The 121896-nt window shown below is 42.7% G+C and overlaps 3 protein-coding genes across 5 annotated transcripts in view; all 3 read left to right on the forward strand.

Annotated features, from left to right (window-relative positions):
• Positions 1–2714, forward strand: part of LOC138819668 (L-selectin-like) — a 15705-nt gene extending 12991 nt beyond the window's left edge. The window contains exon 8 of the mRNA XM_070011164.1: positions 2303–2714. Coding sequence (XP_069867265.1) covers positions 2303–2321 — 19 coding nt within the window. The 3' untranslated portion in view covers positions 2322–2714. The remainder of the gene's footprint in view (positions 1–2302) is intronic.
• Positions 2715–24842: 22128 nt separating this feature from the next.
• Positions 24843–55429, forward strand: LOC138819674 (P-selectin-like). Of its 2 annotated transcripts, none has more exons than XM_070011168.1 (16): positions 24843–25002; positions 30247–30337; positions 32443–32829; positions 33471–33578; positions 34328–34516; positions 35700–35885; positions 37170–37355; positions 40741–40926; positions 44016–44201; positions 48252–48437; positions 49923–50123; positions 51278–51463; positions 52070–52189; positions 53314–53344; positions 54003–54059; positions 54553–55429. In XM_070011168.1, the coding sequence occupies exons 1-15, from the start codon at positions 25000–25002 to the stop codon at positions 54055–54057; spliced, it is 2301 nt and encodes a 766-aa protein (XP_069867269.1). In that variant the 5' UTR covers positions 24843–24999; the 3' UTR covers positions 54058–54059; positions 54553–55429. The 2 variants fall into 2 exon arrangements, with proteins under 2 accessions (XP_069867269.1, XP_069867268.1); XM_070011167.1 differs by having other exon boundaries at positions 24845–25002; positions 49920–50123.
• A 2224-nt stretch (positions 55430–57653) lies between these two features.
• On the forward strand, positions 57654–120819 carry LOC138819713 (coagulation factor V-like). Of its 2 annotated transcripts, none has more exons than XM_070011251.1 (25): positions 57654–57864; positions 61360–61451; positions 69182–69304; positions 78389–78601; positions 79778–79921; positions 82772–82993; positions 84290–84455; positions 86844–87012; positions 89305–89398; positions 89740–89948; positions 90975–91125; positions 93279–93491; positions 94879–97204; positions 99824–100001; positions 101160–101396; positions 103716–103923; positions 107323–107502; positions 109391–109507; positions 110322–110393; positions 111390–111493; positions 111877–112032; positions 115028–115172; positions 116385–116536; positions 118291–118341; positions 120079–120819. In XM_070011251.1, the coding sequence occupies exons 1-25, from the start codon at positions 57710–57712 to the stop codon at positions 120223–120225; spliced, it is 6024 nt and encodes a 2007-aa protein (XP_069867352.1). In that variant the 5' UTR covers positions 57654–57709; the 3' UTR covers positions 120226–120819. The 2 variants fall into 2 exon arrangements, with proteins under 2 accessions (XP_069867352.1, XP_069867351.1); XM_070011250.1 differs by having other exon boundaries at positions 57657–57864; positions 118291–118473.
• The last annotated feature ends 1077 nt before the right edge of the window (positions 120820–121896 follow it).

The following is a 121896-nucleotide window of genomic DNA, read 5'->3' on the forward strand; positions in this document are numbered from 1 at the left end:
GACATGTCTTGGGTGGTGTGCTGAGCACCCAGCCAGACAGCTTGGAAAGACGTGGGTAGGTGTCTGGAGAGGGCCAGTCTGAGCTTGGACAACATGCTAGCCACGGCTGTCACTGAGAAGATCTCAGTGGAGTGGGCTGTAGCTCAGAATGCAGCAGAGAGGGGCTGGGAAGGTGGCTCAGTGGTAGAGTGCTTGCCTTGCATGCCTGAGGCCCTGGGTTCGATTCCTCAGCACCACATAAGCAAAAAGAAAAAAAAAAGAATGCAGCAGAGAAACGGAGGGAGATGAGCCAAGGAAGCCTTCTACTGGCCCCAGGAGAGTACAGTAAGCCTGTCTTACTTATTTATGGGTTTATTATGTGTAGCTGTTGAGCAAGCACGGTTGGTGGTAAATTTTGTTTTGATCCCAAGAAACCTCAAAAACAAAAGAAAGGTAAATTCCTGCATAACACACCTCAGTTGCTGCCACGAAGCTCTGAATCAGGCCCGTGGCGTCACCAGCCAGGTTTCAGTTGTGTGGTACAAGGGAATCAGCAAGGACACGTGTCTTTGGATGGGAAACAGTGGAAAACCCGCTGAGGCAGAATGTGGCTGTCCTGTGTGCACGGCCCAGAAGAGAGCGGAAGGGAGCAGCAACAGGATGGCACTAGAGTCCTTCCATTCCTTCTGCTCTATTTTCTCATTTATTACCCCATCTTCTCTTTATAGCACAGATGGTGTCCTTGTAAGAAACGAGTCTGTTTGGTGGGGGAGGGGGGGCTGGCCTCCATATCTCCCTGAAGAAAAACTACAAGATGTAAAGCCGAATTCCCTGCTCTTACCCAGCGAGGGGAGGTTTTCTGGCACTATGTACCCAAAGCTGTTGTCTGCCCACGGGAACTGCACGCTGTCCTTGCTGCAAGGTGGAAGCAGCTCGGTTCATCCTTTTAGGTGCCCTTGAGGGCGCAGGAAAAGACGGGTCTGGACGCATATGAACACTAATTTAATAACCACTTCAGGCAAACAGCCATAGCATGGCTAGCGGCTCACTGATGTTTACGCGAATCAGGTTATAGTTGATTACCCATCACCTGTAAGCTTGAGAGCTCAGGGCTCTCGACTCCTAGGATACAGTTCTAAGCCCCAGAAGCCCTCTTCCCAGTAGTGTGAATTTTTTGTTTTTGCTGTTTCACACCAAGCCATTCTGTTACTGAGGTTACTGAGGAAGGGAGGGGGAGCAGAAATAGAGTATGTTTCTAGACCAAGCCAAGGTAGGATGAAACACTATCACACTAAATTCTATGTGTCAATTTCTGAAGCCCTTGAGCTCGTTTACATTCCTGTGCATTTTTGGCTCGTGAATGAATGACTTTTTGGGCAGTTGTGGTTTTGATTCTTGCCGGTTATTTTGACTTTTGCAAACTGTTTCTCCTGTTTGTCACCTCATTTGCTTCTAGTGTCTAAATTTCACCTGGGTAAAAGTTACACCCAAGATACACAGGAAGATACGATGCCAACCTCAGGGCAGGGTATACGTGAGATTCTACTTTCAGAAACTTTTTTTTAAGCTCTAAATTGGCAAACAGGTTTGCAGCTGCTGCACTGTGGTTTTCCCTGATGGTTCATCACCAGACCAGAGCTATAGAATCTGGTTCTATGTTTGAAAAGTGCTAAGACAAAACAAATTTGATTTTCCTTTGTCCTTTCCAAGAATGAGACAATTGAAACATACAAAAAAAGACATATTTTTCATTAAATGAAATTTGTCACTGTCTCACTAAATTATATTCTAGAAGAATTAGGCATTTAGAACTACAATCATTCTTTTCATGAGTTTTGATTTTTCTCTGATTTCACTTTCCATTTGAGGATATTGTCTCCCACTGCCTCAATTTTCCACTGTTCAAAGTCAGTATACAATCTATCTCAAAATCAATAGGTCTGGGAACAAGTGCTGCATCACAGATACTTCACCAGCTGTGGCTATGGGCTGAGAATCCCAGGTACCAATCAGACTTTTGAAGCAGTTTGAATTGAAACTTACATTTTCTCAGTAGTAGAACATGCAAATAAATGTAAGGGCCACTGCAGGATTCTCTTCCCTTTTGCCTTAGAATGTTTTGTTTCCTGTCCAAAATTCCCAGGAGAACACATTCCCTTGCTTCTAACATGTTATTTTTCTTACTAACACTTTAAGCTTGCAATTTGCTCCATTATCACCTTTGGGAAATGCCTACTTTTACTGCTCACAGTTTTCATGTTTGCAAACTTTAATTGTTTTTGAGTTCCTGGGCTTAATTTGCAATCTCTTGCTTTTCTTTTAGGATGGATGACCCATACTAGTCCGTCCATGGTGAAGGAAAATTCTTAAGCTACGAGAAAAATCACTGGGAAATGACTTCAAATCTTTCCAGGATATCTTGTGAAGAGAAAGTGTTTCCTTCGGTGTACCTGGGAGATTTCTTCATGACCAACATCCCCTTCTGCTCCCCTTTGGACCTTTATTCATTCTCCTACTCACAACCCACAGCTGATGTTACATAGCTCTGTTTTTCATCATCTTTTCTAGGGAGAAACAAATGAGACCAGACTAGAAAGGGGGGGGGAAAGATTTCTATGGAATATAAAGATGTCTAACTTTGCTCTTTCCTATTTCTTATTTCAAGTGCCATTTCAATAATGTACTTGATAATAAAGGTTATTATGATCCTGTATATAACATGACATTGCTTTATTCAGTGAAATAAATGTAGTTTTCCCCCCACCCTAACTGTGCCTTTCATGCTTCCTTAGCAGAAGATTCTGAAGGTTTTCCCAGAGCTAGAACAAAAGTAGCTCTCAGGCCTTCTCCTGAGGTTAGACTGAAAGATGCACTGGCTGAAGAGAGAAGCAGGGACGAAGTGCCATAGAACAGCTTTAAATCCAGACCAAAGCTTCTGAAGTTTATGCAACAGTGTCTGGGAAAAACTTGAGCAAGTGAGGACAGGATCACAACAGAATTCGAGATTAGGAATTGGGCAGAAATGGAAGCAGAGACACTCATTCATTAAGGTAACTGTTCAGGCAAGAAGGTTCCACTGTGCGACATCGCGAAGCATTTGTGTCTGACTAGCTGGGGTGGGGGAACGGAGCGTCTCAGGGAGTGGACCAAAGCCCTCAGAAAGGAAAAAAAATCAAACAAAAAAAATCTGGTTAAATATGGCTTATGCAAATATTCCTTTTTCAAAGATCTTGTAGGAAAGTCCCTCCTTTGTTATTTTTCCTCTGATTGAATTTATCTCTTTTATTCTTTTTTTTTGGTCGGTCATGGGGCCTGAACTCTGGGCGCTGTCCCTCAGCTCTTCAGCTCAAGGCTAGCGCTCTACCACTTGAGCCACAGAGCCACTTCTGGCTTTTTTGCTTATGTGGTGCTGAGGAATCGAACCCAGGGCCTCATGCATGCAAGGCAAGCACTCTACCACTGAGCCACCTTCCCAGCCCCTCCTATATAGGAGCCACACAAGGATATTTACAAAGCGTCTGTAAATGCAAAGACAAGTAGAAAAAAATCTGGGAATGGGAAAAAGCCTCAGCTTGAAAATGCTGTTAGAAATGAGATCAATCCCAACCCATTAAAGGCAAGTAATCTGAATGTAGTCTCTTAAGTGAAATTGTGGTAAGAGATCCTAGGGTAGAAGGCAGGGACACTCCGAAAACCTCTGTCCATGGGCTCATGCGTGGACTGCGTGACTGGTTTCATGTGGATTTAGAGCAAACGGGCAGAATGCATATTTGATGATGGTATGACCTACACAATTATTATATTTACTTCTGGAAAATTCTTTATGAATGTTAGAGAAATCAGCATGTCCTTAGAGACCACATACGCAAAGCAATTGTTTCCAAATCTTCTACTATAGGAATATTTATTAACATTAAAAACATTGAAGGATAGGAGTGACATTTTACAGCCTAGTATTTGAGAAAAATACAGGAACTAGGTCCCTGGTCCTGTCATGCTCTGTGACTGCCCAGAGACAAGTTTCTGTCGCATAAATGAAATCTTACGGTAGACAGTGCATGTGAGACAGAGGTGGCCCCGTAGTCGAGAACAAACAATACCTTCACGGGGAATGAAGGAGTTGCTCACATTTTTTGCTCACAACTGGCACTCTACCACATCTCGACTTCATGTTTTCTGCTGTTTAACTGGAGATAGGATTCTGGAGGATGTATCTGTAAAAGCTCAGAACCACTATCCCACATCTCAGCCTCCTGTGTAGCTGGGATTACAGGTTCTAGCACCAGCACCCAGCTTCCATCAGGATTCTCTCTCTTCTCTACTACTCCTTAACAAACTTCTTCAGTCACTCCTGTTATAATATTTTTTTTTTTTGGGTCCAGTCGTGGGGCTTGAACTCTGGGCTGGGCGCTGTCCCTCAGCTCTTCAGCTCAAGGCCAGCGCTCAAGAGCCACAGCACCACTTCCGGCTTTTTTCTTATGTGGTGCTGAGGAATCGAACCCAGGGCCTCAGGCATGCAAGGCAAGCGCTCTACCCCTGAGCCACCTTCCCAGCCCCCTGTTATAATAGTGTTGTATATTCTTTGTTGTTATCCCTTTTTGTGTGAGGAATGTGTGATAGGCAACTCTATTCGGCTCTCTCACTGATATTTCCATTATTCTCATTTTAATATAAAAAATGATCATAGACCAGGGGTCAGCGGTTCATGCCTGCCACCCTTCACCTCTTAGAGGGCTGAGACAGGAAGGATTGCAATTCCTGAGCTAGCATGGGTAGAAAAATCCAGCAAAAAGCAAGGCCAAAGGTGTGGCTCAAAGTAGTAAAACTCATCTGAACACACTAGTTGAATGGGCCCTAGGCCTTGAGTTCAAAGCCTACCAGTGCAAAAAAGCAAACAAGCTATAAACTCAGAACCTAAGTTTAGCTCAAGCCTTTGAAACTCCAAGTTCACTCTCCTCTAAATCCCAATGAAGGTTAAAGTCAATTCCTTGAATGTACAAGTTAGTGTCGTGTTTGTCCTATGCTTATGTACTGTTCATTCAACATCTACCACTCAGCGCTAACGAACAGCTGTGTGCTATGTGTGCTAGGCCCCATTTTTTGCCTCCGGCTTCAGTGCAGTCACGTTTTACTGAGCGGTGGTACACAGGTCAGCACGGGATCACTGAGTCCAGGGAGAGTCTCTCGTGTGGATGAGCAACTGATGAATCACAGTCTCATCAAACCAACAGGATATTTGGCAATGACAAGGTGCCAAAGAGGAAAAGTGAGTATCTTGGCAAGTTCCCTGGGTTCACCCTAGTCTGCCCTTGCATGAGTGGCTTTATCCAGTGGCATCTCCCCATTGTTGCTCCTTGGTACATGAATCAGGACCTCAAACCCCAAAATTTCCACCGGACTTCATTCCGGGCATTATCTTCCCATGTTTGGAAAACAATGATTTACTACACACAAGGGCAGCTGGGGAAATCTGTAGGGCCTGGCCAGGAAAGCACAGCACGCACCTTGCGTTTCAATAGAGCAGGAAGGGGAAGTGGGCCTCTAAGCTCAGGGAATCTTGCCTAAGGGCACACTGCCCCCTTCCTCCCCCACCCCCGTTTCATCTTCCTCCTGCTCTGAAGGGCTGGCACACCCCACACACTGCGGAAATGCAAACCCTAAGCAGCAGACACTGCCACCCTTTGCCAGGGACAAGTTTTCAGTACTGCCAGCTTCTGTCAAAAATTTTTCTTTAAACATTCAAATATTGGTAGAGGTATTGGCAGTGCTTTGGGGTCATGGAAGCCAACCACGTCTGTCTGTACCTGTGCCACTGAAGAAAACACTCTGATGATACATCAAGAGGGATCGAAGCCAAATTTAAAACATAAACTGGGGCTGGGAAGGTGGCTCAGTGGTAGAGTGCTTGCCTCGCATGCATGAGGCCCTGGGTTCGATTCCTCAGCACCATATAAGCAGAAAAAAGCCAGAAGTGGCGCTGTGGCTCAAGTGGTAGGGTGCTAGTCTTGAGCTGAAGAGCTGAGGGACAGCGCCCAGGCCCAGAGTTCAGGCCCCACAACTGATAACAATATATAAATATACTTCTTGAATGCCAGACTAATGATGTAGTGAAACCATTTTGTTCAGGGAGGATTATAAGAGGTCCTTCCAGAAGAAAGTAGAAGTCTAAAATAAGCCTGCAGTTTACTGGATCTCTGGAGGGTTGAATGCACACTGATAATGCGCTTATCCTATTACCCCTGTAGTGAAGGACAGTTTATTATTGTTTTGCTGTTGTTGTTTGGTGGTACTGGGGTTTGAACTCAGAATCTTGTGCTTGTGCTTGTCAAGTATTTATCTGGTTTTTGAAGCAGATACTCTGGACTCAGAATATTTGAAGAAGATTTTATACCATTTTTTCTCTAAGAAATGTTAAATATATTTGTAAAAATCTGTTTGCTTTGTTTTTAAATATTGGTGGAATTCATGTATAAATTATCTGAGACTTTGTGGGCCAGTTTTAATTCAAATCCTTCCTTCCTTCCTTCCTTCCTTCCTTCCTTCCTTCCTTCCTTCCTTCCTTCCTTCCTTCCTTCCTTCCTTCCTCTCTCTCTTCCTCTCTGCCTCCCTCCCTCTCTCCCTCTCTCTCTCCCTCCCTCCCTCTCTTTCTGTCTCTGTCTCTGTCTTTCTGTCTGTCTGTCTGTCTGTCTCTGTCTCTGTCCCTGTCTCTCTGTCTCTCTTTCTGTCTCTCTTTCTTTCTTTCTGTCTGTCTGTCTGTCTGTCTGTCTGTCTGTCTGTCTGTCTGTCTGTCTCTCTCTCTCTCTCTCTCTCTCTCTCTCTCTCTCTCTCTCTCGGGTCCTCATGCTTGCTAGGCAGGTACTCTTAACTATTGAACCATGCCTTCAGCCCTGGTTTTTGATGATTATTTTTTAGGTAAGGTCTCCCTTCTTACCTTGATGTGTTAGGTTGCTACATAGTTGGGATTCGTTGTTCACCACCACCCCAGGTCATTGTTGAGACGGGTCTTGTGAACTTTCTGCTCAGTCTGGCTTTGAACCATGATCCTCACAATTTCAACCTCCGAGCTAGCCAGGGCGACAGGGGCACTGGACCTGGTGTCTGTTCATTTTTTATGGCATGAAAATGAGAACAACTGTGGCACCCACATGCTAGCTGGACATTTCCCTATCACTTGTTCTCCACACAGAGAGAGATGGCAACGGCGAAGACACATGAGTGTGACCGTGGAGTGACTGAGGAGCCTGACACACGAGTGTGACCGTGGAGTGACTGAGGAGCCTGCCAGCGCAGCAGGGAGTGAAAAGATACCGAGGGAGCTTGAAACCTCCACAACTCCAACGTGCCTGCCTCCTCTGCATTCCGTGTCAGACCCAAACCTGGGCAGTGTCTTCTCGTGGGGAGAAGGTACTCGGGAGAGCCCCAGCGGTCCCCATTACAGAAGACTCCTGGAATCCTCCCGGCCCTCCCCCACCCCAGACCTCGGCCCCGAATGTGGAATGGTGGTGTGATCCGCAGCCACGGCTGGCTGCGTTGCTGCAGAGTTCACCTCCCTCTCTGTGCTCTTCACTGCGAGCTTCAGCCCCGTCCTGGGAGTGGACCCCCTGCCAGAGCACTTCACCCCAAAGCTGAGGTCCAGGCACATCTCCAATCCTCAAGCCATCCACACAGACCGTGTCTGCACCAACAGCTCCTGCTCTGTGAGCCCAGCTACTTAGAGCCAGAGCCGAGCAGAAAGTCCTGGCTTCCAAATCCCTGTAGCTACCTCTTCCACAACAACGAAGAGTGCCCACTCTGAAGGGAGGCTGACACAGGGCCAAGGCTTGCGTGTGGTGTCCCCTGGCTACAGCCAACCAAGCAGCAGCTCTGTTCCCTGCCGAGATCACCGAGAGCACATCCCCTCCACCGCCCTGCGGTGCCGCTGCACGCCCTGCCACCGGCCCAACATCCTTCCCAGGGGCACCTGCCCCCAGCGGGCACTGTACAACTGGCACACCTGTGTAACGGTGTGCATCCTAACCCCACGGCAGCAACTGGCCAGCTTCAGAGCCCTGCCAGCCATGGATCCATCCACCAGAGAATCTACCCTAGGTCACTGGCCTGCACCACCTGCAGGTGCTTGTGCACAGCCTGGGCACGGGCTGTTTGTGGCCCTTCTCCCAGTGAAACCACACCATGGGACCATGGCCACAGACACTCACAGTCTGAACTGACACAATGGCACACACTGATGATGAGGATGACAGTTGATTGGACTCCCTGGCAACAACAGGATATACAAGGATATACAGAAGCCAAGTGTACCATAACCAACCCACATCCTAGCACTGGTCCACAGGAGGAAGCCTCCATATAATTTGAAAATGCACTTGTCTCACTGATGCTCAGTTCATCAACATAGGGATAGAAGAAACATGGAAAAACCTTCCAAGGGGATGCAATCATCCTTCAGTAACTGACTCAAAGAAATGCCCCCCAAAAGGACTTTAAAATAATGATTGTAGGGAAGCCCAGTGCACTATAAGAAAATACAGAGAAATAATTCAATAAAGTCAAGAAAACAACTTACGATGATTTGAGTGAGAAACTCAAAGCGGCATCACAAAAAGGAGGCAAATAGAAATCTCTCAGCCAAAGAACTCAGTGAACAAAATAAAATTGAGACTCACAACAACAGACTATATGCAGAAGCGTTTCTGAGCTAGAAGACAGGTCATGAGCCAAGTGTGGTGGTTCATGCCTGTAATCCCAGCACTGGGGCGGGGCAGGCAGAGCCTGGGCTGCATGGCCAACCCTACGTGAAAAATCTTTACAGGTCGAATTAACCAACCAGAGGGAAAGAACAAGTGAAAAGGAGCGAAAAAAGCCTCTGAGACCTACAAAGTATCATTAAGTGGAAAAATGGTAGCGTTATAGAGAAAGCCACAGAAAAGGTAGTAGTGAAATAGCTTAAGCCTTGAGAGGCTACGGACATGCAGACTATCTCAGGAAGGTGCTCTACAAACCACGATCTCTAAGCAGCCAAAAGGCAAAGGCAAAGACAGAATGCGTAAGCAACGAGAGGAAGGTGTCCAGTCACATATAAAGTAACCCTCAGCTAGTAGTAAGTTTCTGAGAAGAAACATTGTAGCCCTCAAAAGAATGGGGTTATCTATTCAGAGAGCTGAACGGGGAAAGAAACCTGCCAGCTAAGAATGCCAGACCCATCAAGGTATCCTTCAGAAAGGAAGGAGACTTCTTTTTCTTAGACAATCATATTCAATATAATTGAGTTCACCAACATTCAATTACAGTTATAAGAAATGATTAAGAAACTCCTACATCTAGAGGTGCAAAGAAACAATAAATAGCATCATGAAAACATCCATAAGTATAAAATTTTCTGGTAGAGCAGAGACACAACTGAGAAAGAGCAAGAAATCAAAACTTTTCACTACAGAAAACCACCAAACCACAATGATTAATAACAAGAGAAAAAGAAAGGAACCAAGAATATACAAAATAATAACAATTAACAAGATGACAGGCATAGGTTGTTACTCATCAATAAAAATCCTGAATGAAAATGCATGAAAAAGCTCAATCACAGATAGAAACAAGAATCAACTACACACTACCCCATCATAAGGATATTACCTCACAAGCAGACACACCTAGCATGTGAAAGGCTGGGAAAAGATATTCCTCATAAACAGAAACCAAAGCCATCAGAAATAGCCATATTCACATCAGATAAAGCACACATTGGATCAAAAGCCAAGAACTATAAAGGGAGTCAAAGAAGCTCATTACACAAAGTTTAGCAACAAGATAGAATAATTATTGTATACATTGTGTATGCCCACATTATACACACACTGTACATATATATGTAACAAACATACATGTGCATTCATACATATCTAAACATATAGATATGTCTCTATATACATAGATGTATATGTGTATTTTCAACACCAGCTCACTCAAATATAAAAAACCATCTTACTGTACCTATATGATAGAATCTGACCCCAAAATAATTGGCAATAACAATAGCCACTTTCATAAATACACAGATCAATCAGAGAGAAAATTAACTCATTAGTGTTGGTCTATAGACCAAACTGATCTATCAGACATTTATAGAATAATTTACCCAACTGTTACAGAATACACTTTCTATTCATTAGAAACATGGAACATTCCCCAGAGAAGATGATGTGTGAGTCCACAAACCAAGAATCAACAAATAAAAATATTCTGAATCATAGCCTTTAACTTCTGTGACCATAATGGAACAAATTAGACATTAACTACAGGAGGAACTGTAGAAATTATAGTAATGCATGAAACAGACTACATGCTTCCAAACAGCCAATGGGTTAGTAAAGAAAAAAAGTTTTCTTGTAATCATAATCCCTCTGTATATCCCCTTTGTAATGACAATAAAAAGTAAAAATCTTGAAATAAGTGAAAAGGGAGAGGCAATATATTAAAACCCATGGGAAACTACGAAAATAGTACAAAGAGGAAAGTTTGTGGCAATAATTTTCTCCATCACAAAAAGCAGAAAGATTTCTAGGAAGCACTCTAAAAACTCAACACAAGAAACCAGAATAGCCAGAATAAATCAAAATATAAATTATTAGAATAAAATAAAAATCTGCACAGAAATAAACAAATTTGAGACTAAAACATACATAAAAGATAAAGTAAGCAAAAGTTAACTCTTTGAAAGGATCAACAACATTGACAAATGTTTAGCTACACAAAAAAATAAAGTGGGAGATGGAAAATGAGATGCCACATCTATTGCTATAGAAATATGAAGGATGACTGGTCATAGTTAGCAACAACATACCTTGAAGTTGGAAAACCTTGAAGAAATGCATAAATTCTTGGACCTATGGCTCTAAAGATTAAGAATTAAAAAACATTAAGAGAACAATAATACAATGAGATGTACAAGACAGTAGGTTGAAAATGAACTTTACAACGTGGGGGGGGGGAGGAGTTGGAGAGGTGGAAGGGATGGTACGGAAAAATAAAGGAGGAGGTAACAATGCTTGATAGGAAATGTACTCACTACCTTGCTCATGTAACTGTGACTCCTCTGTACTGCGTCGTTACAATAAAAAATATATTAAGAACAACAAAAAAAAGAGAGAACAATAATAGCAATGAAACTGGATCAGTATTTTAAAAAAAAGTCTTCTAATGGAGGCTGAGGCAAAAGGATTGTGAGTTCAAGGCTAACCTGTTCTGGCCCTGGTGAGACCCTGTCTCAAAAAAAAAATCAGGGGAGGGGTGTAGCTCAGTAGTAGAGCACTTGCCTCTCAAATGCAAGATTCTAGGAATAATCCCTCACATTATAAAACAAAACAAGCAAGCAAAAACAAACCCCAAACAGTCTCCAACTAAGAAAATGACTAGATTCCTTACCAAACTTTTAAAGAGAAACTCAGTCTCTTCAAACTACTCTAAAAAAGTTGAAAAGGGAAGACTGCTTTGAAACAAGGTCTACAAGACAAGTATTGCCTGTTTAAAAATAAAACAGGCGTTGACATAAGAAGGAAAAAGGAAAGAAAGAAACATAAAGAAAGAAACAACAGGCTAACATCCCTGATAAAGTCAGCTGCAAAAGTCCTCAACAAACGATTAGCAAGTTAAATCCAACGGTATAACGAAAAGATTGGAGACCCAGAAAAGGTCAGGAAGTTGCCTCCTCTTCCCACGAATACCCAAAGCAGCAAATTGTTAAAAATTTGCATGTCTGACGTCAGACTGGACTCTTCTCACGGTGCAGTCAGTATCCATCGCTCGCAGTGAGTGGCTATTGCTCTGTGTCTTCGATGCCACTAAGGATGCTCTCAGGGTGCAGGTGGTCTGACTAATGAGGTGTCTTCCCTGTGGAGGGCTGCTGAGTTTTCTGGGCCAGGGGTCCCGGGCCCGGGAAGGGCTCCGTCCTCACTAGATGCAGTGCAGAAGCACAGAGGGCCAGGTCATCTGTCAAGGCCACAGCAAAGCCTCCTGGAGCATGCATGGGCCAGGCAGTCTCCTGAGGCAGAGAGCGGCGCTTCAGTGCAGCCTGGCAGCTGCAGGGCTGCCCACCACTGGACCCCAGTGGCTCTGGGGCATCGGGGCAGTCCCTTTCTGGAGCTCATGACTGGCTGTTGGCGCTGAGGTGTGCGGGGCAGCCCAGGCCATCACAACGGACAGGTCCAGGAAATCGCTGCAGACGCAGTGGAAGACAGCCCCCCTCCCCCAGGCCCTCAGGACAAGGGTGGGGTCCAAGCCGAAGCTGAGGTTTCTGAGGAGTGGGACATGCCACCCACAGTGCCCGCAGCCTTTGGGAACAATAGACACAGGGCGTGGAGGTCTGACAGCGCTGAGCAGGATTCTAGATGCACACTTGATACACACAAAAGATCTCACCCCACAGGAACCCGGAACTGTATCTATGATGCGTAATTCCTAATCAAATTCCCTTAGATAGAGTTGGGTCTCCCTGCTGTGTTGCAAGAAAAAGACCATTACTAGATTCCTATTCTTTTTGTTTTTTTGGGGGGTCTGGTCGTGGGGCCTGAACTCTGGGCCTGGGCGCTGTCCCTCAGCTCTTCAGCTCAAGGCGAGCGCTCTACCACTTGAGCCACAGCACCACTTCCGGCTTTTTTCTTTTTTCTTACGTGGTGCTGAGGAATCGAACCCAGGGCCTTGAGCATGAAAGGCAAGCACTCTACCACTGAGCCACCTTCTCATTCCCACTAGATTTCTATTCTGAGTTGTTTTTTTTTCTTAAATCTAAAATTCCCCCTAAATTTGTAAATTCTTAACATGGCTGATGCATTCTTTTCTGGAAAAAGTCAACCAACTCAAGACAGAATGTTGAGGCTGCCTTAGCCCAGTGGCTATTGGGAAGTGAGAGAGAAATCACTGCCAGAATTTCTTTGAGATTTAATGTTCATGCACCAAAAGTGTACAACTCACCAGGCACTGGTGGTTTACTTCTGTCATTCTAGCTACTTGGGAGGCTGAGATCTGAGGATCATGGTTCAAAGTCAGGCTAGCCAGTCTGTAAGACTCTTATTTCCAATAAAATCACTACCAAAAAGCCAGAACTGGAGCTGTGGCTTAAGTGGTAGACAAAAACTCAGGGACATACCCAGTACTAGCACAAAAAGGAAAGCGAGTAAACTTGATGAGTTTTTTTTTTTAATTACCTAAACACATCCCGGCAACACACATCAAGTGCCGTCTTATGATCATTAAGCATCCCTCCCGCCGAGAGGATCCCAGCTCTTGACTTCTAACTGTATTGTGCGTGGACCTCACTTATTTTGGAACTGCACAGATGTGAATCTCCCTCTAAGTCTTCATTTTGTGGCCTGGTTTATTTATGTGACTCATTCAATTTGGTGTGTGTGTGTGTGTGTGTGTGTGTGTGTGTGTGTGTACACAGTGTTCACCATGGTTGCTGTGTAGTAACTGTAGTACTATACCTGTAAAGATTTGTGATTATATACTACCTCCCCACACTCGTAGTTTAAAACGGATATGCATTCATGTGAAGGTTTTTTCTTTTTCTGTTTTTCAATTCTCTCATCCCACCTCCCAATGAAGAGTCCTACAAGAGTTGGGCAAGGAAACGTTTCGGTGTGGAAAGAGAGATGTTGGATTCCCGTTGATTCTCCTTGGTGAGGTTCTTTCCCAGCGGGAGGTGTTCGCTGGAAGGGGAAGGCTGTCTGGGAAAGGCCTCTCCGTGACCACTGCGATTGTCTTCCTGTTGAATTCCCTCGTGGCTCCATTACAGGAAGGGACGCTGCCCCTGGATGTTCCTGTCCCTGTCCCCAACCACAGCGGTGGCAGGCTGGGTTCTCCGCTCTCCTCTGCCTGTATCTCCAGACACGGCTCTGCTGGCTCACTACAGAGCCTGGGTCTGGCGCCTTCATGAACAGCGACCCCCCACCTACACAGGATTTAATTCAGTGATTTGCGATTGTCCAGCCTTCACTCACACAACTGCAGCCTGACGGATGGTATGAAGAAGATGATTTTCCTAGACACCATTTTGTCTAGTGTTTTTGGGAGTGTGTAATTGTGTCTTTGGCCTCAACTTTGGCCTAATCTGAGGAATCTTAGTGAGAACAAGATTCTTCTATTGGTAATGGCAGCCAGTCTGTAATTCCATTTCCAAGACTGGGTTTGGTAGCACACCACCATTCTTCTAGAATGTACACTGGAGTGGGAAGAGCCAAAAGTCTGGCCCTTCCCTTGACTGTAACGAATGTGCCAGATCATGGTCATGCTAGGGACCCGAGGTTTCCCTCAGGCTCCCCTTAGTTTGTTGGGCTCCGATCTATAAGATATTAGACAGCTGTTCCATCAGCTTGCCTTGTACAAAGCAGATATTCAACAATAGTAATTACAATTTCTGTCTCTTCTATGATGCTCCGTTCTAAGAACCCTAAGTGCTTCAATTCAAACATGAGACGTTGCTTATTGGTGAGAATAAAAATATACAGACATTATTTTATATTCATTTGCCATGTGCTACAGTAAACACTATAAATGCATTATTTTGTGTAGTCTATTATTCTCATTCTATGGATAAAGCATAGATTTCTAAAAATTTGCTCAAGATCACAGTGGATACCTGGCAGAAGTGTAAGTCAATCAGAGCCAAATTGGTCAGGTTCTCAAATATTATGATATACATTCTCCTCTATATTAATTATATATGTATGCATTAACAACTCTGCTTTTTTACTACCTACAGTCATTATGTTCTTCGCTTTTATTTGATCGTGTCTTCCGTTTCCCATATTTGTGTGTGGGTGTGTGTGGGGCTGTGGGGGTGAGTGTGTGTGTGTGCCAATACTGGGTTTTGAACTGAGCCTGGGCACTGCCCCTTAGCTTTTTCACAGGATAGTTCTCCACCACTTGAACAACAGTTCCACCTCTGGGTTTTTGGTAGTTACTTGGAGACAAAAGTCTCGTGGAGTTTCTCACCCTCTAAACAGCTAGGATTACAGGTCTCAGCCACTGGTGCCCCACACTCCCGTATCCGTTTCTGACACCATGTCCCTTTTTCATCTCACTGAAAAGAGCAAATCAAGATCTATGTAAAATATTCTTCTGATTCATGAAGCAAACCTTGAGGAAGAAATCTTTTCTGAGCTCCTGGCTTTGTTATTCTGTATTATGAAGCATTTGTTTTCTTTACTATTTAGTGTCCCTGATTTTGACTTACTGAAGCTCAATGTTATTCATGAAAAGCTACTTGTGTAGATGTCTCTCAATCACAGTATTTGAAGCTTTCTAGGACAGCGTCCAAATAGTAGGCCATGTGGATTGGCAATCCTGGGCCCTTGTCAAGTGGGTTTAAACTGTGAAGACTTGGGATGCAGTTCTTGGATCTCATTTCTAAAGCATGATCATTCATAGATGTCCCCCCCACAATACAAATGCCTATTGAGGCGAGTGAACTTAGAAGAGAGAGTAGAAGGGCTTTGTCAACGTTTTACTGAGTTGCAGGGCAGTATAGAATTAGTGATGTGGTTACTGAACTTACTAACCAGTAAGTTCGTGACAGCACTGGAGACAGGGAGATTCTGTGGTTGTCCATGCTTGTCACTGTGGCTACAGCTCCTTTCTCTGGCAGTTTTGTGCCCCGATTGCATATACTCTGTAGGTGTTTCAGAAGAATCTGTGGCTTCACAGAGGTACACAAAGAAATGAACTCTGCTTTTGACCAAATGGATCCAAAATCTGTTTGAGCTTTTGGCCAACTGCTTTAGGAAATCTGCATGGTGACAAGGAAAGAGGCAAGCTTGTAGCCAGTCTAATGACCTTTGGATTAAATGTTGTTCTGTATTTTTTGTGCTCTAAGTTCTTTGGGTGAGCCAGATAGCTTGTTTAAAGTTCAGTTTGCAGCCTGTAGAGCATCTCATAGCATATAATCAGTTGGCTGACTTTAGGTGAGTTTTTCTCACTAGTCTGAGGTTAATGTGGATTGAGATCTCCTGTGTTGCTCATTACCAGGGTTTTATGATGCCTGCTATGCTGCCTGATGATACCAGATGCACAGTAAACATTCACTAAATGTAGAAGAAGTTCACTACTCCAAGGACAGAGATTGAGCCTTTTTCCCGTGTATTTGTTTGCCATCTGCACATCATCTTTGGTTAGGTATCTGTTAAGCTCTGTAGCTCACATTTTAAATCGGGTTATTTCGTTTCCTACTATTGGGTTTTAAGAGCTTACATTCTTTGGGGCAGCCGTGTCTTTTGCAAACATTATCTCCCAGGCTTTGGCCTACCTAACTTCTTGCTGTCTTCACAGAGCAGTTTGCATTTTTAAATTATTTATAAAAAGTTAATGAAAGTTAACTTACCTTACTAGGTTTTGTTTTTCCTTTCATGGGTTAGGCTTAATATTTTGTCTAAAAAGTCACCATCAAATCCAAGGTCAGCGAGGTCTTCTCCCATTATATTCTGGGAGTTTTGTTTTGCACTTTATATTAACATGCTTGGGGTAAATTTTGTGAAGGATATCATTCTGTGTTGAGATTTGTCTTTTTTTTTTAACTCAGGCATATAAACATCCAGTTGTTCTAGCACCTTTGGTTGGAAAAAAAAATCTTTGTTCCAATGTATTGCTTTTGCCCCTTTGTCTAAGATCAATTGGCTCTAGGCAGGCAGCCTATTTCTGGACTCTGAAGCTTGCCCTACTGAGCTACTTTTCCATTTCTCATGAATGCCGCATTTCCTTGATCCACTCAGCTTTATAGTAGGTTCTGATGTCAGGTAGTGGCTGTACTAAAACTTTGGTATTTTTCTTCAATATTTTGTTGGTTATTCTGAGTCTTTTGCCTCTCCATATTTCTTAGTCTGTTTGGATGGCTATAACAAAATATACTAGGTTAGCTTATAAACAACACAAATGCATTTCTCTTAATGCCTACTATCCTAGAAGACTAAGATCAAGCTGTCTAAAGATTTGAAGTATGAGGAGGGTCACTTTGTGACTGATAGATGGCACCTTTCTCTACCTGTGTCCTTCCATGGGTGAGTGGGCTAGACAGGGTTGAGCTAGATATGGGGTGAAACGGTGTATCATCTTTATGTCTTCTTTATGCCTTCTTTATGGCATGAATCTTTTATAAAAGATTATGTTTTATAAAAGATTATATTATATTCGTTCCAGAAACTAACACTTCTCTGGCAGTCTTTTTAATTGTATTGACATGTGAGCCACATAATTTAAAAGTTTTATTTTAATAACAAAGAGTCAACAAAAAAGTGTAGTTATGGAAAGGGAACGCTTACTAGGCAGAGTTTAAATACAAACAAATCACCCAAATATAGGTCTCCAAGGCCGCCGTTTCCTGATTATGGTTCAAAGGAAAGCAAATCCCTAGGAGGTTATTATTCCTCTAGGTAGGACAATGCCCTCTTATCAGATCCGAGATCACAGGATTATTTGAAGATTAAAAAAGTGGACTTCATTTGATTACTTCCAGCTAAGTGGCTTTATGCAGTTGATATTTTTCCGTTTATTTTATTGTAGTCCATTGTTTAATGTTGCAGTGAGAGTTCATATGTAGTTCCATAAATTACAGCCAAGATAGTTACAAAACAAGGCAAGAGTGGTTTAACCCATATAATAATTTTGAAACATAGTTCAAAATGTGCCATTCACTTGCAGGATTCACTTAGGGACAGTGGGACCAATGGGGCAGGAGCAATTAGTCACCTAATTTCTTTTGCTAGAGCCCACTCCCTTGGAGCCCATCGCCTCCAACAGTGCCACAGGTGAAGGACCACGCGGGAGACACAGGTCCTTCAGCAGACAGCCGACGTTCGGACCATAACAAGGCTCTGTCCATTCTTTAATGAGACTATTCATTTTTGCTATCAAGTGGTATGAGCTCCTTATATATTTTGAATATTAACTCCTCATCAGATAGATGGTTTCGAATATTTGCTCCCAATCCGTAGGCTATATTCTCACTTTGTTAATTATTCTTTGCTATGCTTTTGAGTTTAATGTAGTCCTGTTAAAAAAATACTTTCCAGGCCTAAGATTTTAGAGTCATGTTAAAAAAATCATTGCCAAGATTATGTCAAGGAGCCCTTCCCTGTATTTTCTTTTAGGGGTTTGATGGTTTCTGGTCTTACCTCAGGTTTTTGTCCATTTTGAACCGCACGAGGTATCTCTGAATATTAAATTGGTAAATTTCATTCTGTATTTCTTGTCATGTCTGTAGAATGATGTAGGGGAGAGAGACATAAGCCATTACTAGCCTCCATAATGGGATCATTAATGCAATAAAAGTCCAACTTCACTAATTCTTTCAATGATAATGCTTTATGCAAATTTGATAGACATGAAATCAATGTGCAATTCTAGAGCTGTACCCTTGAAGAAGTGATTAGCCAGATGCCATAGTTTATCCCTATAATACTAACTACTCAGGAGGTTGAGATCTGAGGCTCATGATTTGAAGTTAGCCTAGGCAGAAAATCTATGAAACTCTTATCTCCAACTAATCAGCAAGAAGCTGGAAGTGGCAGTGTAGCTTAACTGGTAGAATGATAGCTTTGAGCAGAAAAAGCTAAGGGATAGTAACTAGACCCTGAGTTCAAACCCCAGTATGGGCAAAAAATCAATCAATCCATCAATCAATCAATGCAAGGAGCAGGTATAATCAGTAAATGTATCATTCCTATGAATGTACCAAAAGACAACAAATCATATTATGCAAATGTTATTATTAGCTCTTTAATGTTTGATTGCAGTTGATCATGGGAAAGGGCAGGACAAGTTAACCAGGAAGGTTGTGTGCAACTATGAACCAAATAATCTTCAAGTTGATGGTTGGTTGGGGTCTCAGTTCTACATCCCCTCCAACATTGTCTTTTGCTTTGGGACTGGGGCTGTTTGCATGTTTGCGTCATATTTCCAATTACATTCCCAGCAATTTGGCCCAACCTTTGTGCTCAAGAGTATTTTTACTCCCAGAGCTTAATAATAGAAACTTTGGCCCTAGATGTAACTTATGTGTCCTAATGTGCAGAAGTAGCGTGATTTAGTTTCCCTGTTAATGTGCCTGAAATGACTGGACATTCCTAGCATACAATATCAAAAGGAGAGCGCAAGAAGATTTAACTTTGCAGAGAGCTTTTTAATGGAAAGTCCCACTGAGTATACTGGAGCATCATTTCAGAGGCACTGGAATTGTCCACCGATCAGCTGTGATCTTAGGCAAAGCATTTGATCCTCCGTTCTGTATTCCCTTAAATTAAATGCATGTCTTAATGATCTCTGAGTAGCTGGGCAGTGGAGCAGCACAGCCCTGCCAGGCTGTGGTGAGGAGCAGACAGGATGCAGCTTGAAAAGGGCTTAGCACAGGGGCTGGCCGAGAGCATGCGCTCAACGGTGTTATTCACAACCACAACGACTCTTCAGCTACATTTCCTCCCTGGCTTTTAAATGGTCTGTGTATGGTTCAATACCAATAGTTTAAAAGCTTTCCGAGTCTTATAAACGACTTCACGGTTTCTCGGGCTGTAGTGTAGGAGATGACTCCTCTGAGAGGGTCAAAGCCTTCTGGGACTCAATAGTGCCTGGACACACTGTGCTTTTGGAAGGGCAGAAAAAATACCTTCCTAATTCATCTACTATGTTTAGGGCATTTTCCTGTGTGTGAACATGGAACCACCTGGCGTACACAAAAGAAAAGCCTGGCCCTTCCCCTCAGGCAAGGCTCCACCCCGATCCTTTCCTACCCATCCACCTTCACCAAATTGGTCTGTCAGCAAGGGCGCCACAGATTGTTTAGAATTCAGTGTTGGTAAGTCTGTCTCTCCATTGGTCTCTGAGCTCCTTCAGGGCACAGATGGCATCTTATTTTTGTTGGCCCTCACAAAAATGCAGGATCAATAAGCGAGTCTCAGGTAGACCTACAGGGGTGGAAGATGGAAATGGGAAAGTGGAGCGTCTCCCAAGGGCCCATTTTACTTCTGGCCGGGTCCTGGGCTGTCTTGTGCAATTTCATGCGTGTTGTTTGGGACCATTGCCAAGCTGACTTCTCTCCTTGGCTTTCCTTCCCTTCCAAAGCCTGCAGCGCAAAGATAGAGAAAAGAAACGCGTAAGCATGAGACCACACTCCAATCTAAATAGAACTGCGGCAGGGAGAGTGAGTTGATCATGAGGGTTCTGTCTGGATACTTTCCAAAAGCTATATGAGGAAAGCTGTCATCTCTGTCCATTTTGAACATGAAGGAAAAGGATATGCACTTCAGACACAGAAGCCTGAGCGACTCCTGGGGGGTCTAGATAAGTCCTGTGGAGGTCCAAGTTACTACTCTTCATTCCTCATCTACACACTGAATCCCTGTAACAATCGATATATCTATGGATATACTTTTTATTTTATAATATATTTTTATTGTAAAGATACTGTACAGAGGGGTTACAGTTACATGAGCAAGGCAATGAGTACATTTTCTATCGAGCATTGTAATCCCTGCCTTTGTTTTCCCCCTACTATCCCTTCTTTCCCATCTCCCCAACTCCTACCCCACCCCCCAAGTGGTAAAGTTCACTTTCAACATAGTGTCTTGTATATCTCATTGTTACAGTGCGTCATCCTGTATCCTTATTTCAGCATTTTATTATTTCCCTTCCCCTCCCCAAGTTAAAAAAATGTATATACAAGATGCAGGGCACTAGAATCAAATACAGTGAAAACGGGTTATACCATGGGGGAAGAACACACAAAAGGAACACAAATATCACATAGTGCATGAAAAATGCAAGAAAAATGTGTCCCTCTCTTGGGGTTCATTTCACTTAGCATCATCTTATCTGGTCATATGTACATAGCTTTTGACCTTTTCTGCTTGACTCATACATATACTAGGTATTGCAAATAAGGGAAACCATGGGACCTAAGTTTCTTTGGGCCTGGCTTACTTCACTTAATATAATTTTTTCCATCTTTCCATTTCCTAACAAATGGGGCAATGTCATTCTTTCTGATGGAGGCATAGAATTCCATTGTGTATATATACCACATTTTCTTGATCCATTCATCTACTGAGGGGCATCTGGGTTGGTTCCATATCTTAGTTATGGTAAATAATGCTGTGACAAACATAGTTGTGCTGGTAACTTTAGTATGGTCTTGTTTGCGATCATTTGGGTAAATGCCCAGAAGTGGGATTGCTGGGTCATAGGGGAGCTCTATGTGGAGTCTTTTGAGGAACCTCCATACTGCTTTCCAAACCACCACATTTTCTTGATCCATTCATCTACTCAAGGACACTTAGACTCCAGTCCATCTCTTAGCTATTATGAATAATGCTGCAATGAACATGCAAGTGAAGAAATCTCTTCTACCAGCTGATTTCATTTCCTGTGGGTTTGTATCTAGCAGGGAGATAACAGCTTGTGATGGTGCTATTTTTAATTCTTTGATGACATTCCAAATATTTCCACAATGGATTTACCAACTTATTTTCCCATCAGTCTTGTACAAAAGTCCCCTTTTCTCTCTTCATATCCTCACCCACACTTGTCATCTTTCTGTTTCTTTCAGTGATTCTGACAGGCATTGGATATGTTGATGCAGGTTTTTCACTTACCCATTAATTAGTAAAAGTGAGCAATTGGTTGATTTATGTCTTTTTTGGATTAATGTCTGTTTAGAGCTTTTACCCATTTTAAAAATCATGGCTAACTGACCATTTCACCCCGGCCCCCAACTATTTGTTCCTTGTATATTTGGATACTAACCACTTATCAGATAAGTGTTTTTCTAGTATCTTCTCCATTTTCATAGATTGTCTCTCCAGTCTATGTTTTCTCATCTTTGCTTTTGTTTCCTCTGCTTTTGGAGTTTTGTCTCTCTCCTTATGTTTTCCTCTGGTAATTTCACAGTTTCATATATTATGTTTAAGTCTTCAAGCCACTTTCATTTAACTTGTATGCATTGCATGAGATATGGATCTAATTTCATTCTTTCTTATGTAGATATCCAGTTTTCCCAGCACCACTTGTTAAAGGACTACCCATTTTCCCATTGTGCATTCTTTCCATCTGTGTGGAAACTCAACTGATAATAAGTACATAGACTTCTATCTGGGCTTTCTGTTACGTTGTATTGTTCAATGTGTTTTTTATGTAGTTACCTTGCAGTTGTCTTGCTCTAGCTTTTCAATGTAGTTTGGAATTAGACATCATGATGCCTCCATCTTTGTTCTTTTTTATGATTACTTTGTCTCAGGAACATTGTGGTCTCCTACAAATTTTAAGATTTTTTTCTTCAATTCTCTTTAAAGTCCCATTAGAATTTTGATAGGAATTACAATGAACCCATAGGCTGTTTTAGGTTAAATAAGCATGTTAGCAATAGTTTTCTGAATCATGAACCCAGGCTCCTTTTCTATTTATTTATGTCTTCTTAAGTTTCATTAATAGTTTTATAGTTTTCAGTGTACAGATCTTTCACATTTTCCTAAAATTTCTTCTAAACATTTTATTTTTGCAGCTACCATAAATTAATATATTTTCTTATTTTTTTTCAGATAGATTAAGTGTATAGGAACAGCTGAGTTTTGTATGCTAAATTTATATATTGCAACTATACAGAAATCATTGGTTCTAGCAGACTGTGTGTGTGTGTGTGTGTGTGTGTGTGTGTGTGTGTGTGTGTGTAGTGTTAAGGGTTTTCATATAAAAGAACACGAAGTCTGTAAATAGAAAAACTTTTTTTTTTGGGGTCCGGTCGTGGGGCCTGAACTCTGGGCCTGGGCGCTGTCCCTCAGCTCTTCAGCTCAAGGCTAGCACTCTACCACTTGAGCCACAGTGCCACTTCCGGCTTTTTTCTTTTTGCTTATGTGGTGCTGAGGAATCGAACCCAGGGCCTCATGCATGCAAGGCAAGCGCTCTACCACTGAGCCACCTTCCCAGCCCCAGAAACAACTTTTTTTTTTTTTTTCTGGCCAGATTGACCTAGGAATTCTAGTACCTGTTGAATAGAAATGACAAGAGTAAGCATGTTTATTGTCTTGTTCTTCATACAGGGGAAAAGCTTAAAGCTTTCTATTACTGAGCACCTTTTTTTATTTGTTGGTTTGTAATCTGTGATTTTACTGTGTTGAGGTACATTCTCATTGAGAGTTGTTATTATAAAATGACATTTAATTCTGTCAGACTATTTTCATGTAACTATTAAGATAACTGTATGCATTGTGTCCTTCATTCCGTTGATGTGGTCTATCACATTTACTGATTTGCATCTGTTGAACCATTCTGTCATCCCAGGGATAAATTGCATTCAAGTCTTGGTGACTGCCCTTTTAATGTGTTTCTGGATTTGTTTGCTTCAATCTCTTTACTTGTTTCTAATCTGTCGATATGTTAAAATGGTCCTTAGTAGACTGTATATTTCTAGAAATGCATCCATTTCTTCTGGGTTATCCAGCATATTTATGTGTAACCATTCCTGTTCTGTGCTCATTTGTATTTCTGTGGTATCTGTAACAATGCTTCCTTTTCACTTCTGATTGTATCTAAGTCCTCTTTCTTTTTTCTTAACTAACACAGATTTACTTTTTTATCTTTCAAAAGAACCAAATAAGTTTAAGTGATCTTTTCTATTTTTTATATTTTCCATTTTATTTATTTTATTCTGATATTTATTTATTATTTCTTTCCTTTTGCTAATTTTGGTCTTAGTTCTTCTCTTTTGTAATTTTTGTTAGTCTATATTAGTTATCTAAAGGGAAATTTTATTGTGACCTTTCCATGCATGTTTATAATGTCTTCCCATCCATCTTACCCCCTGGATTATTCCTTCCTCCCCCTTTCTAAAACAATTTCAACAGGTCTCATTGTTCTACTTTTGTATGTGAAAGCAATCTGTTTCAACCCTATTCATCTTCTTTTGTTCTCTTTGCTAGCTCAAACCCCAATCGTCTGTTTTTCTTTCCACCTTTCCCAGCCTCCTATTGATAAACAGCTTTCATTGAGGTTCTCATGGTGTTTCCAGATACAGTGTATTTAAAAAGTATTCACTTTGTCTCTTTATCCTCCTTCTAAGTGTTCCTTTAGTTAGATTCATGGTACATACGCATACACAAATCTCTATCTATCTATCTATCTATCTATCTATCTATCTATCTATCTATCTATCTATCTATCTATCTATCTATCTATGTCTATGGAAACAATCTAAGAAGAGCATAAGAACAAGAAAAGTAATGTTAAACAACAAGAAAAAGCAAATGCAATGATGACACTTTGCTTATGAGGTTTGACTGCGTAGACTGGGGTGTCCTGAAACTCACGAGCTTCAGCCTCAGCATCCTACATGCAGATATTACAGGCATGTAACACCACGCCTGGCACTAACTGTTGCATTTTTATACCATTTTTCTGATAGAAAAAGCAAAGTTCTTCTCAAATGGTTCATGTCTACTTTATAGATTATTTCAAAACTATTTCCAACAAGTGCCAGAAAAACCTTCTCTGGATTTTCCCTTTCTTACCTAGCTAGCATTTACTTCTATTTTTGCTCTGTTTCCTCAGGAGGCTGCTGGAATTATAAGTGTTCCCAGGCATTCCCCAATAACTGGAATTTACTCTCGGATTTTGTGGTAAATACAAAGCAAGGCTCTCAAAAGCCTGACCTTAGGTTGGGACTGATAATCAAAGGAAACCCGATCCCTGGGGTGTGAGTCCTGTTCCTGCGTTGCTCAGTCTGGGATGTCCACGGGTGAATCACGCCGGCTCCTGTCTCCACACTGTCGCTCATGGAAGGGGTGACCTGCTGCCCCTTGGCAAGTGTGGTTTCGAAGCTGCCAACATCGCTCCTGCAGTATCAACACCCCAACTTCAGGGGGAAAGCTGTGGTGAATTTCTGGAAAGCAAATAGGAAGTTGTTTTTCTAGGCAGCCTGACAGCAAGGGGAGGCAGCAAGACTATAAAGACTGGGTCGGATAGGAGGCAGAAAGCCGGAGAGTCGCAGAGGAGATGGTAAGTTCATTATTTTTTCTGTTATGGGGGCCATGGTTGAGTTGAAGAGGTTGGGGGCTGAATCAGGAAGAAAAAGTTGCAAAAAAGAAATGGTAAAAGCCACAGCATTTTACATCGAATAAACTGCTGAGGTTTGCTGCTGCTGCTGGTGGTGGTGGTGGTGATGGTGGTGGTGGTGATGGTGTTGTTGTTGGTGTTGGTGGTGGTGATGGTGTTGTTGTTGGTGGTAGTGGTGTAGTTGGTGGTAGAGGTGGTGATGGTGTTGTTGTTGTTGTTGTTGGTGTAGTTGGTGGTAGAGGTGGTGATGGTGTTGTTGTTGTTGTCGGTGGTGGTATAGTTGGTGGTGGTAGTGGTGGTGATGGTGGTGGTGGTGATGGTGTTGTTGTTGTTGTTGGTGGTGGTGATGGTGTTGTTGTTGTTGTCGGTGGTGGTATAGTTGGTGGTGGTAGTGGTGGTGATGGTGGTGGTGGGGGGATGATTTGCGATGGACTCTTGCTATGTTGCCCAGGTTGGCCTCAAACTTATGCTCCTCCTCTTCAGCCTCCTGAGCAGCTGGGATTACAGGTTCATATGGCCATGCCTGGCTTGAATTAACAAGCATTGCTGAGCCTGTTGTCCATGTGAACCCTCCCGGCTTTCTTTTACTTTTTTTTTTTTGGGTCCGGTCGTGGGGCCTGAACTCTGGGCCTGGGCGCTGTCCCTCAGCTCTTCAGCTCAAGGCTAGCGCTCTACCACTTGAGCCACAGTGCCACTTCTGGCTTTTTTCTTTTTGCTTATGTGGTGCTGAGGAATCGAACCCAGGGCCTCGAGCATGCAAGGCAAGCGCTCTACCACTGAGCCACCTTCCCAGCCCCTCCCTGCTTTCTTAGGAATTGATGTTCATTCCACTTGACAAGCCAAGCCATCCTGGCTTATGACAGTGGGATATGCTACCTTAGGTTAGTTACATTGTTAAGACCAGCGGATACTGGGATCCAGATCCAGTCCTCTGTTTCCACAGCTGCCGTTCTTTCCAATAGAGTTTACAGGAGCCCTCGGGGAGCTGATCTGGGTAAACCTGCCGTCCCCTCTCCCAGCACTGTTCTTCACTCTGGGATGAACAGGGGAGGAATGCTCTAGGACAGACTACGCCTGGGTGGTGTCTCAGCCCCGGATGTTGTGTTTCTCTCCCTGAGCGCAGGGAGCCACTTGAGACTAATCTGAGATGCCATGCGGCTTCCATTTCTGCCCTTAGTGTTAGTGACTCAGCTTTCTCATCTGTAAGTTGGATATAATCATTATAGTGACAATGCCATTGTGAGGATTAAGCAAGATTGCAAGAAGAACATCTCAAGATGAGCTTGGAACATCAGTGATTCACAAATGTTAGATTTTCCTGTTAGATGAAACCAGAAAAGCTTGGGGGGGTCTAAGTGGGTTTGGTGTTTCAGGGAATATTCGAAGATATTCAGGCATTTTGAAGTCAGAAACAAAGTCACTGTAGATGAATAAGCTACCTCAAGTTTTACTACCAGTTTACCAGAGTATATATACCACAGAGTCCCAAGATACAAACTCCAGCTCTTTGTAGCCAATGAAGTTCTGGCCTTTGGGGTACCTTTCTGTGGGAGCCCAGAAGAAAGCTGTGCATAAACCTGATCTCTCCCACTCCCTGCTTTACTACAATCTACCACTCAGACGCTCCCAGTGAAGGTTTTCCATGTCAGGGCACACAGGGACAGGGCGATGAAGAAGAGCTTGCCCTAAGACTGAACCACATGTCACTAGGCTGGGGAGCTCGCTCGTCTCATCTTTCTGTGTGTTACACTTCTGAATTTGTCAACTGAAATGAATGGGCAGCTAATTCCTCTCTTCCTCCTAGTCTCTGAGTCCTCTTCTGTTTGCTAAGATACAGACGATACAAATTGTGGAGTTCGTTAGGATTTTGTTTTTTTTTTTTTGTTTTTTTTTGTCGGTCATGGGGCTTGAACTCTGGGCCTGGGCACTGTCCCTCAGCTCTTCAGCTCAAGGCGAGCGCTCTACCACTTGAGCTACAGCGCCACTTCCGGTTTTCTGGTGGTTTATTGGAGATAGGAGTCTCACGGTCTCTCCTGCCCGGGCTGGCTTTGAACCGCGATCCTCAGATCTCAGCCTCCTGAGTAGCTAGGATTACAGGCGTGAGCCACCAGCGCCCGGCTCGTTAGGATTTTCCTACAGTTCCCCTTCCCAGATGAAAACGCAAACATATCCATGAACACAGGCCTCGGCAGACAACCACAGAGGTTCCCAGACTTCTGCGCGGATTCCGGAAGAGCCCTGTCCTTTACGCTCAAAAGCCTCTCACCTGTCATAGCGAAGCTCTACAGGAATTGCCAAGGATGCCAGCACTCGAGTCATTTTTAATATTTCACAGACAAGACCTTTTCCAAGACCTCCCTCCCCTCTGCCACAAGCACATGGACTGTCAGGTTAGGAGCACCGATCTTCCCAATACACATTGCTTCATGCTTATCAAGTGACTTTGACTGACCTCTAGCACCTGAGAAAAGAAACTGAAGGTGCATCATGCGACGTGCTTTCAGTCCAATCTTAGAGAAGGAGCTCCTGATGGGGAGTTTGTAGTCAGGTGAAGCTAATGCTGTCATGCTTGCTTTCCCTTCCATTTCTACCTCTTACCATCTTCAGTCCTCCGCCTCCAGGACTTAGTTTTCCTCCCATAAATGTTTTCCCCTAAAATATCACTGATTTGTACTCCAAAGGCTGGCCACCAGCCCTTAGAATTCACATCCTTGTGTCTCTGTATAAGGAATATTAGTAATAAAATGCTCAAAAATCAAAACTACTGAGTACAGAACAATCAGGACCCAGAAAAGACCCTCAGTCTATAGAAATGCCAAGAAGATAACGCTGGGGAGTCTTCGTTGGGCTTGCAAGCCAGGTTAGTGATCACGTTTGACAGGGAATCTTGGCAAGGTGGCAGGCCTCAGGCTTGGAAAGCACGGGGAGACAAGGAAGCCCACCCTGAGGAATTACAGAAGAGGGCAGAAGTCAGGAAGAATCCAGGCAGGTGGACAGAGGTCCACCTGCATAAGCAGGAGAGTGGGATCACACTGTTTGGGGACATCCTTGCTGCTTTGCAAGCCACCGGGCTAGCCTGGTCTCTGGCTCCTCCCCGAAGCAAAGACACTGGTTCCTTATACTTTCTCTGTGTCCCCCTCTTGACCCAGTCATCACTTCTAAGTCTTTCAACAGAAACGTTAAAGATAACCCCAGTGCTTTAGAGAAGATTGACCCAGTCACAGGATGTTATTCTAATGACCCAATCGCACACTCCTTTCCGGCAACTTCCAGTTTGCACCAGGTTGCCAAAGAGCATGAATGATTAGCAGAGCAGGCAGCCATTCCGGAGAGACATTTCCCCTTGCTTCATGTAACACAAGACAGAGTCCTTAACTCTTCAGCATGCTAGACGCCCAGCACCATCCTGAACCGCGCACGGAGAGCAGATACAAGAAGGCCTACCAACCCAAGGCAGTTTCAGAGGCAAATTAATGCCTGAGGAAGATGCCCAACCATTCTCCTCCTCCTCCTCCTCCTCCTCCTCCTCCTCCTCCTCCTCCTCCTCCTCCTCCTCCTCCTCCTCCTCCTCATCCTCCTCATCCTCCTCCTCCTCCTCCACGCCCATGTACATAACCTCTGTCAGCCATCACTGCCTCACTGTTAACACAGACATTTGACCTAGGGGTCCATTAAACATGGGCAAAAGGAGTGGGTCCACCAACCTTCTGAAATTGTCTGAAGCAGTGCAGGTGCACTTTAAAAAAGCACAACAAAACAATCCTTGCTACTTTCAAAATTCAGGAGCCCTGTGGGAAAAGAATGGCTGTGCTGGTGTGATGTATACGCAGACCAGCCGGCTGGGAGAATCAGGAAAGCTCATGGAGGGAGTGGCCGCTGCCTTGTCTTCAATGTTTGTAGTACAGAATGACAGAGAAAGGGTCAACCGATTGAGCAATCATCCTTGGAGTCTACCTTAGCGCTGAAATAATCTATGAGAGTTGGGTGTTGGTATTTGGAGGTTAAGAGAAAACAGACACATGGGGTCATATTGAAGCAGGGGATGAATATGAATTTGCACTTTGCTTTCATAGAAGAGCCTCAACCCCAAGTACCTACTACTCCTCTAAAGCCTTCAAATGTTTAAAATCAAGTGTTTCCCTTCCCATGCCTTCCCCCCCATATCTGATAGAGAATTGGCTGAGGAAATTTCATTAAAACCAAATCTTATTTAAAAGTGTACCCAAATAAGCCATCAGTTTAGATGGGAGGCAGCCTTGTTGGAATCGTTTGTTGCAACTGAATCTTATTAGAAGGTTAAACACATGGAAAGGGGGAAGTGGTAGATTTGGACATGGTGACAGGAAATCAGGAGCCTTACCTCCCTTTCCTCATAGCTGCCCTAGAAATTCTCTCTATTTGTGTGTGGGGGAGAGAGGTTTGGGGGAGCGGGTAGTGACCACCTCTGAAGGCCACAAGCCAGCCCAAGCCCAAGTGCACAGCAAACCCTGAGGCTTTATAATGGCTGTCATTGTGCTCATAGACTCTGTCACCTCAACAACCCCCCCCCAAAAAAAACCTCTTCTACCCTTCTGAGTGGAGAGCTAAACATTTTCTCTTGCTTCAAAGTCACTCTCTGATACCATTTTAAACATATTATTTAATGCTCCAAGTTTCAGTAGTCTCATGTCCAAGATGATATTGAATATAATTTATCTGAATAAAAACATTTTAAATGTTAATACATTTGAGAAAGTCTTCACAAAAGGGAGCATGAGAAATAATAGTTGCTACAGATCCAAAAGGAATGGGTTTATTCTGTATGTGTATATGCCTGTATGTATGTGTATATATGTGTGTAAATATATATTCTTCATATGTACATATGAAGACTATCCACACATATCTATCTTAAGTCTTGTATTGAAGGTAGATGCTAAGATGCTAAAGCAAGAGGATAAAACATGGATCAATGCTACACAACAGGTACTGGTATCTGAAACCCTAGCTACTTGTGGAGGCAGAGATCAGAACCGTAGTTTGAGGCCAGTGTGGATATAAATGAGCCAATCAATAGTTGATTGAATGGCGTGCACTTGCTATCCTAGTTATATGCAAAGTAGAAATAGGCATAATGATTATTAACTGACTTTCTGTGGCCATTCTGGTTTGTATGAATAGACACACTTTCTTTCTTTCTTGTTTCAGGCAAGCTGCCTAAGAGTCATCTGGACTCTGAGATTGCAGAGCGTGGTTCTGGGAGCTGCTCAACTCCTCTGGTTCAGTGCCTTGATCTCTGGTAAGCTTAAGGCTAACTCTTCACTTGACTCTGAATACAGAATGCAGAGCCAGACAGACAAAGTGAAGGGCTGAGCCAATGTGAGGCAGGGAACTCTAGGAATATCCCGAAGCCCAGATTTCTAGAAGTAAAATGAACCCATCATCACCACGCTGTTTGACAAGGCTTCAGAAATGACAAACTGCTATATCCAGGCTGAAATTATCCATTAGACAAGGAAAGCACAATCCAGGATACTTCTAAGGACCCACCAGAGGGTTGGAATTTCCTTAATTTAAAATAATTCACTTTATATTGCCTTGGGTCCCTGAAAACCATAATGGGGTCCTGGCGATACCAAAATAAGATCTGGCTCCAACCCAGAGCCTGGCACACTGGGCTCTTCCCACCCATGCCTGGGGCGCCAACATCCAGTCTGGCTTTTTGTTGCCCCATTGGAGATGGGTTCTTGTAGATTTCTCTGCCCAGGCTGGCTTCATACCATCATCTTTCAGGTCTCAGCCTCCTGTGTAGCAAAGATTGCTGGCATTAACCATCTGCTTTTTGAAGCCAGGTACTTCAAAATGTGGCATTTTTGTTAGTTTCTGTTTTGGGAGAGATGCAGCTTCTCACTCATAGCAGGTGGGCTTGACCCTTTGACCCTCCTGCCTCAGCCCTGAGTGTACAAGCATACAAGGTTACAGCCCTGTGCCACCATGCCCAGCTCCAGAATAAAATCTTAAGGCAAAACAACAGCACAGAGGTATCCATGAGGAAGGTAGAGATGCATGACCCACAGTCAGGAGAGGTGACAGCTGAATAGAAACAAGCTTTATAAACAGGAAGTGGAGCCATTTCCAGGCCCGATTGCTTGCAATTGTACAATTCTTCGCATGGGAACTGGCCTCTTCTGCCAGTGAGCTCCTACAGGCCACAATAACAATGCACGGAATCACAGTGCTTTTCTACCCTTGAACGTCACATTCTTCATTTTATTTGATATCACAAACACTTGCTAAAAAAAAAAAGAGAGAACAGCAAGTGAGTAAGCAGCTGTGGAGGAAGTAGAGCAGTTCATCACAAAGAAGTGGAATGGGTGTCGGGTCATAAATGAGATCTTTCTAGCTGAGGATCTGCCAAAACCCTACTGTGCTTCACTCGTTCAACATAGATTTATTGGTTGCACATTAAAGGCAAAGTGTTGTATGTGGTGTTAAGGATCCAGAACTAAGAAGAGATCACCATGAGGAATTTATAATCCACTAGGCACAGAGCACATCACAGAGCAAGACTCCACAGTAAATGGTAATGAGGTAATGGAGACAGGGGATGGGCAGACAGAGGGAGCCAAGAGGAAGAAACACAGGCCATCTGTGGAAATCAAGGAAGTAGGAGGAGTCAAATTTATACTGGTCTATGAAGGGATAGACAGATAGACAGATAGACAGGGGAGAGACCAGATAGACAGATAGACAGATAGACAGGGGAGAGACCACCTGCAGATTCAGGGAAGTAATGACATGTGGTCTTCTTGCGTGACTGCAGTCCCAGCACTGCGAAGGTTGAGATAGGAGAATTTCAAATTTTAGACCAACCTGGCTTGCATAGTAAGATCCTGCCTCAAACCAAACCAACCAAGCTAAATAAACCAACCAAACCAATTATTTTAAAAAAAGACAAGGAATTTGAGTTTTGTAAGGCTAACAAAGTAAATATAGCAGAACACCAAGAGTTCAGATCCCTATCATGTGACGTGATAAAACCTCAACTGTACCTCGAACTGGGACTCAGACAGGTGACCTTGTGTCATTAATGATGGATGATGAAAGGGAAAAACTTCTAAGTCCTTTCTACCTCCAGCAGCTTAGGATTCCAAGTCTTTAGCATCAAGAACCTTCCGAAGACACTTTCCTCTTCTGGTTTTATATATACTTTGAAGTGAAATATGGAAACTACTCTTCTCTTTACATTAACTACTTAGATCTAGGGCCGCTATGTGATTTGTATTTATGCCCTGGTCAGAAATTCACCTGGCTACACCCAGACATGCAAATGTAAGCTTATAGTGTTCTCCTGGCTAGGGATGCTAGCTTGGTACTCATTACTCATTTTTTTTTTCTCTTTAGAGCTCACAAATCAGAAAGAAGTGGCTGCATGGACGTACAACTACAGCGTGAAAGCATACTCGTGGAATTACTCGCGGGCATTCTGCCAGAGGCACTTCACAGACTTAGTGGCCATCCAGAATAAGAATGAAATTGCCTACCTCAACGACTTCGTGCCCTTCTTCAGCTCCTACTACTGGATCGGGATTCGAAAGATTAACAATAAGTGGACTTGGGTGGGCACCAGAAAGACGCTCACAAAGGAGGCCGAGAACTGGGCTGACAACGAGCCCAACAACAAGAGGAACAACCAGGACTGTGTGGAGATGTACATCAAGAGTGAGCTGGCGCCGGGCCGGTGGAATGACGAGCCCTGCTGGCGGAGAAAGAGAGCCCTGTGCTACACAGGTAGGCCCGCCCTGCCCGCCCTGCCCCGCCCTGCCCGCCCTGCCCCGCTCCACCCTGCCCTGCCCGCCCTGCCCTCCCTGCCTGCCCTGCCTGCCCTGCCCTGCCCTGCCTGCCCTGCCCTGCTCTGCCTGCCCTGCCCTGCCCTGCTCTGCTTGACTCTGCCCTGCCTGCCCTGCCCTGCCCTGCCTGCCCTGCCCTGCCTGCTCTGCTCTGCCCTGCCCTGCTCCACTCTGCTCTGCTCTGCCCTGCCCTGCCTTCCCTGCCCTGCCCTGCCCTGCCCTGCCTGCCCTGCCCTGCCTGCCCTGCCCTGCCCTGCCCTGCCTGCCCTGCCCTGCCCTGCCTTGCCCTGCCCTGCCCTGCCCTGCTCTGCTCTGCTCTGCAACACATCTGCTCAGACAGACCTCTCTGGTAGGCTAATGTCACCACCAGATCAATAATAGCATGGAATGGCATGTCAGGGACGGTAACACAGTGGGGAGACTCTTACTCAGTGTTAGTGAACATCTTGAAGAATGTAAGACAAGGGTTAGAGAAAGCTTGTGGCTTGAGAGGAGAATTAAAAAATATATAAACCAGCCTACTCTTCCCATGTTCCATCTCCTCCCAATGCCCATCATTCCGACCCTTCTGTCTCTGTGCAGCCTCTTGCCAGGACATGTCCTGCAACAATCAAGGTGAATGCATTGAGACCATTGGGAACTACACCTGCTCCTGCTATCCTGGCTTCTATGGACCCGAGTGTGAATATGGTGAGTCTGTTAATTTGTTCATTTGTGGTCACTGGTCTTAGGCAAGAGATAATGCCAGGAACGAATGCATCCTGGGATGCTCAAGTGAGTAAAAGCTAGTTCTGGGACTCACTACCAGCCATTCAACTGTCTCTAGACACAGCAGGTCTGGGAGAAAATATTTACTCACAAAATTTCTTGGAGCTGGGTGCCAGTGGCTCACGCCTGTCATCCTAGCTACTCAGAAGGCTGAGATCCGAGGATTGCGGTTCAAAGCCAGCCTGGGTAGGAAAGTCTGTGAGACTCTAATCTCCAATGAACCATCAGAAAACAGGAAGTGGTGCTGTGGCTCAAGTGGTAGAGCGCTTGCCTTAAACTGAAGAGCTGAGGGACCGCGCCCAGGCCCAGAGTTCAATCCCCATGACTGACCAAAAAAATTATTGGAAAATAAAAGAATAAATAAAAGCCTCTCCTGCTGTGCCTCATGCCTCTAGTCCTATCTATTTAAGAGGCTGGGATCTGAATAAGGAAACCAGCCTACGCTGACACCACCATAGGCTAACTCTAGTTAGCCGGCGAAATACAAGAGGTAAAAGCATGGCTCAAGTTGAAAGATACAGTCTATAGAACGAGCCAAATAAAAACAGGCCGCTTGACTTAGGAACCTAGAAAGATAACAGTGAAGAGGGTCACACAAATATTACAGCTTGCGACAATCTGACCGTGTTTTTAAGTTTACAATGAAAACCTCGATACTTGGTTCTTTGCAGTCCGAGAGTGTGGAGAATTTGACCTTCCTCCACACGTGTCCATGAGCTGCAGCCATCCTCTGGGAAACTTCTCTTTCAACTCACAGTGTACCTTCCACTGTGCTGAAGGGTACGAATTGAATGGACCAAGCAAGCTGGAGTGTTTGGCCTCTGGAATCTGGACAAATAATAAGCCCCCACAGTGCGAAGGTATGTAGACCATCCTTATTGTTAACTAAAACGGGAGAGGGCTTTTCTCTATTAACAAAACCTGTGGGCAAAATATCTTGGCACAGTGGCACACACATGTAGCTACAAAGGAAGTAGAGATAAAAGGATTGAGATTCAAGACCAGTCCTAGCAAGAAGTTAGCAAGACTCTATCTCAAAAAATAAATCACAGTGCAGGTGCTGGGCGCTCCTGTTTGTAATCCTAGCTACACAGGCGGCTGAGATCTGAGGACTGAAGTTCAAAGCCAGTCTGGGTGGGAAAGGCCATGAGACTCATCTCCAAGTAATCACCTAAAAACTGGAAGTGGAGCTGTGGCTCAAAGTGGTAGAATGTTAGCCTTGAACAAAAAGAAAAAAAGAAGGAAAAGGACAGGGTCGGCACCTATGCCTGAGCTCAAGCCTTATGACAATCATCACTACCTCGTCCACCACCAGCAAGCTCAGCATATCTATATCCCTGCTGTGTTGGAGTCAGAAGGAAAAGGATCATGATCCAAGGCTAGCCCTGGGCAAAAGCAAAGGACCCCCACCTAAAACATAAACAGAAAGCAAAAAGGACTAGGTATGTGCTTTATACGACAGAACACTTTCCTAGCACACATAGGCCTTGAATTCAAACCCCAGTGCTTCTAAGAGAGAGACAGAGAGAGAGAAAGAAAGAGAGACAGACAGGGAGAGAGACACAGAGAGAGAGACAGAGAAATAATGCGGTTCAACTAGAAAAACCTAATCGTTACAGCTGCCCTGAATGAACCGTCCTTCCATCGGCCCTGAGCCGCATTAAGTAGAATAGTATCCAGACTCTTGAAGAACCAACAAGAGGCTGATTTGCTCTGGGCAAAATGACATACCTGTCACAAGCGGCCTCCGGATGGTCTTGTCTGTACGCTTCTCCTCAGCAGGGGAAGAGTGCCATCAAGACTTACTGGGATAGGTTTATCAAGGTGGAAGGAAGGAAGAGACAGTGTCAGGAATTGAGCTTGGAGGGACCCGAGACTTAAGGAACTCTGCAGCAAATGGAGGATTCGTTCTCTGAGTCTGGTCAACTTGGGGCTTCTGACCCTACGGTCTCCATGTCTAGTTCTTGGGGGGAGGAGGCCCTTCCGCCACTGCCATCTGACGGTGAGGGTGTGTTTTCTCTGTCTTCGGTGCTTGTCTTTCAGCTGTGCGGTGTCCGTCCCTGGAAGCCCCCGGTGAAGGAACCATGGACTGTGTGCATCCGCTGGCCACCTTTGCCTACGGCTCCAGCTGTAAATTTGAGTGCCGGCCTGGCTATCGAGTGAGGGGCTTGGACACGCTCCGCTGTGTCGGATCTGGCCAGTGGACCGCACCCCTGCCAGCCTGTGAGGGTAGGGTGCTTTTCACAGCCCCAGGATGCCCACAAGGGAGTCATGGCAGAGCAGAAAGGCCACAAGCTCTGCACAGCTAACCATCCTCTGGGGTCTGAGGCTGGAGCGAGCGGCTGGCTTCCCTCACCTCCGAGAGCCAGGCTGCTCATCTGTGAGATGGAGTTAGGAATTGCCAGGAGGAAGAATGTAAAAACTCACGCAAGGAAGTAACACGTAGAAAGTTCCTCGCATAGACCTAGGCACTTGCTGAACTTTTCTCTCCATCCCTAGCTCTTTGGTATGTCCAGGGTCCTGAACTTGAGAAGGAATGAAGCAGCGGCTATGAGGACAGAGAGGGATTCCCCATTGTAGCCTTTGGCGAAGGTGCAATGAAACCCCTATTAAAGAAGCACATGTGTTAATGATCCCAGCAGTTGCATAAGTCCATGAAGCTCAACTTCTTGCAACAGCCCCCTACCCTTAGCTTTTCCCAAGTTTATGAGGGAGGGGTTAGCAGCTCGAGGGAAAATAGGAAATTGAAAGTTCGATTAGTGACTTTCCTATTCTAGATTACAATACCACCCCAAGTACAGTTCGCTAGAAGACTTGAGGGTGGTCATCTTTGTGTGAAGTAGGAAAGAAAGACTGGAGGATCTTTGTCCTCACGCCCTGATTGAGTGCGAAGTGGAAGCTGAGGCCTAGGCTGGAAGGGTGGTCCCCAAGCTCTGCGAACCCCAGGAATAGTCCGGAGCTGATGCAGCTCAGAGGCAAAGCATGGAGAAGGGTCCTTATCAGAGCTGAGGTGACGCAGGGCGCCATTTGCTCAGGAACTCACTGGGCTTCACTCGCTCAGCAACTGAATCTGATGATGCTGTCCGGGCGGGGGGGGGGGGGTCATTTCAACAGCACTAAGTAATAGTGTCAACACATGTGACACAATGGCTTCTTTTTCCTGGCTTATAAGCCCAGAGAGTTTCTTTATCTGCGTTCCCTTAATCAGACAAACATGCCGATAAATGTCGAATGAACACTTCCAATGCACGGGGCTAGGCTAGGGCTACGGCTCTTCAGGTGGCCGTGGGGGACTGGGAAAGACTCGCCATCATGTATACGCAGCACAGGAGCAGGGCTGTGGGAGCGGGGGAAGAGGGGCCGGGAAGGGCCCTTTGGGTAAAGGGAGGAGGCTCTGAGGTCCCGAACCCATGGACGACGTGGCTAGGAAAGATGCAGCAAGCCCCAGCAGTCTCTTCTGAAAAGCGTCGGGGCCTGTCTGTGAGCCAGCCTCCCACCATCTTCCCCCTGCAGCCGTTGCCTGTGAGCCTCCGGAGAGCCCTGCGCACGGGCGTGTGGAGTGCTCTCTACCCTCAAGCACCTTCCCATACAACACCAGCTGCAGCTTCCACTGCGCAGAGGGCTTCGTGCTGCAAGGGGCCAGCGCCGCTCAGTGTGCCGACTCCGGCCGGTGGACCGCCCCGGCCCCGGCCTGTCAAGGTACCATGCACTCAGACACGCCTCCGTGGCCTGAGGGAATCAGCCTCCGTGGTGAACACGGTCATTGGTTAATCCGTCAAACACTGCGGGACAGGTTCTTCGTGCTCAGTGCTAGGGATGAAATGATGGTGGGCAAAGCCAGCCTTAGGGCCAACATGACTCACCGTAACACAGCTGAGAGAGTAGAGTTGCTTCGATTGACACGAGTGAGTGGAAAGGAATGGTGTGTGAGAATGAGCGGAAGAGTTAGGGACACGGCGGTTAGTCTAGTTCTTTCATGGCCTGTCAGGAAGCTTCCCGACTCTCGGAGGCTCCGTGCCTCCCCAGCTCACCACTAGCGGTGAGTTAGCGTATCGAAACACAACCTTAGAAATGCTGTCAGGCCTGTGGTCTGATTTAAGTCGTCGGTTTTCAGTGTGTTACTCTTACCTGGGAATGAAGGCACAGGGAAGCCAGATGGACAGTTCCCCCCATACCAAGTTCTGCTTCAGAAGGACGATGCTGATATTTGATGTTGCCATTTACTGGGAGTCCCTCAGCAATCGCTGCGAATGCTCTGGGTGACATATACCATGATACGAAAGTGAGCCTTGGTTTGTAAGTGGTGTACAAGCAGGCCATGAAGAGATGCTTTGCACACCTGGGCTCACAGCAACATCTTTCATGATAGAATAAGGAAGCAAACCAAGAGAACATCAACAGGTGGTTGGAGGAATACACAAGACATGGTACGCGTGTCCAATGGAGTATTATTTACCGTAGAAAAGGAAGGAATTCCAACACATGCCACAACACAAGCCATCCTTAAGGATACTGTGCTGAGTGTAGCAAGCCAGGCCTCCCCCCAAAAATAACACGTGATATTATTTTTTTAATGGCTTCATCAAGATCATCACAGAGACAGGAAAGGAGAATAATGAGGCAGAGGGGGGAAAAGCTCATGTTTAATGACTCTAGTGTGTCAGTTTGACACAACGAGAACGATGTTGGACATAGTGGTGGGTATTGTATGACAACTGGCCGCAGAACTAGATACTTACATTATTTCAGTGGTAAGTAGATGGATTTTTGATATGTATTGACCACAGTAGAAAAATGAGAAGCAAAACGAATGAGGCATTGGAGTAGAAGGCCTGTCATGAGGATAAGGCTGAGGGCAGTGCTAAACAGGCTCTGCAGACAGACACACAGAGCCTCTGCAGACAGACAGACACACAGAGCCTCTGCAGACAGACACACACACAGAGCCTCTGCAGACAGACAGACACACAGAGCCTCTGCAGACAGACACACACACAGAGCCTCTGCAGACAGACAGACACACAGAGCCTCTGCAGACAGACACACACACAGAGCCTCTGCAGACAGACAGACACACAGAGCCTCTGCAGACAGACACACAGAGCCTCTGCAGACAGACAGACACACAGAGCCTCTGCAGACAGACACACAGAGCTTCTGCAGACAGACAGACAAACAGAGCCTCTGCAGACAGACAGACACACAGAGCCTCTGCAGACAGACAGACACACAGAGCCTCTGCAGACAGACAGACACACAGAGCCTCTGCAGACAGACACACAGAGCCTCTGCAGACAGACAGACACACAGAGCCTCTGCAGACAGACACACAGAGCTTCTGCAGACAGACAGACAAACAGAGCCTCTGCAGACAGACACACAGAGCCTCTGCAGACAGACACATAGAGCCTCTGCAGACAGACACACAGAGCCTCTGCAGACAGACAGACACACAGAGCCTCTGCAGACAGACAGACACACAGAGCCTCTGCAGACAGACACACACACAGAGCCTCTGCAGACAGACACACAGAGCCTCTGCAGACAGACACACACACAGAGCCTCTGCAGACAGACACACACACAGAGCCTCTGCAGACAGACACACAGAGCCTTTGCAGACAGACACACAGAGCTTCTGCAGACAGACACACAGAGCCTCTGCAGACAGACAGACACACAGAGCCTCTGCAGACAGACAGACACACAGAGCCTCTGCAGACAGACACACAGAGCCTCTGCAGACAGACAGACACACAGAGCCTCTGCAGACAGACACACAGAGCTTCTGCAGACAGACAGACAAACAGAGCCTCTGCAGACAGACACACAGAGCCTCTGCAGACAGACACATAGAGCCTCTGCAGACAGACACACAGAGCCTCTGCAGACAGACAGACACACAGAGCCTCTGCAGACAGACAGACACACAGAGCCTCTGCAGACAGACACACACACAGAGCCTCTGCAGACAGACACACAGAGCCTCTGCAGACAGACACACACACAGAGCCTCTGCAGACAGACACACACACAGAGCCTCTGCAGACAGACACACAGAGCCTTTGCAGACAGACACACAGAGCTTCTGCAGACAGACACACAGAGCCTCTGCAGACAGACAGACACACAGAGCCTCTGCAGACAGACAGACACACAGAGCCTCTGCAGACAGACAGACACACAGAGCCTCTGCAGACAGACAGACACACAGAGCCTCTGCAGACAGACACACAGAGCTTCTGCAGACAGACACACAGAGCCTCTGCAGACAGACAGACACACAGAGCCTCTGCAGACAGACAGACACACAGAGCCTCTGCAGACAGACACACACACAGAGCCTCTGCAGACAGACACACACACAGAGCCTCTGCAGACAGACACACAGAGCCTCTGCAGACAGACACACAGAGCCTCTGCAGACAGACAGACGCACAGAGCCTCTGCAGACAGACAGACACACAGAGCCTCTGTAGACAGACAGACACACAGAGCCTCTGCAGACAGACAGACACACAGAGCCTCTGCAGACAGACAGACACACAGAGCCTCTGCAGACAGACACACAGAGCCTCTGCAGACAGACACACAGAGCCTTTGCAGACAGACAGACACACAGAGCCTCTGCCATTCTCAAACAGGGTGTATGGGAACGGGAAAAGACAGGTGAGAGGAGGTGAAGCTAAGTTATAATACAGGCACGTGTGAAATTGAGAAAAGAAAAAGGATTGAGCCAGGTGTCCATGACTCATGACTATAATCCTAGCAACTCAGGAGGCTGAGATCTGAAGATGGCAGTTTGAAGCCAGCCGGGGCAGGAAAGTTCATGAGACTCTTATCATCAATTAACCAGCAAAATGTTGGAAGGGGAGCTGTGGCTCAAGTAGTAGAGTGCCAGCCTTGGGTAGAAAAGTTAAGAAATAATGCCCAGGCCCTGACTTCAAGCCTGAGAACTGGTGTGTACACACACACACACACACACACACACACACACACACACACACACACACACACACACACACACACACAAACAAAACCAATTAGTACTTGTATAATGATTCTTTACCTTCTCCCTTCTTAGCTGTGCAGTGCCAGGAGTTTCCCATTCCCAGAAGGGCCCAGATGAATTGCTCACATCCTTTTGGACCATTTCAGCATCAGTCGGTCTGCAGCTTCTCCTGTAGAGAAGGTTCCCTCCTGGCTGGAGCAAGGGCGGTCCGCTGCATGGCTACAGGACGCTGGAGCGCCCCTCCCCCAGAGTGCCGGGGTAAGGGCGCATTGCCTTTGAGAATAATTGGGGTGATCATTGCAAAAGGAAGGCTGCGTTTTAGAGACGGTGGGTGTGTAGGGCCGTGTTTGACAGGGGCTGGAAAATGAAGGCATATCATCATTCATGCTTTCATTGGTAACCCAAGGATCCCAAACGCAAATATCAGCAGAGGCTACGCAGAAACGTGTGTCTAGACACCTGGCGACAGGGGACAGGGCTGTGGTGGCCCAGCAGACTCCTTAGCGGGCCTTTACCAGGACCTCGGGGTGCCCTTCACGAATTAAGTATCTGGAAATAAGACTCCAAGGAAAACAGAGGCAACGTCCCCTCTCAGCTCCCAGCATGTTTCCCAAGGCTGATGTGGACCTTCCTCCTGGGGTCCTGGGCTGTACAGGTAGAACGGGAGAATCTAATGCAGAATCCTCCAAGATGTAGATAGGAGAGTTGGAAAGAGGAGGAACCCACTCCACACATCGAGGTTACTGGATTCTCAGAAGAAATGTACAGATTCAAATACAGGTGTTTAAACCTGCATTGTCTATGATATTAAAAAGCCAGTGCTTTCTGCTGATGCTAGAACATCTTAGATGAAACAGGCCTGGTTCTAACTGACTGTGTTTGCAAACTAAAAACCAGATTTTTGGGGGGCGGAGGGAGGAGGCACCAGTCCTGGGCCCAGGGCTTTGGCCCTGCTCAAGGCTAGTACGTATCTACCCTTGAGCCACAGCTCCAGTGATAGATTTTTAGTGGTTAATTGGAGATAAGTGTCAGCCTGTCCTGCCCAGGCTGGCTTCAAACCACGATCCTCAGATCTCAGCCTCCTGAGTAGTTAAGATTATAAGCCTCAACCACCAGTACTGGGTCAGATGTCTACTTTTACCTTCTATATTACTTCTCCCCTCAGTGTATGAAACTCTATTTAGATTTATGGCAAATACTGTTCGCCAAAAGCAAGGTTCTCATTTATAAAATCTACAAGAAGAAACCAGAAGTAAATCCATCCTCTTAAATATCCCTACCCTAAACTATTGTTCCCATTCTGGTATGATTTTTTTCCCCAATATTTCCCCATCTGATTCCCTGACTCCCCTAGGCAATGAATATTTTTATGGTATACACACATATATATGTAATGTTAATGATAAAACCCAAAGGGTAAAATATTTTTGCACTACTTGCCCTGCCTTTCAACATCAGAGTGAAGGCAGGCAGGGACGCATCTCTATGAAGAGGAAACCGCTTTCTCTTCAGGTCACACACAAATATGCGTGTGTGAATGGGCATGCATTTTACTCTTAGGTTGTGTTAACTGTACAAACAAACAGACAGACACAAAACTAAAGAGTAATTACTGACGGAACTGAGCGGAATCGGATTCCTTCATCCCCACACAGGGGTGCGGTCAGCCACTGGACTTGGGGTCCAGGGCCTAGCTCTGGGTCTAGAAAGCACAGGTAGAGCTGTAGCTCCTCCCCCCCTTAGCACCCACCCTAACTAAGCCTCAACCTGCACACAGCCCTGAGCCCGCTCATCCTGGGGGGACGAAGCGGCTTATCCGAACTCTGGGGGAAAGCCAGGGCTGTGCAGGGCACAGGCCACTGTTCATTGCTTCACCTGTGCGGCTGGCATGGGCTCACAGGCAGGAGGTGGCCACCCCCCTGGCTTCAGGTGACCTTCCAGCTCCCTTCTGCTTTTCGTCCTTTGTTTACTCTGACTGAACTTTCTCCTCTTGTTGCTGGGAACGCGTTTCCCAAATGTGGTCAGGGCCGGGAGGTGTGTCTTGAGGCTGTTGTAACACTTCGAAGAGAGTTATCAGCCGAGTTCCCTTTTTACTGTCTGCAAGAAGACCAAGCCACAGAAGAGCTGGAAATGGTTCCACCAAACCAAGAACTTGAGGCACATCTGCCCACTGGCTCTTTAATAACCTAGGAGCTCTCTGCGTGGTCTCTTCTCCCTCCACCGCACCCCACACATAGGCACTGAAGACAGAATGGCTTTCCACGTGGATGGAAGTAACTTGCATCTGTGGAGGGAGGGCAAAGGATGTTGGGAAGAGAGATCACAGAAATAGGCTTTCCAAACCTCTGGCCAATCAAAGTAAGCGGCTGAAAATGGCCCTGGAACAGCTGTAGCACCTCTTATCTGGTGTAAAGTCACACACTTCCAAACTAAGCCCTTGCAAGACCTCGAAACTGGGTATAGCTGAGTCCTTACTTTATTTTTATTTTGGACGATTAGCACCTCCTATTTGTTAGGCAAGATTTATGCTGGTTGAGCAATAGTCCCAGCCTTCGTTGCTTTATTTAGGGGCTAGTTATTTTGCTCTAGCATTTTTGGTCCGGGCAGACCTAGATAGTGACTCTCCTATTTATGCCTCCCAGGAAGTTGGAGGGGGGGGGAGGGCACATTCCACCGTGTCTAGCTTGTTCATTGAATGGGGCTCTCACTAGCTTTTTGCTAGAGCACAATCTCCTGAATCTCGGCCTCCAGAGTAGAGGGATGAGATGCCACACCCAACCCTAGCCTTTACTTTTTATGTCAACCTATTGAATCTAGGCTTTACTGTTTCCTTAACCACACAAGGAACGACTGTCAACATTTGTATTGAGAGTATTTTCAATCTTGACTTTAAAGAATCTTAGAAACTAGGTAATATTATTTTCCTCCTTTAAAAATATTGGGATTCAGAGAGATTAAGTGACTTGCCAAAAGTCACAGCGCACCATCACCAACCCAGTCAAATAAGTCCTCTACTACCTTACATCATGTGTATATGCTGTGCAAAGAACTGAGAGGCCCAATTCACTTTTTTGTAAAGTGAAGAACAAGAAGAGTCATTTATGACTGGCCACTGTGGGATGAGGCTTTTGAGAAGAAGTGGAAATTGTCATTTGCAGACAGTTGGTGAATTTTTCAGCAACACTGTGTCCATGATTTTTGTGTTGTCTTTGAAATTTGATTTTTCTATGTGAATTATTATTACTCCTTCTATAGCTTGGAAGGCCTGAAGGGCAAGGATTATACTTTTCCTCCTTCTGAGTCTGTGCACTAACACGGTCTTTTCTCTTCTTGCATGTCCTCTGTAGCTACGAGCTGCACACCTTTGCTAAGTCCTCAGAATGGAACAGTGACTTGCGTCCAGCCTCTGGGAGGTTCCAGCTACAAATCCACATGTCAGTTCAACTGTGATGAGGGGTTTTCTTTATCTGGACCAGAAAGACTGGATTGTACTCCATCTGGACACTGGACAGGCTCCCCTCCAACATGTAAAGGTAGGAACCAGCGTCTGTTTTTTCTTATGACTTTCCAGGTAATATCATGGGCTGAAAGAATCATCAGAGATTCCTATGAAAGTGTCCTCAAGCTAAAACAACACATCATCCACAAAGCTAAAACAACACATCATCCACAAAGCTAGAACAACACGTCATCCACAAAGCTAAAACAATACATCATCCACAAAGCATGGGGAGTTAGACCAAGCTTCCTTTTTAGTCCCTTTGAACAATCTTTCTATCCTCATACAATCATCTACTTTCATAGTGTTATAAAGTTCTTTCCTGACGTCCTAGGAAATGATGTTTAGCACAATTCTAGAATAAGGAGTATCACCTTCATTTTACAGATGTAGAAGCAAAGGCTCCGAAAGAGTAACGTGCTCAAGGACATGCCATTAGGAAATGACGAAGCTCAGCCATTTCACTGACACCTTTGTGATGATGTCTTTAGAAGTCATTTAGGCTGTTCCTTCCTTCCTTCTCAAACTCGCCATTACCCAGCACTAAGTCCCCAACACTGAAGATATTCAGGGATGGATGTGACGGAACTCTTTTCTACTGGTTCTTCCTTCTATTTCCATATGAATTATAAAGTCCTCGAGAGCAGAGCCTGTGCCTCCTCCACCTTTCCATCCTCTGCCGTTGCTACATTGAGTTAAAGGGGGTTGTGGCAAGTACTGTTGACGTGAAGCTCATCCTGCTCACTCTAGCACAGCACGACAGTCAATTAGTGGAATCCTCAAACTCAAGGGCAGATCTTTTCTGTATTTGCTTCCCTCAAAGAATCCGGTAGGGCCCACTACCTGGCATGTAGACTAACATAGGCTGAACTATTTCACAGTTCTATTTGGTTTCAGAGGGCACAGCAGTTCCAATTTATTTTTCAGTAAGTCAGAGTTGGTAATAACAAGACTGGCAGGAATAAGCAACCTTTAGTGTATGTGCAGTACAGGGCGTTTTTGTATGTATGATTACATTCTACACAAACCACTGTTAGATGATCATCATCTCCACCGTAAGCCAGGGGAAACGGAAACCTTGAGAGAAGCAGCTGGCAAAGGTCACATAACCAGGGTTCAAAGGTCACATAACCAGGGTGCAAAGGTCACATAACCAGGGTGCATGGGAGTCAGCAGGATTCAAACCAAAGCATAGCCGGACAAGGTATTTTTCACTGTTGGACCATATTGCCACCCAGTGGCAGAGCGTCTAAATTCTGGGTCTGTCACCAATAAATTTAGTCTACTGCACAGCTGCCGCTAAAACTGCTGAAATAAACCTTAGAAACGGCAGTGACTATGTCAGTAGAAATCTACTGAGTCGTATTAAAAACTGCTAAACTACTGTTATTCCTCCTTGTACAATAGCATGGCTGCCCTTCCCCCCTTGTCCTCCCTCCCCAGCAGGAAGGAAGCCTCGTTACCCCTCGGAGGCTGAGGAAGGAGGGGAGAGGACTATAGCATCTCCAAAGTCATTGGGCTAGCCAAGGATTTCTCTTTTTTTCTTTTGTTTCCTGGCTTACTGGGGCTTGCGTCCAGGGCTTCACACATGCTAGGCAAGCCCCTAGCACGGGGTATTTTGTCTTTACTTAGGGTTCTAGAGTACTGGGGTTTGAAGCAGGGGCATAGTGTGCCAGGCCGGCACTCCACCAAAGGGGGCACTGGACTCACACCCTTGTCTGGGACGGCTGTTACGTTAAAGGTCATAAAATGCTGCCATCTGCTGTCCAAAGGATAGACGATGGATTCCTCTTACATAGTTTCTGCTACTTTCTTTCATGGCTTTTTCTCATTTTCAAATAAACTTTCCCCTGGGGGGTGGGAAGGGGAAGATAGACTACCAGTAGCAGTAGCTAAGAAATCTAGCTTATTTAGGGGTTAGACAGCAAGGATTGGGCTTTGTTGCTCATCCTCTCTCTCACGTATTATTCCACTGATAGTTATCATAAGCTGTACGCTCCAATGTTCTGTTTTAAGGGAAAGCAAAAGTCCTTTTGAAAATCCCACCAAAGCTTAAAATCATTTATGCAGCCAACATGATGGTTCAGTCTGGAATACGGGAGCCAGGTTTTCTTTCTCCTCTTCAGCCCTCTTTTTCCTGTGGAAGGGGGTATCTGCCTCTCACCAGTGAGCCCAGTTCCCACTCACATCTAGAAAGATCCCTGACCAGTGGACGCAACCTTTAGTCAGCTATGATCCTCAGAATTGAAGGCTCTATGGTTAGAACCCAATGGTCTTATTTTGATGTTGAGACGTGGTTTTGTGGGTGCCTATGTTTCTCTCTTGTTTTCCAAAATCCATGTTCTACACTCTTCTTTTCTACATGCCAGAATCTTATCCCTCCACACTGCCCCAGAACACTACTTTTGCACAATTTTAGGATACATCAAAAGGGTTTAGGAAGCACCACGTATGAAGGGCAGGCGTGGCAGGCGGAACTCAGAGAGTGATGCAAAAGTTTTGAGATAGTCTTGAAATAGTTCTACAGATCGCTTTAGCAAGAATAGCATTTCCCTGGGGCCGCTGGGGCCTGGGCTCCGCTGCTCTTTCAAGCCTCCTCCCAGCCTTTGCTGTCCAGGGCCTTGCGCTAGCATCAGCTTTCCAGCTCATGGTTAGATTCTGCCACTTGAACCACGCCTCCAGTCTGGATTGTGCTGGTTAATTAGAAGATGCACACTCACAGACTTTTTTTTTTTGCCTGTCTGGCTTCAAACCCTGTTTCTCTAGCTCCAGCTTCTTGAGTAACTAGAATTACAGGTATGAGTCACCAGTGCCTGGTCAAAAAGTTCTTGATTTACTATCCATCTCAAGTGAAGTGAGGCAAAAGAAAAGAGAATTTGCTAAATATTTAAAAAATAATATAAAGCAGTATGTTTTATGTTGATGATTAGAGTAGCAGAAAACCTAATAATTCATGGATTCACACATAATTATGTCTATCTACTTAAGTAGATATACTTTCCCGATTCACTAATTACCTAGTGAATTAGGAAGGCATCAGCTAAGAAAGATCCTTACAACACAACGACTTCCAAGGCAATGAAAAGAGGGCCCTAAGCATGGGATGGTCACAACCTTTAGTTGTTTTCTACTCTGACTATACAGGTTTGACAATGCTTCCTACTCGGTCCAAGAGTATGTTCCTCTCTTTATAGTTATGCATAGCATTATTCCTTTACGGGAATCCCTTCCTTTGTGTCTATACTGGCCTCTTCCCCTCCAGCTGCATCATGGGTAACAACACAGATTAAATTTCGTTCTTTGAGTGTCTACCACATGCCAGGTCCAGGTTAGGCTTCCGTAACCTCCACAGGGCCGCCCCTCAGACAGGAAAGCGGCTTTCTTGAATGATTAAAAAATGATTTAAGAAAATGGTCTTGAGGTTTATGTCACAGTTTCACAATCTCTAGACAGGCACTCTCCTTGAACCAGGCCTCCAGCCCCTTTTGCTTTGGTTACTTTTGAGGTGTGGTCTTGCGTTTTGCCTGGCTGCCTGTGCCACAATCTTCCTATTTATGGCTTTCCATAAGGAAAACTTTCCATAAGGAGGATAGGTATGTATCACCACGTTCAGCTTTTGCTGTTGAGATGGGGTCCTCGTGATACTTTTTGTCTCCGCTAGCCTTGAACCACGATCCTTCCAGTCACAGTAACTCAAGTAGTTAGGACTGCAGGTGTGAACCACCATGCCCAGCTCAAAACTTAGCTATCTTGACCAGAAATTTGAAGTTTCCCTCTGCAGATAAGATGATGGGAATACAGGAGGGGATATGGAGAAAAGAGGAGGGATGTGAGTTGTTGAGTTTAGTGGCGTAAATCTTTGACTTCCTTATCCCTGTGACCTCTACATGTACTCCTCTTCACAAGTTAACCATCCTTCCCCCCATCTTCTGTAATTAACATCCCATTTTATGTGTTGTGGAATTTCGGCTGCTTTATAGAAGAGTTGGAATATCACAGACGCTCAATAAATACTTGCTGCATATATGAATCAATAGACACTGCCTAACATGGACATTGTGGTGTTCTCAATTTGATACTCCAGTCATCCAGTGCCCAGAACTCTCCGCTCCAGAACAAGGCCGCATGGACTGTTCTCACGCTCACGGAACATTCAGCGTTGGCTCCTTCTGCAGTTTCTCCTGTCGTAAGGGCTTTGTGCTGGAAGGATCGGACAGTGTGGGGTGTACCACGTCTGGGAGATGGTCTACAGCTCCACCAACCTGCAAAGGTAATAATGCACACTCTCTGGGACAGACTGCTTTTGGAAATTTTGTCCACAAGGAGAGCACTCACATAGCTCCTAAAGATGATAAACAATTCGATTATGATTGGACATTGTAAACAGCCTGTGGATTATACAATTCTAAAGACTGACAGACTTCTAGGCTTGTTAAGACATAGCGATTCTTATAGACATCTTGTTTTTATAACTTGAGGTTCTTTTTCTCAAAGAGTTTTCCTGAACAAAGTAAATGACGCCCACTACTTCATTGCTGAAAGAGTACAAGGCTTGCAATCACCATTTCAAATGTTCAAATCAGGCAACAGAGGGCAGAGAGTTCAAGCTTCATTTCTGTGCCATGTAGAAGATTAGTGGCACGATCATTCATAGCAAAGCCATTTCATGTTGAACTTAGATAGGACTAACATCATCTCCCAATAAAGTCGGGAACGCAGACCACTGACACATGGATATTCAAATTTTTACTGAATTGTCATATTTCTTTGTGTGTGTTGGGGAAAAGGGGTCCTAGGGCTTGAACTGGGCCTGGGTGCTGTCCCTAAGCTTTGTTGCTCAAGGCTAGCACTCTACCACTTGATCCACAGCTCCACTTCCAGCATTTTGTTGGTTAATTGCCCAGGCTGGCTTTGAACTGTGAGCCTCAGATCTCAGCCTCCTGGGTAGGCATAAGCCACTGGCACCCAGCAGAATTGTCCTATTTCTGTACCAACTGTCTTGTGGCTTCTTTAAATGTATATTGATAACATTTCTTCTTGGGCCCAAGACATCATCTCTTTTTTTTTTTTCTTTTAATTTTTTTTTTTAATTTTTTTTATTGTAAAGATACTATACAGAGGGTTACAGTTACATGAGTGAGGTAATGAGTACACTTCCTCTTGAACATTGTTACCCCCTCCATTGTTTTCCCCCTACCATCCCCTCCCTCCCTCCCTTCCCCAAGGTTCTTTTTTTTTTGTGATTAAGTGATTACTTAATTTCCGGAAATTCACAGTATTGTGGAATAATGATGCTCATTTAAAGTCACAAGTTCATTCTAACTTTCCTGGAGCAAATTGTCTATCACAGTCTGTAATATATAACGGTGCTCACATATTATATACCATATATGTGATCAGCAGCATGGGGATATTTGGTAGTGGTTCTACCAGATGAGTGGGAGTTCTTTGTTTCTTAAGTCCTGTTAGTTTTGTCATATCACCTAACATTTTGGATTTATCACCCACTTATCAGGGAGACCATGTACTGTTCCAAGACATCATCTCTTCAAGGAAACTTAAATAATTTTCCTCATAAGGTTTCCCATACCTGAGATGCATAATTTATCCATTTTTTGATCTAGATACTGATAGAACTGCCCTCAGTTTGAAAGAAGTGGGACACAGCTATTCTATATGAATCTTAATTTAGATAAGCTCCTTGTAAATGAGAACACCTTGAACGCTTTACATCAAAACATTTTTCTCACAGCAGGTGCAGCATCACGTCCTACTAAAGTAGTAAGATGTCCAGCCCTCACCATTCCTGGACAAGGAACAATGTCCTGTCCAGGAGCCTTTGGTTTGAATACCACTTGCTACTTTGGATGCAAAGCTGGATTCAGGCTCATAGGAGACAGCGCTCTCAGATGCAGGCCTTCAGGACAATGGACAGCAGCAACTCCAGCTTGCAGAGGTAATGGAAGGAGCAGGATGTCTGATGCCACTTAGGTTAACCAGGATTCCTGCTGAAATCCTTCCCAAGCCCCAACAACCATTCAAAGTGCCTGCCCCCCATGAAATCCTCTGCCTGCCCTCTTGCTATAAGTTAATACCCTAGACCTAAAGGAGGAAACATTTATAGAGGTACAAAATGTGTTAGAACTCTAACTCTGCTAAACATGAAAGTAGATGAACTTTAAAATGTAAGAGCCAATTTCATTAATTAGGTAACACGTAAGCATCCCAGCATTTCATAGTAATTGTCATCTAGTTAGTTCTGTGTGACATCTTCCAACTCATGAAACGTTGAGCTCTGTCTCTTTTTCGTTGTGTGCCAGTACTGGGCTTGAACTCCTTTTCTCTCAGGGCTTTGCCATTTGAGCCTCTGCTTGACTTCTAGCTTTTTTTTTTTTTAACCAGTGAATTGGTGATAAAAGTCTCTGGGACTTGTTTTCCCAAGATAGCTCTGAACCGTGATCTGATTTCAGCCTTCCAAGTGGGTTGTAGGGATAGCCGCTGGATCATAGGAATGGCCACTGTGTAGTACAGCCACTGGTGACTGGCTGTGCATCACTTTGACTTTCTATTTCCCACAAAACACAGCACAGAGCCTTTTCAAAATGCTGCTACTGCTTATTAATGTTTAGTTGAATTAAATTTAATTTCCTGAGGATAGTTTCTTAGCCATAAATTAGAATAATCTGAAGCCCCCTGAAAAACAGTTTAAGTGAAGTGATGTTCTCTACTTCTTTTATTTTTTTTTCTACTTCTTTTAAACTTCCAGTGTCCAGCTGTGCTGAAGACTTGTTAACTATTCCGATAATCACAATCCCTAGTCATCATCATATATTGATACTATCTTTTAGAACAGTTGTATTTTTGAGAGGCAAAAAGTGTGCAAATAGTACTTTTGGAAGTACTAGTTTATTGAATGCTAGATCTGCCCCTTCTTGTTCTTCCTTTAAGTGGTATTTTTTTAAGTATGTGTAGTATTGGATGGCTGGAACAAATACTGGAAGTGGTTGATTTCCTTATTAACCTTGAATATTCTAGTTGACAATGGAGTCAGGATCTTCATTTACGTTCATTCTGCTTGTTTGTGTCTCCTTCATTCTCTTTTACCTACAGCCGTCAAATGCCCGGAGCTGCACGTTAATCAATCAATAGTGATGAACTGTTCCAATCCCTGGGGAAACTTCAGCTTTGGCTCAACTTGCATTTTTCACTGCTCAGAGGGTCGGTTACTTAATGGCTCTGCCAAAGCAGCCTGCCAAGAAAACGGCGCCTGGTCAGCTATCATGCCAACCTGCCAAGGTATATAGGATTTAAGGTCACTCAGCCTGACACCGGTGTTTCTTTTTTTGTATATTTTTTTCACAGTGGTCTTCCTTTCCATCATTGAATTCCCCTCCTTAACACTTCACCATGAGTCACCCAGAAACTCCTTGTGAAGTTTAGTTAAACTCGATTCAGCAATTCTGTGTAGATGTTTGCCACTCTGTTTCCAGGGCTCAGATTTGTGAAATGAATTTCTCCTTTATTCTAGCCTCTGTTAAGCTGGGAATTCTTTCACAAGGAGTTCTAATTTATTGTCTCAGAACTTCATTTGTCACCTACCTCTAAAAATACCTTAGTTTTTTTTTCTTCAATTATGTTCCACCTGTTGGCAAGCGTTAGCTCAGCCTCCAATGTTTCCCTTACCTATACTTCCCCAGTGGCTTGCTATGGTGACTTTCTGTTCCACGGTCGAATCTTCGATTGCTAAAGAAAAATTACTGTGGGTTATTCTTTTCGCCTAAGCTGCCATGCTTAGCTGACCGCTGTAGAAATGTTGTTTGATAGTTAAGCCTTAGGAATACAACTGGGCCTTGCTTCCTCGTCTGTGGCCCTGGGTTTCATGTGTGTGTGTTTGTTTCACAGCGGCGCCACTGACTATCCAGGAAGTCCTGGCTTACCTCGGTGGAGCAGTGGCTTCTACATCAGCTCTGGCCATGAGTGGGGTACTCCTGGCTCTTCTAAGAAAACGCTTCAGAAAGAAAGGTAAGTAAGAAAAGAGCTTCCTCTTGCTTTCTTGTTGCATGTGATTTGGGATTGGGGTGTTCAGCCAGCATGTTAGTAGTTCATGTTTAGAAACATTTCATTCAAAGACCAAAAAAAGGGGGGGGGGCAACAGGAATTACCTGCCCATCAGAATCACCTGGAGACCTCAGGGAAATCTTGCCTTAAAATTCAGATGATGCGAGACTGCAGCACAGCACTGGGAGCCTGTGGAATCTCCCAATTACCAAAACGTCCCTCACTCAGTCCTTCCTACCACAGCCAACAGGTCCACGCTGTTAAGCAGTGAGACCCATAATGATAGTCCCTCATTCAAAGGGAGACAAGGTAAGGTAGGAAAGGAATATGAGGATAAAACACAACCTGATATTTCCAGAACATTAGAATAGAGATGCTCAAACCATTCTGGTATGGCCAGAGGAGCTTTCCTGAGCATTTGGAGTTCAAGTGGAGAAAACAGCCTGTGGGAAGAAGACACGAAAGAGCACCTGCTGGGACATGGCGTGCTGAGCAGCGCAGAGCACCTGAGTTCACAGGGGCTTACAAAAGAGCAGAAGGCGAAGCTGGGGGTAGAAGGGACTGCGTTGCTAGTGACCTGACATGGTGTATCCAGAAATCTGCATTCTTCCCTGAAAACTCATGGAGTTGATGCTGGATGTAAGCAGTGATGTAGCCAAAGAGATGAAGACTAAGAGAAACTTCATCATACTAGTCATCATTACAAAGGAGTTGTGGTCTATTTGAAGATCTGTCTACGCACTGCTCTAAAGAATATCTATCATCAGTCATGTGCTGCTGGCTCACGCCTGTAATTCTAGCTACTCGGAGGCTGAGAGCTGACAAAGTTAGAAGCCAGCCTGTGCAGGGAAGCCCATAAGACGGTTATTTCCAATTAAGCACCAAACAAGCTGGAAGCAGAGCTGTGGCTCAAGTGGTAGAGCACTAGCCTTTAGCCAAAAACAAAAACAAAACTCAGGGACAGCATTAGGGCCATGAGTTCAAGCCCCAGGAGCAGTACTGACTATCAGTAGTGATGCTGATACTTCATCTCATTGCTTTATTACCCCCTTTTAAACCAATTATTCATGTCTTCTCACTCCTTTCAGATGATGGGAAATGTCCTCTGAATCCACACAGGTAAGACAGAAATAGTCTATGAATTGAGTTTTGTTAGTTTGACTTTCTGATTTGCCGTGTCAGGATAACGTGTATGCAATGTGTGCCTCCTTATTTTGTAACTTTTGGGGGAGGCACGTCCTTTTTTTACTCTCTTGAAGTACAATGTTCAGATAATAGAACCAAACTACAGATCATGTGGTCAAAATCAGCAAGTGCCCCAATTATAGCATAAGGAGAAATGCACAGGAGAACATAATGTATAGTAGACACAGAATGCTCAAGCCCAGTAACCACCCCACTGCCCCAAGGGAAGATGGTGGCAGGCTTTATAACTCTTTTGTACAGTTGTTCACCATTTTGAAAACTCATTCTGGTATTGGCCAGGTTTTGATGCCTTGTGAGTCATTATCACAACGATCTCCTCCTTACACCAGTCTGGACATTTCCTATAATCTGGAAAGAAGTGAAGTGGGTATAAAAAATGTAAAGTCATGCAAATTACCCACAGCTGTTAAGGAAGCATCTTGGAAACTGCACATGCATTTATTTTCCTTTCCAAATGCAAGCAGACAGAATTCCAGGGCCAACGTGGCAGCCACAGTTTCTGGAGACACTGTGCCAGACGGTGCTGACTAAGCATTCCATGGTGGTTCATGCTTGTGTTTCTCTTCTTTAGCCATCTAGGAACGTATGGAGTCTTTACAAACGCAGCATTTGAACCAAACCCTTGAAGGTAAGTGACCTTTGAAGGCATTTTGTTAAAAAATGGAAGAGTAGGGAGAAAGGGAAGACTTGATTCTTTTCACATAAATATGTACTGGATTTTAAAGCAATGGTAGGATACTGTATTGGCAGGAGGAAATATGCACAGCAGAAAAATGACAAGGGAATAGGTTCCTTTGAGTATTTCCATTTCCTCCAAGGTAGAAATATTCTAATGATGCCAGAATATATGGCATTCCTGGTATTGGCAGTTAGGTGATATTCCATGAGTTCCCTGCTTGACAATCCATTATACTAGCTGGTGGGAAAAATAGAAATAATCTGATATTTTCCAGAAGACCACCAGAAATAGTTGAGTTTCCTAAAAATGCAGCTTGGATGACTGCAAATCTGTCATCTAGAAAGACAATTATTTTAGCTTTGGGTAGATGTGGTGAAAGATTTCTCTCTCTTTTTATTAAGGAGATGATACTGGTATTAATGTCTTTTCCCTTAATTTTCAGAGACCTGTTCTTTCTCCTAGTCACCTCGTCCGATCACTGAGGATCTGACTGGGGAACACCAAGCTTCCTGCTAGACTTGACTTTGACTGTAGCACATTTGTAAAGTTTTCTGTAAATAATTGTGAATAAAGGACATGAACACCTTTTTAGATTAGCTTGACCAGAGCAGAAGGGTTATGCCACATTCCACCTTTCCACCTCACCCCTTCCTGCCCCACCTTTCCTCTTCTCCCCACACAAGCCACAGAAACCAGCAGCCAATGGTTCTGCTGCTGCCTGTGAGCTTTGGCCCAAGACAGGGGCATCTGACTCACCAGAAGAGCAGACTGTGGAGAAATGAAAATAGTGTCTTTTGGATTAAAGGAAGGTATTCTCTACGCTGTTGGAAGACAAGAGTCTCTAACTGGAGCTTAATCTTGGAAGATCTCCTGGAGTTTTCAGTGGTTGCTGTCTCTGAGGTCGCTTAGTCCCTCAGATACTGAGGCTTCCAAAGAAACTTCTGGCTGGCACCAGAAGCTGTAGAAGACCAAAAACGTCTCACTGCCGAATTCCTCAACCAAAGGCCCCAAACATCAGTATTGGAATGTGTAATTAAAACGGTCCCCCTTCAATGCCGTGTTCCTCTGTTGGGCGTCTTGTTCAATAAAATATGTGTGCGCCACTTGATCATTAATGTAGCACATGGGTACAATTGTTCCAATGTCAACCCCACCTTTCAGGGAGCCAGCAAATGTGTAAACATACCACTTGTTCCAAGAGAAAAATCAGAGAAGCAGAAAAATCTTCATTATCTAATGTTCTCTAGGGTAGAATGGGTATGTTTTATTATTATATAGTGCAGACCTGGAATTAATACAAAGACTGGAGAAACAGTAATATGTAGCTATTTTTCATGCTGAAAAATAAAAATAATCTAATGACTGTGTCATATAGCCTAAGTACACAAAGGCAAATTGGTAAGTGATGACAAAAAGATTACAGAGTTTTGCCAGGATTTTGGTAGTAGCCTTGTGATTTAAGATATCCTTCATTTAAAAAGTTCCTCAGATATACTACCAAAAGCACCCCAGATTGCTTGCTACAAGTCAGACACTGAGCTAAGTATTACAGGACACGGGTTTTGAATGCAGTCTCCTGGGTGAGAATTTGCGTTTTTGTGAAAGCTGTTAGGGAATTCTGATGCTCTAACCGCAGTGGGGACCACTGGTATTATAGGAAGGGATTGCTCCTGTCCCTGAAGGGTTTGGGCTACAATAGACACCTGTATAAAATGATAAAGAAAGACAAACAGCAGTGTAAATTTGAAGAGCAGGAGTTCAGAAAATGCAAGGGACAGTTGGAGCCAAGGGGGGTGGGTGGGACAAAACTCTGGACTACTATGAAGAGACAGGAAAATCAAAAAGGAGGAGGAGAATGGACTGATTTATTTACTTTTATGTTTGCTTTTGGGGGAGGGGTAGTGATTCAGTATCTTGCAGCCAATGCCCTATCACATGAATCAGGGCTTCAGCCATTTTGCTTTTATTTTTCAGATATAGGGTCTCCTGCTTTTTACCTGGGCTAATTTGTAAAACCTAGTCTCTCACTCTACCTCTCTCGTAGTTAGGACTACAGCTGTGAGCCACTGCTCCTAGTTTTGTTTTTCTGGAATGGGGAGCTTGATTTGAAATCATGAGTACTTAGGGCAGACCCCACAACACCCAGCTCCAGAGTAGACATTCTAACTTAGCAGAATAGCACCAAAAGCCGTGGACATGCTTCATATGATTAACCAAGACCCTCTGGGATATACCAGATTACAACCTATTGAATGTAACAAAAGCATAAAACATGGACAGAAGCTTGGGGCACCTAGACCCAGGAAACATGGGATGAGTCACCACAATGCTTCAAACAGTCCAGTTCTCAGAACCTCTACCAGCCGTAAAATAAGATTTAAGACAGCATGAAACAGTTCCTTCAAGTAGTATAAAGACCCTGGAGGCAGAGAATCACAATCATAGGCATAAACATAAACTGTGCGCCTTGTCCTGGGCATTATATAGTTTACAGAATACTTTTATGCTCCCAACAAATCATATAGGGTAAAGTAGTACGTACACACACACACACACACACACACACACAAAATCAGGCACACACGCCAGGCTTTATAAGCTTACTGGGATTTCTTGCTCACTGCTGGTATTCTACCTCCTGAACCATGCCTTCCACACAGCCTTTTACTAGTTAATAGGAGATGAGGTCTCAACTTTTCTGCTTAAGGTTGCCTTCAAATCATGATCCTTCAGGTCTCAAACTCTTTTGAGTAATTTAGGACTATAGGTGTTCATGCCCAGGACGGGGGAGAAAACTTGTACTATCATTCCTGTTTTGCCAAGATTATACTCTTTGTACAACTACTGAATGATAAAATTTAAAAAAAAAACTATGTTACAGAGAGAGGGAGAGGGAGAGGCAGAGGGGGAGGGGAGGGGGAGGGGAGGGGGAGGGGAGGGGGAGGGGAGGGGGAGGGGAGGAGGAGGGGAGGGGGGAGGGGAGGGGGAGGGGAGGAGGAGGGGAGGAGAGGGAGCCAAGCCCACACAGCTAGTGAGGATGGAGCTAGGTTACGGATCTTTCAGCCCAGGTGTGTTCGCCTTTCCCTGCTGTGTTCTGGTGACTTGGTGTAGTTGGTGAGGCCATGCGGAGCCCTAGGATTTGGGGCGGACTGCTCCCGCTCTCCTGGCCACCTGCAAGCAGCGTCTCTGTGCTGTGTGCGCATCACAGCAAAGGTCAGGCGGGAACCTTGGGGACCCCTGCGGGGTGCGGTGTGGGACGGACGGACGGGGACCCCGCGCTGTGCGGTGTGGACGGGACCCCGCGCGCCCCGCAGGCTGCTGCCCTTCCTCCGCCCGCCCGGCCTGCGGGGGACAGTCCCTCAGTTGCTGGTCACCGGCTGGGCTGGGCTGGGCCGGCCCCGGGGCGGGGGGGGGGGGGGGGGGGGAGGGCGCAGAGCCCGGACGTCACCGTCGCCCAGGCGCTCGCGCAGCGCACAGCCGGAGCGCACAGCCGGAGCGCACAGCCGGAGCGCACAGCCGCCGCGCACAGCCGCCGCGCACGGCCGGAGCGCACAGCCGGAGCGCACAGCCGGAGCGCACAGCCAGCGCAGCACGGAACCATGCTCCTGGCCGGCCCGCGCCTCTGGGTCCTGGTGGTCCTGGGCGCCGGCTGGGCGGGCTGGGGAGGCCGCCGGGCCGAGGCGCTGGTGCGGACGTTCTACGTGGCTGCGCAGGACGTGGCCTGGAGCTACCGGCCCGAGACCCCGCAGCCAAGGTGACTTCACCCGGTGCGCCCCAGCGCCTCCAAGGGGCTTCGCTGTGTGCCTACGAGCCTGCCCCTGTCCCCCTCCCTGCCCCTGTCCCCCTCCCTGCCCCTGTCCCCCCTCCCTGCCCCTGTCCACCCTCTCTGCCCCTGTCCCCCCTCTCTGCCCCTGTCCCCCCTCTCTGCCCCTGTCCCCCCTTCCCTGCCTCTGTCCCCCCTTCCCTGCCTCTGTCCCCCCTCCCTGCCTCTGTCCCTCCTGCCTCTGTCCCCCCTGCCTCTGTCCCCCCTCCCTGCCTCTGTCTCCCCCTCTCCCTCCCTCCCTTTCTCCCTCTCCCCCTCTGTCCCTCTCTCCCACCTTCCCCCCTCTCCCCCTCTCCTTCTCCATCTCTTTCCCTTTCTTCCCCTCTCTCCCCTCCCTCTCTTCCCCTCTCTCTCTCCCTCCCTCCCTCTCTCCCTCCCTCCCTCTCTCCCTCTCCTTCCTCTCTCTCTCCCTTTCCCCCCTCTCTCCCTCCATATCTCCCTCTCCCTCCCTCCCTCCCTCCCTCTCTTCCTCTCCCTTTCTCTCTCCCTCTCTCCCTCTCCCCCCTCTCCCTCCTTCCCTCTCTCTCTCTCCCTCTCCCTCTCTCCCCCCCTTCCTTCCTCCCTCTCTCCCCCCTCTCCCCCTACTTCTCTTTCATACCACTCAAGTAAGTTTATAAAGTGTCATGAACACAATTAACCGGTGGAAACGGTCTTTTGCCTGGAAGCTGTAAGGGAGGGAAGATTCGGGTCGATGGGTTAGATGCTTCTTTCTGCACAAAATTTTGGGGTTTCTGTAGTATAATTAGTTTAGTGTGGCTGATAATTGTCATGATATATTGATTGGTTCAAAAGAAGTACTCAGCTCTAGTTCCCTACTGAGTCTTCCTGCAAACTACTGCTTAAGTGGTCTCGTATTTTTCATGAAATTTCTAGCTCTTACTTATTTTATGGTCTATGCAGCTTTCATCATTTAAAAGGAAAGAGGTGCAGTTTGTACTTTATTATAAGCAGATAATTGAACAATTGTTTCCATTATTGTGTTACTTTCTTATAACACCACGGAAATGCAATACTTGTAACTTTGTCTTTTATCTGTTTCATATTTGACTAATTTGTGGATGTTTAATGTGACCTCAGTTTTTCTCACTTTAAACCACTTCTTAGAATACAATTTATCCTGGGTGTTTTGGTCAGGTTACTATTAAATGGTATATGTTACTCAAAAAATGTGAAAACTTAAGCCGGGCGCCGGTGGCTCACGCCTATAATCCTAGCTACTCAGGAGACTGAGATCTGAGGATCAGGGTTCAAAGCCAGCCTGGGCAGGAAAGTCCATGAGACTCTTATCTCCAATAAAACCACAGAAAACCAGAAGTGGCACTGTGGGTCAAGTGGTAGAGCACTAGCCTTGAGCTGAAGAGCGTAGAGACAGTGCCCAAGCCCAGAGTTCAAGCCCCAGAACCAACGGAAGAAAAAAAAAGTAAAAACTTAATCAACTACAATCATCATTTTTATAGTTGAAAAATGACAAGGAAGGATTCTCAGAAATTCTTAAGACTGATTCAATATTTCCAGTTACGTGTTTTATTTCAAATAGTAAACCTCCTAATGTGACTCATTTATTTTTAAAGCTTAGCATAAAGTTTAGAGGATTGTGAAAGATGTGTTCCTCTTTTCCAGTTACAAAACCACAGCAATCTGCCAAGCAATCATGTAACCGTAGAAAGGCTTTTAGTTTATTACATTAACCTTTTGAAAACTTTTTGTTACTAAACTATCTTGAAGGGAATTACATACCATTTTGCTTTTATAATAAATCCTTCCTTTAACAAGATTATTCTCTATATTTCACCTTACCGTGATCGTCTAAGTTACACCAATACTCAGAAAAGAGCATTCTTTGTTTTTTGTTTTGGTGGTGCTAGGGTTTGAACTCAAGACTTCATAAGCTTGTTAGTCAGGTGTCCAACCACTTCAGCCATGCCTTTGGAACTTCTTGTTTATTTGAGGTCAGAGCCATGCACTTGTTAGGCAGGTGTTATATCATTTCACCCCAGAACCTTAAAGCTACATTCTTGATTATATTCATCTTGCCTACTTGTGAGTAAAATAAACATTTAGCTGTTGGCTTCTCTTTAACTTGCTATGCTTATGGAAATAAAATGGATAAGTATAGGTCAAAGGATCCCAAGTTAGGGACCAGTTCTAAAAAGAATTATAATAACAGTATATGATCTTGGTTGGTTTTTACCTGAATAGGAAGAAAAGATGGGTACGTAATGGACAAGAGAACTCAGCTGGAAGAAGTTCTCTCCTAAAGGCCTCCACGGTTCTGTGAAATATGGTACCATAGTTGTTACACTCGAGGACTCCATTCAACCTTAAAGTAAAGAATACTGTAAAATGGTTCTTATCTGGGTCAGGATAAAGGAGAGGAAATTGTTTAATCTTTTTGTCTCTTGTCTCTACTTTTAATCAAGAGGTTATTGTAGCTGGGTGTCAGTGGCCTATGCCTATAAGTCTGGCTACTCAGCAGGCTGAGATTTGGAGAATCACAGTTTGAGGCTAGTCCTAGGCAGAAAAACTCACCAGGCTCTATCTCCAAAACAACAGCAAAACAAGCAGCATAAAGCAGAGCTAAGGCTCTGTGGTGCAAATGGTAGAGCATTGGCCTAGCAATTATGAGGTTCTGATTTCAAACTCAGCACCTCCAAAAAGAAAAGATTATTTAATTTTTCTAAGATGGCACCTGCATTTATTTGCTTCCCATATGAATCCCTTATGCCGCTATTATGCACCCCTATCTTCTCAACTAGCCATAGGGCCAATTCACAAGGTTTCTCAGTAAATTAAAGTTGTATTCTAAGATGTAGAAAAAAATTAACTTAGATTTGATTGGCTAGTTTGAAAAGAGCTCACATATTTACTTATAAATAATTTTATAATGTTTCAAACTTTGTTGCACACATGTGCTGTTACCGGGGCTTGAACCCACTCTTGGCTTGTATTTTTCCACTCAAGACTACCATACCACATGAACCATATCTCCATTTCTGGCTTTTTGACTGGAGATATGAATATCACAGGTTTTTTTTTTGTTCCACCTGCCTTCCAACCTCAATCCTCAGATCTCAGCCTCCTGAGTAGCTAGAATTGCAATTGTGAACCACTAGCACCTGACCATCACTTGTACAGTTAATCTAAACCTAGAGTCTGAGTTCACATGATGATTTTAATTTCCTTTTTAGAAAATTTATCCTGAGAAAATGCTAGAACAGCTGAATTTGTGAGGAAAACAATTGCTTATCACAACAGACTATTTTTGAAGATATCAATAATTATTTCATTGTCTTTATATAAAACCTGGGGTTTCTAAAATATAATAAAATACTATTATTTTATTAAATATCTGAGTATAAGGTTGACCTTTTTGTAACCTGAGCAGCTGCCATATTTATCTTTCATATTTTTGTGTTTTGTCTCCAGTTTGAATTCTTCTACAACATCCTTTAAAAAAATCATCTATAGAGAGTATGAGGCATATTTTAAGAAGGAAAAACCACGATCAAGCATTTCAGGTAAGCCTGAAACATTTTTTACTTTTAAATGATAACTTTCTTTAGATAATGTGATATTTATTTGTATCTAAATACCCACTTAGTGTCATTTTGTAAAACTGTTGTTTTCAAACGACACTGGCTATGTAATACGTGGGCTTGGTGCACAAGGAGTAAGCCAGACAGCAGCCCTTCTGAGCTGGAGTCCTGGGACATTTCACGAGCCACAATATCCATGAAGCCATCTATGTTTACCTGTTGTCAAAAACAGACACAGAATGCAATTGTAATGATATTCAGTGGTCTAGTTTAGGAAGAAGCACAGATAAGCCGGGCGCGGGTGGTTCATGCCTGTAATCCTAGCTACTCAGGAGGCTGAGATCTAAGGATCCCAGTTCAAAGCCAGCCCGGGCAGGAAAGTCTGTGAGACTCTTATCTCCAATAAACCACTAGTAAACCAGAAGTGGTGCTGTGGCTCAAGCGGTAGAGCGCTCGCCTTGAGCTGAAGAGCCCAGGGACAGTGCCCAAGCCCAGAGTTCAAGCCCCAGGACCAAAAAAAAAAAAAAAGCAGAGATGTGCTTAACACAATGACTTCTTGATCATTTGATCCACAGAATGATCATATATCTTACAGTATTGTGGATCTCAATGTGTATGTATTCCTTCAGCCATTGTCTATTCTCTGTGTATTGTCATTTATCTATTTCCTTTGAATATATATGCATTTAAATATTGTTTTAAATAATTATGTATGAACCCACCAAGCAATTTTTTAAAAAGAAAATCTTCATTTTTCTTCCTGTCATCTTTAATCAAGGAGGCTAGGTTGATTAGGGTTTTAGAATCTTAAATATGGACGCATTTTCACAGGAATGAAGGGAGGGCCTCTTCTCATTGGATCCTCCTACCCACAATTCATCCATCCTTCTCCAAATCAGGCGAATGTCTGTCAGAGTTCCTGGACTCTCCCTCCACCTCTTTCCTACTCATCATAGTCTGTCCCTCCTCCTCTCATGTCTGTTAATCTGTAATCCTTCTTGGACTGAGTCATCATTCCAGTCAAAAATCAATAAGAACAAAGCAAAACAAAACCACACTCAGACAAATACCTAACTAGATAAAGAAAAACAAATCTATTTCCTCTTGCTTTTTCACCTTTTCTTCGCTACTGATTTCCTGGGTGAGGAGTCTACATCATTCTCTACATTTCCTCTTATTACATCTCTTCCCTAAGGTGCTCAAATATGATTGAGTCCCTTGCAGTTGCTATGATAAAAATGTCAGTGCCTGTGTTTGCCTGTCGATTCCTCTATTCCTCTTTCTTATACTTAGTCCCCTTTTCTAAAGATGCATTTAGGTCCAGGACACAGTATATACAGGCTAGGAGGTGAGCGTGTATGGTGCATTCAGGGGACTATGACAGGATCAGCCTGGCGGGGGCAATAATCACACAAACCAGAACTAGCAAGTGATACAACTAGAGGAGGGACACAACCAGATAAGGGAACTGCGTGGTTAGGGCTTTTTCTTGAGGGAAGTCAGGACTCATTGAAAGGAGTTAAGCAAGAGGAGAGACTAATATTTCTTCTTTAGATAGACAAGTCCAGAGCCCAAGAAACTAGTTAGAGCATTTTGGTGGCAGTCTAGATAAGAAGAGTGTCCAAAGATATTTAGAAACTAAAATCAACTAAGCAGGATGCTGATAATGAATACGAGAGAGGAATAATGATGGCCTTCATAGGTTTTAAGCAGAAGAATGGAAGGAAAATTTAGAAAAAAGAGAAGGCTTTTGGAGGAAGCTAATGAGCTCAGATTTGGAGTTCAAGATGTCTGTGCAGGGCCTGTGTAATACTGACAACTGCACAGACAGATATGCAAGTTTGTTTTTTAGGAGCAAGATTTGAACTAGATATCAAAATTGGGGGACACCATCATTAAGGTGGTAAATGATGCTTCAAGAGAGGGTGAGAATACACAAGTGTAGACAGAGCTCAAAGGAGCAAGGTCCAAAGGATATGCAAAGAAGGAAAAGGTCACCAAGGAGCTTGAGAAAGTTTGCCCAGAAAGAACAGGGGAAGCAAGGGTATGCGGTGTCCTGGAATCAAGGGTCACCAAGAACGATTCACAGGGGGACCAAAAACGCTTTGCTGCCTTTGGTCAGGGAGTAGTAAGGGCCATCACATGGCAAGGGTTAAAGAGAGAATGGAAATGGGGAAACAGAAACAGTCAGAATTATGCACAATTCTTTTCAAAAACCGGGATGAGAAACAGGGTAGTTCTGCAAGGGAGTGAGGGACCTTGGAATTCAAAGGCATTCAAAGCTTGAGCTAAGTTAGTGGTAGATAAACAAAGAGTTCCTACTTTTATGGTGGGTCAGGGGAGGACAGTAAGGTTGTCCGTGAAATTACATTTGTAGTTGTGGACAGAAAGTTGAAGAGTCTTCTCTCTACCACAGAGTTTATTCATTTTAATGCTGCAACTCCAAGCTTAGCATGTACAGTAGAATTTTAAATACGATTCGATTAAATCATAGGTGGGTAAAGTGGGGAATGATCTAGCAAGCATGTTCCTTAGGCCTAGGGTAGGTAGTTGAAGCTACCTATGGCTTCAGTCAAGTTAACCAAATGTTATGCCTGTGCTAGGGAAGACATTGTTCTGAGTGTCACTGGGGCAGAAAGGCCCAATGCAAGTCTGGACCCTTTTAAGCAACAACAAGGAAGCACTGGTAGCTTGTGAAGAGGAAAGTATTGTGAGGGAAACCCTTTCAGAGGATGAACTTCTGTGGTGAATTCCCGAGTTAACCGTATTAATCAGAAAGAGACCTTGAGAGTTGATGTAAACAGCCTGCGATTTATGCTTAAGCCCTTTTCACTTCAATCATTACCTTTCTGTCAGCGGCTGTAGACTCTGGGATGTATTTGTTCTAGGAGGACTAAGGAATTCTAACATGCATGTCTGTGCGGCCTTCTCTTGAACTCCTCTGAAATAGAGTACAGGACCCTGTTCATCCCTGGCTGGAGTTAAGATAAGGAGGCAGAGCTTCTCTGAAAGCAAAGCCTCAGATTTGATTGCAACAAAAACAAAAACAGCTGTGTGTAACCACTGTCATTAACTTCATGGTAACTCCTGTTCCCCAGCCTAATCCTTGTCACTTGTATCTTTGACCTATTTGCTGTTCCAGCCACCTGCTACATATGGCTCTAGCTGAGGTCCTGAACAAGTCATGGTACCTCCCTTTAGTAGCATGAGCCCAGATGTTACTGTGTTTGCAGGTAGGAGCTGGGCTGCCCGGCAGAATTCTGAAGATGCTTGTCCAATAGGGTTTATGGACATCTGGATAGGTGGAGGGACCAGACTCATTTTCAAGAGTTCTATTTTGTGCTTTAAGAAGTCTAATGATTTCTTGGTTTTGGTGGTAGTAGGATTTGAGCTTAAGCCTTCACGCTTGCTAGGCAGGTGCTCTTCAGTTTGGTTATTTTTGAGACAGGTCTTGCTTTTTATTGGGTCTGGGCCATGACCTACTTATTTTCACTTCTTCACTAAGAAGAAGGCTGCAAAGGGTTAAGGAAATATGGTTAATGGAGAGGCAAAAGAGCAATTCAAAAAAATATCACTCATGTGTTTGCCTACATGCTAAAGTATTTGACTTGCATTTATAAAATTTAAAATATATCATATATCAACATATATAATATATTGAAATATAGTATACATTTTGCACTTAGTCTTTCCTTGTTTCTAAAGAAGCCTGACGGAGGCCGAATAAACACGCCAATGTCCATTGAAACATGAAGTCTCATTAGGTTAATGATTTACGAGGCTTATTCTGGGCATCTGCCTTCGCACTCATACAATGCCAGCTCACAAATCAACCAAGCAAGGACTCATGCCAACAAATGCAGCATATCATGTGACAGCACTGTCACTGCGTACTTGGCTCCCGGGCGACCCAGGCAGGCGGGAATGGCACAAGAGTTTCCATGAGAACCAAGATAGAAAGCAGCATCTAGACGCAAGATTGGGCAGTATCATCAGATAGGGTCAGGGCTCCAAACATCTGGATTATTCTGGGAAGATGAGGGTTTGAACGTGCTTCGTGGGAGGTAATGGAGAAAGGTTTGTCTCGAGGATTTAAAGACCTGTGTTGTGGTTCCACTGAGTCATATAGATTGATTGACCATGGGCAAACCATCTTGGCCCCATACACACCTCCCAGGTTTTCTTAACCACCTCTAACGGCCTCTATGGTCCTGTGCAGAGCTAACATCAAAATGAACAAACAAGAGGCTTTAGGCACAAGAATGTATGAAACACTAGGACAAGGTGTTTAGTTAAGAAAAAAATAATAACAGATAATGGTAGCTAGGAGGGTAGGTGTAAGAAACAGGGCTTCTTCTCTTGAGATTATGGTTAGTCTTGCTGCTATAGCCAATTCCCAAAAATGTAATGCCTTAAAACAACACATACTTGTTTATCCCATTATTGTTACAGTTCTACAGGTGGCAAGTTTAAAAAGAGTTTTGCTGGGTTGAAATCAAGGTGTTGGCAAAGCTGTGCTACTTCTGGAGGTTGAAGAGGAAAAGTGTTTCCTTGCCCGTTTTGTTTCCTAGAAGCTGTCTATATTCATGGGCTCAAAGCCCCTTCCATCACAAAGCGATCATCTAATCTCTTTCTAAATTTCTCTTACATCTCTCTTACGGGCCTCTTGTGGTTACACTGGTCCCATCTGATAACCCAGAAAAATCTCCATCCCTCAAGATCTTTAATTTGATCACATGTGCAAGAGTCCTATTTGCATATTCTGTCCTGTATATTCATGGATCCTAGGTATTAAAACATGGACTTATCTGAGGGGAGGGGACATTACTTTGTTTACTACATCCACCAAACAAAATCTTCACACACCATCTTCTGCTGCAGGGAACAGCCCTATGACATACCTGGTACCCAGAACTAGAATCTCACTGGCTGTCCATAACAACTTGGTCTTCCTCACTTTCTACTTCATAGCTAACCCATTAGGAAGTCCTGAAAATACCTCCTAAATATCTAATATATTCTTTCCTCATCATCTCTACCACTATAACCTCCATCTTTCCAACATCTCTCAAACAGCCTTCTCTCCCATACACTCTGGATTCTCCAAAGAACACTCTTCTCAAACACAGCTAGAGATGTGAAAATAAAAATCTACACCTTCCTGAAAACTTCAGTGGCCTCTGATTATTATTAAAGACAAAACTCTAAAAAGGCTTGAAGTATGACTTCAGCTTTGCCTTTTCCCTTTTTCTTACTATGAAGATCTTTTATGGCCATCTATCTATTATCTGAACAGGCCGAGTTTCCTGAAATCTCAGGGTCTTTGTACACACTAATCTCACTCTCCATCTCTGCCTCTGTGCCTTTGATCTCAGGGAAAGCATGTTTTCCTTACTCTCACACTCTTCCTGGCTCCAAGGTTAAATTAGATCCCTCTACCAAATTCTCTTCCCAGCAGTTTAGACTTCCCTTTCATAACACCACAGTTTTAAATTATTTATATGAACATTTGTTAAAATCTGGCTTTCCTACTAGCTATAAACTCTATTGGATACATTTTGGGAGCCTATCTATTTTATGCTTATCTTCCACTGAAATTATGACACCTAGGACAATGGTGAGCAGTCATTTTTTTGTGTGCCAGTCCTGAAGCTCGAATTCAAAGCACCGTCCCTGAGCTTTTTTGCTCAACGCTAGTGCTCTAGCATTTGAGCCACAGCTCCACTTCCTGCTTTTCTGGTGCATAATTGGAGACTAAAGGACTTTCCTGACTGGGACGGCTTCAAATGATGTTCCTCAGATCTTAGCCTCCTGAGTAGCTAGGATTATAAGCATGACCACCAGAGTCTGGCAATCAATATATTTTTTTAAATGAATGAATACAAAGTGAAGGGTGGGATATAATGAAATGGCTTAAAGTTCTCTAAGAGTCACACAGATATAAAGATATAAGTTTAAATTATGACTTTTCCCTCTTATTATTTTTGTGAGCCTGGACAAGATATTTAAATTTTCTGAAGCTCAGCTTTCTCAGCTGTAATAGGAGGATCTTCATATCTATCTTTAAAATTATCAGCACCGCAAACAAACAATTAATGGTGGAACTCCATAACCATGGTAACTCCCCCCCCACCCCCCCCACCCCCCCCACCCCCGCCACGAATCCTAACACCGAAGCAAATCTCACGAGGATTCGTAGATAGCTTGGAAGTCAGAGCAGCTGATCCCTGTCATTTGTCTGAGGTGGGGCTTTGGTGATAGATCTCCAAGCATTCATGGACGCAGAATCACATGGGAGTGAGCAAGCATTGAAATACAGATTCACGAGGTCCATCTCAGATCTGGGGATATTGTGGTAACTGGGAAACTTTCTTTTAAGTTATTCTGAAATGGAGACCTCACGGACTACATTTTGAGAATTTCTAGTGTGTGATTTTTCAAAACCTGGACTCAGATATTAAAACTTTTCAGTTAACTCCCCTGACAGATTTATTTCTGTATCCCATCTGCTCCCTTAGTTTCTGTTCAGTATTGCCCGGGAGCTCCTGCAGTGTATGTCTATGTCCAGACTAGCTTTGAGAGCTCCTGGCAGAGGAACTCTTGGTAGTCCAGCACAGTGTTTGGCACGTAGCAAGTAGAATCTTTCTCCGGATATCTGCTTACTTAGCCTGCTCCTGGCTTGTTCCCTGTCATGTAACTGATTTTTTACCAGCTTCTCAAATCAGATATCTTGAGGTCATCCTTAGCTTTCCTCTTTCAGGTGCCCTGTGTGATTCATCACAAGTTCCTGTTGGCTTTACTTTCAAATGGGTCCAGAAATCCTATCACTCTCATCTTTTCACAGCTACACATGCTGACCCAATAAATCACCATCTCTGTCCTACACTATCAGATCTCTGCTTTTACTCAGTTCACTACAGAGACTATACACAGTCTATAGTCACTACATAGACTATACACAGTCTATAGTCACTACACAGACTATACATAGTCTATAGTCACTACACAGACTATACACAGTCTATAGACACTACATAGACTATACACAGATGAACACTTCTTTCCTCAGAGGAGTACACATGTCAAACCATACCTCATTTGCACAAACATCCAGCAATTTGCCGCTGTTTTTGGAAGAAAATCCAAAGTCTTTCACAGAGACTGGGTAGCCTCGCCCTTCACATCTCTCTCTTGTCTCCTTCTTCCTGCTTGTTATTTTCTTTAGATTCATTAAGCTCACTTCTAGTTAAGGGATTTTGAACTCTCCCCGGGACTAGAGATCTATGTGATTTGCTCTTTTACTTCACTGAGGTCTCTGAGGTTCCCACTTTGGAAAAATTTAAGGTAACCAGTCCCTCACATCTCCTGCATAATTGAAAATGATCTCTCTTCTTTTGACAATATGGATAATAGTCTTTTTTTAAAAAAGAAAATACAGTGATTATGGTGGGTTGTTTTTGGTTAGAACTATTTCTTTTGCTCTTGAATTGCTTTGAGTTTAGGCCAAAGATTTTTATCCTCCCATTTTTTAAAAATAGGATTACCATAATGCTGCTAGAGTTGGCGAAGTCTTCCAGACTTCAGACTTCAGAGAAGCAGGACCAGGAAGAATGACAGCAATCACTTTAGGGGTTTCTTGAATACTCTTATTTCTTAACAGCCCTGTCTTTGATGATCCTAAACACCGTTGACTTAAAATCTTTGTTCCATAGGACTTCTTGGGCCTACTTTATATGCTGAAGTTGGAGATACCTTGAAAGTTCACTTCAAAAACAAGGCTGACAAGCCTGTAAGCATCCACCCTCAAGGAATTAGATACAGTAAACTCTCAGAAGGTAAGAGGGATGTGTTGCCGCTCCAGCAAGAGAAAATATACAACTCTTGGATTCCATTGTCACAGACTGATAACTGCTGGCCTCCTGTTGTCAGAGAACTCTCCTTTCTACCCATTGTTCTTATGCATATCATTGCCTTTGTAAGTATCAGACATGAAAAAGGGCATTTGGAATCATCTAGATTTCAGGTTACATTTCATGTATCTTAATATTTGAGTGGCAAATTACCTGATCTCTCTAAAGTCTAATATGTTCACCTTTAAGTTCAGAATAATAATAATACTATATTGTAAGAAGGTTTAAGGCAAGGGTCAGCAAAGGTTTCTGTTAAAAAAAAAAGGCTACCATAGCTGGGCGCCAGTGGCTCACATCTGTAATCCTAGCTACTCAGGAGGCTGAGATCTGAGGATCGTAGTTCAAAGCCAGCTAGACAGGAAAGACCCTGAGCCTCCTATCTCCAATAAACCATCAGAAAACTGGAAGTGGCGCTGTAGCTCAAGTTGTAGAGTGCTAGCCTTGAGCTGAAGAGCTGAGGGACAGCGCCCAGGCCCAGAGTTCAAACCCCACGACCGGCAAAAAAAAAAAAAAAGAAAGGCTACCAGTAAATTGCTTAGCAGGTAATAGAATCTCATGGCAACTACTTAACTCTGTCTATTAGCATAAAAGCAGCCAGGGTGAATAAGTAAATGAATGTATAAGGTTATGTTCCAATAAAACTTTGTTTACAGCAGCAGGCAGCTAGCTGAATTGAGCCCTTAAGTCATTGACACGGTGATATTTGACTAGCCTGACAGGGCTGGTTTGGCACAGTAATGACAGTCAGTAAGTGGCATTTGATGGTGATGGTACTAGACATAGTTTTGGAATTTTGGACATAGTGCGGTAGTTAAGAACATAGCTTTAAAGAAAGACTTAGCTTTAAAGAAAAACTTAGGTTCAAATTCTAGCATTATAGCTTCTGAATCTATGACTTTTTTTTTCAGTCCGTTGTGGGGCCTGAACTCTGGGCCTGGGCGCTGTCCCTCAGCTCTTCAGCTCAAGGCTAGCACTCTACCACTTGAGTCACAGCACCACTTCCAGCTTTTTTTCTGCTTATGTGGTGCTGAGGAATTGAACCCAGGGCCTCAGGCATGCAAGGCAAGCTCTCTACCACTGAGCCACCTTCCCAGCCCCTGAATCTATGACTTTAACATCTCTTAATCTTAGTTTTCTTTATAAAATGCGAGTGGCTATACTCACTCCTCAAGATAGTTTTGAGGATTAAATGAGATCATTCAGGTGATCTCATGCTTCCTATGACTTGATAAGCCTCCCATAAATAACAGAGACTACATGATGATAACGATAGCAATGACCATGAAGATAATGGTAATTAATGCAGGTGACTGTATCAGCCATGGGATAGTAAGAGCTTTGTTTACATTGTTCTGATTATTCCAGCTGTTCTGATTACAGTATTCAGAGTTAAGTTCTGTCAAGCACTACTATAAACAATAATTGTACCAGTTGTTGAAATAAGGGCAGTTGTTGTAATAGTCTATAGTGCAACAATTATTATAGTGTAATTTTGTAATTGTTAGAATAAGAACACTTTAAAACCAATTCAGACTTCTCAGGTTTCACAGATAACCTTCCCTTCTCCCATATATTCCAACCATCATATATTTGAAGCAGTAGCAAACTAGGTTATAGTGTAGTCTTATAGACTAGACTATCCCGTGGAAATCTTATCTTGACCCTTGGCTTCATCACTTTTGGGAAGTTATTCCACCTCTCTGTGTCTTGGTTCTCTCACCTTTGAAACTAGAAGAATAATCATACAGATCTCTTATACAGGTTTATTATCATGAAACCTCAGAAAAATGCCTAGCATATAATAAGCATCCAATAAATTTTAGCTTATACAGTGGAGAAGATTCTTCTATCAAAATGCGTTCAAATAGTTTAACATTTACCAGATAATTTGTGAGTCAGAAAGTCATTCTCACACGTATTATTTCCTATATAAATTATTGTCACACTCAATACTACTAAGGCCTAAGTGAGTAACAGGTCAATGAAGTCCCTTCTCCAGGAGTATTTGCCTTAGCTAAACTTAATGCTCAAGAAAAACAGTAAGTATTTACTGTGAAATGTCTATGCTGGGCACGGTGGTATATGCCTCTGCTCCCACCTATAGAAAAGACTATAGGTGACAGGATCTTGGAGCCTGAAGGCAGCCTTGAGCAAAAATATGAAAGTCTGCCTGAAAAACAATTAAAGCATGGGCTGGAAGTTGGCTCAGTGGTAGAGTGCTTGCCTCGCATGCATGAGGCCCTGGGTTTGATTCCTCAGCACCACATAAGAAGAAAAAAGTTGGAAGTGGCGCTGTGGCTCAAGTGATAGGGTGCTAGCCTTGAGGGACAGCGCCTAGGCCCAGAGTTCAGCCACCATGACCAACCAAAAAACAACAACAACAAAACAAAGCAAAAAAGCACTGGGGGTGTGACTCCAGTGGTAGAGCACCTGTCTAGCAGGTATGAAATGAGTAACACACACACACACACACACACACACACACACACACACACACACACACACACACACACACACACACACACACACACACACACACACACACACACACACACACACACACACACACACACACACACACACACACACACACCCTGTGGGGAAATTAACTGGAATGTCATCTATCTTCAGTATTTAATCTGGCAAGACTTCAGGTGTGTCTTCTACATTCCTAACGTCACACACGTCACACGGTGACATGATGAGCAGCCGCTTAGCTTGCTCAGGAGGTTTCCAGGCAACTGCATTAGCAAATTGCTCCGCAATGCAAGCAGGAAGGAAACATCTCCCAATGTCAGTGTGCCTTGCAGGATCCACTTCAAATACGGGAGGAGGGGACCGTGGTGGACTTTGCGCCCTGGCTAGGCTGTTTGCACCTTTGCCACATCATTCCTCTTCCCGGAATGTTTACTCAGCCCTATGTTGGCAATCTTAAAAAAAAAAAAAAAGCTTAAGATGCAGCTACCTCTTCAATTTGTCACATCTTTTTCTTCTTTTGGCGTTCAAATGAGGGGTTTTTTCCTCCTACCATTTGAACCATACCCCCCACCCCCCGCCCTCAATTTTTTCTTTTTCTTTTTTCATTTGTGATTTCTTAATGGTGCATTGTAGTGCTTCGGGTCTCACAAATAAGGAAAGTAAAATTTTATCCTGGAAATCTAGTCTACATTTCAGAAAATGACTAGTTTTCTATTCATTTTATTTTATTTTGTTCCTTTAAAAAATTCCTCCTTTTCCAGCTGGGTACTGGTGGTTCAGGTCTATATAATCTTAGATTCCAGGAAGCTGAGATCTGAGGATCATGGTTTGAAGCCAGCCTGGGCAGAAAAAGCAGTGAGGTTTCTATCTTCAATTAACCACCAAAAAAAAAAACGTAGAGATGTGGCTCCACTGGCAAGAGTGCTAGCCATGAGCACAAAGGTCAGGGACAGTGCACAGGCCTGAGTTCAAGCCTTAGGACCAGCACACACACACACACACACACACACACACACACACACACACACACACACACACACACACACACACACACACACGTACACACACACATGCACATGCCCATACACATGCATCTCCTTTTCCATGTGTAATACACATCCTCCTCACCAATAGTCTCCCTGCACAGTTTAAGCTATTTTTGTGGCATAAATTAATTAGATCCCAAGCTAAGTATAGAGAGTTAAATATGATAGGTTAGAGAACCACAGTACTAGAAAGCAAACAGGTGGGTTACTGATTCTGATGAAATAGGTAAATTTTGACTTGCAAAAGTACTTAAAATTCATTTAGAAATATATTTAATGGGAACATGCTTTAACATCAGGAAATAAAGTATCTGTAACTATGCCTAATCATTGCAAATTTTTTCTATCACCCAAAAGGTCTCAATGGCCAGCTAAATTTTAGAAAGTTTATATATAAGTAGCATTCACAGAAAAGTCATACCCTTGAGCAAACTTTGTTCAGTAAAGTTTTCAAGTTTGTTTTGGTCATTACCTTTAGAAAGCTTGTTTCATTGTCTTAAATTGCCATCTTATTCTTTGATTTATATTCTTGTATTATAACAATGTGATCTGTATCATGAGCATTGAACCACAAATTTAGTTCTATAATATTTAGCCATCTGCTAATAAGCCAATTGTCTGGATTTTAAAACCACACTGGAGGCCATTCCTTGCATTTAAGTGGTGTAAAATACTCTCTATACAAAAGAATCATCTAGATTTTTCTTTAATATTTCAGTGATTGACATAATGTAAGTGACTGTGCTTCTTTTCTTTTGGTTTCTTTTTCTTTTTACTATATATTTTGGGCTTCTATTGACACTTCCTTGAATATATAATAAATATCTATAAGAAACAGTAATCTTAGTATAAAAATTCTTATAAACCACAAGAATGTAAATTTTTCTTCAAAAGAGACGTGTGAGCCCTGTGTAATAAAAATCAAAGACTTTAAGAACCACCAGCATGTTCATTTGCCCACTGCCTTGAATTATAGTCTCTAAAGAACATTCTGAACCTCTGCACTGAAGCATTCTTGGCTAAGTCATTTCAATGGGGAGGAAAGAGTTGATCACATAATAAGTATCAGGGGAGGGCTGAATGAACACCCTAACGAGTGAGCAGAAAGGCTCTTTTCATGGAACTGCATCATTTTACATTTAAAAAGTACTGACAGCCTCTTGGCAAATACTTAGGACATCATGACAAGAACAAACAGATTAGAAAGCTATGGGCTGAGCTGGAAGTAAACAGAATTGAGCAATATTAAAATAAAGGACTCCTTTTGTGTAAAGAACTTATTCTAGACTGAACAAGGACTTTCTGTGCTATAGCACAATATTCTTTCCTAGCCACTTCTCCTCTTTTTAGTTTAGAGTTCTACTCTTTATTTTATCTTAGCCAAAACACCAGATTCACCAAAACTGCATTGACACAAATGATTGCACTAAATAGCTGTTTATATTTCATATCTTACATTAGTGGGCTGAAAAATTGAAAATATAACCTGTCTGTTACATTTGGAAGATAAAATTATTTGAAGTAAAAAGCATAAAAGCCATGATAAAATTATCCTCTCACTGGGCTGGGAGGTGGCTCAGTGGTAGAGTGCTTGCCTTGCATGCATGAGGCCCTGGGTTCGATTCCTCAGCACCACATAAGCAAAAAGAAAAAAGCTGGAAGTGGTGCTATGGCTCAAGTGGTAGAGCATTAACCTTGAGCTGAAGAGCTGAGGGACAGCACCCAGGCCCAGAGTTCAGGCCCCATGACTGGACCTCCCCCTCAAAAAAAATTATCCTATCACTGTATCAATAGTAATTCTTACTTGTATACATAAAGAATATATCCCCAGGTACAAATCCACTTCAAGATGCTTTAATATTCGCCTTTTAAACTTAATAAACGTCATCCATTCAAATATTTGAAAACTTTCTTACATTTAACTAATATGTAATTCTGAATGATTTACTTTGACCAATTATATGGATATTCATGGCTATAGTAACCTTTGCAATATTTATATGTATATCAGAACATCATGTTATGTACACGCACATGCACACACACACACACACACACACACACACACACACACACACACACACACTGTGTGTGTGCCCAGGGACTGGGCACTGAGCTTGTTTTGCTCAAGTCTAGCTGTCTACCACTTGAGCACAGCACCACTTTTGCCTTTTTCTGTTTATGTGGTACTGAGGAATGGAACCCAAGGCTTCATGCATGCTAGGCAAGCACTCTACAATGAAGCCAAATTCCCAGCCCACTGGCCTTTTTGCTTATGCATTTTTGCACTGGAGATCACCTCCAACCACTTTTTGCTGGGTAGATAAATCTATCTTGGATTTGTCTGACTGGACTTTGAATGTTAAGCCTCAAATCTCAGCTTTCTAGGTAGCTAGGATTAGAGGTGTGGGCAACTGGAACAGCTAGATATACAACATTGTTTAAACTCACTATATTTTCAAAGAAACCTCTATATAAATCACTGACATTCACACATTTTAAATCATTAGAAAAAATCAGTCACACTGGGGACGCTGGGTAATTCTCAGTTGTTTATATTGTTTGGTTCTCTGTCCAGATAATCAAGGGTGTCCCGATTGTGGCCTCTGGACTGAGTAAGATGTAGAGGTGAAATATATCACATATACATCTATTGTTAACTACGAGTTCTCCTCACAGACTCATTATGTGTCTTATTTACTTTGTACCTGGTACATGTGCCTTTGACATATCAGTAATGATTATGATGGTGGTGACTGTGGAACTAAACTAAAGGATTAAGGAATTACTAATAATAAAGACTAAACTATTTTCTCTTTGCTTGGAAATGTGCTAATTTGTGGATGGTTGTGAACAAGTAGGCTATCTTATTACCAGTTTTTACCTTCAGAGTAGATATGTCACTACTACAAGAGACTAGATGTTTGAATCTCCCTAAAATTTATATGTCAAATCCTACTCTTTGATGAGATGATATGAGGGGGTGGGGTCTTTGTCATGGAGGGTATACCCTTCAGGATAGGTCAGTTTCCTAATAAAGGAGACCCCAAGAATTTTTCTTTCATCCTCTTTCTTCCCTGTGAAATAGAATGAGAAGAGAACTCCCTTTCCAGCACTTACCCATGCTGGAACCTGATTCTAAGCTTCCAGCTCTAGAAATGTCTCACCGTTTAGGATACAGAGAAATGCCAGTCTATAATACTTGGCTGTATTAGCCTGAACTAAGGCATCACTAACTTCAATCTTTCTCACATGTTAAGAGAACTCAAGAGCATTTTCAGTAACCTCATCCAAAATAAAACACAAAGGTTAAAGCTATATACACTATAAAGCATCAGCACAAAGAAATACTTGACTAAAAATACCACCATGTATTGCCATAGATACCACAGCACTTATTAAGTGCCAGGTATGTTATCCACATGTATTTTCCATTTCTCACCAACCCATCAACAATGATATCATCTCTAGAAGAAGGACTATATGATTATATTATATACTTAGGATTATAATCTGAATAACTGAAGCTAAAATGAACAGAAATAAACAGAAGCTAAAAGGGCCACTAAGAAACTTTCCCCAGTTCACACACTTGACAGGTGGCAAAAACAAAACATGTCAACCCAGACACAAAGTTCCCATGCTTTTCCTCATAGCCTGTCTGCATTAATTGAATGATCTCATAAAGCTGATAGTGAATCTGACGTCTAAAAAAAATGAGCATATATTTATCCAGAGAAATAAATGAAGAAAGTTAAAAAATTATGGTTTGCTCTGAAAATAATGTCCCATCTTATACTTTGGAAAATTCGTGAAAGCAAAGGAAAGAATGTTGTTTTCTTCTGTCGGAATCCCTGCAATGTTTTCATAGCTATACTAGTGGATGCCTGGTGTCCAGAAACATTCATTTTAACCCCATGAGGCCAGCAGGCAGGAAGCCCTGGTTAGGGCCAGCAAGCTCATTTCCAACGGTGAAGCTCAGGGAGGAGGCAGCGCTTCCGGTTAATTCACAAGGTTTGACCCCAGAGGGTGACCCTTATCGGTCCTGTGTCTGCTTTGTTCCAAAGCTCTTCTGTAACTTTCCAGAGATAAAGCTCCCTGTTTATCTGAAAAGAGTCTTCTCATATACTTTAGAAAAAATACTGAAATTATGTTATAAGTCATGGGAAGTTGTTTAAGCTCTTGTCACTTCTCAGCTCCGATTTTTTTTTTTTTGCGGAGGGGGGGGGTCATAGGGGCTGAACTCTAGGCCTGGGCGCTGTCAGCTCCTGATAATTTTAACACTCAAATCTTGTATTCATTGGAGTGGTAGTAAATGCTGGTTGTCAGTATCAAACTGTCTTTTTTTTTTTTTTAAGGAAGAAAGACACAAAAACATTTAATGTTAAGCTTTATACTTAACAAAAGGGTTGAAGACTTGGATATCTATAGCAGCCAGGTGGATAATTAATGAAAATAGCATCAACAGTTCATCAGAAAGCAAGCACACAGAAGACTCCAGTCCAACACAGTTTTATGCAAGAGTTTGCATTTACAATGACAAATCTCTAGTTTTTTTTTTTAATTTAAAACAATTGGGGGGGGCACTGAAGTTTGAACTTAGGGTCTCAAGTTTCTAGACGGTACTTTACCATTTTAAGCCAAACTCCTAGCTACCTAGAAAGAAACCCACACCCCAGCTAGCGAGAAAGCAAGCAAGTGCTCTTCCTATGTCTATCCCTTCCCTCCCTCCCTCCCTCCCTCCCTCCCTCCCTCCCTCCCTTCCTCCCTTCCTTCCCTCCTTCCTTCCTTCCTTCCTTCCTTCCTTCCTTCCTTTTGAATTCTTTCTTCCCAAACCTCAACATTCCACTTTTACATATCTCCAGACTTTCAAAGTTGGCACCTAGTCCACTTTAATACTAATAAAGACTAACAATGATGAGCATGAGCAATGATTTGATGATCTTGGTCTTAGCTCCTAGAATCTTAAATAGGATGCCAGTTAACATGTGCGAGCATTACCTCTGTGCACATGCTCCATGGGCCTTACCACGCAAACCCTGTTCTATTCCATGTACTGAGAAGGCATCAGAAATTCTAGGAAGAATGCACTCAGAATCTTACCTTGAGCCTCACACTTTAGCAACCAAAGTAAGCAGAATGCAAATAGTTATACTTCAGGAGGAAAAGTCACTTACACAACCTAAGAAATACTTAACTACAAATAATGATGATATAGGTATAAAGTGCCTTCCCAGAGGCCATAGGGGAAAAATATAATTCTTATATTCTAAAGTTGATTCGCTGATGAAATGTGACTGCAGTCTGATTATATTTAAACAGTTGCTAATAATTAAGTAGTTAACTGGTAACAGTTATTCCTCAGATTGCCCTGGTGTCAAAGCCTTTATCAGTATGTGGGCAGAAAATTGGATGCATGCGAATCTTCCCAAATTATAAGGCATGTGTTCTCCATGTGTTCTCTTCATGGCTACTGTTTCTTCAGGTGCTTCTTACCCTGACCACACGTTCCCTGAGGAGAAGATGGATGACGCGGTGGCCCCAGGCCATGAGTATATCTATCAGTGGGTCATCAGCGAGGACAGCGGGCCCACCCAGGACGACCCTCCCTGCCTGACACACATCTACTACTCCTACGGAGACCTGACGCGGGACTTCAACTCAGGGCTGATCGGACCTCTGCTCATATGTAAGAAAGGTAAGAGCAGCAACAACAACAACAATTTAAAAAAGATTCAGAAACCACGCAGATGTTGTGGTGGGAGGGAGCTCTACCCCAATGCGGGAGCTATGCACCAGGCAGAGAGAGATATGTGCCCTTGTCAGACCATTGTTTTACAAAGAGGAAAAACCCTTGGCATTTTGTAAAGCGGTGACTCCCTCTTCCTTCTAATTCTTCCCTCACCTCGGTGATGGGCGCTTCTCTTTGAGTAAGATGCTGTTTGAGAGTGTACTCCGATGGCATGTTTCCATGCTCTGTACCACTAACCTCAGGGACAGAGTCTTTAGGAGGGTGAGTACCTTCTATACTCTGTCAAGGGACTCCTGAGAGGCCTTTGGCTAATATATCTAACATCGTGGAGCTCTGGGTTGGTAATTGGGTTTGTGAACAAAAGGAAACTCCAGCTTCCTTTCTTGGAATCAAGCTGATTACTTTAGATGGGAAGTACTAATGATGTGTCTTAGGATCGAGTCTTAGATTTCCTTTTAATCCAAGTTGAATTCAACTCATCTTCCATTAAAACAAGAACCAAATGAACTGATATAAAAAATAATGTAATGTACTCACTGTCTACCCATATGCACAGATCATACCCACATACATTCCCCAATTAATTTCTTCATCACAAAAGTATATTTTTCATTTTCCTAGTTAGTTAGAAGTTACTGTGATGGGACTGGAAAACTTTACACTTGTAAAAGGCTCTTCCATTTTTACCATTGGCAGCATATTTTTTCCTTATGAGAATGGAGCAATCCCGATCAAAGCCAAGTCTGTAGTGCTCCACTTCATATACAAATGAGAAAATTGCATGAAGCTTGCAGTGTGACACTGTTGTCGCCTGAACATATTATGTATAATATGTATACATATTACCATTTTATACATGTATGTGTATGTATATACATACAGAATATGTATGTATTAGCCTAGCAAGACTGGAAGAATTGGATGCTGGTACAAAGACTCGACATAAACCTGTTTCCCAAGTCTATATGGTGCCAAAGTATGCATTATGGCATGACAGATGACAGATGTTATTACATGATAAACTTCTGATTTGTCTCTTGCCCTAAATTCTTTGCTTACCAAGCAAAGTTAATGATAATCTATAATTTGAGGTGCTATTGAAAACACAGATCTTCTTTCCAGGTACCCTGACTGAGGATGGGACTCAGAAGATGTTTGACAAGCAGTATGTGCTGCTGTTTGCTGTCTTTGATGAAAGCAAAAGCTGGAGCCAGTCATCATCCCTAATGTACACCATCAATGGCTATGTGAACGGGACAATGCCAGGTAACACACGAGCCATGACTCACGGACACATTGGCTCCCTTGTTTCCCTCGAGACACAAGGGAAGTTGGCTGTTCTTGTTGATTTTCAACTCCTAATCAGAAAGTAATGCAGTCCAAGGCACTGATTCTCAAGATTTTGTCAACTTTTCTTTTAACCAGGAAGGGCAACAGAGAAATTGAAAGCTAGCTAAGGGAAAGAGTACGTATCCTTCTTAGATGTCAGTATCTGGGGAAGTTTCACCTTGGCTTCTACCCCCTAGAAGACCCCAAAGGTATCAGTGAGCTCGGTGCCCCCTGCTGCCTGGAAGTTAAAGGCCACTCCCTAGCAGAAACGATCATCAGAAATGAAATAAAAGCACTTGCAATGAAGATCATTCAAATATACTATTAATATTTTTCAAAAATCAATAGATGAGTATTATTCCGTGCTATATAGAGTGTTTTGCCCTCTATATAAGGCTCTTCTGCGAAGAGAGGGAAAGCACCCCAAATTCCTCTGTTAGCCCATTGTCTACAATAACAAAATACCTAAAGCTAGGTCTTTCCAGAAGCTGAAAGCCCAAGACTGGCAGCTCCATCAGTTTATCACTGGTGAGGGACTCCCTGGCGTGTCAAAACCTGGCACGGAAGAAAGGAGAATGGTCACAGGCAGGAGAGGTCCTTTACAGAGGTGGCCCAGGTTTACAACAACTCCCTTTCATGAGAACTAACATGAACCCTGATTGGCTACACTAATTCCTTCTAATGGCAGTACCTCCAATGATGTAAGTACCATCCAGTTAGCCTCCAGCACATAAACCGCTATCCATATCCAAACCATAGCTCCCACCTAGACCACGTATGCTTCTTCCGTCAGGCAAAACTGACTTAGAACTAAAGATCCAGGGTATATGGTAACTAGCCTGGGAAACAATGGCCTTATTTCCTGTATCATGAAATACTACACAGGGAAAGAGGTCCTTCTGTATGTCTGAATATCATAAATGGCTTTGTGAACTGAAAAACAAAAATCACCAAGAGGTAAGGTCTAGGTACTACTTTTTAACTTATTTTCTATTTTATTTGACTTTATCTGCCATTTGGACTATTTAAAATACACTTACATGACTCTGGGTATTAGATCTAAGATCTAAAGTCAGGACTTACCAACTTGAGACTTGATTAACCTTGCCTTGGGAGATATGAATTCATACCTCATTCACTTCTTCATCTTTATCTAACCCTGAGTAGTGAATAGTCTCAGTAGTGTCATCTGTGAATTATCTGTTTCCAGGCAGAATAGTCTATGTAAATGTATATAGCCAAAAGAGGAACCCACGTGAACAAAAATTAAAATGACTTCTTCATCAGAGCAGAAAGATGATAAATTGATAGCTGAAAAGAAATAACTGAGGGTAAAGGAAGAAGGGAAGGGAACTATCATTGCTAGCATGCTTACTGTCAATAAAAGTCCCTCTTATGGAGCAGGATACATTGAATAAATGTGATAAATGTTATGTATCTGTGTTCAGTGCTAGATTCAATATGAACATTTCCTTGGGGTACATTAATGCTCTTACTAAAGCACACCTTCTAGCTACCATCTAGCTTTTCTTTTTTTTTTTTTTTTTCTGGCCCTGGAGTTTGAACTCTGGGCCTGGACACTGTCCCAGAACTTCTTTTGAGCAAGGTGAGCACTCTACTACTTGAACCACAGCCTAACTTCTGTGATTAATTGGAGATGAGTATCATGGACTTTCCTGACTGCTCTGGTCCATGATCCTCAGATCTCAGCCTCCAGAGTGGCTAGGATTATAGGTATTAACTACCAGTACTCTGCCCTTCTAGACTCTTTAAAAAGAGGAATTATTATCATCATTAAGTAGGGGTTTCAGTTCAATGTGTCAATTTGTGAGAACGATACATCTTACTTCTCACAATGATCTCCAAAAAAAGAAAAAGCCCCTCTATTGGTAAGAGACTGATCCTCAACTCCCTTGTTAACTGTCTAGTGATTCGGAGTCTGAAATTTAAAACCCAAGCCACAGATAGAAGCCAGGATTAAAATCTCCCACAGAACAAATGAGCATTTCCCCAGTCACTGTGGAAGCAAACAAAGACTTTTCCCTCAGTTCTTACTACTCATCGGTGAAAAGCTCTCAGTGGCCAGCATAATGAGGCATGTCCACTGCAATTCACAAAGACCAAACAACACAGAGTAATTCTTATCTTTTCATTAGAACAATCAAAGCAGATAAAAAAGCAATCAAAACTGTCACAGACCCTACTCACCTTTTCCCCCTGAGGCAGAGCTTTGACTTCTATCCAGGCAGGAGGATTCATTCCTTGGAATCATTTCTTTGAGGGGGGGGCGGTCTCCAGACCCTCCCACTGAAACCAGACTGGTGTGATCAGCTACCACGTTTTCTGAGACTTTACCAGTTCTTATACTAAAAGCCCTATGTCCCAGGAAAACCTCAATTCTGGATAGCAACCAGGCTAGTTGCTCACCTACTTAGTTCCCTCCATGAGATAATTGCATGCTTAATTCCTTCCTTGAGATAGTCACTTAGCAATCCTTAGTATTTTGAACTAAGGTTCCCCATCTATCGAGTCTATAATTGCCTTCAAAATGCCACTTCCTGCAATGAGTTGTGAGCCACGGGTTGCCTGTCATTCAGATGCATGCTTGATGCATGCTTTTGTGGGACAGGAGCCCTGACTGGAGCATGTTTCCTCAGAACGTTACACAATGCCCATTGCAGAGCAGGCGCCGCAGATAGAGTTGGTGTGTGAATTTGTGATCATAGGAGACTTAACTGAACGCCTATTTTGTGATCATTTCTCTCCTTCCCGCGCCCTCCACCTCAGATATAACGGTTTGTGCCCATGACCACATCAGCTGGCATCTGATTGGAATGAGCTCGGGGCCAGAGCTGTTCTCCATTCATTTCAACGGCCAGGTCCTGGAGCAGAACCATCACAAGGTCTCAGCCATCACCCTGCTCAGCGCCACGTCCACGACTGCAAACATGACTGTGAGCCCGGAGGGGAAGTGGATCATATCTTCTCTCATTCCAACACATTTCCAAGGCAAGAAACCCTCCAGCACCCTGCTTTCCTCCCAGGCACGAGCACCACCTTGCCCCACGCCAGATACACCTGTCGAGATTCCTAACAACACCATGTAGACCCTTGCCTTTAGATTATAACCGTTGGCAGAAAGGAAGGAAATGGAGGTGGTGTGGTTTTTTTTAAGTGATGCAAAAGCTGAAGAGGTCTCTACTTCCTCAAAAGAAGAAAGAGGAAGGAAACAAATGTACACATGGAAGTATTCTCTCTTGAAAGTATTTCACATGTAGCTGAAGGAAAGACCTAGAAGTTAGATCAAATAAGGCAAACATTCACACATTTTTTAGGAGCACCAAGTTACTGGGAATGCAAAAGCTTAAATACAAGATGATTTTTTTTACAATGAGCTGAGCATAAAGCCTGACACAGAAAGGAATTCAATTTGTACTGCATCTGTCATAAGAATATCCTAACAGACATAGGGTAGACTTTAGAACATCAGTGAATTCAAGCAGGAAAATCAATCCCCAAGGCTCTGTGATACCACAGGAGCTAAACACCTAAGTGGTACACATTTTTCCTTTAGCACTATTGAGTGAAGCATTTGTGTTTACAGACACTAAAATCAAAGTAAATGATATTATTGTAGGAAAACATACTGCTGCCAAAGTAATGTGTGTAAACACATGGATAAAACATTTCATGGATCATTTTGTCTTCTTTTTACACTAACCAATCAAAATTATATCTGGAGCAATGATATTGCTCCTATATCTGTGTAAGATAGAGTTCCTAATAATATTAAAAATAAAACTAACATTGAGGAGAGTGCTGTTATGGATTGTTATTTAATTTTTAATGACCTTTCCATTAAGCACATGCTATTATTGTCTTCATTTTATACAGAGAAATAAGAAAAAGTTGAATAAGATCTAAATTATAGTGTTTTCTTGAACTTTTTGTTTTTGTCTTCTTTTGTCTTCTTTTGTTTTGTGGTGCTGGGAGCAGGTCCATCTGTGTGTGCTAAGGACACACTTAGCCACTCAGTTATACTGCTAGCCCTAAGAGTCTGGAAATTAAAAGAAATCTTTGTCCTCCAAAAGAATCAAAGGGAAATTTCCCAAATTTTAACCATTTCCCCCAACCCTAGTTTATTCTTGCCCCCTCTGCCAAATCCCTACACCAAAACATCCTAGAGTTGCCTGACTATTGCTATTACTACTTACATCTTCTACAAATTGATTTCAGAAATACGCACTTTGATTAACAACAATTGCTTCTCTCAAATTGTTCTACTCCCTTTTTATCCTAACTCAGCTGGGATGCAAGTTTATGTTGATATTAAAGACTGCCTAAAGAAAACCAGGACTCCAAAGAAACTAACGCGAGACCAGAGGCGGCACATCAGGAGGTGGGACTACTTCATTGCTGCCGAGGAAGTCACCTGGAACTATGCACCTGTCCTCCCAGCCAATATGGACAAGTGAGTCATTGGGTTTCCTATCACTGTGCCAAACACTGAGACATGTCCACAGGGTCCTGGGAGTGAGTGTGAAAGGTCCTGCGTGGACGGCTGTCAATTGGTTCCCAGCCAGACTTCCTAACTTAATCAATCTTGAATCACTCCAAATTCACCAAGGGAAATTAGTCTAATAATACCAGTAAAAAATGGTAGCTACCACTTGTTGCTATTGCCAACCATTGTATTAGATCCATTCTAAGGGCTTCATGCCAATTCTACACATTAGCCACTGCTTCTATTTTCTTACAGATGAGGGCATGTGTCCAAGAGATTAAGAACTTTGGGAGTTCCCATGGTTCTTAAACATTTCAGAAAATACTCAAGTCCATTCATAATAACAGAAACACAACTTACACTCACTGAATACTACTCCAGTGCCTATTAGACCCACATGAAGATGGCACAATCTGCTGATAAGGTTATGGAAAAGAAGCACTAGCACACCTTCTGGTGGCAGAGTACATTGCTGCATCCTTTCTAGAGGATAACGAGGAAGTGTGTACTGAAATGACCATTTTCCTCAGGTGAAATAATGTCACGTACAGGGCATCCACACTAGGCTAGAGCAAATTATTAGAAAGAACCACAAATGTCTATCAATAGGAAACCAATAAAAATGACATGTTCATACAATGAGCTATCATTTTTCTAAAAGAAGCATATAAATATTCTTTACATACTAACATAAAAAATTCTCCAAGACATACTGTTAAACTTAACAAGCAAGATGTAAAGCTGGAAACATGTGGCTGATGCCTATAACCCTAGCTGCTTGGCAAGTTCAGATAGGTTAAGTTGAGGTCTGAGGCTGGGCCAAACCTATCTTAACAAATAGCTGCGTAGAGTGGCTTACTTGTGATTCCAGTTGTGCAGAAGGCTGAGACTGAGTGGGTGACAAGTCCAGGTCAGCCTGGAGAGAAAATTCTGAGATACTTCTCAACAGAAAAGAGCTGGGCCTGTGGTACATACCTGTCCTCTGAGCTATGATAGGAGGAAGAAGATGGACAGGTGTAAGAAAAACCCCAGAGCAGGAAGTGAGGTCCTATAACCAGTGCAAAAAATCAGGAGTGTAAAGCCGGAGCAGGTGTCTCAGTCCTGTAATCTTAACTACTCAGAAGGCTGAGATCTGAGGATCTCAATTCAAAGCCAGACCTGGCAGGAAAGGCCACCAGAAAACTAAAAGTGGCACTGTGGCTCAAGTAGTAGAGCACTAGCCTTGAGCAAGAAAGCTCAGTGCCCAGGCCCTGAGTTCAAGCTCCACAAGTTACCAAAAAAAAAAAAAAAAAAAGGTGCAAATAGGGCTGAGAGCTCTGCTTAGTGGTAGAACGCCCACCTAGCAAACTTGAAGCTAAGTTCAACCCCAGGACCATCACCCAAAAATGAATAAATCAATCAAGATTTATTATGGACTATATAAATAGGTACCTTCTGTATAAATACAATATTTATATTTGCTTATTTTTGAGTCTTTTTGTATGCATTACACAAGATTTTGAAATGATACACATGAAATGAAAATTGTTGAGGAAATTCAGGATGGGCAAAAAAGCAATATTAGATATGAGAGATTTTAATCTCACTGTAATAAAAAAACAATAATAACCTTGAAATCGGCTTAAAGAACTAAACTGGAAAGAAGAGCAAAAAAAGGAACTTGGCCAAGATTATGTAAGTAGTAAAGAGCTGAAATGGGCATCTGAGACTCTGGCAATAGTCAGTGTTTTCACTGTACAGAATAAACGCATAAAACAGATACTTGCAGCTCCTCCTTTGCAAACTAAGGCAATAAGGGGAGCTAGCATTCATGTTTCTTCTCCCAAACCATGTATCCTAGGAGGTACAGAAGATGGTAAAGAAGGTTTCTTTCTTTTCAGTCAGCACTCAGGATTTGGGTGGCTGGTGAAAGGAACAGTCCAACCACACAAAACTAACAAATAAAGATCAATGAGTAAAAACGACCAGACGGGGCTGCTGAAGACTCAAATATTTGGGAAGCCAGTAAGGGCATCATAGATCAAGTGACAAGGAAGGTTTTAGAACAACTCCCATTGTGACCTCCTTTCTCAACCTGTTTCTCTGAGCTATCCAAGGCCTGCTACCCCAGTGGGAGTGGCAGGGAGTGTGAATAGCTGTTTCTGATCGCTTATCTAGGACTTAATCAATCTTTTACCAAAGAAGTGACTCAGATGTTTAGTTTTGCAACAGGACAGAAGATATGAGGATCCTGTAAACACACTAATTTTTAGAGAAGTAGGCATTTTAGCTAATCCAAAACCCTGCTAAGTGCAAAGGTTTCCCCATTCTAAAAATTGGTTAAATTGTTGTTCTATTATTTCATTTCACTTTCAGAAAATATAGGTCTCTACACTTGGATAATTTCTCAAACCAAATTGGAAAAGAGTATAAGAAAGTTGTTTACAAAGAGTACCAAGATGAGACCTTCACCAAACGCATAGAGAAAAAAGAAGATGGGATTTTGGGCCCAATTATCAGAGCCCAGGTCAGAGACACACTCAAAGTAAGTAACAGAAATACAAAACCAATTAAATAAATACCACAGAATAGATGGCTATGTGTTTAGACATAATCAAAGTATTCCTGTAATTTTAATTGCAAATGTAGCTTTTAGATTTCAGTTAGTGCTTGCTTTTATTTATAGCCTGCTCCATAACACAAAGGTCTCACAACAAATTATCAAAAAGGAAAAAAAAAACAAATAAATTAATTGAAGAGAGAACTTGGGGACAGAGAAAATCAGGCCAAATACCAGTGGTTCACAACTGTAGTCATAACAACTCAGGAAAGTGAGAACTGAAGGATCCTGGTTCAAGGCCAAGCCAAGCAGAAAAGTCCATGAGACTCCAAAACCCGAGATGGAGGTATGGAGGCCTGGCTCAAGTGGTAGAGCATCGGCCAAACAAGCAAGTGAAGTAAGTGGGGTAGGCTGACTTCGCGCGCTGGTACTGGTGTAGCAGAAACAAATGCCACTTGAAAGGGGGGGACATAAACTGCTTTGTTAAATGGCAATTCCTTTGTACAACTACTTAAAGATAGCGAAAATTTTAAAACTCAGGAATAATTACAAGGCTGACTGCAGATTTTGTCCCAAGCTATATATAGCAAAGTGAATGTACTAGGGCAAGATTTATACACAAATTCACAAAGACAGCACAATTTGCCTGTGGCTAAAACCTAAGAGGAACTTTCCCATGGAAAGCGAGGGCGCTGTAAGGTTCACAGGAGGACATCCTTCCCAAACTTCGTACAGCTGTTACAGAACCTAAAAGTCAAACAGCTTCTTAATGCTTTTCATAGGTGCAGAGTACACAACAGTAAACACAACTGAATTAAAAGCAATTCTTCAGTCGGGCACCAGGCTCATGCCTGTCATCCTAGCTGCTTAGGAGGCTGAGATCTGAGGATCATGGTTCAAAGCCAGCCTGGACAGGAGAGTCTATGAGAGTCTTATCTCCAATTATCCACCAGAAAACTGGAAGTGGAGCTAAGGCTCAAGTGGCAGAGTGCTCGCCTTGAGCTGAAGAGCTGAGGGACAGCGCCCAGGCCCAGAGTTCAGGCCCCACAACTGACTAAACAACAACAACAACAAGAACTATTCTTCAATGTGGCCTAGGTGCCTGGATCTCATTTGGTCTCTAATAAAGGTACATTTAGATATGTATCAAAAGCTTGGAGTTAGCCTTAGACAACTCTCCTTAGAGATTTATATCACATCTCTAACATAGGTAATAAGTGACCAGCAAAAATGGAAGGTTACAATTTGAGCAAAATTTAAGATAATGCTGATTTTCTACAAACTAAGGATGAGTCAAAGCCTTGGGAAGTCAATCAAGAGTTTTTTGAAGACTAAAGAACCTAATAAAGATTCCTATGTGAATCATGTCCCCAGATAACGTCTATTTTGTTTATTAAACAACACAATAAGGAACTGGGCATTGATTGCTCACAGCTGTAATCCTAGCTACTCAGAAGGCTGACATTTGAGGATCACAGTTCAAAGCCAGCCTGGACATGAAAGTCTGTGACACTCTTTTTTTTTTTTTTTGTCGGCTGTGGGGCTTGAACTCTGGGCCTGGGCGCTGTCCCTCAGCTCTTCAGCTCAGGGCAAGTGCTCTACCACTTGAGCTTCAGCGCCACTTCCAGTTTTCTGGTGGCTTATTAGAGATAAGAGTCTCATAGACTTTCCTGCCCGGGCTGGCTTTGAACTGCAATCCTCAGATCTCAGCCTCCTGAGTAGCTAGGATTATAGGCGTGAGCCACCAGCGCCTGGCTGTCTGTGAGACTCTTATCTCCAGTTATCAGCCAGAAAACTGAATGTGGAGCTGTGGCTCAAAGTAAGTGGTAGAGCATTAACTTTGAGCACAAAAGCTCAGGGACAGTGCCCAGGCCGAGTTCAAGCCCCATGACCACCACCACCAACAACAAAGACAATATAAGATCTAGGTGCCAATGGCTCACACTTGTAATTCTAACTACCCAGGCTGAGATCTGAGGATCAGAGTTTAAAGCCAGCTCTTATGTCACTGAAATCAGCAAAAAGCCCAAAGTAAGCTGTGGCTCAAGTGGTAGAGCACCATCCTTGAGTGGAAAAACCTAGGAGACAGCACCCTGAGCTCAAGCCTCACTATCAGTGCAATGCGTGCATACACACACACACACACACACACACACACACACACACACACACACACACACACACACACACACACACGGTAAATATGCAAAGCTAGCATCCTGTATTGGGTCTCATGAGAAACTTTAAATCCTGAAATGACAACGTTTAACTTTGCAGATCACGTTTAAAAATATGGCCAGCCGGGCATATAGCATTTACCCTCATGGAGTGACCTTCTCTCTTCAAGATGATGAAGCTCACTCTACCTCAGGTGGGAGCCTCTGCTGAAAGAAACATATGACTGGAGATGCTTCTGTACCTTTTCTGTTTCCCTCCTTGCCTGTGTTGTAAGTAGTAATACACAAGTCACAAACACGTCTCACTTCAGGATTCTGTCTGTGGTCACAAATTATGGAATTCTCTATTGCTGTTATAGTTGCCTCTAGCAGGAAGTACTGAAACAGTTACATGCTATCCAGAATTCCAAGTGTTTAAGGTAAAAAGAAAATTTCTTTCCTGGTATTATTTGGTTCCAGTGAGAGCTAAAGTATTTACTTTGCATCATGTAATAAATTTTCAAATTAGAATAATTTTGAGTGTATTCACTTTTAGGCAGTCACATGATCAGAGCGGTTCAACCCGGAGAAACCTATACTTACAAATGGAATATCCTAGAGTCTGATGAACCCACAGAAAATGATCCCCAGTGCTTAACAAGACCGTACTACAGTGACGTGGATATGACAAGGGACATTGCCTCTGGGCTGATAGGGCTTCTTCTAATTTGTAAGAGCAGATCCCTGGATATTCGGGGCATACAGGTAATTGCTCTTTGACATACCTTTTCAGAAATTTCTTCTGGCTGGAACAGATCCGATCTCCCTGTTAAATTATGGGGTGTTTCTATCTATAGAACAAAAAAAATACTGGGTCGTCTTCTTCATATCAGTATACTAACATTCACTGGACTGTTTCTGCCCTTTTTTGGTTTTGTTGTGACAGTCAGTGCAGAATGTAAGTCTATAGTGTGATACTGTATTTAACTTTAGATTAAAACTCCCTGTGTGTTGGCTTTGTTGAGGAAGTCATTTAATATCTCTCATTTTCTTCCTTTCTTAAATGAATAATACTTCTGCCAAAAATTGAGAATGGGGTGGTCTGGGGAAATTCTGTGAGATACCATCTGCTAATAATGTAAATTTCTATATTGATCTTTGGGACTTTCCGAGACTGGTGATAGAGAGATAGGGGAGATTTCCCAGAAAACAGATGCAGTTGAAGATGACCTCTAGTGAAGTTAGAGCCAAACAATGGCCTATCTGCGGTGAAACTAAATCATCCCGAAGAATGGGAACAAGACACTGATCTGAGTTTTTCATCACTGAAGATCAATAGTCCTGTTATCATTAACCTAAAATTCTCACTTAGGCTAAGTTATAATCAAAGAGTTTTATCTCAAAGCATACAAAATAAACATACGTCTAGAAAAATCAGAACTGGACATTTTTAAGATCCTGATTTATACAAAACAAGAGAATAGAGACAAAGGGATCTTCTGTTACAACATTCTGTATGTCCTCTGCAACTACTTGGAACATATTCAAAAAGATGCTCAATTACAGCGATGAACAGATTTTCAGTTATTGTGGTGAAATGGGATTATTTTTGGGGATGTGTTAGTGTCTGAATTTTCTGTTCTGACCTGTTTGCTTTGCATATTAGCCTTAGCTTTGACAAACCATCTGAATGATGGCTTCAGTGGCCTTACAGTGTCTGAGAACCCAGTGTTTAGTAACTGGTCCTTAGGGGGAGCATTAACCACTGACCACAGCCTTGTCTTCCTCCAGAGGGCAGCAGACATCGAGCAGCTGGCTGTGTTTGCCATGTTTGATGAGAACAAGAGCTGGTATATTGAGGATAACATCAACACATTTTGTGAAAATCCTGATGAGGTGAAACGTGATGATCCCAAGTTTTACCAGTCGAACATCATGAGCAGTAAGTTAGAGACCATGTCTGTCCATCACATTTTCACTCCTGTGGTTGGAGTGGCTATGCCCATAGGCAGAGGCAATTTCAGGACTTGTTGGTGAAATTCCTGAGTAAAATTAAAAACAACCAGTGCTTATTAACTTTGAAGCTTCATCTCTTACTTTCAATGGATGTGGGGAAGGGCTGGGTACAGAACGTGTTATACCCTTGATCAGTGCACTGGAGAGTTTAGACTTAACCAGGGTGAATACTATTCACTCAAGACCAGGGCAGAAACAAGATATGTAATCCAAACTAAAGCAAAGTGAGTCTGGGTACTTAAAAGTCTTGGAAAGGCAATGTAGGAAAAGGTGTAAAACAGAAAGAAGCTCCAGGCAGAAGGAATTCCCTGAGTCAGAATGCAGGCCCTGTCTTCCGTTCCAAAGTCAACAGGAAGTCAAAGAGAAGTTTCACTAAAGAATCTAGAAGCAAATTTCTCTCCCAACAGCCAGGATACCATCTATTGTTCCTGAGTCAGAAGTGAGTGACCTTCATCCCTTTTCATACCTATGAGGATTGTTTCTCCACCATCTGTCCACGTAATGTCAGATGACTGATAATTTGGAGATCCTCAGAAATGACAGGTTGCCATGACAAACAGGGAGCCAGCTACTCTCAGCTTTCTTTGCATAATTTCATTTCTGCAGTCAATCTGTCATAGCTCTAGAGACAGAACCGTGCTTCAGAAATTACATACTAGCTACATACGTAAAATGTTTCTGGGAGTTACATTGAAAAATAGAGAGCTGGGTGCCTGGGGCTCACTCCTGTAATCCTAGCTACTCAGGAGACTGAGATTGGAAAATCGAGGTTTGAAGTTAGCCCATGCAGAAAAACTCAAGAGTTTGTCTCCAGCAAAAAGCTAGAACTACAGATGTGGTTCCTGCTGTAAGAGAAAAAGCCAAGCAAGAGTATAAGGCCCTGAGCTCAAACCCCAGTACTGGCATAAATATAAGTAACAAAGGAAAGTAATTCATTAAGTGAAATTAATTTAGTGTGCTTTACTAATATATTTTATATATCACTTTAAATTCAATCAATAGAAAAATTTAATGAGATTTACTTTATTACTCAATCTTTGCAATCCAATGTGAACTGCATTTTTCTACTACATCTCAGTTTAGTCTATTCACATTATCAAGCATTCATGAGGACTGACAGTATGTAACTCAGTGGTAGAGTGCTGACCTAGCATGCATAAGGCTCTTGGTTTGATCCCTAACCCTGCAAGAAACCACGTGTTCAATAGCCACTGATAGCCAGTGGCCATATAGAATAAATGGAATAAAGGTACACTGTCCAATAAATATGTACCTCTAGAATGAGGTGCAAATTGCTAAGGAATACATTTGAATCCCTGAAATGATGTTAAGTGCTCACTTACAAATTTGCTGGGAGTCTGGAGGCCCTACTAGTACTAGAGGTACAGAGGTAGTCCACGCAGGTGTGGGCTCTGTCCACATAAAAGTCGTTTCTTTGATTTGACTACAAATTAGTACAGATTTGATTTGATCACAAATTATTGCTGATTAGTACATCCAAAAATAGAGATGTTGCCTTTTAAAAATGTATTCTTTTAAAAGTGATGAATATACATTTATATTTTGAGTCAAACTGCATGAAACTGAATGGAAAGTTATAGCATATATAGATGACAATAGGCATCCATAAAAATGACAGAATCTCCTAAATAAGCTCCCTTTTAAAGGAGATTCATTTTTCTCAGAGACTGGTATATCAAGAAGATGAATTTCTTATGGTTTGCTTTTCTTCCAAGTAGAACTGTTCTCTTACTATTCTCTATTTATCTTCAGAATTAAATGTTTAATATATATATATATATATATATGTATCTGTCAAATGAATGAATAAGTCAATGTGAATAAAAGGCTTTGTCTCTATCCCGACATTTCTCTCTCAGCTGACTAAGGGGGATAAGCTCTCATTTGGGAAGTCTGAATTTGATCTCCTGGTCACATGGTAGACCTAGTGAGACTTACCTTGGATAATCACTGCTTTGACACAACCAAATGAACACTAGGACATTTGTCTTGGATATAATTAGACACATGCCCTTTGGTTTGCAGAGACCTGGTATACTAATACATCTTATCTTTCAGCTATCAATGGCTATGTGCCTGAGAGCATACCTACTTTAGGATTCTGCTTTGATGACACTGTCCAGTGGCACTTCTGCAGTGTGGGGGCTCAGGATGACATTTTGACCATTCATTTCACTGGACACTCATTTCTCCATGGAAAAAGGCATGAAGATACCTTGACCCTCTTCCCCATGCGTGGAGAATCTGTGACAGTCACAATGGATAACATTGGTAAGAAGGGGGACACTTGGAGAAGAAGCTGACTTTGAGCCACTGGTCTCTAAAGGCCAGCTACATTTCTCCAGACAACTACCTCCTTCTGGTGTATTTCCCTGATGCCTTGTAGTCCTCACTACAACTGAGGGCTTCAAAATGGGAAACCCTTGACTTAAATGGGTCCTATTCTTTCATATGGCTCCAATTTATACAATTCTGAGTCAAGTGGGCAGTCAAGACTACCAGCAGGAGGATAATGCACAACCTTGAGGACAATGCATGAGTAGAAAAGCTTGTATTGTTAGTTCAGACACTCCTTTTCGTTTTTTAAGACAACCACCCATCCTAGGGTAAAAAATCAAACACAGCTCAAATCCTCTACCACTCAATCTCTAGTAACCTTACACAGTTACTCAGCCTAAACAAGCCTCAAATTATTCACCTGTAAAACACTATAGTGGAGGGCTCATGTAGCTCACACTGCAATCCCAGCTACTCAGGAGGCTGAGAGCTGAGAATTTTGGTTTAAAGCCAGCCCAGGAAGAAAAATTTGTGAGATTCTTTTCTCCAGCTAATCACAAAAAAATCTGGGAGTGGAGGTACGGTTCAAGTGGTAAAGTTCTAGCCTTGAGAAAAAAAGCCCAGTGAGTGTTTAAAGGCATTGCTCAGTTGATAGAGAATTGGCCAGTGAGCAAAAAAAAGCAGCAAGTACTGAGTTTAAGTGAGAGCATGAGACCCTGAGTTCAAGTCCCAATCCAGGCACACATAAAAAGTACATCAATTGACAGAGGTTCTTTGGCCATTAATTGTAATATTTACCAGAGGTGTTGGAGACTTCCCAGGAAACTTTTAGCATGTTAGTAATTCATACCATTTTAGACAGATTCAAATCTGCATTGACCCTATCTAAATTATTTCTTAAAGATCTAAATATTTTGTTGGAAGTAGACGTTATCATCATCCTCTAACTCCAACTCTCAAACAAGATATACAGCTAATAAGATGTTTATAATAGTCAATGTCTTATTTGTGATTCAACCCTTCCCTCATATCTTCCAAAATATGCTTGACAGACATTGTGTGCAAAAAAAAAAAACCCAAACTTTTTTTCTTCCTACTTCCTACTTTTGGACTACATTCTGTAAATAAGAGCAATGCCTTGATCATGTGCTTGAGTGTCACAGTATAAGCAAACTGCTAACAAAAACAAAAACACTTAAGTATCTTATTCTCAGTTTCTTTATGTCATTAAGGACCAATAATTTAAAGTTCACCAATTAACAATGGCCCACATATCACAGATAGATACATATTTCAAAGTCCACAAGAAATCATTCAGATACTGTTGTTCTAATACCTTTTCCTTAACTTTCAACATTTGTCTTCTGTGTCTCTTCTAAAGGAACTTGGATGATAACTACCATGAATTCTAGTCCCAGAAGCAAAAACCTAAGTCTGAGATTCAGAGACGTTAAATGTAACCGGAATGATGATGATAATGATGACTCATATATTTATAAACCTGTGGAGACTACAGCCATGGAGACTCGGAAAATGCGCTACTCTGCAGAAAACGAACAGGAAGAGGATGATAATGAATATGATTACCAGACTGAACTGGCTTCCTCATTAGGAATTAGGTCATTCAGGAATTCATCATTGAATGGGGAAGAAGATGAATTCAATCTTACTGCTCTTGCCCTAGAAAACAGCTCCGAATTTATTTCTCCAAGCACAGATACAGCTATTGGCTTGAATTCTTCTTCCTCAAGAAACACGAGTAGGCTCACTGTTGATAACCTCACAGAGCCTCAGAAAACCCTTCTCCACCCAGTAGCCACTCCAGCTGTCAGCCCCCTGGGACACCTCACTGGCTTCGACAAGAATTCAGTTCTCAACCCTTCCACAGAAGAGCATTCCAGCCCATATTCTGAAGACTATGGGGAGGACCCTCTGCAGCCAGATGGCACACACATAAGCCTCCTTACAAAAGGATTCAGAAGCCAAGGACACGCTAAACATAAAGTACCCGAGGCAGGACGACACCAAGCTGCAAAGCATAGGTTCTCCTGGATGAAATTCCCAGTCCGTAAACTTGGGAGACATTCAAACCAAGATAATACATCCTCCAGAATGAGCCCCAGGAAGGACATTCTTAGTGATTTATTACTGTTAAAACAAATGAACCCATCAAAGATTATGAATGAGAAATGGCATCTGGCTTCTGAAAAAGGTAGCTATGAGATCATAGAAGACAGAGAGGAAGACATGGCTGTTGGTACACAGAACAGTACCCAGAATGTCTTGAGGACTCTGGAGGAAAGCATCCCTTCTACAGAACAGCCAGGACAGCAGAGTAATCGCCCAAACCTCACTCCAATGAGACGTAACCTGAGAAACATTTCTCAAGTCACACAGCGTGGAGGAAATAGTGGCTTGATGAGAGGACAATTTTTAATCCGAACACGGAAAAAGAAGAAGAAGCTTACACAGCACGTTCCTCTGTCTCCCCGGAGTTTTCACCCCCGAAGAAGAGATACCTACACCAAGAGACCCAACCACCCTTTCCTGCCTAAATCCAATGAAACGTCTCTTCCCATAGACTCCAATCAGACAGTCCCCCTCAGGAATCGTAGCCATAATCAGAAGCTCCCAAATGGCACTGGTCAGACAAGCTCCTCCCCTCCTGATCTTGATCAAATAGTGCCCCCGGAGGAAGGGTATCAATGGTTTCCTATTAAAGACTCTGATCAAACACACTCTACTCCAGATCCCAATCACAGAGCCTCTCCTTCAGAATCCAGTTGGATGCTTCCCTATGACCTAAGCCACAAGTTCTTTCTTGACGACAGTCAAACCTCCCCTCTCTCAGAACATGACGTCTGGCCGACTTTCCTGGCAGAACTTGGTCAGCCATCCATCCCTTTAGATCAGCAATACACCTCCCCTGCCCCAGACCTCAGCCAGACAGTTCCCTCCCCAGACATGGGCCAGATGACCTTCTCCCCAGGCCTTGGCCAGACATCTCTGACCCCAGACTTTGGCCAGATGGCTCTGTCCCCAGATCTCAGCCAGATGTCCCCACCCCCTGACCTCGGCCAGACAGACCCATCTCTAGACCTTGGCCAGGTAGCGCTGTCCCCATCGCTGTCCCCATTTCCAGGCCAGACAACACTCTCCCCAGACCTCAGCCAGACATCTCCACCTCCAGACCTTGGCCAGATGGCCCTGTCTCCAGACCTTGGCCAGGTGACTGTCTCTCAAGACATCAGTCAGACAACCCTTCCTCCTAATAGCAGTGAGACACTTCCTCCAGACCACAGTCAGACATCCTCCCCTTCTGAATCTAGTCAGCCTCTACCTCATCCTGATTTTAATCAAACGTTTCCCTACCTAGACCTTATTCATATGCCATCTCCAACGCTCAATGACACTTTTACACCGAAAGAATTTAACCCACTTGTGGTGGTAGGCTTCAGTGGAGATGATGGAGATTACATCGAGATCATTCCCAGGGAAGATTATGAGGGCAGTGAAGATGACTATGCTGAGATGTATTATGTGAACTACGACAACCCGTATGAAACAGACACAAGGGCAGATATGACATCCTCTAGGAATCCTGACAACATCGCAGCGTGGTATCTCCGCAGCAATTCTGGGAACAGAAAGTATTATTATATTGCAGCTGAGGAAATATCCTGGGATTATTCAAAATTTGCAGAAAGGTTGGATAGTTTTCTCTTTTTATAATCTCTTTTCCCCACTTCTATGGAGGAAAAGTACACAAAATAGCCCTAAGAAATAATTTTTAGCAAATTATGTACAATATAGTTTGGTTCTCCTATTGCAACTTGGCCCGTATTTCCTGTGTCAGTTCTGAAAATTGGCTCCATGGCTTTAGAAGAGACCTAAAGAAATGTAACAGGAATCACTGTGAAATCTCTTGTGTGCTGTGGGTATAAATGATTCCTGTCTCCTATTCTCTTCCCACAAGTTCTTACCCTCCTGTCTTGTTCCAATATGGAGCTTAGCCTATCCATAATGATCATCAAATTAATATGACTTAATTGAAGTTGGTTTCAAATCCAGATTACAATGTTGTAAACATCTCCTTTTCACATTCATGTGTTTATAGGGCAGATTCTGAATATATATGTATATATATTTAAGATACTTTTCAACATATACCTTCTTAAGTTAAGACCATTTCAATTTAGTATTGCTTAGAGGTAGAAAGTCACATTGGGCTCAGCTATATGTTCTGGTATGAAGATAGAAGAAAGAGGAGATTCTCAGGGATACACATGGTGATTAATTGTTCATTCACAGTCTATAAATAGTCCACAGCTCTCATAAAAGCTGCTACATTTATTCACTAAAAACTAAAGTGTAATGAGAGTAGCCAGACAGAATATGTGATGTGACTTTGGTCCACATTAGGATTCTTGTTAAAAATACGTTCTTCCTAACTTCCTACTTAAATGCATGAGACTATCTGGATATCTGAGAATTATAAGCAAGGTCTGAGGGTGATAGAAGTTAGTGTTTCTTCAGCGTAGAACAAGATGAAACAAATGCTTTCAAAAATCTCATGCCTTAGTCTAGTCCTACACCCAGCTTTTATTGCAAAGTTGTTTTCTCCTCTCTCCTGTGTTCTGTGAGACTGGATGCTAAGCTTAGAATCTATCTAGAATGGATGAAGTTTGTAGGTCAGACTAGAAGGAAGGCAGAATAAAACTCCATGTTGGCTACACAGATTGGCTCATGCCTGTAGTCCTATCTACTTAGAAATCTAGAGGATTGTAGTCTAAGGCCAGCTAGAACAGAATGTTGGAGACCTATCAGAAAGAAAAAAAATTACTAAAGCAAAAAGAACTATGTCTTAAAAAAAAAAAAAGAACTATGTCTTGGGGCACCATGACTTAAGTGATAGAGCATTTGCCTAGTAAGTGTGAGATCCTCAGTTCAAATTCCTGTACCACAACCAAAAAAAAATCTCTGTTGATGGTTTATGAAATATATTAGTAGTATTATGAGTATGACAGACTAAGATTTGGCTTGTTCCCATAGACTATGGGAATTTCATATGCTTTGAACTGAGCTGATGAGCTATCTAGAGAATAATGTGTTATATTTATATTTTAATTAACCTTTATATTTTGAGATAAATTTTAAATTGCAAGAAACAATGCAGAGAGATACCTTGCATGCTCTGTCTCATTTCCGCTCTGGTGACACCCTGCAGAATTGTAACATTGTAGCACAGCCAATATACTGACCTAAATAAATACTTTCAGGCAGAGAACATTTCCATCACCATGAAAAGCCTAGTTATCTTTTCTAGTCACATCTCTCTCCCTCCCACCACCTTCCTCCTCATCTCCTGGCAACCACTTCTGTAGTCTCTGTTACTGTCATTTCAAGAATATTATGTAAATGATTTCAAGAATATCATATAAGCAAAATCAAGCAACGTGTAACCTTTGGGACTGGCATTTTCCCCCCACACAATACATACATTCTCCACCTTCAGCCAGTCCTTTCATGTATCAAGAATCATTTTTCTATTCAGTAGTGCTCCATAAGATGTGTGTACCACCATTTTTTGTTATTTGTAAATACTGACAGTGTTGAATACATATGCACTGTGAAATGTCTAGTTCAAGCTAGTTTAGCATGTGCATTGTCTCTTATTTTTGTGATGACCACACTTAAAAAATCTACTTGCTTGCCAGTTTTCAAGACTATAGATCTCTATTTTTAATTATAGTTATCAGGTTGTATAATATACTTTCTGATCATATTCCTTGTGCATTTAACTGAAATTTGGTATCTGTTGATCTAAATCTTCCCTATGTCCTGCCCTCAAAGCCGCTACTAACCACCATTCTACTCTCTGCTTCGGTGAGTGTGATGTTTTTAGGTTCCACATTAGAAAAATACTGTGAGCAAACTAAACATAATACCTACCTCACAGGGCTTACACCTCAGAGGTAGAATAAGACAGAAATAGATAATCTCACAAATAGAACATATATAATTTGCCTCATAGGCATATATGATCACAGGAATTTATTGTGTAAACTATAATCACCAGTAGAAATAGAAGGCATGATAAAAATGACCTCATCCAAAGCATCGTAGGAAGCTTTCCCTAAGAAATGATCCTTCGGCTGGGAGTTTAGTGGCCAGTCTCTTTCTTCACACATAAATTCATTAGTTTATCCCTGCAATGGTTATTAACAGTTCTGTGCTAGATACTCTATTTCAAAACAGAGACAATTTCCTAAATTGAACCAGTGTTGATGTCTTCTTCTATAAAATGACCACTGTCATTATTTCAGAGAGGTGGACCTGGATGACGACATTGATGACGTGCCACAGGACACCACATACAAGAAAGTTGTCTTCCGAAAGTACCTGGATAGTACTTTTACCAGACGGGATCCGCGGGGAGAGTATGAGGAGCACCTTGGCATTCTTGGTCCTATTATTAGAGCAGAAGTGGATGATGTTATCCAGGTAAGTCATAGTTTATGCCCTAATAAAGTCATCAGAGGAATTCTCATAAGTGCCACACATTGCTCAGGTGAAGGTGTCCAAAAAATTATAGAGGTGAATTATTGTTCAAAGTTAACAAATAATTAAATTGATTTTCAAAGGAGGATTGTTCAAGCCATTTGACACTCTTCAAGACAAAAAAAATGATCTCCCTTTTCTTTTTCAGTGTTGGAAACTGAATAATTCAGAGATGATTGCACATTATTCAGTTCAGGAGTTAGAGAGCAGAGTGCATAACATAAAGAAACCCCTATCACAAAAAAAAAAGAGGGCTGGGAAGGTGGCTCAGTGGTAGAGCGCTTGCCTTGCATGCATGAGGCCCTGGGTTCGATTCCTCAGCACCACATAAGCAAAAAGAAAAAAAAAGCTGGAAGTGGCACTGTGGCTCAAGTGGTAGAGCGCTGAAGAGCTAAGGGACAGTGCCCAGGCCCAGAGTTCAGGCCCCATGACCAGACCCCCCAAAAAAAAAGAAAAGAAAAGAAAAGAAGGATATGTGTTATCTTTCTGTTTATGTGACAAAATACCTGAGCAAAACAACTTAAAGGAGAAAAAGATTATTATAGCTAACTGTTATAGAAGTTGCAGCCAATAGTCACTTAGATCTATTGCTATCTGGGCCTGCAGTAAGACTGATCATGGTGGACAGTGTGTCGGGAAGCATAGGTGTTTGTGTTTGGTGTTCAGGAACCCAAAAAAGATAGAGAGGGAGGGGCTGGGACCCCAAAACCTTGTTCCCCAGGGACTTCTCCCAGTGACTTAACTTCCTTCAACTGCCTCCTGCCTCCTAAAGGTTTCACCAACTTCCATCACCAGAGCAGGCTAGGGACCAGACTTTCACATGAATTCTGGGAGGACATTTCATACATAACAGTCAATAATGTCAGTCCTTTAGCCTTGAGACTAAAGACAAGCATAATTTCTGTGTTTCTATGGTAAACTACATAGGCTGTATGTCAAAGCATGATTATGAAACCAGATTAAAATTTACATATAAATTCCCAAAGGCAAATCCTCAATATGCCTTAGTTCTGATCTCACAACTGCCCATTTTAGCCAAATATTGCTGACATTTTTCAATTCAGTTTTGTCAATTAGTTTATAGAGAATTCCTTTCTCTAGGTTCGCTTTAAAAACTTGGCATCCAGACCATATTCTCTTCACACCCACGGGCTTTCCTATGAAAAGTCATCGGAAGGAAAGACTTACGAAGATGACTCTCCTGAGTGGTTTAAGGAGGATAATGCTGTCCAGCCTAACAGCAGCTACACATATGTATGGCATGCCACAGAGCGATCAGGGCCCGAGAACCCAGGCTCTGCCTGTCGAGTATGGGCCTACTACTCAGCAGTGAACCCGGTTAGTATTTCCATCTGATGTTCTTGTCATTCTCTTAATCTTGTCATCTGGGTCCACCAAATGTAAAGGTTGGGTTGTTTCTCTTCGTCTGTCTGTCTATCTGTCTTCCTGCTTGCCTTCTTGCTTGCCTGCCTGGCAGTCTGGCTCTCCTTCTTTTCTTTAGTTGCATACATTAATTGTACTGAGGCGTTTCATTATAAGGGTTGGGTTATTTCTTGTTAAAAGTTAGTTGCTCTTGTTTTTTGGGAGGGCTGTGGAAAGGTTCTAATCACTGGTACCCAAACTAAGGAATCTCCACGCAGTGTCTAGATGACAAGAAGAGAACTATTTTTACAGTGGAGAAGAGGGAGGATTATATAAATGCGTGGGCTCAAGTTAGGGCACCTGCATTTGCAGAGAAAGATGCTTATTTGCAGTATTTAATAGCCTGGAGTCAGGCTTTGAGGCACGCCTCAGCAGGGTGGGAAAGGAAGGCCCAAGCAGACAAAGTAGGCTCAAGTCACATAATGAGATTGGGGGCAGAAGGAAGAATTCTTTCTCTGCTCTGTGGAGTCTATGGAGAGAATCAATTTGTTATCTCTTGTTTGCTAATAAACATGTGACAAGGAGTCAGCACTATTCTAAACTGAATAGGGACGCAGGCAAGAGGATACAGTGTTCTCTGGAGGAAGAAATGCAGACACATTCTATCCTGTGTCCAACTCCTCCAGTGAAGAATGAAGAGATTTTTTTGGACAAAATAGCCATTCTGTGATCAAGACAAATGGTACCCACTCCCAGCCTTCCTGCCTGAGCTTAGGCTGCTGGGAGGCAGGAAAGCAGCATTCATATGGAACCTACTGCATGCACCTGGCGCCCTCATTTCACCTCGGCCCTCTGAGACAGGGACACTTGTTATTTCCACAGTGCAATCCCATGCAAATGTGGTCACCCAAGAAAACCCAGGTGCCCTCTCCCCTCAAACAAGCAGGCAGCAAGGGCTCCAGGACACCCTCTAACGCTAGAAGCTTTGTTTATTGGCCAAGACCTCTATAGAGAGTTCCTTAGTGCTGAGGTCTCCCTTTTGTTCCAGGCACATGGTTTGGGGCTGACTTCTACCCAGGAGTTGAATGCAGGTACTTTTATGCTTTGTGGAAGCAGGTGTGGGGTCAAAAGCATTCACACACCCAGCGACAATCCCCAGTTATGCATGCAGTCTCAGCAAACAAGAGAACAAGGCCTGTATCTAGGACAAAGGAGTCCCCAGGTTGGGGAGCGGCCGCTCAGGACCTCAGGGCTGAAGGGAATCCTGCATGGCTGGAGTTGACGGCCCACTGGCAGCATCCACCCATCCCGGGTCTTCCAGGGCTGCTGCTATGCCTTGCTTGAATGTGGCAAGCCCAAACTGAACTGTGTGCCACAACCTCTATGGGCGGGTTGCGGTGGCTAGAGTAGGTGGAGCATGCTAGGGATGGTTTCCCAGGCCACGACATGTGGAGTTAGTCCCCTAGTGCTGGAGGATCTCTTTTATTCCCAGGCAGGCAGTTTGGGACAAATTTCTCCTCAGGTGTTGAATACTAGCTGCCTCCTATGCTTTATGGAAGCAGGTGAGAAGTCAAAACCATTCACAGATGCAGCTCTTCATTAAAAGCTGGAAAAGCAAGATTCATCTGCCAGTCCACAATATATAGATAGAATCAAAATACTATGATGCATGTGGTAAACGTAATGTACGTAGTGACATTTTTTTAAAGTCCTCAATGAAAAGCATAGTAAAAGAGCAGTCGCACACGCGCGCGCACGTGTGTGTGTGTTACTATGTTACTAGAGACTGCAACCTCTGTGCATGTATTCTACCACTGAGCTACATATCCAGCTCCAAGATTGCTTAGATTTAAATTCCAACTGCATCCCTACTAAGTGACTGCAGGAAAATGACTTGACCTTTCTCGATCTCAGTGTCTAATGTTAAAAAAATGAGGTTATAGTGTGCAGTACATAGTAGGCATTTGACAAATACTTGGACAATGAATTTATTTATATTTAACATCGAGGAGACTTGCTGGCATGAAGTAAGATGCTCAAGGTAAAGCATTGACAACAGTGTAGGTGCTCAATAAGTGGTATCCATTATGTTATCAATAGCATCATCATTATTGGTATAAAAGAGAATACAATCAGATGAAGCAGAATGAAATGATAGATATCCAGGCTTACAAATCTATTTGTGGATATTTCCCGATAAGAGCTTGTTGGGGGGGGGGTCCTTCTTCTGTTAGACGAGCAAAGAAAATCCTAAGCAAAGGAGAATACATACAATTTGTTCTTCCTGTCCTCCAGGAGAAAGACATCCACTCGGGCTTGATAGGACCCCTTCTGGTCTGCCGAAAAGGAATACTTCATAAGAAGAGCAACATGGCTATGGACATGAGAGAATTCGTGTTACTTTTTATGGTCTTTGATGAGAAGAAGAGCTGGTATTATGAAAAGTCCAAAAGGTCTTGGAAACCTGAATCTTCAGAAGTAAAAAACTCCCATGAGTTTTACGGTATTTCCCTCTGACTTTGATCTAATCGCAGAATTGAACCACACTAGGTCACAGTGATTCCTGCCTTTAGGTTTTTTGGAAAGATTAGATACTAGACACTTCTAAGGAGCGAGGCACTTCAACTACACTTGAATTCTTGCATCTCAGAGGGTTAAGGAGGACAAAGACAGGGTGGTACAGGCTGCTGCCAGACAAAAATCCAAAGTAGGGCTGGGAAGGTGGCCCAGTGGTAGAGTGCTTGCCTTGCATGCATGAGGCCCTGGGTTCGATTCCATAGCACCACATAAGCAGAAGAAGCCGGAAGTGGTGCAGTGGCTCAAGTGGTAGAGTGCTAGCCTTGAGCTGAAGAGCTGAGGGACAGCGCCCAGGCCCAGAGTTCAGGCCCCATGACCAACACAAACAAAAAATTTTGAGAGAAGAGCAAAATTTAACTAAATTTCATATTTATTGTCCTCACAATATTTTCTTGGTAATTTCTGGGTTGATGCAGTGATGTTTTGTTCCTTCTGTATTTATAAATGAAACATCTTTTGTTAGTGTTTCTAAACAATACCTACTTGGTTTGAGATGAAGTGGTTGGAACACTGTTTTGACTTATTTTAAGCATGCTGTTGATTGAACATTTAATTGAAGCTTTCAATTAGCTTTATCAGTTTGATTCTTACTGAGAGCACCTAATGTTTAGACTTGCTCTGTTGGGAGGATTTTATTCTTGAACAGTATCCTAGTAGATTTTGATGACATTTTTGGCTTGAGGTCTGGTTTTTCTTTTCCTAACATAATTAAGAGTTCTAATGTTGAAAACTTGCACAAGTTTATGTGGAACAAAGCATAGAAAATGAGAACTGTAGATTGAATAGAAATCTATCCTAGCATGGTAGAGGATGGAAAATTTTGGTGCCATAATTTCTCTCTTCATTTGTGTTGGACTTTAATCAGTTGAAATGTATTTCTGTACCACAATGTTAGCTTCAATAAAAGTTTGCTTAATTAATTGTCTAGGGAAAAAAACCCAAAGTAATCAGCAGGCCAAGTAGGCCAGTGCACTTCAGTTGATAACATTTATTGAAAGGCAGTCTGCTCATCTGCACTTTGAGAAGTTAATGAGCCTGTTCTTGATTGCTAAAGGAGTACATCATTTTATAGAAGAAAGGACCACTCAAGTGTCTTTTTTCAAATAACAGTGATTATAATGGTTCTAGTTCTCAGCTGCTACCAGGCAGTGCCCATGCCCGAGATAGGGAAAGAAGGAGACGAGAGGCAAGAGAGCAATTAGATGATCACTCTGGGGAAAATATTCCCATTTTGAAATCCATTCAGGCATTTGATGTGTAAATTGGCAACTAGATAGCAAACAGCCCTAGAGAAAAAGGAACAATGGGTGGAAATTAGGGAAAAAAATTTAAGACTGATAAATGCAGATGGCTGTTCAGGGGTCCCAGGCGAGTGAGAGCCTGTGCTTTGGGTCATGGATCACTCAGGCAATGGAAAAGGAGAAAGGGGCTAGCGGCTAAGGAAAAAAAGAAATAAGCAACATTGTACATCATAGTCTAATCCATGACCCCCTCCACCAGCCATCAAGCCAAAGAAGGTACATTCTCCCTCTTCTACCATTTGCATGCTTGTGCTATACTTATTCTATTCTATTCTTTACCTCTGAGTGAAAAATATAGGCTTTAAATCCCCACCTGCCAAGAATGGATTTGTTTATCACAAAAGGTCAAAACATTTACAAAATACAAACACTAAAAGGATTCTATTAAGCCAAATTGATTGAGAAACAGCCGCCCAACAGACTGCAAGCATAGCTCTCTTCTCTTCTCTTTCTCACTCCACTCCTCTCCCTTCTCTCCTCCCCTTACTTTTTCCCTCTTCTTTCCTTCTCCTTGCTTCTCCTTTCTGCTCCCCTCCCCTCTCCTCTCCTCTCTTCTCCCCTCCTCTTCTCTTCTCTCTTTGTTTCCCATTCCCTCCTTTCTTTGCCTCTTCTACCGTCTCTACTCCTTGGCCAATTTGCCTACTGGAAGGAGCAGGGCATGCGTGCTTTGGACACCCTCCCAGTCCGGCAGGGAAGGCCAGGCTGCAGACCCAGACACACTTGTCTTCTGCTGTGCTCTTTAACTTGCTGAGGGCCCACTAGGCGCTGCTTCCTGATTTCCTCAATGAATCCAGTATGGCTTCAGTGGAAACCCTTGTGATTTGGTGATTCAGGCAACAAGCACTTATTAGGGTATGTGAAAAGCATATCTTCTGAGTCCCCAGCCCTTACTGAGCACAGTGGCTGGCCTTTGCAGGATGTTCTCAGGAAAGAAGTGAAATAATGTACAAATAAGCGATTCTTATCATCCATCACAATTTCTCAAATGGTTACTGAGCACCTATTATGTTGACAGTCTTCACTTCAGTATACTGATGTAACAGCTCAACAATGCTGATCTAATAATCACCTGAGAAGCCCTCACTCTTCTGAGATCTGTTTCTTAAGCAGAAACTGAGACACTCGTACCTGATGTAATTTTCGGGGTGCTAAAATGAGCTTGTCTCCTCCCCATTCAAAAATTCCCTTGCCTGATTCTTTAAATTCTACAGCTATTTCTTTAAGAAGAAAAAAATGTCCCTTCTGTTCCAGTTACATGTTTAGTAGTGCTAAGCTGTAGGATGAAAACTATTTTTAGGTGATTAAGTTCATAAAATGCTTTCACACACACACATGTTATGCATTTCATCTGGGCATGTTAGCACATGCCTATAATCCCAACACTTGGGAGCCTTAAACAGGAGGATCATGAGGTCAAGGTCACTATACCAACAAAAATATACTAAGGAGAGAGTGGACATAGCACGAAACTCCTAGGCATCTACGCTGAGAAGGAGGTAGAAGTACAATCATTCCAACGAAAAAAATAAACATGATTTCCTATGGCTGGTGAGTACATCCAAGACAAAGTCCATCTTCCTAAATTGATGTGAAACATCTCTAAATTTAGGTCTTTGGATGAGAGCAAGCATAGTCCTTTACTTATTCTCACCCCTGGAGTTTGTGGTATCTACTCATCCTTATCTTCATCTATGTGCAGCATAAGAAAATTGACCTTATTAGTGTGAAGGGTAAATAGGAAAAAGCACCGGTCAGGAGAAGGAAGAAATCTGGAGTACACAGAGAGGAAGTGAGCGCACCACATTTCTGTAGGCCACTGCAGAGCGACAAGAGATGGGGCAGGAGGTTCTGTTTCAACCTCTCACTGGTCTCAGGGTGTGTAGGAAGCCCTTTCTAAGCCTGGGTGGGCCTGGGAACGCCCACCTGCTGGGAAAGCTGGGTGGTGAGTCACTGCCCTCTATTTCGTGACCTGCCTCTTCCTGGTGTAGACAGGTCTTTGACTGACTGCCACTCTCTCCTTGCAGCTATTAATGGGAGGATCTTCCACTTGCCTGGCCTGAGAATGTACGAGCAAGAGTGGGTGAGACTGTACCTGCTGAACATGGGTGGTTCCCAAGACATTCATGTGGTTCACTTCCATGGCCAAACCCTGCTGGAAAATGGCACTCGACAGCACCAGCTAGGGGTCTGGCCGCTTCTACCCGGTAAAGATGTGGGCAATGGAAGAGTTCCCTGCTAAGAAATAGCAGGATAGGGCCTCTAACTCCTTCTCATTCTCTCCGTGTGCTCCAAGAACACAGGATTCTGGAACAATACTGGGCAAAGCCACACACCACAATTGTCAAAAAAAAAAAAAGTCAGCTAATGTAAACTGTATGTGGCACTACACAAATTGAATATGTGGTTCAGCTATGTGTCCTGTGGTTTCTCCAAACCACAGATCAGGTCTCCAGCAGATGAGAAAATTAATCACAGAGGACTCGTGCAGCAGAAGTTTGTTGTTTTTTGTTTTTTCCTTTGGGGAGGGAGGCTCAAAACTTACCTAATTTTTATGGATTCCTAGGTCTCCCGGCTCTGTCACCCTGGTTTTGGGTTGGTGACTCCAGGACTCATAATCTTAATTGATTCATGAGGCTACTTGGAGAGAAAAGGTTTTCTTTTTAATGATTGGAAAAGTAAGTAATAGCAAAGGTAGTTGGAAGTTTTAATGTGGAAAAAACTTCAGTCATCAGAAAGGATGTTAATACACTAGTGAGCTGTTTGTAGGTGAACCTGCTTGTATAATGGGTGTGAGAATGGGACTGTGAGTGTAAGATGTCACTCAAAACCTAAAAAGCTGGTTAAAATGCAGATGGTAGAAGTGGAGATTTTGCTCTCAGAGACTTTGAAGAGGTAGATTTTAGCCCAATTTTCCAGGATTCTGCATTTTATATGTGTGCTAGTCCTGGAGCTTGACCTGAGGGGTCTGGACCCTGTCTCTGAGCTTCTGTGCTTACGGGTATCACCTTACCACTGTGAGCCACAGCTTCCTTTCTGGCTTTCTGCTCACGGACTTGCCTGCCAGGGCTGGCTTTGAACTGTGATCCTCAGATCTCAGCCTCTTGAGTAGTTGAGCATTCTAAGGTGAGCCACAAAGGCCCCACTGGGTTCTGCATTTTTAACAAGTAGCCATGCTTCCACACATGCTAAGGACTTAGTAAAAGGCAGTTCCTTGACAGGACTCAAGAAGGGCACAGAAGTTCAAACGGGTTGGATTGACAAGTGCAGGTGAGGAGGGAAAACTTGTTGGGTTTTTATATACCAGGGACTCCCTACTAAACCTAGAAAGGCTGGCTCTGCTAAGATCAGAGACAAAAAGGACCAGTTTCAATTCCTCTCGTCTTTTCCCCACGTATTAGTCGATGAGGCTTCCTTCACAGGAGCCAGCCAGCGAGACTGGTTGATTGAGAAGCTAAAATTCACTCTCTCATCCAGACCCCCAAAGTGAAATTTCTGACTGGAGAGAGGAAAACTACAGATTTCCTTCAGTGCATCTGAGGAAGAGGACCACTGGCTAGTAATTTTCATTGACAATATGTAGTCTCAAGTGGTACTCAACAGAATTTAAGTACAGTGTTAATTGGTAAAGGCCAAAAATTCTAGCAATCACGTTTTTCCTGTGATTTTCTGAAACAATTTATGTAAATATCTATGCAAATATCTAAGCTTTCAAGAAAATTTGAAACTATAAGGAGTTTATGTTGAATTTTTGCATATAATAACGCAAGATGGAGAGAGGAAGAGATACAGTATAGTCAGTGTCAGATGATGAGTTTTATTGTGTCTGTTAGCTTGTAACATTACATTTAAATAATAATGTCTTTAAAGTGACAGGTGGCAGATTTTAAAAAATCATGTAGTGATTTGTTTTTATTAATTTGTGTTTTTTAGAATCTATTTTATCTTTAGTCCTTCCCCATGAGAATTGCATACCTTTTCAAATGTACTCTAAAGTCTCTTGTGATTCAGGGATTTTTAAGATTCTTAGAGAGCCATTAGCATATTAACTTATTAATTTTTTGTATGTAATTTTGTCCTTACTGGTATTTTTAGGTTCATTTAAAACTCTTGAAATGAAGGCATCAAAAGCTGGCTGGTGGCTTCTAGACACAGAGGTCGGAGAAAACCAGAAAGCAGGAATGCAAACACCATTTCTCATCATAGACAAAGGTATCATTCACATGACAGGTATCAACAGGAGTCAGCCTGATGCTTTTAAACTGAAAAAACTCGACTCTGGTAACTGTGATGCGACAGAGGCATAATTTGTAGTCATAGTTATTTTATTTTGACCCAAAGTCTGATTATACTAACAGCACGGCAGTCATCTAGAAAACTTAAACTCTATAGTTCAGTCTAAAAGCATTCTTCTTTGGAAAGCGAGTAGAAAGCATTCTTCCTCGTGGATTACAATCCAGTGGAAGGGGCATCTCAGAGACTCTCCAGTTTCCTATGGTAGAGGAGGAATGGGTAGTAGGAATCAACAATAAATGAGGAAGTCACTGAACTTGGCATTTCTGGATACAAGAAACACAGCTTCCACCTGTCCTTCCACCAATAAAGCCTTTGCTCCGTACATATTGAATATCACTCACTGTGCTCACATTGAGGTACCTTGATAAGATATAACTAGCCTTCCAGCTTCTGCATGCACACGTTGTTTTATGAAGAATAGTGCCCAATGTCAAATAGTTTGTTTTACAATACAAGCAGGTAAAAATCAATTTTCAAATCAATTTCATTTCAGCTTCCCGGTGGTTTTTCCCTCTGGATTGGCACCATTTTAGTTAAAACTCCATTCTTACTAGAATGCTCACTACCTTTTTATAACCAGACATGTATAAGTCATTGCCACACACAACAGATAGAAATATCTAATTCCTTATCTAACAGAGGTATAACTTCTAGCCATAGAGGTTGGTTTTTAAAAAATCCTACTTCACATGTATTTTCTAAGCAAAAGTCTTTCTCCCATTTTTCACAGGCTGTAAAATCCCCCTGGGGCTAAGTACTGGTATGCTGGCTGACTCACAGATCAAGGCTTCTGAGTACCTGAGTAAGTAGTGGCATCATAGCCTGGTAATGATAACTTGATAGTTTGTGAAATTTACTAATCTATGACAATTTTGCCTATGGGTCAACTCTCTCTCAGCCTTTTTGTTTTTATCAAAACATAGTGAAAAGGCTCCCTTGATGGTGCTCATCTGGGAATGGAAGCTGACCTGTGGCAGGAGCTAAAAGCCTGTTTGCTTTCATCTCTCCTATTAGCTTACATTTACTATCCCCAAAGGGTCATTTTCCTGGGAAGTACACACCACTGAAATCTCCACATACAGGCTGGTCTCTAGCAGAGGGCTGCTAGGAAGTCGGTAGCTTACTTTTATGACCATGTGCGCATTTTCAAAATTCGGTCCCTTTATCTTTTCTGGATTTGATCACACATCTAATGCTCCAGCAAGATTCACAGGGTTTAATCACCAGGAGCTAAGGTCCCCAATAATATAGCCTTTAGCCTGTGCCAACTGTTCACCTATTCATGAAACTTAATTGATCGCCCACTGTATGTGTGCCTCAAATCCCTTCCCGAGGTCAAGGGGCTGTGATGGAGAGGATCACCAGGCTCCTCCACAGCCATCTCGTAGCTTCCTGTTAGGCAGAAATATTCAACAGCAGCCAAACCGACCTGAGAGAAGACAAGCATGACCTGTGTGCGGGAAGAGATGGGTGGTGGTTGGCAGTCAACCATGCAGAGGCCTGAAGCCAGGATTTCCTCATCAAAGGTTGACTTGGTAGTCAAAGCTCATGTCAACTGTCTGGTCTCCTAACTACAACACAGCCTCTTTTTTTCTAAGAAGTTGGTCTTCCTTTATGTTTTCTCACTACGTAGCCTACATTGGCCTTCAACTTGCAATCTTCCTACTTTAGCCTCCCAGGTGCTGGGATTACAGGTGTGTACCACCATGCCTGGCCAAGGACCTGATTCCCTTGAGAAATTGTTAATTGTCTGTTTTTTTTTTAAAGTTCAGAATAGTTTTTCTCTCTTTGAATTTAGGTTATTGGGAGCCCAAATTAGCAAGATTAAACAACGGTGGGTCATATAATGCTTGGAGTATAGAAAAAATTCCAACAGGAATTTCCTCTAAACCTTGGATCCAGGTATGTCTTATTTACTGCTATTATGATAAAAGTGACAGTGATTTAATAAGGTCTTCTTGTTTTTACAATATTATTATAGGAAATCACAATAGCTAGGTGCTCAGATATTTTCCAAAACAAACCTTTCAGTGTGGCACAAGAAGTACTGCACAGAGGAAAAACCGAGAGATATGAACCAACTTGTCAAAGGTCTATACAACTAGGTAGAGGCTAATCTGGATTTCAAGTCTGGAGACTATGCGCAACTATGGGGCACATCTAGCCATCTTATAAGTTCATGGAGACCTTAGGCATTGCCTTTTTAAAGAAATATGCCCTGAGTTATGGCAGAATGTGACTTACTGAAAAAGATATTTCTGTTTACTGGTCTTACTCTATTGCAGGTGGATCTGCAGAGGGAAGTTGTAATAACAGGGATACAAACTCAAGGTGCTAAACACTACCTAAAGTCCTGCTATACCACAGAGTTCTCTGTGGCTTACAGTGCTGACCAAACCAACTGGCAGATCTTCAAGGGGAACAGCACGAAGAACGTGATGGTCTGTGTACACATTTCTGTCTGAATCGCAAAGGTCACTCCAGGGTCACTGTGACTGTGTCCTTTTAAAAGTATATTTCTGAATGTGAATGTGCATGGCTTTCGAAGGGTCTTATGGGGGAAAGTGGCTTGTGTACTATTAAAAAAAAACAACCTTCAAAACTTCCTCAAACTTGAAAAAAGTCACTTTATCATCAAAGCAAGCATCCAGACAAACCAGCAACATACGGCCACATCTTACCCAAAAAGCTCATATTAAAAATTGATTTTATGGGGCTGGGAAGGTGGCTCAATGGTAGAGCGCTTGCCTTGCATGCATGAGGCCCTGGGTTCGATCCTCAGCACCACATAAGCAAAAAAGAAAAAAGCCAGAAGTGGCACTGTGGCTCAAGTGGTAGGGCACTAGCCTTGAGCTGAAGAGCTGAGGGACAGCACTCAAGCCCAGAGTTCAGGCCCTACAACTGGACCCCCCCCCAAAAAACTGATTTTACGTCAGTTGCTGGTGGCTCACACCTGTGATCCTAGCTACTCAGGAGACTGAGGTCTGAGGATCATGGTTCAAAGCCAGCCCAGGCAAAAAACTCCATGAGACTCTTATCTCCAATAAACTAAAAAAAAAAGTCAGAAGTGGCACTGCGGTTCAAGTGGTAGAGTCCTTGTCTTGAGCAAAAGAAGCTCAGGGACAGCATCCAGGCCCAGAATTCAAGCCCCAGGACCAGAAAAAAAAAAGATTTTTACTACATCTTATTTTGTTATTAATTTTAATGTGCTTGAACAAGAGATAACATCAGTGGTGTTCTAATGCTGTGGGCTTCTCAAACTAATTTTGAGGTCACGTTGCAGAATGATAATACCTGCTTAGTGTCTTATAGGCTCGGCCAAGAGCCCCCACTCTTCTTTTCCTTTCTCCAAGGCAAAATAGAAATCAAGGAGTCTGGCTACCAATTCACCATGAATAACTTTGAATTTGTCTCCCTTTACATTTCATATAAATCACTTTCTATTTACTATTTTTTCTACATTAGCATTACTATTTCTCTACATTATCATTACCTCTCCTTTCTCAGTGTTGGAGATGAATTGTTTTTAGATTATTTTTAATAATGGCTCACACCTGCAATCCTAGCTACTCAGGAGCCTGAGATCTGAGGATCATGGTTTGAAGCCAGCCCAGGCAGAAAAGTCTGTAAGACTCTTATCTTCAATAAACTATGAAGAAGTGGCACTGTGGCTCAAGTGGTAGAGCACTGGCTTTGAGCAAAAGGAGCTCAGGAACAGCAACCAGGCCCAGAGTTCAAATCCAAGTCTGGCAAAAAAAAAAAAGTAAAAGAAAAAGATAGCAGGGTTTGATTTAGGGGCTAGCATTTGCTTAGCAGGTACTCTGCCACTTGAGCCACATCTCCAGCCAAAGGATTTTCTAATAATAAATTATTTAAATTTATCTTAAAACCATGAACATGTTAAATTATGGTCCTGAATAATCAGTATTGCGAAAGAAAATACAGACAGCCATAAAATCTATAGCTTGAAGATTTTTACATCTGTGTGAGAGATATCAGTGAATATTTTGAGTATGGCTTGGTACTGTTTTTGATATCACAGTTGTACTAGACTCATAAATTGATAAGCATGTTCTTCTAGTTTCTGTTTCGGAAGAGGTTTCTATAGTTAGTGTTCTTTGCCAAAAATCACCAGCAAAACCGTTTGCACCTAGAGATATTTTTAGGGCGAGGGATAGTTTTTAAATTATAAAGTACATTTCGTGCTTAGTTATAGTGTTACTCAAATTATCTGTTTATATTTGGTGCATTATGATTATCTAGCACTCCTGGGGACTGAACGAGAACCTTGGGAACACACTAGGCAAGTGACATATCACCAGGCTAGATCCCCAAGCCACTTTAAGTGTCTTCAGTTAATTAACATGTTTCCTTAACTTGTCACATCACTAGTGTGGGCTTTATAGTATCTGTCACCCTTGTCTTTCAGAGGTCATCAAGGTTGGTAGTGACACCTCCGACAGTATAATTTTTACCTCCTCATTTTGTGCCACGTTTGCAACAGATTTGTTGATTCATTTTTCTCTTTTCTAAGTATCAACGCTTTCATTGATTTTTCTCTGCTGTTTGTGCTTTCAATCTTACTGATGTTTGCACTTACTACTTTAGCTGGTGTTTTCTGTTGCTGCTCTGGCACAGAAAGGGTAGGGGGCACAGCTGGTGATTGCCAGATAGAGTCCAAAGTCCAGGGCCCCCCCCCTTCCGTTGGAAGTTCTCTGTTGCTGGAAACTCCCCAGTGGTGTCCACTGGCACTGCAGGGAGCCTTTCTGGGGGATAGAGGTAGAGAGGCTGAAGCTCTGGCTTCCTATTTTGGTCTTCTCTCACACTACCCCAAGCAGAGTATAAAGGTACCTCCTCAGTCTCAAGAACTTAAAACTCTAGGCTCCTCATTCAGTCTTTACTGCAGTGAGAGAGTCTTTACTTTCTGTAACGTTTGGCTAGTATCAAACATTTATTGTCTAAACTTTTCTGTCTTACAAAGCTGCCTTTCCTTGATTTCTCTAGCTAATGAAAATAGGCTCTCGTTTGGAGCAGTATAAAATGGGTACCACTGGTGGTTTCAGGTTGCTAGTTTCTTCATCTCCAAAATCTGAATACAAATAGCAAAAAAAAAAAAAAAACCCTAGGGAACTCAAGGCCATGTCATCCCTTGGGTTCTGTGAACCCTAGCAGTCTGCTTACTTGTCTCCACCTTTCAGTCTTCTTGTTTTTTGTTTTGCTTTGCTATGAGCAGCAGGAATAGACTACAGTGAATTTACTTCTTGGAATTTACTTCTTGAATTTACTTCCTGGAAGTAATCTCAAATATATTTTAAGATTAAACTGATTTGATTCAGGCTCCACGAAAACAATATTTGCAATGTTAAATCAGACATAGTCCTAAAATAAAAATCACTTTAAAGAGAATCATAACTTTGCTTTCCTCTTTTCTTCTAGTATTTTGATGGCAATTCAGATGCTTCTACAATAAAAGAGAATCAATTTGACCCACCTATTGTGGCTAGATATATTAGGATCTCTCCAACAAAGTCCTATAACAGACCTACCCTGCGATTGGAGCTGCAAGGCTGTGAGGTTAATGGTAAGGAACAAAGATGCATTTTCTCGCTAACATTCTGAGACTCAAGGTTTGGAAGGTGTGGGAGAAGAAGTAGAATTCTTAGATCTCTTGTAACTTGGAATGCTCCCCCAAATCCTTGCAAACCCAGACTTCACTCAGGTGAACTCTCAGTGTGATCTAGACTAAGACTGGTTCTACCAACCAGAAGGCGGGCAACATCTCCATAAAATTTATATATATCCATACATTCCTTAACAATGGAGATAGGCCATGAGAAAAGTCATTGCGAAGACATCACAGAGCGGTCACATAGATGACATGGGCCAGTCATTCCATGTGGTCTCCTGATACAATTGAGAACCACAGTAACTGACGTATGTGGAGTTACTGCCAGTATAAATTCACATACTCTACTATAGGAAACTTCTTGTAGAAATAGGAGTACCTTCAGACCAGATGATCAAAAGTATAGTAAATACAGTAAACTATAACATTGTGGTTTACCATAAGGGATTGCTTGTTATACATAATTAGGTGCCATATACTTTTACACACCCATCAGTGATGGAGGTTTATTTATACCAGCATCACTACATATGTGAGTTATGGGCTATGTTATAAAATTAAGACAACTATGACCTCATTAATAGGCAATAGGAATTTGGAGAATCTATTATAATATTCTGGCATCATTGTCACATCGATGGTCTGTCATTATCTGAAATGCCATTTACAGCACATGATCATATATGGATTGTTTAGAATTGCTGTCTACTGGAAGCAAAGACTGACAGGCCCATGACATTCTGGAAAAGACAAGTGAGTACACATATTTAGGACATGGTCTTCGGTGTCGTAGTAGCTGACTTTAAATTCAATTCCCTGTTCTCCTTGCTTGTGTTAGGGAAGTTATTGCAGGGCACTTTGTGCTCACATTGGGAAACAGAGATTATAAAATACATTAAAAATACAGTCAGGCAAGTGTAGTGGTATGGGCCTATAATCTCAGAACTCAATAGGTGGAGGCACACAGATAGCCAGTTTGAGACCACCCTGGGCTACACAGCAAGACGTTGTTTCAAAACTAACAAAAATGCACAGCCTGATGGCAGATTTGTCCCTTGGATTCACGTCACTCTTATGTGGTAATATTTTTGTCTCCTCTACAAACCCTACAATGCCATGCAGGGAATATTAATGCTGTGTAATGAATGATGGCTTTTCTCTTGACAGGATGTTCTACACCACTGGGTATGGAAAGTGGACAAATAGAAAACAAGCAAATTACAGCTTCCTCATTTAAGAAATCTTGGTGGGGAGATTACTGGGAACCGTTTCGTGCTCGTCTTAATGCCCAGGGCCGTGTGAACGCCTGGCAAGCTAAGGTGACATAGACTCTTGAGCCCTTTAGGGGGAAAAAAAAAGACTGCCACTACAGGGCACACAGAAGATCTGGGAAACAGGAGTAATATCTCCCCTCTCTGCAGATTAAAACGCTAAATCAAAAAATCTAGATGTCTGCTGAATTAACAGCTTTAATTCTAGCTTTGCTTTAGAAAAAAAGTCATTTATCATCTCTGTAATTCTTGGTCTAGACAAAAAGTACAATGTTTGACTGCAAAGAGCTAGCTAGTAAGTATTTTAGTTTTGTCAGGCCAAAGAGCCTTTCATAACTACTCAGTTCTGCCATGGAATCACGAAAGTGTCCCTAAAAAATTGGTGAATGCATGAGCACAGTAGTGATAGGCAAATAACTTAGATTCACAACACACCTCACAAGTTAGCCAGTATTTTTCATTTTCTTAAGTGTACCATTTGAACTTTTTTACAATTTTTAAAAACTTTGTGACATTTCTGGAGACAATCAGAGGCATGGATTATAGAACCATAAGAATTATATTGCTCCTGATAGTAAATCATTGAGCAACTAAGATAATTTAAAGTTATGTAATTTTAGGGTAACAGTTAATAGTTGATTCATCTTTGTTTCATGTTCCAACTGATGTTGGAACCAGAATGTAGTAGGTAACTTCATGTTTCCTTTAGCTGACTAAATTCCAATTCCCTACTTAATCCTCTTGTCTCTCTCCACTAAGGTAGATAGATGCTCCAATTCCCTGAATTCTCTATATAACTCCAGATCTTGTCTTCAAACTTCAAATAAATATATATACATGTACTCACAAATATGAATGATGTTGAGAAAAGTCTAAAAATTCCAAAAGGTGAAGATTGATCTCTTATTACATCAAAATACAATCTGTCATCAACTTTCCTTCTTCAAATATTTATTACAAAATATGATAGGACTTTGATCATAAATTAATTATACAAAGGAGGTTCATTGTGGCTTTAGAGATAATTACCTTGTCTCCTATCCTTCCCTATTTGTAGTTTTATTAAGTCTCTCAAGTATTACATTTATATGAAATACTAGAAAATAAGAAATTGCACTCTTTTGTATTTCACATTAAGAGTGGAAAGAAAAGTTGGGCTTTTCTAAAATGCATTAGACAGGGCACTATACATTAGAGATGATACTATCAGATTCCTTTCTGGGTCACCTTGCAGAAATATCATCATGGTATTTTAACAAACTCGCTTGAGAAAATATTTAGATAGAACTGGAAGCATGGCTCAAGTGGTAGAGCACTGGCCATGAGCAAAAAAGCCATGTGAGAGCTCAAACCTCCATACTGGCAAAAGAAAAGAAAAGAAAAGAAAGAAGGAAGGAAGGAAAGAAAGAAGGAAGAAAAGAGGGAGGGAGGGAAGGAAGGAAGGAAGGAAGGAAGGAAGGAAGATAATTTAGCAATTTTCTCAAGTAAAATTCATTTACTTATTTATTCAACAATTACTTATTGAGCACCAGTTTGTACCTTTGTTGTGAAGACCAAGAAGCAAGGATGCCAAAAAGTAAACAAATAATTACTGTATAAAGTATGAAATATATCAATAGAAATGTATACACATGTTGTGGCAACAATCAAGAAGAAATAGGGGAGGCATCTATAAGACAAAAAATAAATCCTAAGGGAGGAGGTCAAAAGAAATCCCAAACTCTGTGCACTATACTTAATCTCCCAAAACAGCAACAATACTAACATTTTCCATGTCCATTTGCTTTATATCATTTTGCTAGGCAAACAACAACAAACAATGGTTACAAATTGATCTACAGAAAATCAAGAAGGTAACTGCCATTGTCACACAGGGCTGCAAATCTCTGTCCTCTGAGATGTATGTGAAGAGCTACAGCATCCACTACAGCGACCAGGGTGTAGAATGGAAACCTTACAGGCAGAAATCCTCCATGGTGGACAAGGTACTAGGTGCCCTCTTGGCAAGAGAAAGCAATTTGAATACTACCATGTCAAGACTACTACCACTACCACTACTACTACTACTACTGCTACTACTACCTTTCCTTTGACAACTGCACTGACACATACCACCTCTTCAAGTCTTCTAATCCTGGTTCTACAGGAATTGGCACACATGCACATCACCTCTCCACCTTGACTGAGAAATAGTGAGGACAAAATACCAGAGGATGCTGTGAGGCTTAACCAGCTCTGATTGAGAAAGATGGTGAAGGCATCTAGAAAACCTTCTACTGTGAAATCAGAGCATATTGGCATTGCCTTAGCAATACTTGCTATTCCTGACTGAACAAAGTTTGAATGATATATTGTTATTAAACATCTTTCTCTACATGGTGAATGGCTACCACATTCCCTAGTCCCTCTAATTCCTGCTAGGTGGCTTTAAAAATGCTACCATCGGTGAAGCTAAAGAGATGGGCCTTGTATTCCATATATGGAAATTGAGCTGAAGCAAGCAGAAACATCCAGGAAAAAGGGCTGAGATTTACTGAATTTTCATCAAATGCCCAATACCTAGTTACTGAATTTGTACTCATTTCTCGCTTTTTAAAAAATCCCCTGGTTGTCTGCATGTTCTATTTCTTTGTACACTAGCTTGTCTGAAGGGTGTTACTGCTGTAACCCTTCTGCTGTGTGTGTATAAATCTTGACAAACTAGCTAGAGATGAAAAACATGAATTTGCTTAAACCCAACAGGTTAACTGACGATGTAAACCATGTGCCTCAAAAATGAGTGCTAGTTCTACCAGATAATTGCTTAAATTTACTTCACCCCATATTCCCCATTCACAAGTATGACATTGCTTATCTTTGCATACTTTATGAAATTACAAGTAATCACTATCATGGTGCTACTTAGTTTAACAATCTTGATTTCTCTTGCTTGTGAAGGTTATTCATTTAGTTATCCAAAAATTTTGTAGTAAATATTGTTACCTATGTTTAAAAAATGTGATGAAAATGAAACATATGATCTCATTTTAAGGTCTTAGATTATTGTTGTTATTTTAGCAGGTTTAAATCTAGTTAATTAAGTATTAACAATTGAACACTATAAAACTATCTCTATTTTTTTAATGTGCCAAAAGGAAAATGAGAAGACACACATGGTATATTTTAAGTGTTAGCAAAAGCAAATCATTCACTGGTTCCCATTCCATGACACCAGACACTTGTCATATGTTTAAATACAGCTTTAAATCTTTAGTCCTCTCTCCTGTTTTCACCCTCAATTTGCAACTGAGGAAATGAAGAACCAAGGGTTGTAATTTACATCCTTAAGGCCACAGAGCTAGCTACAAAGGGCCAAGAGCAGAGATGCTCTTGCAACTAGAGCAGATTTGTTTATTCTTCCTTCCTTGGACTTGGATTGCTGGTGAAATGAAAATGCCCTCAGAGGACTTCGGGGATTGGACTTCATAATTAGCTGAAGATGGATGGCTGTGATAGTGGTGTTTGGTGGCCTCGGTTTAAGCTCAAAGGATAAAAATGGCTTCTATATTGCCTGTGCCAACACTGAAGACTTTCTCTTGTTTTCCTTTCAGATTTTCGAAGGAAATAGCAATACCAAGGGACATGTGAAAAACTTTTTCAAGCCACCGATTATCTCCAGGTTTATCCGCATCATTCCTAAAACATGGAATCAAAGTATTGCGCTTCGTGTGGAACTCTTTGGCTGTGATGTCTACTAGAACTGAGGGTTCAAAAAACATAGGAGAGACTCTTTAAGACCTCAAGTTAGAGCAGGCAATGTATTCTGCAGCTATTTTAAATATTAACAAATTCCCACTGTTCCTCTTTTTTTCTATTAGAAAATACAATTTTACCTAAGAAACTTTTCTTTTCTTTTCTTTTTTTGGGGGGGTCCGGTTGTGGGGCCTGAACTCTGGGCCTGGGCGCTGTCCCTCAGCTCTTCAGCTCAAGGCTAGCGCTCTACCACTTGAGCCACAGAGCCATTTCCGGCTTTTTTCTTTTTGCTTATGTGGTGCTGAGGAATTGAACCCTGGGCCTCAGGCATGCAAGGCAAGTGCTCTACCACTGAGCCATCTTCCCAGCCCCCTAAGAAACTTTTCTAATGGAGCTCCTGGCTGCCATTAAGTGGGATGGGAACTATTATTGCTGCATTAATTTGACTATAGATGGCAAAATATTAGGTCCCAAAAAGAGGAGGGTTCATCTTTCACAATGATGAAAAATGCTACATAAAGTAATTTTCATATATTTAATATGCTTTATTATAGCTCTTTATATTATGTACATATTAAAGATATGCTACTTATAAAACACTTATAGGCCTATGTTTTTTTTTGAAAAGAAATCTGGTTTAAAATAAAGAATATACACATTATAAAAGATATACTACTTTAAAACACTTATAGCCCTATATTAAAAAAAAAGAACTCTGCTTTAAAATCATAGGAAACAATAAAATTTTTAAATGGTTTGCTTTACTTGATAATAGAGAAAACAGCAGTCTTGCAATCCAAAATGATACAAAAAAAAGCCCTATCTTTTCCTCTTTGATTTTTCTGACTCCTCATTAGTAAAGAAGCAAGTGAGCATGATTTCAATACACTGAACTTGTGAATTTTTCCTGGCTTGGGACCAGTTGCACATGCTGTTGTTCAAGTGTGCAGTCACTGGGTGTCAAAGCCAATAACTATGGGAGCACGGAGGATACAGCCTTAGCTTCATGGTGCTCCATGGCATATTTTCTCACCTTAGGTTCACCAAAGGGAAGGCTCGGACCTGTAAAACAGAACATCTGAACTGTTGGCCCAAATATAGTTGCTCCTGCTGGGCCAAACTGGCAAGAAGTTTAAGTTTTCTTTCAGTACCTGCCTCTGTGGCTTTAGACAACTTTTCTCCTTTTCTCTAGAACCTTCTACCGTTACCATTCCCTTCCCTGGGAAATTAATATTCAATAATACTGAAGATATTGTAGGACTGGAAGGTTAGGGCATTCATGAAGTCATGGAAGGTAGAAATCATTGTTGAAGCTGTCTATTTTTGTAAAATAAATTACTCCAAAAATTAGTGCTCAAACCAACAATTACAAAAAAGGATATATGATGTGATAGCATGATTTAGTTTGCAATGCATATAAATATAAAAACTTTACATTGTACATATATATTTATATGCCAATGTACACTATAATTTTTGTAAACTAAAACAATGTTAAGCCTGGTGTGGTAGCACACATCTGTAATTCTGGTATTCAGGAGGCAGACACCGAAAGATGGAGAGTTGGACAATAGCCTAGGCTGCAGAGTGAGACTCTGTCTCAAAAAACAAACAACAAATATCATCAGCTTTATCTCTTTCATGACTCTGTAGACTGAAGTTGGGCTTATTGCTGG

This window comes from Dipodomys merriami, unplaced genomic scaffold (assembly GCF_024711535.1).
Source record: "Dipodomys merriami isolate MVZ:Mamm:240054 unplaced genomic scaffold, mDipMer1.0.p SCAF_81, whole genome shotgun sequence".
Lineage (NCBI taxonomy): Eukaryota > Metazoa > Chordata > Mammalia > Rodentia > Heteromyidae > Dipodomys > Dipodomys merriami.

Bases quoted from the DNA above. Each gene is read 5' to 3' on its own strand.
- LOC138819674 (XM_070011167.1), top strand. The intron at 34,517-35,699 runs GTATGTAGACCA...CTTGTCTTTCAG, and splicing joins TAAGCCCCCACAGTGCGAAG to CTGTGCGGTGTCCGTCCCTG. The intron at 37,356-40,740 runs GTACCATGCACT...CTCCCTTCTTAG, and splicing joins CCCGGCCCCGGCCTGTCAAG to CTGTGCAGTGCCAGGAGTTT.
- LOC138819713 (XM_070011250.1), top strand. From the start codon at position 57,710: ATGCTCCTGGCCGGCCCGCGCCTCTGGGTCCTGGTGGTCCTGGGCGCC. The intron at 89,399-89,739 runs GTGGGAGCCTCT...ATTCACTTTTAG, and splicing joins TGAAGCTCACTCTACCTCAG to GCAGTCACATGATCAGAGCG. The intron at 89,949-90,974 runs GTAATTGCTCTT...GTCTTCCTCCAG, and splicing joins TGGATATTCGGGGCATACAG to AGGGCAGCAGACATCGAGCA.